Source organism: Falco cherrug, chromosome W (assembly GCF_023634085.1).
Source record: "Falco cherrug isolate bFalChe1 chromosome W, bFalChe1.pri, whole genome shotgun sequence".
Classification (NCBI taxonomy): domain Eukaryota; kingdom Metazoa; phylum Chordata; class Aves; order Falconiformes; family Falconidae; genus Falco; species Falco cherrug.
In genome coordinates, this window is record NC_073719.1 from 4,834,980 (window position 1) to 4,978,106 (window position 143,127).

General features: G+C 43.3%; 2 protein-coding genes across 9 annotated transcripts; both read left to right on the forward strand.

The window, feature by feature from the left end:
- The first annotated feature begins 28,910 nt into the window (after window positions 1–28,910).
- LOC129734525 (Golgi phosphoprotein 3) lies at window positions 28,911–79,639 on the forward strand. 8 transcript variants are annotated; one of them, XM_055698125.1, is made up of 5 exons: window positions 28,911–28,996; window positions 29,240–29,429; window positions 52,485–52,616; window positions 59,668–59,782; window positions 77,935–79,639. In XM_055698125.1, the coding sequence occupies exons 2-5, from the start codon at window positions 29,391–29,393 to the stop codon at window positions 78,357–78,359; spliced, it is 711 nt and encodes a 236-aa protein (XP_055554100.1). In that variant the 5' UTR covers window positions 28,911–28,996; window positions 29,240–29,390; the 3' UTR covers window positions 78,360–79,639. The 8 variants fall into 8 exon arrangements, with proteins under 8 accessions (XP_055554100.1, XP_055554099.1, XP_055554093.1 ...); XM_055698124.1 differs by having other exon boundaries at window positions 28,927–28,996; window positions 29,235–29,429; XM_055698118.1 differs by having other exon boundaries at window positions 28,933–29,096.
- Window positions 79,640–110,947: 31,308 nt separating this feature from the next.
- Window positions 110,948–111,455, forward strand: LOC129734619 (phorbol-12-myristate-13-acetate-induced protein 1-like). Its single transcript, XM_055698254.1, is given in 3 exon segments — window positions 110,948–110,999; window positions 111,308–111,363; window positions 111,366–111,455. Coding segments are annotated over 3 exon segments (198 nt in total).
- The last annotated feature ends 31,672 nt before the right edge of the window (window positions 111,456–143,127 follow it).

Below are 143,127 nucleotides of genomic sequence, written 5' to 3' on the forward strand. Positions count from 1 at the left end.
TCTCTGCATATCTGTAAATCAGCGGTACGAGCCACACCAGGTATCTTGCACATGTCTACTTTGTGTGATCTTGTTGCACGCACAGAGTAACTGCTCTCCCAAACATGCAAAGACAGAAAAAAAAGGCAGCCACAGCACAAGTACCAGAAAACCTGCTCCCCACATGCTCTTCCTACTGGGCAATGGCTTTTCACAGAAGAATATGGGCAATCCCATCTTATCTGGGATGTCTATCAAGCCTGTTCTATTTTTCAAAGTGTAGTTTAAATATTTAATATTTAACTGCTTCTCAATAATTCTGTGCTATGCAGTGAGTGAAGACAATCTGAACTGAGCAATGACAGAACGGACAATTTAAGTATCTGCCCGTAAGGTATTCCTCCTGCCCTCATACAGACCTGCACTTTACAGAAGGGGAGAGAGATTTTTCCAAACTGAAAAAATTAAAGAAGGGGAGTATAGAGGACAGAGACAGCGGGTTTGACATTGATAATGTGCAGCTGTGACCTTGCCTTGATGACGTGCAGCTGTGATGCTGCAGCAAAGAAGTAAATAACTTTGAGGGAGTATGAGAAGAAACCCAGATGAAACAGAGACAAAAGAGGAATGTGATCTCACCTCTAGAAGATAAGGAAACAATGTGAACAGCAGAGAGTAACCTATAGTGAACAGCAGCTGGGTGCATGGACAGTAGAGTTTGATCAATAATAAAGCTTTTAGCAGCGCGTGTACAGAGTATAAACTTATAAAAGCTGTAACTAGCTAACAATAAAGGTCTTTGCTTCACCATCCTTGCAAAGTTCACGCCTCAATCACCACAAATGGTGACCCTGACATGATGGTCAATAAGCTGCAGACGATAGAGCAGTCAGTGGCAATGCTCAGCTGAACTCAAGAAAGCAGCAGTACAGAGAGCTGTTCGGTCCAGACCTAATCACCTCTACAGGTGAGCAGCTGGGGACAATATGGGTTCACATATGTCAAGTGAAGAAAAATCAATATGCAGCATAATGATAAAAATACTGGAAAGGAGAAGGGTGAAGTATGACAAAGCATCTGTGAAACTTTTGCTTGCCTGGCTGTGCAAGCAGGGACACGCTGCAGATGCCACAACAGCATTTTGCACTCATCTTTGGGAAGAAGCAGGAAAGATGCTATTTGATGCAGCAAAGGAAGTTTCTACAACAACCCCTTCTTTGACAATGTGGGACTTAAGTAGGAGGCTCACAGAGCCCCAAACCAGTGGCACAGCCCGACTGAACCAGGATCCACAGAAACTTTGTGCGCCCATCACCTACAAAAAAGGTGAGCAGTTAGGAATGATGGGAGGGAAGCTATCCAGAGATCAACAGCACAGCCTGGATGCATTGTGACAGCTGCTTGCAACTCAGCAACCAGCTGTGATGGGTCCACAGCTAGTGACTCTGTTAGAATGGATCCATGACAAAGTGCCAGACTTTCCACCTGATGGCACTTTGCAAATTCCTACCTGGCAAGCAGTCAGCAGATGATTGTATGATGCTGCCACAGAGGGGGAACTCTATGGTGGGAGCACATTTAGCACCTTGGTGGCAAATTCTGGCTACTCTTCACCAAGTGTTGACTAATAATATCAGTGCTAAACCAGGAGAGGCTGTAAATTCCAGTGACGGCACAGCTCAACACTGTCACAGCACTAACAAAACTAGCCAGCTACATCAAGGCTTTTACCACCCCATACCAGGTTAACTTCAATAAGTAGTTGCCGTGCCTTGCCCTGGCACAACCACCAATCCCCCACAAACTTTCAAAAGGTCATCTACTACCCATACTGTTCCTCCAGAGGTCAAACACCACCACTCCTCCTCTGTTCAACCCCTTAGAGCTATTTAACTACTTAGCAGGAACCAGCCACAGCTGCACATTATCCACATCAGCCAACCCACCACCCCTGAAGCCAGCCCACAGTTGTATATTATCAATGTTAATTAACCCAGCTTCAGTCCTCTATAATTCCTCTACAAACACACCATCAACGGTGGCAACTCTGTCTGTGCTTCTTCTATCCCCAAAGCTCCTGTTGCTGGTTGCAATGACCTTCACAGCACAGGACCAAGCGCAGGAACAGGACAACTCGGATAGTGCTTCCATTGACACTGATTAATCTGTTGATCCAGGTCCTATAGATCCAGAAAAGGAACCAGATATTTTTTTTTCCTCCCCCCCATGATGCATTGACTGTGTTATTGGGGAGGTTGAAAGGGGGTACAGGGGATTAGTGGCAGGAATGCAAGCGGGAAGCACTTAAGCGAGGGGATTTGGGAGTCGCTATGGCATGTCCGGTATTGTATCGGCCGAATCAGCCTCCAGAGTGGCAGCCTGTGCAATATGAGGCCATTAAAGAGTTAAGAAAAGCAGTGCAGGAAGGGGGGATTCATAGTACATTTGCTGTGTCCCTTCTTGAAGTGATGGCAGAGCCTTATGCACTCACACTGCACGATTGGAAGTCATTGCTTTGTATGGTACTAACTGATACAGTATATGATGTGGTTATCTGATTTTTGTGAGCTATGTGTAGTGGCCTTGATTGAAAACCTTAATCGAGGAATTGCTGTTAACTATGAGCAGTTGGCTGGAGCAATTAACTGTGCCGATTCTGTGACTCAGGCAAGGTATCCCAGGGATGACCATTTGCAAATGAAGGACATGGCTAGGAGTCTGGGCGAGCTTCTAGTGACTTGTTCGCCACAGTCTTGCAGGGTCCTAGAGAGTCATATACTACCTTTATTGATCAGCTTCAGAATATTTTGCAACAACAAGTCGAGCATGAGGAAGCTCAAAGGTTGCTTTTAAAACAACTAACTATGCTAATGCCAATGAAGATTGCAAGCAGGTATTGCAGCCCTTTCACAATCGCAACCCCACCATGTGTCAAATGTTTGTAATGCAGACCTCACAACAGACTAACTCTCAGGTTGAGTTCTGAAATGCAGCGCAACACATTTTTGCTTCTCTAATCTATTCAGTAAGAATAATACACGCTCTTAACTTGCTTTGTAAATGAGGCTGCTAACTTGCTAAAGAAAGTAATACTACAAATACTGCTTTTTCTGGCTTATTAACAGATGTCAATTCTGTCCGTCATGCGTTGCTACAGAACTGAGCTGCTACTGATTTTTATTGTTAGCACAGGGACATGGGTTTGAAGACTTTGATGGGATGTGTTGCGTGAATCTGAGTGACCACTCTGAATCAATTCACAAAAGCATACAAAACTTAAAAGCCTTAAACAAAGATCTGCAGCAGAGCCAGGGGTGGGATGCCTTTGGTCTCTTCTCATCTCTGGGAAACTTTGGGCCGTGGATCAAAAGTATTGCAGGTTTTATTATAATTGCTTTAACTGCCTTATTGATGTTTGCCTTATGTCTCCCATGCCTTTTTTCCTGTATTCAGCATTTAGTTGACCATAACATAAGTCAGGCCATAGTCACCCAGCTACACACCACAACCTTTGCCTTGTCACAATTAACAAACAAAGAAGGACAGAGAATGTCTGAATAGAAATGTGTGAGAGGAGTACGGAGAATGTCTGACTATTACTGATGGGAAATAAGAGAGAGGAGGATAGAGAAGGTCTAAAGAGAGATATATGAGAGGAGGATGGAGAATGTCTGACCTGGCAGGAGATGAGAGAACAACTAGGTATTGTGAAGGAGAGTAAGAAAGATATGTAACTGCATGAATGGTTTCTGCCCTGAGCCTGGTGGTACATACAGCTGAAATTTGTATCCAGTATCAGAGATATAAATATGAGCTCCTCCGTACAATAAAATGTCTCTGGCTGCATATAAAAAAAAAAAAAAAGTGACTTTATAAGACTTAGAAAAACAATTGTGAACATAAGAATTTTTTTTTTCTTAATTACTCTTCTGTTTCTAGAAATGCGCGTTTTCATCATGTGTGTTTTTCAGTTAAGGGGTAAAATGTGGAAACTAGTTGTTAGGATGACAACTGCAACCTAATCTAATTCCAAGCAATTTGATATAAAATGAACCTCTGAATTTTGTTCATAAATTATAATGGAGTGCTACATATATATAAATGCTAGATCATAACCCTATTTCAGTGTGACCAGAATTTAGCATACAACTGCATCAGCATATTGACAGAATACCTTTTGAATTCTTTCTTTTTTTTTTTAACCTCTAAATTGGGAACAGCTCAAGGTGAAAAGACTGTTCAAATCCTCAGCTGTTGCTTCAGAAGGAATAAGTGTTCTTTGTGTACAGGTGAATTTCACACAGCTGAAAATTTGTTTTGGGTTATAAGTCAAATATCTGTCACACTTTTGTCACCACCACCACAACCTTTAAGGTCAGTGGGAAAAGTATTCTGTACTCCGTTGCAGCGGTGAAACTTCAGCTGAGCTGCATTAGTTTGTGTACTTAACTGCAAATCCTTTGATGAAAAAGAAGTTGTCATAGATGTTAGATTTTAACCCGAGTAACATACCATTTGACACTTTGTACGTGAGAAAGATTGTGTCCCGACAGCATGCCGTTTCCCACACTTGTGCCTAGAGTTATACTTGAAATCAGCTTGCGTGTTAAGTTTAAATGTAATCACACAGATATCTCAAAGGCCACAAAGATATGTTACTGCTTAGGGTATTCTTGCAGTATAGCAGGTGCAAAACCAGTTCTAAAGTAATGAACTAAAGAAGTGTTTTCTTTCAGGAACACCATTTTTTCATTTCTAATAGATCATACACAATGCAACATAATATCTCTCCATAAAGTGTCTTGTGGATAGAATGCATTCTGCAACTTTGTATTAGAAATAAATGTTTGTATTTTCACCTGATGAAGTTGCCTAAGCCAAAGGATCGTGACCTAGGCATTGTTACAAAGCTCAAAGATAGTGACAACAGTGATGGAGAAGAGTAATTTAACATATAGTTTATTTATGGTTCGTACAAGACTATATTACACTGCAAAAAAAGGTATTCATTCAGAGTTGTGGATGTACTGCATGGTCATGTAACAGTTTATCTGCAATTTTAAAAAAAGGTGACATTTAAGCTGTAAATACTGTATACTATTGTCTTTCCTTTTTTTAAGCAACTTTTTAATTTCCTTGTTTGTGTATAGTTCTCTATGTATATAACAACAACAACAACAACAACAAAATCCCACAAAGCAACCAGAACATTTTGAGAAACTTTTGTAGTTAACTTCTTCATTTAATTCCAGTAATGATCTAAATGTGTCCGTTCAGCTGTTTGTTTAGTTCTAAGTTTTCATTGTATGCTTTCAGGTTCTTTGAAAAGCAGCAATAAGTTGAACAATTATTTCAAGTAAAACTTTGTTCTGCACAATTTCCACTTCCATGCTTCAGAATGGAGGCACAGTGGAACACTTGTCAAATTCTAAGATATCAAGAGCTTTTAAGTAGGTTTTATCTTTCCAAAGGTACTGAGGGAGCTGGCGGAAGTTCTCACTGATTCGTTTTCAATCAACAAGTTCAATACAACTTCCTCAAGGGTGGCAGTGGAAGGGGAAGTGTTGATCTCTTCTCTCTGGTGACCAGCGATAGGACACGAGGAAATGGAATGAAGCTGCGTCAGGGGAAGTTCAGTTTGGACATTAGGAAAAGGTTCTTCGCTGAGAGGGTGGTCAGTCACTGGAACAGGCTCCCCAGGGAAGTGGTCAAGGCACCAAGCCTGACAGAGTTCAAGGAGAGTCTGGACAATGCTCTTAGTCATATGGTTTAGTGTTAGGTAGCCCTGCGAGGAGCAGGGAGTTGGACTGGCTCCTCCACCAGTGCCTGATCCCACCTGCACCACCCACAGCACCCCAGCACTTGCAAGAGCTCTTCCAGCTCACTTGCCTCCCCAAGGAAATTGCCATCTCTTGCTTCCAATGTTTTACAAATCATGTTTCTGAATTTCAGAGCAGAACCTGGCAGGAACTGCATGAAAAAAAGATGCAAGTACTGACAGAGAGAGGGAAACTAAAAATTCCCATTACAAATCATCACATCTACTCCATTATTAGCTTATAACATGTCATATAACTAATTTCCTTCCCCACCCCTTCCTAAACTGTCACTGAATATATTGATTGGACTTGTAAGTACATTCTCACATAAGACTGATTTCAGTTAAACAAAACACAACCAACAAGATAGCAGGAATTGGATATCTGCTTAAAAATGACAAGTAGCAACACGTACAGGCAGTCAGTGTAACCCCAAATGAGGATGCTTCATAATGTATTTTGTGACTGTTATCTGCACAGAAAAACCAGAAGCAGATTTTAACCATCAACTGTCTGCCAGCAGCAGGACAACAGCAGAGCATGACAACTACTGACTTATTTCACACACTGGATCAGAGTTTAATCTGAGCAGCAGCCACATAAATCCAGAGGGGCTCTATTAAAAAACAGTGCAGTGACTCGTCCCATGTAGAGAAGCCTAAATTCAGTCTGGGCATCTATATATTCCTTAAGAAAGCCTTTTGTTTAGTGACAAGAATTTCTTTGTTGGACAAGCTGAAGGGCTGTATTACATCCCTGTGGCAGGACATTTCTGCTCCTCTAACAATGCAGAAAGGTGTTAGACATCTCACATGCAATGCCAGAGAATTAGCTGTAAATGTGTGTGCCAAGCAACTCTGCCATAGGCACTTTAATGTAGAGCTATTGTCAATCTTCCTAAAACAGCCATTACGATCTACCATACCCTACAGCAGCCTTAAGACTGTTCTAATCCACACAGATCCAAAAATTCCAGCAGCAAAATCTTGAGACACACACATACCCACCCCCCCAAAAAAAAAAAAAGATTAAAAAAACCCAACAGGCACTTTGCCACACACCCCACAGGACCAGGATTTCCTTTCCAGAATGCAGTGATGGCTCAGAGCCATCACTGCTCCTTCACAGCCCTTCAGGAAGCTTTGCCAAGAACAACACAGAGACTTTTTTCATACATGCACTGCTATTCATCAGGAGGCAACAAGACTGTCCTCACCACCAGCCAGGACAGGTGTTCTCAACCCAGACACCCAGCACAGCAACAACTGTTCCAGGAACTTTCAGTTTCCACTTACTTCTCCCCTCCTCACCAGCTAAATACCAACTTTACCAACCTTCTGCAGCAGAGGCCTTCCCCTCCTCCAAATTAAAGCAATTCATCACAATAGCAACTTTTTTGAAGACAGAAATATCCTCCCCGTGCCCCAAACCCTGCCTAGAGGCCCTTGTGCTCAATTATAGAGCTAATTGTGGATCCTATTTGCTGGCATTTACTCAGGTGAGAAACATCAAAAAACATAGTCTCTATTTGCCATGCTTATGGAAGTCACGCAGCAGATAATCTGAACAAATTGCCACCAAGCACAATCATAGAATCATAGAATGGTTTGGGTTGGAAGGGACCTTAAAGATCATCTAGTTCCAACCCCCCTGTCATCGACAGGGGCACCTTCCACTAGACCAGGTTGCTCAAAGCCCCATCCCACCTGGCCTTGAACACTTCCAGGGATGGGGCATCCACAACTTCTCTGGGCAACCTGTTCCAGTGCCTCACCACTCTCATAGTGAAGAATTTCTTCCTTATATCTAATCTAAATCTACCCTCTTTAAGTTTAAAACCATTCCCCCTTGTCCTACCACTACATGCCCTTGTAAAAAGTCCCTCTCCAGCCTTCTTGTAGGCCCCCTTTAGGTACTGAAAGGATGCTATAAGGTATCCCCAGAGCCTTCTCTTCTCCAGGCTGAACAACCCCAACTCTCTCAGCCTGTCCTCATAGGAGAAGTGCTCCAGCCCTCTGATCATCTTTGTGGCCCTCCTCTGGACTCGCTCCAACAGGTCCATGTCCTTATGTTGGGGGCTCCAGAGCTGAACACAGTAGTCCAGATGGGGTCTCACGAGACCAGAGTAGAGGGGGAGAATCATCTCCCTCGGCCTGCTGGCCATGCTTCTTTTGATGCAGCCAGGATACAGTTGGCTTTCTGGGCTGCAAATGCACATTGCTGGTTCATGTTGGGCTTCTCGTAAGCCAACCCATCTAAGTCGTTCTCCTCAGGGCTGCTCTCAATCCATTCCCCACTCAGTCTGTATTTATACTCACTAATATCTACCATATTTTAAAGTCTTTTTAGCCTCAGCAATATACATATATTAATCCTAATGTATTGAATCCAGACCAGAAACTAAAAGCTAGGACATGAGGCTTGAAATAGCAGTCTATGTACAAGTCCAAAATTGGCAATTTAAGCTCATATATAATCATCATTACTCAAACTTAATGAAGGGAGGGAAGACCCTAAATCCCTATTAGATTTACTGATTTAACAATTTACTCAGTTTACTATTTTCTTTAGTATATTTACTGACCGAGTCACAAAGGATTCAAAAAGGAAGTCCTAAACCTATGGAAATGATGACTATAGTTGAATGCTTGCTCTATATCATCGATGACATCTCCACAAGGAGTCAACCACCTCTGCAGACTTGTGTGCCAGACCCTAAATTTCATTCCCAAATGAGCTGTGAAGCCTGCAATGGAAACTCAGTGGAAGTTAGGAGCTGGCAAGGGTCTCTGCTCATCCCATCATACCCTGTTACACACTACTCAATATCTGCTAATGCATCCTTGCCACCCACATCACAGAGGTTTCTTACTGCTGGTCAAAAATATGCATGACAGAGAGCACTTAATGAGTTCAAAGTGAGGATTCCCACATCTACCAAAGCATTTTTTCAGCACAAATATCAATAACTTCAGATGAGGTCTCTAGATGCTCCAGGAATTACATAAATGCAAGAGGTTACACCTAACAATCCAATGCAAGACAAAGAAACACCACTGCTCAAAAAATGTGCTCTTCTGACAGTGCTGTCTCTTTCATACACACATGGAAAAATCCTACCAACATTGTTTATTCATGACCTTGGTTTGACCTGAACAAAGAGCTTGAGTAAGAACTAAGGAATCTGAGCCTTATTTTCAAGCATTAGAAAGCAATCCAAGTATTGCATGGGGGTTTTAGCACATCTCAAACTATTTGGTCTCTTGTGTATAGCTTTGCCCTCCTCACACAGCAAATTCAGCTGAAAATGAAACTAGTAAAGAACTATTTGAATCTAGTTCCAAAAGCAACTTCCATAAGGAGATGCTACAGGTATGATGAAGGAAACAGTTCAGAAGTCCTCGCTCTTTCCCATTTCTGTATCAGAGTTCAAGGCAAACATTCAAATGGGAAGAGACATCTGTAATTTCTTTATCCCTGAAGTGAAGGATTATTTGTAGCACCTTCAAATTTTGTTTGGTGTATCAAATTCATTAAGTAACCCTGTAGAATGCCCCACAGAGGTGCAAATTCTTCAGCTGAGCTCCTTGTCACATCATCCACTACACCTACACTCAGCAACTGCAAAACATCCTTCAGATAAGATGCAATGGCTGATTTAAAAGCTTCCATCATCAAACAAAGGACATGCAATGAATACAGAAGCAAGGAAATTATTTGTATTGCTGAAGAGGTGTTGCCATTTCATTCCTGAAAGCTCCAGCTTTTTATTTGATTGTCAAATTGGGTCTAGGCAGCTTCAGTCAAAACATGCTTTGTGCTTGTACTCTAAATATCAAGTACGTGTAACTAAATCTAACACTTAATAAACCCCACCCTATACTTTGAGCTAAAAGTATAATCACAATGCATCTGGCATTTAAATAAAATAACCATTAGCACAGGAAACACCCAGCATAAAAGCACCAGGTCAAGAAAAGACAGATGAATACAGAGAAGCAGCATGGGACTGGATTTAATGCCATGTTTACTAGGGATCCACTATGTTGAGAAATGCAGAGAACTTCCTGTGGCAGGCCAAGCTCAGTCACAGGATTAAAAATGGAGGATATGACTAAAAAGGGAGATTTAATTATTTTTCTTAATTGGACAAGGAAGAAAACTAGCTCCAGTATAAACTGTGTGCTTCAAGAAGACAGCAGACTAGCAACAACTAGGACACCTGCAGAGCTGTTAAGTGTTGAAGGGTATTTTCATTTAAATGCACAGGTATCTATTTGTTAAATAGATCAATGGAAATGGGCACTAGCATTTAAAAGGAGAAACACATTACTTGAGATTAATTGTATCAAACAATACCAAGTCTACAGATTAGCATGAATTAGCCTCTACTGCCAGCAAATCCTGGCAACACTCTGACCCACAATCAGTGAACAACTCTGACATGGTTTAACCCTGTCCAGCAACCAAGCACCACGCAGCCCCTTGCTCACTCCCCCTCACCCAGAGGGATGGGGAGGAGAATTGGAAAGGAATGTAAAACTCAAGGGTTGAGATAAGAACAATTTAATAGGTAAAGCTGATATGGAGAAATAGTGTGAAATGGGGACAATGGACACAGACTGTGATTGTATACTTCTGCTCGGGAATGTGGGTATGGTGACTGGTCATGGGTGCGGTGTCTGGTCACATAGGCACACAGCTTTGAGGAGACAACTACAGTTTTGAGGAGACGCCTGCCCCTCTTCCTCTAACAAAGGGGCTATTTAAAAAAGAATGAGAAAAGGATGAGAGACATTCAAATGCTATCTAGAGGAAGGGAGTGCTAAGTCTCCTTGCTGGAGAAGATCGGATGGTCACAAGGACATGGACATGAATCACCGCTCCTCGCTGGAGACGATCGGATGGTCACAAGAACATGAATCACCTACAAACCTGCAAGACCACCACATTCCAGGCAAAGGACTGATAAGCTAATTAACATACGAAGCGGGGTTTAGGTAACGAATATGTATAGGCGTTAATTGAATATTCATTTGTTTTATTGTATAAATGTGAGATGGTTCGTCACTCTGGGCATGCACGCTTGTGGAGGAGCGATCCCCCGTGCATCTGCGCGCAATAAACATACCTACTTTATAACTTTCGAGTTATAGAGTCTAACTCCGCACGTCAGTTTGGCGAGCCAGGCAGGAGGATTTCTGCTCGGCCGAGGGACCAGCTGCGGAGCGGACGCTCCTAGGCGCGCCCCGGGAGATTTCCTCGGAGGAGCCTCCTCTTCTCAGCTGTTCACCCGGGAGCAGAAGAGAAACCCCTGGATCCACGGATAAAACGGTATGTTTAGTAACGGGGCGGCTGGTGAGACGCACGGAGACGTCCGGCGCGCAGCATAGTCCCCAGGAGGAAAGGTACCTTGGGAGGGGGTTTGCTGACCAAGGGGTGGCCGCTAGCGATCTTGAGGGCAGATCGAGCAAACCCGAGGTTACTGCCATTCCTAAAAGCCTGGAGGCCTCGTGACGGAAAGCGGGGGGCGGGACAGAATAAGGCGGAATCTCACAGGAACAAGAGGGACCTCATAGCAAAAGTAAAAGGGAAACTTTTGCGTAGGAAAAAGAGGAAGCTAAAAACTTCCTTTAGGTTGTCTTAAGAATTGGGGAATTCCTAGAATGTAACAACTGAAATAGCGCTCTGTGTCTTGTTTGTTCTATGTGTTGTCTTGTTACATGTTCAAAACTCGGAGTTATGAAATGTATGTTGAAAAATAATAATATTCTGGTAATTCGTGGCAAATAGCGGAAAACTTAACACTCTGCTTAAGACCAGGAAAAATTGGGGTTTTGTTTGTTGTTTGTTTTTTGGCAATTGTTCATTGAAATGCATACTTTGTGAACTGTCAGTGTTCCTAAAAGTTGTACATAAGTGCACGGTACCGTATAACATACTGCTTGTGTGACTGAGGGCTGCCCGGAGAGTGTGAATGGTGTGATTGAGATGCGCATTTTGATTTTCCGTGTATAGCTTAATTATTTTGACTGAGTGTGAGTGCAAGAGTGCTTGAGACGCGCGTTTGAGTGCAAAGCGAGTAAGGAGCTCTATCCGCGTTTCGACCTTGGGTGGCTAAGGCGGCCGGAGAAAAACAAAGTAATTAAAATTGCAAAATGGAAAATGGAAGAAGTAAGCCCTGTGAAAAATCGCCCTTGGGTTGTATATTAAAACATTGGAGGGATATCGTAGGACAGGGTGGTACCGAAAATAGAAGGAAATGGATTAAATATTGTAATCAGTGGTGGCCTTTGTATAAATTGGAGAGTGATGCAAAATGGCCTCAGGAGGGAGGAATGTTTGATTATAACACTCCTGCAATTAATGTTTCTGAGAAGAGAAGGAAAATGGGACGAAGTATCATATGCAGACATGTTCTTCGTCCTCCAGGACAAACCCGAGTGGCAAAAGGACTGTGGATTAGTACCCCCTCGGGATCCTATGGTACTAGCACTAGAAAGAGTGTGGGATTAACATCACCTGATCTTTGATTATGGCTCTAGAAAAGGATAGGAAAAAAAAACCTAAGACCTAAACTAGAAAGATGTTCTTGTTGAAATTTTTGTGTTTAAAAGCTCGGGTTGCGGTTCCTTCTGTGGAGCAACCAGAATGAAACACGTTGTAAGATAAAAACTTGTACTGATGTATGTAAAACCTGAGACGGGGGTGGGTGGAGAATCAAAGACCTTGTGAAAGTGTTGAAGTATTGGGGTGAGTTTGTACAAACCCCCGTACCCCCTCCAAGGTGCGACTGAATCATGCTGGGATGCATGGCAGGATGTTTTCTGTTTGCCTGCAAAGGCATGGTATGTAATAACACAGACTTAAAGCAACAAGTAGCAGATTTGCATTCAGGGTAAGAAAGAGTTAAAACAGAAGTGCTGTTGCAGAGGCAGGCTTGTGTAACCTGCAGAGCAGGAAGAGCATCTCCTGCCCCGAACCCTTCTGCTGGTAAGGAGGAGGGGATTGCTATTGCTGACAATTGAGCAGAAGGACCTGACAATGTCACCTCAATTGCTGCAGCATTTGCAGTACAACAGGACCGGTAACGGCCCCTTTTAGGGCAGGGAATGGGTATGAGGTGGAATTTTAGTGAATACAAAACCAACTTATTTGTTAAACTTCAGTAAAAAAAAATAATAAAAAAAAATTTGTTACAGTTGTGGGAGCTGCTGGCCACCAGGAAAACATCCTGAAACCTTTAAAGTAGAAACTAAAAAAACAAATAAGAATGCCAAATTCACCAAAATCTTTGTTGGGATGAGATTTATTAGAACATCTAGAAGTTTAAAAAAGGGGAAATGAAATTAAAAGTTAAATATGATCAAGTAATTGAAATATTGAGCTTATCTTTAATTCAACAGAAAAGAGGAAAAGAGGACCTCCCCGAAGTAAAAGAAATTTTTAACCAGGTGTATCTGAAAATAACTTCCAGGAAAGGTGAAAAATGCTTTACCTGTTACAGTAAAAATGATAAGGGGGAGGCTTGCCCAGTTCAGATAAAAACAATATCCCTTGGTCAGCAAGGCTGTGGGGATATTGGCAGAAAAACGGAAATAAAATACACTCTGTAGTAGATCTACTAATGTAAATCTGTCTTTTGCCATGACAGTGACTTGTTATGGGATGTGCAGATGAAACTGCATTGACAACGAAGTACAAGGAATAAGGTTGGTCAGGTGCCTCCTACCATAGTCAAGGGCAAGACTGGGTTGGCCTCTGTGTTTGCCACCAAGAAGAATCTTGAGCTCCGCTGTTGGCTGCAACCCAGTAGGCGTTGAGCGGTGGGAACATATGCCATGCCAGACCTTGATGTGAGGCATGGCCCACTCTGAGGCACTGATTTGGAAATTGGAAACTGCCTGGCCGACCATGAGGCCAGACGAGTAACAGAGGAGGTAGGAAAGGAGGAATTATCCTTAATACCAGACGATAAAATCCAAACTGTAAGTACAGATCAAGAGCCAAACTATTCTAAAGAAAACTTAAAGGTAATTCAGGACATGAATGATAAAATAAAATTAAGTAAGTGGACTTATTTAAGGGATGTGATATGGAGAAATAATGTGAAATGGGGATAATGGACATGAATTGTGATTGTATGTGTCTGCTTAAGGAATGTGGGTATGGTGACTAGTCATGGGTGCGGTGACAACTACAGTTTTGAGGAGACACCTGCCCCTCTTCCTCTAACAAAGGGGAGACGCCTGCCCTTCTTCCTCTAACAAAGGGGCTATTTAAAAGAGAATAAGAAAAGATGAGAGACATTCAAATGCTATCTAGAGGGAGGGAGTGCTAAGTCTCCTTGCTGGAAAGATTGGGTGGTCACAATCACCTGAAGAAGATCGGATGGTCACAAGAACATGAATCACCTACAAACCTGCAAGACCACCACATTCCAGGAAACGGACTGATAAGCTAATTAACATACGAAGCGGGGTTTAGGTAACGAATATGTATAGGCGTTAATTGAATATTCATTTGTTCATTGTATAAATGTGAGATGGTTCGTCACTTCGGGTATGCACGCTTGTGGAGGAGCGATCCCCCGTGCATCTGCGCGCAATAAACATACCTACTTTATAACTTTTGAGTTATAGAGTCTAATTCCGCACGTCAGATGGTCGTATAGTGGTACCATCCAATTTAATATGGACCACAGCCCTATTATTAATAAGACACATTGGGGAGCTGATGCTTTATATAAAAGTCTAAATCAGAAATTGATAGGGCGAAACTTGTATGCTGTAATAAAACAGGTGACTCAGCAATGTGAAATGTGTTTACGCAATAATCCCAATACAGCAAATAAAATAAAACTAGGGAACATTAGTAGAGGGAATGTTCCAGGGCAACATTGGCAGATTGATTTCTCGGAACTTCCTAGAAAAGGGGGGTATCGATATTTATTGGTGTGGTTAACTGGCTAGCTGAAAAGGGTCACATAGACATAGTCCAGCTGGCTGGACAAAAATGCACATCGCTCTCAGCTTATCTGAAGTAAAGCAAAAATACACTGTCTTTGGCTGTTCTTGTTACACAATAACAGGAAGATTTCGGTGGGAAAAGAATGTTGCAGGTGGGAACAGAAAACTACAGAAGAGAAACTAGGGGCAGGCTTGATATTTAGGCAACTAACCAATAATGAGCTTAACTTTTGTAATATGTATGAGCTAATTATAACAAGGTATAAAAGATGACTGTAAGGCACAATAAACGAAGTCTGCTGATCACTCATATTGAGTGACTGTGTCTTCCCTCCGTCGCGACATATTGGTACTAACAGATACCTTTTCAGGTTGGCCAGAAGCCTTCCCGTGCAGAACTGCTAAAGCCCGGGAAGTGACCAAAATACTACTCCAAGAGATAATACCTAGGTTTGGAGTCCCAGCGGTAATGTCCTCGGATAGAGGACCACATTTTGTGTCCAGAATAGTGCAACAGATCAGCCACCATCTAGGAATAGATTGGCAATTACATACCCCATACAGACCACAATCGAGTGGCCAGGTGGAAAAGATGAATCATCTAATCAAACAACAGATTGTCAAGTTAGGTCAAGAAACAAATCTAACTTGGCCCCAGTCTTTGCCATTAGCTCTTACACGAATTTGAACTAGACCAAGAGCAAAAGAGGGGCTTAGCCCATTTGAAATTTTATATGGACGACCCTATGGGGTACAAAAGGGGACGTCTTCACAGATTGGTGAAGAAACAATGACTTCCTATATGGTGGCACTAAACAAACAATTAATAAGAGTTGAAAAGCATGTGATGGGAACACGCAGTAGGGGTCTGGATGGACCTGTTCACGATATACAACCAGGAGACTATGTATACGTTAAGTGTTTTACAGATAAAACCCTGGAACCACAGTGGACCGGACCTTTTCAAGTCCTACTCACCACCTACACTGCAATCAAGGTTGAGGGACAGAATTCTTGGATTCACCATACCCGGATTAAGAAAGCCCCTGCAACTTCTTGGAAAGTAACCCCAGATAAAAAAGAACTGAAACTCAAATTTACTCGGACAAATGGGAACAATGTGGGTGGCAAGTAAGTGAACCTAAGCGGTTGTGGATCCACCATATGGGAAGGGCACCACAACAAACAATATAGGACAAAAGAGTCTGGGACTGAGCCAGTGGCCAGTCTTGCCCAACTTGTTATCAGTAAGCCCCAACTCAAACAAAGATATTTTGATCAAAACAGATTTTATATGTATATATGAGAAACGTTTAAATTGTTAAAATGATCAATAGTGGGTTTAAACCATTTGTGTTTTTTGTACCCTCTCTCTTGCCTACAACCAAGAGCCTGATAACTGGCCTTGGAATCATGCCCAGAAAAAACACACTGGGATAATGGGAAAGGTGGACTCAAAGACAAAACTAGCTATGGTGTTTTTTTCTGAAAATGAGGTGTACCAAAGGAATCAATGGGACGGGGAGGATGTACACAAAGTCGACCGATTATGGGGAAAATTAGGAGATAGGATAAAAGTAGGGTGTCAAACATATAATGAAAAGGATAACACCAAGATTTCGGGAGACACCCTGATTAATGTCAGAAAGGTAGATAAGGAATTTACCCTTCTAAATACAACCATGTGCTTTAATTCACGGGAATGTTGGCACAATTTTACCTTAACCGAGCCCATCTTTATAATATGCCTAGGAAAGGAATCCCCAAGAACAGCTCTGACTTATAAGATTAAAGTAACAATCATGCTAACCACTGTTCCTACCACCACCACAGTTACAACAACCCCATTAACGCTTGATCTTAAATTAACTAAACCAAATCCAAAAATTTATACAATTGGACCATATGTAATCAGAAATACAGGTCAGCAACAAATGTTTAACCCAGAATGGTCTCTTAAAAGAATAGAGTTACAAATACAAGTCAATGTTTCTGATGTTAAGCCATCCTGTTCCCCCTTCTTACGGACCTCTTATGAGGGATGGACAACTTGGTTAAGAAAAAGGGGAAATATTTATCGAAACAGAATAGTGAGAGATGTAACTGGAATGTTGGGAACAGGACTCGGAGTATTAAATTCCATAGATTCAGAGGTGATAATGAATAAACTAGCCGTCACCACGGCCGATCTATCAAAACTACAACAACCACTAAAATCTTCATTATTAGCATTAGGGGCACACCAATGGTTGATATCGAAGGTACTCCCCAGGTGGGAACAAATAAACATGGAAGATCATCAACTCATCACTAAGGCGTTAGGTGGTTTACAGGATGACATCGCCCTGGCTCTAAGTTGTATCCAAGCCCAAATGTGGATGCAATCAATAGCTGCATCCATAATAAGAGAAGGAGAGGAAGGCATATTTCCTACGGAAATTCGAAAGATGGTTTGGGACAATGCTACGGAGGTAGAAAGAAAACTCCAGTCATGGTGGAGTATGGTGAACTTTACCTACGACCCCAACACACACACCATCACAGCTTTTGTATTAACCATACATAATGCAGTAATAATTACCATACACCCCATTGTAGCCCTTGGAATTAACCATAATGGGGTGCTCCTATATCCTTTTGAACATAGAACATGGGCCAGAAAGATAGGTGACAAGTGGCAAACAGTAGATTTAGAATCTTGTATTATACGAGAACAGTAGGGCTTCCTCTGTGAAAGCAATACTATAATGGCTCAGGATACTTGTTTAGATACAGATCAGAAAATATGTCATTTCGAGGCCCGACCAAATGCAAACTTGAAAACAGTAATTATATATGCAGGGAAGGGATGTGCGTGTTTGAGAACTAAGTGTAACACAATAACCATAGATGGGGAGGTAAAGGAGACTGCACAGTATTCAAATTATTGTATTTGTAATTTTACTACTATCACAGGATGCGATTTTAGTTACTCAGCCCCAGTAGTGTCTCATCAATTCTTAAAATCCAACTTTACCCTATCACAGATGATAATTCCTACCCCCATAGGACTAAATATAAGCAGTATAAAAGAACTATTAAAACATGCAGATTTACAACGTATACTGGAAGAAACCAAAGAAAAGGGACACAAAACTCTTCTTATGATCCATCATGATGTAGAGGGGATCAAGAAAGTTTTAAAAACGGTAGAACAGGATGGAAACCATAATTGGTGGGATACTCTCTTTGGCTGGTCACCTTCTGCAACAGGAATTCTTAACACTATGGTACACCCCATTGTGATCTTATTGATCAGTTGAGGAATTTCCTTAATACTAACCATTATGTTATATTTGTGGGTTTGGAGAATGTTTAAAAGGGTAACACTTATGTATGATGCTTTATATCATTCGGGAAGACTGCTTAAGTAAAAGAATTTACTTAGTTTGATAGAAAAGGGGAAATATGGAGAAATAGTGTGAAATGGGGACAATGGACACAGACTGTGATTGTATACGTCTGCTCGGGAATGTGGGTATGGTGACTGGTCATGGGTGCGGTGTCTGCCCTTCCTCCTCTAACAAAGGGGCTATTTAAAAAAGAATGAGAAAAGGATGAGAGATATTCCAATGCTATCTAGAGGGAGGGAGTGCTAAGTCTCCTTGCTGGAGAAGACCGCTCCTTGCTGGAGACGCAAGGAGACGATCAGGATCGGATGGTCACAAGGACATGAATCACCTACAAACTTGCAAGACCACCACATTCCAGGCAAAGGACTGATAAGCTAATTAACATACGAAGCGGGTTTAGGTAACAAATATGTATAGGCGTTAATTGAATATTCATTTGTTTTATTGTATAAATGTGAGATGGTTCGTCACTTCGGGCATGCACGCTTGTGGGAAGCGATCCCCCGTGCATCTGCGCACAATAAACATACCTACTTTATAACTTTCGAGTTATAGAGTCTAATTCCGCACGTCACCATGGTGCTGTGCCTATGTGCTTTTGTACTCCTATCCACGTGCCAGGACCAGAGCGCGCACAGCCGCTCCATCAGCGAACCAGGGAAGTAATGCAATTAAAAATTACATCCTCCCCAGGGACGTGGTAGAGTCCCCATTGCTGGAAATTTTCAAGATGTGATTAGACAGGGTGCTAAATAATCTCATCTAGGCTCCCTTTCCCACAAAAGGTTGAACCAGATGATCTTTCAAGGTCCCTTCCAACCTGGGCTATTCTATGAAAAACCAACCTGGGAGTGCAGTGAGGAGGATTTGTTTTTGATGGCATTGCACCCTTGACCTGTTTGACTATGTGACCACACAGACACTGGTGGCAGCAGAAGGGTAGGGTGAGAAAGCATGGACACAACCAAAGAAAAGGGAGGAGAAACACGACATTCCTGTTTCCCGCTGAAAGGGTTCTCAAAAGGCTTTAGGAGAAACACCATGTGCTAACTCATTCCTGAGTTTCTACAGGAAAATAATAAATGTGCAATCAGGCCTAAATACTGCTTTCACCAAACAAGTTCTCCCACTTGTACTTGCAAAGATGAATCCCTGCCTCCTGCAAACTGTAATTTACTGGGAGGACATCAACCAGCTCTTTGTGATAGGCAGGTGAAATCAATGCCTCACCACTTAATTTCCTGCTTTCCTTCAAACTTAAACCTGGTTGACTAATAGGTTCTCACATGGATTACCAAACCCAAAAGACACATGTTCCCTAGCTAAGACATCACCCAGTGAAAAACAAGACACTTTTGGAGGAGTTCCTTAAATTCAAAAGCTTTCATTTGCTTGCTTTTCTAACTGAGCTGAATGACCTGATTCTCAAGAAATAAGATCTTGTCTTTGCCAAGAAAACCTTTATTGCCAAAGGTCTCAATGTGGGCTGAGGAGGTAAGAGTCAGATTAGATGCAGCAAAGGAACATTAACAGCTAATTAATAGGATGCATCTAGTTTTCCTCTTGCAAAAAAGCAAAATCTACGCAGCACAACAGAAAACTCAGTTGCCAAGGCGAGCAGCTCCAGTGCTGGCAGGATCTGCAGCAGAGTGCTTTAGAGTGGTGCACAGGGGGGTTTCCTAAACCGGGGGGGAGCCAAGGGAACTGCCAGCAGCCTGCAGCTCACAGGACAGCAGCTGACAAGACCTGAGCAGGGCCAGGAGCAATGGTGGCCAAGCTGCCCCCCGCCCCCCAACAAAAGAAGCCCCTAGAGAGTGCAAGCAATCAGTGGGCAAACAAGGCACGGCACAGCAGCTCACAGGGAAGGGCATGCAGGAAGGGCACTGAAGCTCTGCCAGCTTGACCAGGGAGCAATGGTATTCACCTGGCAGAAAGCCATGGCCTCTCTAAGCTCTGCACCTGACACAACTGATGCAGCTTCCCAGACAGAGCTCTGGTGGGAACATGTTACCACCCAAGTGCCAGGCTGCAGGGTGTGCACTACTCTTATGCCAGTACTGGACAGCAGTAGTGAGCACACCTGTGGGAGATGTGCCCAGAAAGAGGAACTCCTCAGCTTAGTGGCAGAGCTCTGGGAGGAGGTGAGTAGGTTGAGGATTATCAGGGAGTCTGAGAGAGAGAATACTGGAACTGCACTCTACCTTCCCTGAGACAAGGCCCAACAGGCAGACAGGATGCATGATATGGAGGACTTCCTATCCTCTCTCCACCTGGATAAACACAGTGACTTAAGGGATAGGGGGCAATGGCGACAAGTTCCTGCCCGGTGCAGCAGGCACATCTCCTCTGTGACTACCTTACCTTCCCAGGTGCCCTTGCATAATAGGTACGAGGCTCTGCAAATGGAACCAAACAACGATGAGGACGATGGTTTATCTAGGTTGGAGGTGTCACCAAGGTTAAGTCAGCCCACGCTCTGCATCAAAACTGCTTCCATAAAGCAAAAAGATGGGTCATTATCATAGGAGACTCTCTTTTGTGGGTAACAAGACCCAATATGCAGACCAGACCCACTTCTTAGGGAAGTCTGCTGCCTCCTTGGGGCCCAGGTTCAAGACATGACAAGAAAACTTCCTACCTTGGTACGGCCCTCAGATTATTATCAAATATTGATTTTTCAGGTAGGCAGAGATAAAGTTGCAACAGGAAGTCTGAGGGCTATCAAGAGAGAATTCAGGGCCTCGGGACAACTGGTTAAGGGTTCAGGAGCAAAAGTAGTGTTCTCCTCTATCCTTCCAGTTGCAGGGAATGATGAGGGAAGAAACAGGAAGAACCAGCAAATCAATACCTGGCTCCAAGCCTGGTGTCACTGGCAGAATTTTGGGTTTTTTGATCATGGGTTAGTTTACACGGCACCAGGCCTGCTGGCAAAAGATGGGGTACGCCTGTCTCAAAGGGGGAAAAGGATCTTTGCATGGCAGTTAGCAGGGCTCATTGAAAGAGCTTTAAACTAGATTTGAAGGGGGAAAGGGATAAAATCAGGCTCACTAGAGATAAGCTTGGGGTCACACCAGTGTTTGAGGGATGGTGTGCTAGCAAGGTCCTTCGGTCTGCCATCGCAGTGAAGGTAGGGGATGGAGATCCATTCAACAGCAAAGATGCAAGGGTTATTGATGTGTTAGAAACCATGGAAGCGCCTGAGAATGGTCACGTAGGAATTAGGGCTTCTCCTCCCAAAAAGGTGGCAGGAACAATAGCCCAGCTAAAATGCATCTACACCAATGCACACAGCATGGGCAACAAACAGGAGGAGCTGGAAGCCATTATGTAGCAGGAAAACTATGACATAGTTGTGATAGACATGGTGGGATGACTTGCACAACTGGAGTGCTGCAATGGATGGCTATAAACTCTTCAGAAGGGATAGGCAAGGAAGGAGAGGTGATGGGGTAGCCCTGTATGTTAGGGAGTGTTTCAACTGTCTAGAGCTTGATGATGGTGATGATAGGGTTGAGTGTTTATGGGTAAGAATCAAGGGGAAGGCCAACAAGGCAGATATCCTGGTGGGAGTCTGTTATAGACCACCCAACCAGGATGAAGAGGCAGATGAAATATTCTATAAGCAGCTGGGAGAAGTCTCACAACAGCTAGCCCTTGTTCTCATGGGGGACTTCATCTTACCAGATGTCTGCTAGAAATACAGTACAGTAGAGACACAGTCCAGGAGGTTCCTGGTGTGGAAGATATTAAAGGAGAAAAATCACACAGATGTGGGTACCACTAGGCTTGCTTTAATCACAACTCAGAGTTGGGCCACCACCACAGTGAGTGACAGAGAACAAAGAAATGAAGCACAGCTTACATACACTAATCAGATTATTAGTCAATATTCAAAGTTTTCAGAAGGTTTTTTTGGTCTTGTCAGTTCTGCAAATCCATCATCTGATCCTATCCCAGTTGATTCATCTATTCTGGTTACAGTCTCTGCCTCAGTTCCAAAGTCCTCCTCAGACCATGATCTTCTTTCTGCCTGTTTTAACTCACACAGTTCTTCAAGTGTAGAAGAATGAAGCTAGGTTAATTAGCATTGATAATATACAACTGTGGGTTGGCTTCAGGGACAGCGGGTTGGCTGATGTAGATAAGGTGCAGGTGTGACTTGTTAAGTTAAGGGGTTGAGAGCCAATGAAGAGAGAGCAGATGAGGAAGAGAAGGTGAGAGAGAAAGAAGCAGAGGAAAGAGAAAGAACATGCACCCTGGATGAGGTAAGAGGAGGAGGTGGCAGCAGCGGCGGCAGCAGCAGCAGCGGGACTAGCACAAAGTGTATGCTGGCGTGAGATGGTAAAAGATCTTGTTGTAGCTTGATAGTTTAGAGAGTGCTGTGATACTTGGTGCCCTGCGTGAGGCCCTTCAGATTATGAGACTGAGTGTAACAAGCAGGTATCAGTGGTGATGGCTGTGCCAGGGCATGTTTGAAACAGTAATGGCAGTGACCCAACGTAGCAAAGACAGGTGGGAATAGCCTGTGATCCAGATCACGTTGAGATAGGTGGGAAGAGCCTGGGGATCTGGATCAGATACTGGTGAAGGTGAGCCATTGGGATCAAAGAGAAGGAAGCCTGACTGCTATGGAATTAAGAGACTGAGGGTAATGGGCAATAGCGGTGAAGTACACAACCAGATGTGGCAGCAGTCTGCAGTGGTGGTGGGTTCAGAGCGGGTCCAGCTAGACAGTGGTGACAGCTGTGCCAGGGGAAGGTGTGGGAGCAGTGTGGCGCTGTGAGCGGCTCCTGCTGTTGCTGCTGCTGCTCGGCCTGGTGGTATTGTTGCTAGCATTTATGTGCTCGTTGAAGGTCTTCCCAGTTGAAGAAGAAATGGGCCACCACGAGGATGTTAAGAAGATTTTTCAGGACACAGAATGATGTGTTAGTGCTGTATTCTAGATTTGTTGCTGCTGAAAAATCACTCAGGTTACCGTCCAGTATGATCCAAGAGGCAAAAGGACAAGGCACTATAAGTTCTTCAGAGCCGCCCTCTGAAGAAATCAAAATCCCAGATGCTAAGAAAGCAGATAAGAAGAAAGATGATCAATCTGCAGAAGATGAAAAACCCAAGATGAAAGTGAAGACGGAATATGAGTATGAGTTCAGGGACAAGTTGTCCAAACTGTATGAAAAGTTTATTTGTAAAAAGGTTGTGATGGTTGGTAAAAACATGAGGTATGAAATGTTAAAAAGGAAAAAAAGGGGATTTGTAGAGGAGTTAGAGGACTGTATGAAAAATGTATTTGTAAAAAGGTTCTAATGATTGTTAAAAACATAAGGTATGAATTTTTTTTTAAAAAAAGGGGGGAAGTGTAGTGGAATGAAGCTGGGTTAATTAGCATTGATAATATACAACTGTGGGTTGGCTGATGTAGATAAGGTGCAGGTGTGACTCGTTAAGTGGTTGAGAGCCAGTGAAGAGAGAGCAGCTGAGGAAGAGAAGGTGAGAGAGGAAGAAGCAGAGAGAAGAGAAAGAACACGCACCCTGGATGAGGCAAGACAAGGAGAAGGCAGCAGAGGGACTGGCATGAAGAGTATGCTGGTATGAGATGGTAAAAAACCTTGCAGCTTGATAGTTTGGAGAGTGCTGTGACATTCAAGCATACTTAGTTTTGAACAAGCAATTCCTATTCATCTATATTACTTTTTCTAAAAAAAATACCTGCATTTCTGAGAGCACCTGTGTATACAAATTGATCATCTATTGTTTCTCTATTGTTCTACTGATTAGCTTGACTGGGTTTAAAACCAATTTTGGATTAGGGCTACACAAGGGCCAAGGTCTGGTTCTGCCATCTAGCAGCTTCAGCACTTCAAATTTCTTAATTCAAAATACATTTTCTTTAACAGAAGTTAACTCCCTGACACAACTGGTGAGTGAGCCAACTAGGGAAGGCACCCTGCTAGACCTGTTGTTTGCAAACAGAGAATGAACTGTGTTTGATGTGGTGGTTAGAGGCCATCTTGGGCATAGCAATCATGACATTATAGAGTTTTTGATTATTGGAGGAGGATGGAGGGGGGTCAGCAGAACTGGTATCTTGCAATTCTGGAGGGCAGACTTTGGCCTTTTTAGGGGCTTGGTCAACAAAGTCCCTTGGGTTGTAGTCCTGAAGGGCTAAGGAGGCTAGAAAGGCCTGACATTATTCAAGAAGGAGATCTTAAAGGCACAGGAGAAGGCTGTCCATATGTGCCAAAAGACAAGCCAGCAGGGAAGATGACCAGCCTGGCTGAACAGAGAGCTTTGGCTGGAACTCAGGGGAGGGAGGGGGGGAGAGAGTTTATGACCTTTGGAAGAAGGGGCAGGCAACTCAGGAGGACTACAAGGATGTTGTGAGGCTATGCAGGGAGAAAATTAGAAAGGCCAAAGCCCAACCAGAACTAAATCTGGCTACTGCCATAAAAGACAATAAAAAAATGTTTCTATAGCTACATTAGCCGCAAAAGGAGGACTAAGGAGAATCTCCAGCCCTTATTAGATGTGTTGGGGAAACACAGTGACAAAGGATGAGGAAAAGGCTGAGGTGCTTAATGCCGCCTTTGCCTCTGTCTTTAATAGCAAGTCTAGTTGTTCTCAGGGTACCCAGCCCCCTGAGCTGGAAGACAGGGATGGGGAGCAGAATGAAGCCCCCATAATCCAAGGGGAAATGGTTAGTGACCTGCTTCACCACTTAGACACACCCAAGGCTATGGGGCTGGATGGGACCCACTTAAAGGTACTGAGAGAGCTGGTGGAATTCTTCACTGAGTCACTTTCAATCATTTATCAACAGTCCTGGCTAACTGGGGAGGTCCCAGTTAACTGGAGGTTAGCAAATGTGATGCCCATCTACAAGAAGGCCAGGAAGGAGGATTCGGGGAGCTACAGGCCTGTCAGCCTGACCTCGGTGCTGAGGAAGGTTATGGAGCAAATCTTTTTGAGTAGCATCACTTGGCATGTACAGGACAACCAGGGGATCAGGCCTAGGCAGCTTAAGTTTATGAAAGGCAGGTCCAGCTTGATGAACCTGACCTACTTCTATGACAAGATGACCTGCTGAGTGGACAAGAGAAAGGCTGTGGATGTTGTCTACCTGGACCTTAGTAAAGCCTTTTTACACAGTTTCCTACAACATTCTCCTGGAGGAACTGGCTGCTCATGGCTTGGACAGGCATACTCTTCTGAGTTTAAAAAAACAACACCCCCCCCCCCAAAAAAAAAAAAAAAAAAAAAACAAAACCCACCAAAAAACAACCAAACCTGTCTGGATAGCTGGGCCTAAAGAGTGGTGGTGAATGGAGTTACATCCAGCTGGTGGCCGGTCACACGTGATGTTCCCAGGGCTCAGTATTGGGACCAGTTCTGTTTAATGTTTTTATCAATAATCTGGATGAAGGGATCATGTGCACCCTCAGGAAGTTTGCAGATGATACCAAGGGGGGGGTGTGAAGTGTTGATCTTCTTGAGGGCAGGAAGGTTCTGAAGAGGACAGACTGGATTGATGGGTCAAGGCCAATTGTCTGAGGATCAACAAGAAGTGCCAGGTCCTGCATGTGGGTCACAACCCCACACAATGCTACAGGCTTGGGGAAGAGTGGCTGGAAAGCTGCTTGGCAGAAAAGGACCTGGGGGTGCTGGTTGACAGCTGTGGTGACACAGGTTGAGGTGGACTGAAAAAACACTGTCTGCATGGCTGGATTTGGACAAAATGGCCTTTATTGCTTACACAAAATATTTTTATATCTTAGACAGTACAGGTGTCAGACCCTGATAGGTTTTTGTGTTCTTCTTCTTGCTTGCTATTTGCTGTTGCTGTAGGTGCCCGTATGCTGCGGTTCTAAGTTCCGATTCTTCACACCCTGTTTACATACCTGACAATTTGTGGCTGTCTTAAAGGTACACGGCTAAGTCTTTGAAGTCAACTAACTTGTCTGCAGACCCCAACAGACAGCCAGCTGAGCATGAGCCAGCAGTGTGCCCAGGTGGCCAAGAAGGCCAACAGCATCCTAGCTTGAATCAGAAATAGTGTGGCCAGCAGGGCTAGGGAAGCAATCATCCCCCTGTACTCAGCACTGGCGAGGCTGCACCTTGAATCCTGTGTTCAGTTTTGGGCCTCTCACTACAACAAAGACATTTAGATGCTGGAATGTGTCCAGAGAAGGGCAGTGAAGCTGGTGAAGGGTCTGGAGCACAAGTCTTATGAGGAGCACCTGAGGGAACTGGGGTTGTTTAGTCTGGAGAAGAGGAGGCTCATGGGAGACCTTATTGCTCTCTACAGCTACCTGAAAGGAGGTTTTAATGAGGTGGGTGTCGGTCTTGGTTTTAGTTATTGCTGGCCAGTGTTTACACAGGGTCAAGGCCTTTTCTGCTTCTCACCCCACCCCACCAGCAAGTAGGCTGGGGGTGCACCAGAAGTTGGGAAGGGACACAGCTGGGACAGCTGACCCCAACTGACCAAAGGGATATTCCCTACCATGTGGCATCATGCTCAGCATATAAAGCTAGGGGAAGAAGAAGGAAGAGGGGGAATGTTTGGAGTGATGGTGTTTGTCTTCCTAAGTACTTGTTATGTGTGATGGAGCCCTGCTTTCCTGGAAATAGTACTGAACACCTGTCTGCTGATGGGAAGTAGTGAATTAATTCCTTGTTTTGCTTTGCTTGCTTTTGCTTTACCTATTAAACTGTTTGTATCTTAACCCATGAGTTTTCTCGCTTTTACTCTTCCAATTCTCTTCCCCATCCCACTGTGAGGGGAGTGAACAAGAAGCTGTGTGGTGCTTAGTTGCTGGCTGGGATTAAACCATGACATGAGGTTAACTACATGCCTGTTATCTTGATCATAATACTCGGCAAAATATCTGAGTGGCTTATATAGGTCTAAATGAATAAAGACTTGAGTATAATTATTACTCAGAAAAGACGTTTCCAGAAAACAGATATTGTAATGATATTGTGGTATCTCTTCTTTGAGCGAGTGCTTATTTGATAAAAGTAACTGTGATGTTATATTCTTAAGCTTTGTTTGGCATTTGACCTGGTACAGTAAAAACTTTTAATTAAAAAAGCTAGAAAGATAAAATCAGAATGTCACACAGTAAGTGGACTGAATAATTGGCAGGCCTCAAAACACAGAAGAGGAACAATCAGCAAACACTGGTGTGAGTGATACAAAGATTGGCAGCATCCAAACTCCCTTGCTTTCAAACTGCACTGAAGTGGGAGGCTAGGTGTGGCTGGGTAAGGAGTCTGATATAATTATAACTCAATAACAGCAGACTGCAATAAAGAATACCTTGTTTAATAACGGTGCTGGAGTAGCACTGGGGATAGCTCCACCATAAGTGCTCCGCCAATTTGGCAAACTTTTAGAGTATCATGAAGTTATACATATTCATAAGATTTATGAGAACTCATTTACATATACATGAGATTTCCTGGAACTCATTAACATATGCAAATATATCATCCATATGTGCAGTCATCTTCCCCTGTGGTCTTAGGGTGGTCGTTGGGGTCTTCAGATGAAGGCTTGTAGTAGTCTTCACTGTACCCACTGATTGACCTTTACTGCTGCCCAAACTCAGTCCTGGGATCAGTAGACCATATCCTTCAAGGCCACTCTCTCGTAACTTTCTTATCTCTGTGGTCCTGTGTATCTGATCCCAAGACTGAGCTGTCTACCATGAGATTATCCAGGTGTCCCCTTATTTTACTCCCACTCCTTATCCCACAACTATCCAGAGCCTCTTTTGTCCAACTAAGTATCTAAGGTACTCACAACATCTTCCTTGTTTTCAGGGCCTTAACCCTTTCACGAGTGATTCAGATCCTCTGGGGATCAGTTTTGTCTGCTATTCTTTTTTTTAACAATGATCTTGAAGAAGCTATACTGAATGATCACCAAGTCAAATTACCAATTTATGCAAGAATTGGGGGTGTAGGAAATAATGGAGTGACTTGGAGCTGTTGGTAAACAGAGTGCACCTACTGACATATATATATTTAGATAAATATTTTATTTATAGCTTAGATATATAGATTTTTTAAATATATATGTATATCTCAATATAGCCAAATGCACTATCCTAATAGTGGACTAAAAAGTGTAGACTATCATTGCATCTTAAGCACCTTTATTCTTCAATAAAATATGCTACCTGGAAACATATATGGGATTTAGCCTTGATGAGTAGTTTTGAGGTTTTTGGGATGCCACGCTCAAAAGGGCTAAAGGTTTGAAAAGATGCCTCATTGACAGCAGAGCTGAGGGACTCCATTTACTGGGTTTAAAGTTGAGCTTTATGTGCTCACCTGAGCTTAGTCAACGTGCATGTGTGTATATATATGAAGGTATATTCCTAGGGGGCTGCACTAACAATCCGACATGGTCTTGTAGCTAAAAATGAAATCAAGCAGACTTAAGGCTGTAAATAAGGCACTTCTTAAGGGAAAAATAAATATTTATTTAAGAGAGCATACTACCCAGTCCCCGGGTTATGCCACAGCAGGCACCCCTTCCCCCCCCCCCCCCGGAGTGTTGGATTAACCGTCCTTCACAGCCACAGGTAACGGTTAATAATAATCAATAACAACCAGTACCGCCCGCACTCACTGAGGAGATTGTGAACCCAGGGCTCCCTATCCCTACTTTCTGTTCTACGGAAGGCTCCTCCCGCCTGCGGCCCTTTCCGGTCGTGTGTCCTCACCCCCCCACACACCCCCCTTCCGCCCGGTGCTGCCACATCCTCTGCTGACGTCAGCCCGCGCCGCCATATTGGAAGAGAAGCTGCCTCCGCTAGTTCGTCCGCCGCAGGTGGGGGAAGTTAGTCTCTACTTCCCTGCTTCTGTCTCCTCTGCCGCGGCCGAGCCCCGTTCCCCATGACTCTCCCCGGCCAGCCGTTGCCCTGGTGCGGGTAGGGTGGAGGCAGAAGCGGCTCTCGTCCCTTCTTCCCCCCCCCCCCCCCCCCCCCCCTTAGCTGTCGCTGAGTCCTTCTCTCTGTGGCGGGCCTTTACCCTCCCCGCCACCTCCAGCCATGACTTCCCTGACCCAGCGCAGCTCTGGCCTGGTGCAGCGCCGGACCGAGGCCTCCCGCAGCGCTGCCGTCGACAAGGAGCGGGGAGCGGGGAGCGGCCCAGAGGATGAAGGCCGCTGGGACGAGCCCGGCGACGACGAGAAGGGCGACTCCAAGGAAACGCGGCTTACCCTCATGGAGGAGGTGCTGCTTCTGGGCCTCAAGGACCGTGAGGTGCGGCCGGGGCCGTGGCGGCGGGGCTGGGGTGGGCCGAGGTGAGGGGCGCTTGGCAGGGGCTGGCTGAGGAGTCCCAGTGGTGCTAGGGGACCCTGGGGAAGGGGTGCCTGAGGGCACGCTGGTTATTCGGGGGCTTATGGAGGTCGTTGATGGGGAAGGGGAGCCTAAGTGGCGCTAGGGTGTGGGTGGGATGGGAACAAGGACGAAACTGGGTGAGTTGCTGTGGGTTTGGGGCAGAGGCATTGCTGGGGATGGGGACTGCGATGTTGGTAGGGGTAGGGGCATGTGCTGGAACAGGCTCGAGATTTTGGAGGAGGTGGGGAAAGAGCTTGGATATTGGGTGAAAGGGAACCTGGCAGAGATTTTGGATCTCCCTTTGGATGCAGGGTCTATATAGAGGGGCTCTAATATTTGTAGCATCTCAAGGAAAGCAGCATAGAGCTTGGGGGAAGAAGGAAACCTCGAGCTTCTGACAGCATTGGTGGTTGACTTGGAGGCCCTGGTTAACCTGTGATATTTATGTTCCTATACTAGCTCTAATGTGGGAGACTTGTCTACTCCTATATGTTTTGTCAGACACAATTATATTGTATTTATGGGGTTCTCAGGTGCTTTAGGATGCTTAGCAGCCCTTTTTAATAAGACTTTCCAGACTAATGCATGTTAAAAATGTCTTAAACTTCAGGGAGATACGTTTGACAAAAATGGGCCTTGAATAATAAGTGTGTCAAAATGAGGAAATGACATTATGTAATTCTGTGCTTTTGCTGAATTTGTAGCTTAATTGGGTGTCATGATGCTGTGAATGACAGTCATTGAGGAAGGTATACATCTACCAGTGTGCTGGATTTTTTGTTTAATTTGAAAGAGATAATCAACATAAAAAGCATGCACACTGCAGAAAGTCAGTCCCGTCAGTTTAGTTTGATGTGTATGGTGAAGCATGATATGAGTTTATTTTAGATGTATTATATTATAAATTATGTAATCTGTTTTTTTTTTTTTTGTGTTAACTAAATTAATGAAGCCAGTTTATTGGTTTGGGTGGAAGTATCTTAAAACTGTGCATGTTCATGAGTGCAGAATAATGGGGGTGGGGAAGCTGCCAAGTTATATGTTCTTTGACTGTACATTGCATCTAAAATAAATTTGCTGGTTGATAAGGAATAGGTTAAAGAGTAGTTTTCCTAGTTAACATTTGCTTTTTAATGTGTGTGGGTATACCTGTATATATACCTCTGCCACAATAACATTTTATTTCTCTCTCATTGTGTATTTTGGTCCATATCCTTGTAATTCCATTTTTTTTCAGATGGAATTTGCCATGGCATCCTAATAAAGTCAGTAGATTTGTGTTCCTCCACCTGTTGAATCTGAAGACTTGTGCGTATGCGTGTTTCTCTTTCTGCATACCTGAATAGTTTCAGGAAAGTAAGTTAGGCATGACAAGATAGGCAGGATTGCCTAGGAGGTCTTGCCTTGAGGAAAGTGGGATAGACTAGGTGATCTTTCAGGCCCCCCCCCGATTGTGTGCTAAATCCTCCGAATTTGTGGGCATTAGGCTGTAGAGATTTCAAGGCAGGGAATGTTCTGTCTGTCTAGAAAGAATATATGGTGCAAGTATTCCTAGTATATTGAAAGTTAAAGAAATTAACATTGGGCTTAAAACTCCAGCTTTGTACTGGTGTGCATCAAAATTGTAAATCATCTGTTTTTGCTAAGTGCAGCAGTAGCAAATGCTGCAGATGATCTAATGTTTCTTTGTATGGAAAAAGGAGCTAAGTGATTACAGTGGCACAGATATTCATGAATCCCTTGAGATTTTGCAGCTGACACCTCAAACAAAAAGAATGATGATGTCATATCTAGGGTAGGGTGCTTATGTACACAAACTGCAGCATACACAGTTTCTGACCTTTGTAAAGACATGAACCTCCAGAGTTTGTATTTTGGTCTTGTGTCTGCTTGTACCCTTCTCTCTTACACTATGTAAACTGCTTTGTCTCCATGGTTTTTCTCCTTTTAAAACTGAAAATAAAATATAGATTCATTTTCAAAGATGATTTTTTTGTTCTCTATTGTTCTAATGATAAGTAAGCAAAACTTAGGTACTTTATGTGTCTGAGAATGCTTTTTATAAAGTTTTTACTTCCGATAGAATTGATTTCATGTAACATTTGTGTGAGATTTTGTCATGACAGCAAGCAGAGAAAAGCAGTGTAGGGTCTGTAATAATTGTGAAACTACATGAAGTGTAAGGAAAAGGCAAAGGCAGGTATGTGAGCTATAAGCTCAGTTGAAAGCCAGTAAACTTAAAGCTGATAATGTCCTTTCTTTTTATTGCAACAGGATAATATAATTTAGTGTTGAGTTTTAAATAAATAGTCTGAATTTGCCTAAGAACATGTTTCTCTAAAAATAGCTTCTTTCTCAGAAAAGTCACTGATAACTGCATTGATAACTTAGTTTGGGGGGTGTTGGGTAATTTTATTCCTAATATTAAACACTGGTGAATATGGCTTAATACTACGTAACTTGTATAAACAAAAAAAACCCCTCCAATGTGAGCTACCATTTATAATTTTTCAGTGAAGTTACCTTTTCTCATAGGAGAGAGTTTCAGGAAGATTCAGGCAGTGATGGATTGATGAGTTTAGTGTTTCTAGGAGATTGTTAGATATTTATATGAATCCTGCTTTCAGGATAGTGCAATTATTGTAATAACCACAGCCCAAATTTTTGAGTTGTTGCCTGGTTGTTGCTGCAGTATGGGTTCAGTGATGGGAATGTCCATCTGCCCTAAAACAAACACAGCACACCACAATCCCATTCTTAATTCTTGAACACAATTAACTGCATTTGCACGTGCTGGGCATGGTCTTCCCCCCCCCCCTTTGCCTAAGTTTGCCTAATTAAAATGTAGTTTATGTATGTGGGCTGGTTGCTCTTTTTTTCCACCAATGGTTCCTCTTCTGTTTGTATCTTCTGTGTATGTATGACTATTTCTGTTTTCCAAGGTCAAGATAGGTTTTAAGGGCTATGTGCTAAAATATGTGCTTGCTTGCATAACATGACAGATGTGGTGTCCTTGGAGGAGCAGGTAATATACTGGAACAAAAGGGGCATCGCAAGAACACCTGCAACTTATTTGAAAACCTTTCAGAAACATGACTGAGAAAGGGAATCATGTTAATCCATTTAGAGTAGAGCAATAGCCTGTTGCTATAAGAATAAAAAAATACTTACTGAAATAAAATACTTTGTTGTATTAGGTTAAAAATAGTATTGCAGTAGGATAGGTCAAAGCCACAGCAAAAGGGAGGTTATTCTGTAGAACTACTGAAGCATCTGAGGTCATCACTCCCAAAAGGAGTGATAAATATTAGGTTAGCTTATTTAAAAATGATAGCTAAGAGATGAGTATGGGCCAGTTTGTTCATTACAGCTCTTCCAGATATCTTGTAACTCAGTCCCATAGAAAACTGAGAGGGCACTAGGTGGCTGTGCTCTATAACTCACTCTATTTAAGCTTTTTGTACATGTAGGGGTTTTTATGGTTGGTTGGTTTGTTTGGTTTTTTAATACAGCAATGCACACAGCTGCTCCTGTCCTCTATACAATGTGCCACAACTAAACAAATTAAAGCAATTATCAAGGCACAGCACCTACTTCTGTAGTTCAGATAATTGTTTAATAAGATAAAATACTTATTTGATCTGTAACTAACTCCTTATTTACTGAAAGAAAACTCACATAAAGTATGCTGAAATAATAGTCATGTACTGCAGTCTGCTGCAATAGTAAATATTTCTGGTTTTATTTATGCTTTCATTGGTGAAGACTGAAATGTCATTTGTGAGAGTGAAGGAATGTTAAATCACTTCATTAGGTACAGAAATTCTCTTGGATCTTTGCTACTCATGTTTGGCTTTCAGAAACTTCATTCATTGCTGAAGATTTAGTGTTACAGCATAGCTTTTTGTCCAAATAGTTCATGTGAAGGTCTCCAGTTTATGATACTTTCCATTGTATTGCAATAAGTTATTAGGGAGCTAGTTTGTCTGCTTCAGATGTGCTCTTTTGTGTTGATCAAATTAGTGCTAAAATATAGTTTCCTTATTCTTACAAATCTGAGTAGCTAGATTTGTTACTGCATTTTATATTTCAATCCTAAAGATATTTTTCTGAAAGGTGAAATAAGAATTTTGAAAACATTAAAAATATGGGTGGCATTTTCCCTGATCTTAAGATTTGGCTTTGTGAAATTCATATTATGATGCAGAATCTGGGAATTTTTTGCCTGTGTAACAAATGATTGAGTTTTCAAAAGCCATCTTTGTATCTTCCCCCCGCCCCCCCCCCCCAACATTAACTCAAAAGCTCCCAAGTTTTGCTGGAAAATTTCTGGAGACAAATGAATGAAACATGAAGAGGCCTAACTGCCAAGTCTATCACTAAACTATGTCCCTAAGTGCCACATCTATGTGTCTTAAATACTTCCAGGGATGGTGACTCAACCACTTTCCTGGGCAAAATGTTCAGGGCCTAATAACAACAAAGTATGTAATGTCTGTGATGAAAAATTCTTTTTCATAGTTGCCTACCTTTTTTGGTCCTTTTTTTTTTTTATTTCATGTCCATGTATAAATTACAGGCTAGCAGAAGATAGGAGGGATGGGAGGAGTACTCAAATTCCATGTGCTATAGAGATGCAGTAAAGTGTCTCTTTACTTACTGTGCTGCTGAGTAAATCCTGCTTTTGGGCTCTTTGGAGGATGACATGCTGATTTGGAAGCAGCACTTTGGATACAAGTTGACTTTGTGTTGAAATGGTGTTTATATTTCATGGTTCTACATGCAGCTAGTGTGGTTATCCCTGCTCTTGCAGCATGGCTAATCTGTAATCTATATTATTTATTCATGGATAACTTCAAGTGTAGTGTAGTCCCTTCTTTCACGTCAAGCTGTCTAGTGTAGGACAAAGGCAAATATATAGTTAAAGCCTTTCTAGTGATACTTCTCAGTTTTTCTAAGCGCTCTTAAACAAAGCTGCAACTCTTTTCCTTCTGTTCTTATTAAAAGTTTTGCATGAAGTATATTTGAGAAAGTATTGCTGATATTTGCCAAAAGGGAAGTAATCATGGAACTGAAAACTAATGTTTTACATTAAAGAAAAAGTGGTGGTATTTCATGTGTTCTTTGATACTCAAGTAGTTCAAGTACTGCAGCATTTATCTCAGTTATCTACATGTAACGGGTCTTCTTTGCAATGCTAAATTGGCCCAGGCCAAGTGTTACAGACAGTATATTCAAGAATTACTTTCCTACTCAAAGAGCAAATAATTACTATGGCACATAATCACTTCTGTGTTGCGTTACTGAGGGAATCATAGAATGGTTTCAGTTAGAAGGGTCCTCCAAAAGTCACCTAGTCCAACCCCCCTGCAATAAGCAGGGACATCTTCCACTAGATCAGGTTGCTCAGAGCCCCGTCCAACCTGATCTTGAATGTTTCCAGGGATGGGGCATCTACCACCTCTCTGGGCAACCTGTTCCAGTGTCTCACCACTCTCATTGTAAAACATTTCTTCCTAATATCTAATCTGAATCTACCCTCTTTCAGTTTAAAAACATTGCCCTATGTCCTATTGCTACAGACCCTGCTAAAAAGTCTGTCCCTATCTTTCTTATAAGTCCCCTTTAAGTACTGAAAGGTCACAATCGGGTCTACTGGGAGCCTATTCTTCTCCAAGCTGAACAACCCTAACTCTCTCAGCCTTTCTTCAGGCCTCTACTCCTAGAGGTGTTCCAGCCCTCTGATCATTTTTGTGGCCCTACTCTAACAGGTCCATGTCTTGTGCTGAGGACTCCAGAGCTGAGCACAGTACTCCAGGTGGGGTCTCACCAGAGCAGAGTAGAGAGGTAGAATTGCCTCCCTTGACCTGCTGGCCACACTTCTTTTGATGCAGCTCAGGATGAGATTGGCTTTCTGGGCTGTGAGTGCACATTGCTGGCTCATGTCCAGTTTTTCATCCACTGGAAAGATGGGAAGGGGAGGCTAGTCTGGAGTAAATGTGTGGCTCGGTTTCCCCTGAATAGACAAATTTCTCATAACTTTTAGTAAAGAAAGAAAATAATAATAGTTGATTTATTGAGTTTTTCCCAGCTTGCAAATAGCTCTTAGATCAATTTCAATAATTTATTTTCTTTCCTTTCAGAAATATTCATAAAATGCTATTTTATTCATAAAATATCACATGCATGATTCAGACCTAAAAATTATGAGGTTACACATAAAATAGTGTACAATTGTTCCCTTCCTTCAAGTGCATTGTATGTAAGCCTGGATGAGTAGGAGCAAATAGGTGTGTATTAATATGACTAAGCTGTTGGTCTGAGTGCAGACTTATTACAGGTCAGGTGTTCCCCACCTCCCCCAGTATATCTTATACTAAAAAAAATACCGCATTTCAACCCTTCCAATGCTGCTTCCCCACCACCACCATCACTTCTGATGGAGCATTAAGATAATAAGATAGTATTCCTTTTAAGTTAGACCTTTGTAATTGGAGAGCTGTTAAACACTCATAGGTCTTTTACTGTTTGTGGATGTGTCCTGGTTTAATGCCAGCTGGTAAGGAGGAGAATTGGGAATGAATGTAAAACTCAAGGGTTGAGATAAGAACAATTTAATAATTGATATAAAATAGAACCAGTAATAATTCTAATGAAAAGGAGGGAGAAGGGGAGAGGAACAAAATCCAAAGGGAAGGGAGAAAAGGAAACAAGTGATGTACAATACAGTTGCTCACCACCCGCCTACCAATGCCCAGCCAGTCCCCAAGCAGCATTCGGCAGGCCCCAGCCAACTCCCTCCAGTTTATATACTGAGCATGGCATTCTATGGTATGGAATATCCCTTTGGCTATTTTGGGTCAGCTGTCCTGGCTGCATCCCCTCCCAATTTCTTCCTGGTAAGGCCTGAGAAAATGAAAAGTCCTTAATTTAGTATAAACACTACCTAGGCAACAACTAAAAAGATCAGTGTGTTAACAACATTGTTCTCACACCAAAGCCAAAACACAGCACTGGACCAGCTACTAAGAAGAAAATTAACTCCATCACAGCTGAAACCAGGACAGAATTCACCCCTTATTCCATACCATTTATAACATGCCACGCTTTCCAATACATTATCACCTTTCCTGTCTTTTAATATAAAGACACAGAAATCATTCCCTTAGTCTATGGACCATCCCTCTAAAGTCCATTGAGTTCATTTAGTCCATGATGTCGGGCTCCAAAGACGGTATGAGGTGCTGGTTTGTTGCTTCTTAAAGTCAGTTCTCATTCTATCACGACTGTGCTGATCTGGTTTCACCAAAGTCATTCTTCACTGGTGTGGCAATTGGAAGGGAGTCAGGTTCGGATCTCCAAATCAAGAAGGCAGGAATGAGTGCTGCAAGGTACCCAGTGCAATAATGGGCATATAGAAGTGACAATATACAAAATTATGTAACAACATCACCTAATTCATTGGCTATTTTCACCCAAAATCAAATCCCCTTGAGGCACACATTAAACTTCCTCATCCTCCCACATTACCCATCAAGTGCATCCAGGTCTTTGAGCAAAACCAATTCCATGAATGCTTTTACCTTCGCCCGAGGCAGGAATGACCCAGACTGTTTTCCCAAGCATAATTTCAAGGTGTAGTACAGGAACTTGATCCCCTTCTACAGTATGTAAAAGCTTTGATTGGGCAGGGCCAGCTTGGTTGGCAGATCCTTTAGTATTGACTAGCCAGGTGGCCTTTGCTAAATGTGTATCCCAATGTTTGAAGGTCCCACCACCCATTTCTCTCAGTGTAGTCTTTAACAGTCCTTTACATTGTACAATTTTCCCAGAGGCTGGTGCATGATAGGGGATACCCACTCAATGCCATGCTCTTTGGCCCAGGTGTCTGAAGTTGTTTCAGAAATTAGTTCTGTTGTCTGATTAAATTCTTTCTAGGGTACCATGTCACCATAAGACCTGCCTTTCGAGGCCCAGGGCAGTGGCATGGGACACAGGATATGTTTCCAGCCATCCAGTGGTTGTTTCCACCATTGTTAGCATATGGCGCTTGCCATGGTGGGTCTGTTTGAGTGTGATATAGTCAATTTGCCAAGCCTCCCCATATTTATGTTCTAGCCATTGTTCTCCATACTAGAGAGGCTTTAACTGCTTGGCTTGCATAATTGCAGCACGTTTCACACTCATGGATTACCTGTGCAATAGTGTCCATGGTCAAGTCCACCCCTCGATAATGAGCTCATCTATATGTTACATCTCTTCCTTGATGGCCTAAGGTGTCATGGACCCAGTGGGCTATGAATAATTCGAACATGTGTTGCCAATCCAGATTCACCTGAGCCACTTCAATCTTGGCTGCCTGATCTACCTGCTGGTTCTTTTAATTTGCTGCCATCCATGAATCAGTATAGAGGTAAAGTATTGGCCATTTCTCTTATTCAGTAATGTCTAAAGCCAGCTGGATAGCTTTCACTTCTGCAAACTGACTTGATTCACCTTCTCCTTCAGCAGTTTCTGTGACTTGTAGGGGACTTCATACAGCCACCTTCCACCTCCAATGCTTTCCTACAATATGGCAGGACTCCTCAGTAAACAAGGCATATTGCTTCTCATGTTCCGGCAATTTATTATACAATGGGGATTCTTCAGCACGTGTCACCTCTTCCTCTGGTGACATTCCAAAATCTTTGCCTTCTGGCAAGTCTGTGATCACTTCTAAGACTCCTGGATGACTGAGATTTCCTATTCAAGTTCATTGTGTGATCAGTGTGACTCACATATTCCATGGTGTGATGTGTAGAGCAGACCCTCCCTTTAAACATCCAGCCCAGCATTGGCAACCAGGGTGCCAGGAGCTGTGCTTCAATACCAATCACTTATGAAGGGGTTTGAGCTGTTTCAGAAGCTGCCAATATATCTTACTCATTTGGGGTATAGTGGGCCTCTGATTCTCTATATCCCCAACTCCAAAAGCCCAAGGGTCAACATGAAGTCTCCCCTGGTACTTTCTGCCAGAGGCTCCAGGTAGGACAATGTCCCTGGCTGTGGTATAAGGCACATTTTTTACATCTTGCCCTATCAGGACTAGCTCAAAGGCTACAACTATCTCCTGTTTAATTTGTTCATAGGCTTGTCATGTCTCAGGGCCCCATTTGAAATCATTCTTCTTCCAGGTCACATGATGGAGAGGTCTTACAGTCCTACTGTAATTTGGAACATGCATTCTCCAAAAACCCACAGTGCCTAAGAAAGCCTGTGTTTCTTTCTAGTTGGTGGAGACAGCTGTTATTTTGTTGATCACATCCATTGGGATTTCACAATGTCCATGTTGCCATTTTATTCCCCAAAACCTGGATCTCCTGTGCAGGTCACTTGACCTTACTCTGTGTTATGGCAAAACCAGCTTTCAGAAGGATTTGGACTATCTTCTCCCCTTTCTCAAAATCTTCTTCTGCTGTATCGCCCCATATGATGATGTCATCAATATACTGCAGATGTTCCAGAGCTTCACCCTGTTCCAGGGCAGCCTGGATCAGTCCATGGCAGATGGTAGGGCTGTGTTTCCACCCTCGGGGGAGTCCATTCGAGGTGCATTGGACACCCCTCCAAGTGAAGGCAAACTATGGCCTGAACTCCGCAGCCAAAGGGATAGAGTAAAACGCATTTGCAATATCAGTAGTGGCATACCACTTGGCTGCCTTTCATTCCAGTTCATATTGAAGTTCTAGCATGTCTGCTACGGCAGCACTCAATGGCAGCGTGACTTCATTCAGGCCACAATAGTCCACTGTTAGTCTCCATTCTCCATTAGAATTTTGCACTGGCCATATGGGGCTATTAAAGGGTGAGCAGATCTGCTGATCACTCCTTGGCTTTCTAGTCAACGAATCAGCTTATGGATAGGAATCAGGGAGTCTCGGTTGGTGTGGTATTGCCGCCAGTGCACCGCTGTGGTAGTGATCGGCACCTGTTGTTCTTCAACCTTCAGTAACCCCTCAACAGAAGGGTCTTCTGAAAGGCCAGGCAAAGTAGAAAGCTGCTTAATTTCCTCCATCTCCGAGGCAGCTATACCAGAAGCCCACCTTTTGGATCCTTGAGATACCCTCCCCTGAGATAGTCTATGCCAAGGATGCAGAGCCTCTGGGCCAGTCACAATGGGATGAGTTTTTGCTCCTCATTCCCAATGTGGCTTTTTTCAGCCTCCAATACAGTTAGCTGTTGGGATTTCCCTGTCACTCCAGAAATACTAATTGGTTCTGCCCCTTCATAGCTTGATGGTGTTACAGTACACTGTGCACTGGTGTCTATTAGAGCTTTATATTCCTGTGGGTCTGATGTGCCAGGCCATCGAATCCACACAGTCCACTAAACCTGGTTATGCCTTTCTTCCACCTGGCTGGAGGCAGGGCCTCTCTAGTCCTGGTCGTAGGATTCTCCACCTAGGTGGGAAGTGGTGCAGGGTGGATGTAGTGTTTAGTAGTCCTGCCCACTTATGTCTTGTAAAAATGTATTAGAACTCTTTTTCACACGATTGAGAGTAAAATCAGCCCTTTCAATCTCTCTGGGAATCTGCCTTCTGGAGACTTTAGCAGCAACCTTCATGGAAGACTCCCTGTTCGTGATTGTTTTTCCTTGCAATTCACATACCCGTGCCTCCAGGGTTGAGGTAGGTTTTCCATCTCACCTCCTCATGTCCTCTCCGTGGTCCTGCAAGTAAAACCACAGGGTGCCATATGGTGTGTATTTCTTATATTCTCTCTCTTGAGCAGAAGTGTGCTTGCTTTTATATCTGAGATGTGGGTCCGTACTGGTGGGGAGTAGGATCTGTCCTCGTCGAGTCACTGCATCAGTCTCTCCACAGCTGAGATGATGGGAGTAGAGATGCTATCTTCATAGTTCCGGGGTGGTGAATCACTTCATCCGCTGTTGGTGGCACGTCATCTCTGCAGCTCGTTATTGCCAATGAGTTGGCATATGATGATGGTGCGCTCTGTAAAAATTTTCCACCACGTGGGTCATGTGCATAGGATTTCATCGGGATCTGTGGGTAACTGCATTTTTCTGGTCATAATAAATCATCTGTTTCACCGCTAATTCCCTCAGGTACTGGATACGTTTCTCTATTGCAGTCCACTTTCCTGGGCAACATGTAATATCCTCCTTGAAGGGATACCTTTCCTTAATGCATCACAGGAGTCACCTCCAGAGGCTGAGGACTTGTGTCCCTTTTCCAATTGCCTTGTCAGTGCCCCCTTCCCTAGAAAGTGATCCCAGCTGCTTGGCTTCCCTACCCTCTAATTCCAATCTATTAGCCCCATTATCGCAGCACTGAAGGAGTCAGGTGACAATGTGTTCACCTGGATGATGGGCATAATCTTTCTGCATATCCCGCAGCTTATTCAGGGATAGGGATCGAGTGGTTATCTCTTGTTCTGCTCCTTCCTCCTCTTCCTGTGGTGGCCCTGCTTCATCTTTCTTTGCTGTACGAGCTGTTTTCTGTGTCCGTTTCTTCTTGTGTATAGAGGCAACTGATACTGACATGGGTTGGTCTTCTGCATCAGTTGTTGCAGGGGCTGGAGTAGCCTCTGTGCCCACCATGGAGGCTAGAGGAGTTACAGTTAGTTGCTTAATTCTCAATCAGGTCCAGGAGGTCAAAACCACATTCAGCATTACTAGCAATAAGATCAGGGCCAGTGCTATGCTGGTTCCAACAGCCCAAAGATAATAAGAATTTCCAAAAGTCTTAAATGCTCCAGTAATTAGCCCTGTGGAGAAGGGGAAGGCGTAGCCTCTGAAACAGAAAAGCCAAACGTGCAGTTGTTAGTATTCCCCGCCAGGGGCCACCCGAAGAACAGGGTCGACAAACAATATTGAATACGCAGATTGGATTAGTTTAATGACCAGCGAGTATATCGTATGAGAAGCCAGCACTATATAGTACAACACAATGATAACTGTAGCCCAGGCCCCAAGGACAAAAATTGGCACAACAGGGAACACATAATGCAAGTCAAGTAAATAATGCAAGCCTGAGCATCTTTAAGAGCAAAGAAATCAGCATCATGGCCAGTGATTATTAATCCAAGACAATAAATAGAACAATGTCATTCTAATACACTCTAGTCAGATCTGTTGCTATCTCAACCCTTTGTGCCCCACATTGGGTGCCCCAAAGGACTGTCATGGTTTAACCCCAGCTGGTAACTAAGTACCATGCAGCAGCTCGCTCACTCCCCCCACCCCTGGAGGGATGGGGAGGAGAATCGGGAAGGAATACAAAACTCAAGGGTTGAGATAAGAACAATTTAATAATTGATATAAAATAGAAACAGTAATAATAATAACAACAATTATAATGAGAAGAGGGAGAAGGGGAGAAGAACAAAATCCAAAGGGAAGGGAGAAAAGGAAACAAGTGATGTACAATACAATTGCTCACCACCTGCTGACCAGTGCCCAGCCAGTCCCTTGTCAGCAGGCAGGCCCCAGCCAGCTCCCCTCACTTTAAGTACTGAACATGACATTCTATGGTATGGAATATCCCTTTGGCTGTTTTGGGTCAGCTGTCCTGGCTGTGCCCCCTCCCAATTTCTTGTGCCACTCCAGCCTTCTGGCTGGCAAAGCCAGAGAAACTGAAAAGTCCTTGACTTAGTATAAACATTACCTAGCAGCAACTAAAAACATCAGTGTGTTATAAATATTATTCTCACACCAAATCAAAAACACAGCACTGCACCAGCTACTAGAGTAGTAAATTAACTCTATCCCAGCTGAAACCAGGACAGGATGGTACAGGATTTATTTATTAGGCTATTTGGCTTATTGCATATCTTTCTGTTGCTGATATTCCTTTAAGCACTTGTATGCTACTTATTGCTATACGCTTTCTAGTCATCTGTCTTTATGGTCTTACTAGATAGCATCGTGATTGTATTAGTTAGAGTCCTTAACTGCCAGGCTTGGTGTCTTTTTTATACAGGCTGTACCATGAGGTTTGTATTTAGCAAACTTTTGCCCAGCACATTGCACATCCCTTTTTTACATTAGTAGACACTTTTTTTTACTCTGGCACTTCCATATTTGACGGTCTATGCCACAAGAGAAACATTCCATACATATTATGTTGCCTTTTCAGTATGTATTCTGTATTGCACAGTGGAGAAGGCAGGTATAACATTTATTGTCTAGGTTGAGGTAAATGCCAGATGGATGTTTGTTCTATAATAAACACTTAGGAAGCGCTAATTACAGCTGCTTTGCGTATGCTGGATGTTTAAATGGGACTTCTGCTTTAGCAGCATCTGCAGTCTGTGTATGAGACTTTCAATTTACAGTTAGTACATGTTAAGTACTAAATGGAAGAACTTGTTCCTTTTAATGTGAGAGCAGTGAAATGAGTGGAATTTTTTTTTTTATAGTGAAAATCTTGACATGTCATTATTATGAGATAGTCTGTTTCTTGAAAAATTTTTGCACCTGGATAAGTGAAACCATTGAGAGACCTGTTCAAAAAACAGAAATGAAACTAGGGGAAGTTTAGACAAAGAGAGGAATTCCTATCCATTACGCTTTTTTTTTTTTTTTTTTTTAACACCCAAAACATTATTCTGGAAATCCATCCACATCATTAGTGTGATGCAAATCACCTCAAAATGAAACATTGTACAGCTCCCCAGTTTTAAATTTTAAATTGTAACAACTGTAGAAGAAAAGGTAGAAGAGGGATAGTTGTTGTATTTGGGGGCAGATAAAGTATATTTATAACCCCAGAGGAGGGAATTGTAGTTTTAATGTGGTCTAGTTAAAGTCAGTGAAACTTCCACCTATTCTTTAGTCAGCCAATATTAGACCTCCATTGTCTACATTAGACGGACATACCAGATTTGGGTTTTCTTAACATTTTTAAGAGGAGTGTACTGGGTCTGGCTGGGGAGAGTTAATTTTCTTCATAGCAGCCAGTATGGTGCTAGGTTTTTGATTATTTTTTTTTTTTTTAAGCAAAACAATGTTGATAACACAAAACAGTGTTGATAACACACTCATGTTTTAACTGTTGCTGAACAGTGGTTGCACAGTGTCAAGGGTGCCTCTGTTTCTTACCCTGCACACCCCCAGTGAGTAGGCTCAAGGTACACAAGAAGCTGGGAGGAGGGCCAGCCAGCACGGCTTACCCCAACTGACCAAAGGGATATATGCTGTATAGTGTCATGGTCAGCAATAAAATAGGAGGGGGGGTGTTGGTAGGTTGGTCATTGCTTGGGAACTGGCTGGACATCGGTCTGCATGTGGGAGTGTTTTGTCAATTGACAGGGTCAATACATAGCACACAGACACCAATAAAGAGAATAACCTTAATTTATTGTTTGTTCCAAATTAATACAGAAAATAAGGCAATATACATATACAAAAGGATTAGCTTACAATAGTTCAAGCAACTAAATAGATAAGCAAGGTAATGCACCTAATCTTTATTACTTAAGGTTAGCTATAGTGATTAAGAAAGATACATCACCAATTGCCCTAATACGTTACCATCATCCAGATCCGCAGTCTCTGGGGAGCCCCTGTTGCAGCAAGGATTTAGAGAATCTGTCATGGCAATTGGGAAGTCCTACACAGGGCATCCCCTCATAGGTGAGGTCTCCAAAGTCGCTGCAAGAGGGTCTAGCTTTTATACAGTTGAACAAGCACCTTTCATAATTTCAAAGGCAGGAACATCTGGAGTAACTCCCCCCCGTTGGATTCTGTCCCAAGCCCGGCCAGGGCTCAGGGAGGAGCCCAGAAGAGATATTTTTAACTATTAAAAATTTAACAAAATATCTGGTCAAACCATCTGGGGCGTGTCACAAGACAGGATAATTTCAAGTATGGAAATATCTGGAGGGTCTGGCAACATGCTCCCAGACAAGGATAGACTGTTTCTGCTTAGACTACTTCCTTTATTTGATTATTGTTATTTCAAAATGACAATCATAAGTTTAATATACCAAAATAGCAAAGCTGACACCATATATGCTTAGGCAGGTGGTTAGGTTGTTGAATTAATCTAAAAGCTAACTTTATTCAGGGTCTGTCATGAGGTTCCCAGTACTTCAGGGAGGTGGTGAGTGAATGTCTGCATCACATGGTTTTAGGGTTTTGTTTTGTTTTGGTTGGTTGGGTTTTGTTCGGGGTTTTTTTCCACTTTTCTTCTTCCTATTCACTCCCCCCATCTTGCTGGGAGGGACTGGAGGATCAGTTGTGTGGGACTTAGCTTCCAGCCAGGGTCAACCCATGTTTTGCCAATAGACAGGGTCAGCACAAAGGACACAGACACCTAGTTAAAGAAGTGAGTTTATCTTTACTTACATTTAAAGCAATAGAATAGTAAGTGAAATAAATAGTAAGTGGAATAATACAGCAAGAATAAACCAAGACAAGGTAATGCACCTAATCACTACCACATATGACTGACTATAGTGGTTAAGAAAGATACATCACCGGTTGCCCTAATACTTTACCATCATCCAGATCTGCGGTTGCTGGGGTGCCCTGGTTACAGAGAGGAGTTGGAGAACCTTTCCCAGCAATTGGAGGTCCTACACAGTACATCCACTCATAGGTGAGGTCTCCAAAATTGCTGTAAGAGGGTCCAGCTTTTATACTGTTGAATAAACAAGTTCACCTAATTTCAAATGTGGAAACATCTGGTTTCACTGTCCTCTTAGATCCCACCAAAGCCTGCCCAGGGCTCAGGGAGGAACCAAGGGATTTTCCCTTATCTACTTGATTTTAACCACTGGTTTGCAAACAAGGCTATATATCTGGTTTCATGGCTTTGACCACCTGCCTCTAAGCAAGGAAGGATGCACTATATCTTTGCTAATGATTATATTTTATCCAAGCTACATCTTTCACTAATGATCATGCATATTTCACTAATGATTGGATACTAAAAATATATATATATATATAAAAAACGTTCAGTTGGCGGGTTCATCTAGAGGTCAGCTTTGGCTCAGGGCCTGTTGCTCAGGCCTCAGTACTTCAGAGGGTCACAGAAATTTAGATCTTTATAAACCTGGAAGTGAAAAGGTAATGTATTACATGTCACAGTAAAATGAGATGGGGAAGGGGGCTGCAGTAGGAGAGAGAGTATCACAGTTTGGTGGTGGGGAAGTGCAGCTGAAGAGGCAAGGTAAAAGCAGGGAGTAGAAGATAAGGTAGGTTGGGTAACACTGAGACACAGTGCCATTGTTGGGAGATGGACGGTATTTAACATGTGAGAGTTTCAAGTGATTAATGGATAACTGAACAGGAAGACGTGTGAGCTTGGAAGTTGGGTAAGGGGCATGGGAAGAGGAGAAAGTGAAGAAATGCTACAAGAGGTGGTGGAAGAGAAATAGTCTAATGAACATGGATTTTTGGATAACTTATTCTTTAAAGAGGATCTTAGTCTTAGCTCTGTGCTTTGCCATACCTGGGTGGAAAGTCTGAGCTTTGAAAGTTAATATGGTAACAAGTTTCTGTTATAAACCTTATTTTCATTTCCCTTTATGCTTTTATAGCAGAACTAGTTTTTACTTGAAAATTTCTAGGTCAGCTCTGACAAAAAAATGCTTTTGTGCTATCTTTGCATAAATAAGCATGATAGTTGTAAACTTTTTGATCTTTGAAACAATCAATGTAGATTTAAAATTTTGTTTGGTGAGCTATTAATAGCTTAAAGTGCTATTCTAGTGTGATTGCTGTCAGATAGAAATAATTCCCTGCTTAGCAACTTTAATGAAATAAGTATTTAATTGAGTTAGGATGTCTATTAAATTTTAAGACTTGTAATAAGACAGATGTCATGTAAAAGGGGGGGGGGGGGAGATTCCCTCAGCCCCGGGTGTTTGATCTGTCTATCAGCGCCCCAGGAAAGCTGAGACCCTTGTGCCTGACCAGTCTGTCAGCATCCCGTTACAGGGATCCTTCATTGAACAGTCCCACTGGATCAGAGGGTGACTCAACTGACTTGTTCAGGGAAACACAGCAACAGCATCAGGGGGACCCCTCAGTGGGTCTTCCCACTTTATTTGAATGTGTTACCTGCTGCCGATGACTGCTAGTGCCCACAAAGGGTTAACACTAACAGTTTATGGAATAACACTCTTTATTAATATAAAATTGTGACAAATAAAGATTAATGATTGCCAGTGATAGAAACTGTCTACAAAAGCAAGCTTGAAATGATATACAACCAAACTACATATAACTAAACTATAATCACTAATAACAGCTAGCGTGAGTTAGTTATTAAGCATGCATAAGACAAAGTTCTTACCCAGTAGGTGTCCCTATGGGGGAGAAGACAGGTTCAGCCCGTTGACTGATCCCAGAAGTTATGATGGAGTCTTCTCTAACTTTTCCCCTCCTCTGTCCACTTTTTCTACTTTATAGTACATTGCATATTCAGTCATCGTACACAGGATAGGTTACAAGTTTCTTGCTTCTAATGCAAATTAGTATACATCCTCAGATAGCACTACTGAAGTTCTCTACTAACTATGCATGCTCTCCAAGTGGGGTTTTGCCCTCTTTGGGGGGGGCTATTTGAGTTGGAGATCGTGATGTCCCACTACCACTATTTTCTTTGTCCTATTTTCAACTAATTTTCTGTTGCTGTCAATGGATTGCAACACCTTATCATCCTGTTTCCTCTCATAATCAGAACTTTCCTCATTTGAAGGCTTCTTTCTGCATAATTTAGATAACGGTGTTCTTTTCACTGTCTGTTCTTTGTTTCTCATCCTTCCCAAGGCTGACTCCCTTGATTAGAAGTCCTTTCATTCATAACAACTTTAGAGAGTGGGTCATCTTGACCTAGCTTTGTGAACACTGAATCAGTGTGGTAATTCAAAAGCTTAGACAACAGTCCCATCCCCCGTCCCCCCCTTTATTTTGGATTTATTTCAGTCCAAGACCCGTCCATTTTCTTTACATTTAGGTGGAGCTTGAGTGACTCTAGTCATACATATTGTTGTTACTGACTGGTATCATGTGCCCAGTGAGGTGTAGTGGTACCTTGGAGACAGGTAACTTTGAGATGGAGGTGTGCGTTAGTATTACAATGAGATTATTTCATCTGAGGAAAGTCATTTCACCACAGTGGTTGGCTCAGCCACGGACACCTCATGGATTCTTCATGTGACAACTGGTATGCAGCTTATCAGCTGTGTGGTGCCATCAAGTTCCCATTCCTGCAGGGAGCATGACAGAGCATGGCCACGGGGTCTCCACTCTGCTCCATCCTCCATCACTCCTATCAGCATGTGCTGAGCTGGCAGGATGTGTTGCTTAGGGAACTGTGGTGATGTAGATTCCGTGCATGCCAACCATCCTGAAGGTGATACCTGTATTTTACCCTAAAAAGCTTTCTGTAATACTATGTTTCTTTTAGGACCCAATTTTTGTCTAATTCCACCTGCCCCCCAAAGTGATTTTCCCACAACAGATAAAGCAAAAATATTTGGTGGTGTTTTTGTGAGAATACTAGTGCTATTTAAGAGCATTTAATAGTGGAATAACTTGCATCTATAAATAGTGATAGTTGATCTTCAATCTAAGTGTTTTGAGACTGTTAGGTATTTGGAATATAATATGAGAACAGTGTTAGAAGTTCAAACCAAATCCTTGTTCCGTAATCTGTAACCGGCAATGGTCAGGCCATGTTCAGGGAATATGGAATGACTATTACTCCAGTGTACGCTGACTTCAACTGGGTGGGGGCTTCCCAGGCTTCCATTGCTGTCTGTCAAACTTCATTATCAATCTTCTATGAATTTAACTCATTTTTTTAAAGGTGTGGGGTTTTTTAAACTTTTGCCTTCCTATGAAAACGTTTTAATAGAAACATAGAAAAGCAGTTGGCCTTTGACTTTTCCAATTCGTGAGCTAGCTTCATTTACCACCTTCTAGTTCTTATCTGTGGAAAAAGAAAAAAATAATTTTCCTGTGCAAATAGTACATTATTATTCTATATATCTATTCTCCCTCTATGTACATTATTATTCTCTCTACCCTTTTTCTTCACTGTCCATCTATAGCCTCTTTGATAGGCAGTAGTTCTATAATGCTGAGCATTGTTTCTCTTTTGTGCACTTTTTTCTAGTTATGCTGTATGCCATTTAAAGTAGGTGTCAAGGAACTGTTTGCAATGTTGAAGATAAATGACTGCTTCTACTCTGTTTCAGGTACACCAGGAAGTTTGAATTAATTTAAAGGATAATTTAGTTAGACTGTTGTGTGCTAAACTGGCCTTCTATGAAGGTTTCTTCAGTTGTCTGAGGTCTTTGCAGTAAGTGCCAAAAACGATCAGTCTATTTGCCTGAACTATCTGGAAAGAGCAGTTTAATGGATTGAAAACATGTTCAGTATGACACTGACTGTTATAAAATATCTTTTTCCTCACTGTTTAATAGCAGTATAAGCTCTGTATATTTGAAATATGATGTTTCTTCTCTTGTGGATCACCTGCAAACTCAGCCTGGGAAAAAAAAAAGAAAACACCACAAAATAACCAAAACAGAAGGTGAGGCAGAATATGTTCTATGACTTTAATGTCATCTAGCCCACTAGAGCAATCAGTTCCATTTATGAAGTCCATAAACTTTTTGAGCTGACTTTCAAGATCACTTGTTTAAAAGCTGTTAGATGGTTGTGCAATCTCTGTCCTTGGAGGTTTTCAGGACTTGCCTGGATAGAACCCTGAGCAACTTGATTTGACTTCATAGCTGAACCTGCTTTCAGCAGGAAGTTGAACTAGATCTCCTGTGGTTCCTTCCAACCTGAATTATCCTATGATCCTGTATTTCTCTGCAACCCACAGCTTTAGGCCATATATGTTGAATAACTGCTGGAGCAGGGGAGTTTACATGTGGTAATAGTTGCCAGGAGTGGTGTAGTAAATGTCACTTCATTGAAAAATACTCACTTTAAAAATAAATTAAATTTTCATTACTAAACAAGGGAAAAACCTTTCTAGTGCTTGAATTGTTTGTATAATAATATAACACTTTCTGTGAATAGGAAGAAGTGTATATTTATCATGCCACAGCTGTAAGTTTGTCCAATAGATTTTTAGTTTCCATATGTGTTGTCTGATTTCAAAAATAATTTTTATATGAAGAGGCTATTTGATTGAAAATAGTAGAATGTAGGAATCATCTTTGTTTGTTGGGGGGGTGGGGTGGGGTGTTTCATCAGGCAAATACTGCACATTATCTTGCATGGTTTTTGGCAAAGAAATGTCTGGTGCCAACCAAAATCTTAATTTACAGAATGGCTGACATGAGAGTAGCTGATACTCACAAAGTATCAGCTCTGAGTGGAAGGCTGATTAGATAATTTCTCAAATGACTTTCCAATCTTATATTTATGGCCTTTAAAATAAACATCTGTGACATACTTCAGTAATTACTTTCTAGAGATTCAGAGCTTTTGTAGAATGTTCAGAAGTATTGGACATCTATATAATGCAGCTCTTGAAAATAGCTAAGTGCTAAATGGAAACAAATATTATCATGTTCCTAGAAATAATATTTAATGACATGCATTAGTGACTGGTTTGTGTGTTTAGCAGACTTCAGATGTATGCATCTGATAATGCAAATAAAAGCAGCCAATGTACAGAGAATAGAATAAAACTGTATTGGTTTTGATTTAAGCTAGTCTTTGTTATTGGTTAGAATATATTTTATGAAAGGAGTGTTCTCTGTTCTTTTTCTTGTTTCCTATGGTTTTCTCTAAAGAATCCCAAAGTGGATGTTTTTACAGAGATGCATCACTAGATGAGTTTTGAAAGGTCTTTCAAAGATCATACCAAGTGTTTCCACATTCATTTCTCAAAAGACAAATAATTTCTCAGAAATGTTTTGTCTTTGATATTGTTCTTGCTTGTTTTTTAATATTTAACTATTGACTACTCTGTAATTACAATAGAATCCTTTTTATAAGGTGGGGTTTTTTGAGGTCATAATTTTTGAGCAGTGGAGTACCAAAGTCAAGACGTATTTCTAGATATTGAGTAAATTTATTGGGTCAAATATTCCGTTCTGCCATTTAAGCAGACAGCTGTCAATATAGAAATATAGTTGAAAAAGCATGGTAGATGTGGTGTGGTTCATAGATTAAATGTGGCTTGCTGTTTTGCAGCCTGTATAACAACTGTATTGGGTTTGCATGGCAAGATTTTTGTAGTGGGGGGCTACAGGGGTGGCTTCTGTGAGAAGCTGCTAGAAGCTTCCCCTATGTCCAATAGAGTCAATGTCAGCCGGCTCCAAGACAGACCTGCCGCTGGCTAAGGCTGAGCCAATGGGTGATGGTGGTAGTGCCTCTGTGATAACATATTTAAGAAGGGGGGGGGGGAAATCTGCACAACAAATTGCAGCTGAAGAGAGGAATGAGAATATGTGAGAGCAACAACCCTGCAGACACCAAGGTCAGTGAAGGAAGGGGACGAAGTGCTCCAGGTACTAGAGCAGAGATTCCCCTGCAGCCTGTGGTGAAGACCATGGTGAGGCAGGCTGTCCTGCTGCAGCCCATGGAGGTTTAATGGTGGAGCAGATATCTACCTGCAGCCTGTGGAGGACCCCACACCAGAGCAGGTGGATGCATTCGAAGGAGGCTTGTGACCCCGTGGAGAGCCTGTGCTGGAGCAGGCTCATGGCAGGACCTGTGAACCCTTGGAAGGAGAGGAGCCCACGATGGAGCAGTTTTGCTGGCAGGGCTTGTGACCCTGTGGGGGACCCATGCTGGAGCAGTCTGTTCCTGCACCCCATGGAAGGGACCCATGCTGGAGCAGTTCATGAAGAACTGCAGCCTGTGGGAAGGACTCGCGTTGGAGAAGTTTGTGGAGGATTGTCTCCTGTGGGAGGGACCCCGTGCTGGAGCAGGGGAAGAGTGTGAGGAGTCCTCCCCCTGAGGAGGAAGGAGTGGCAGAGATAACGAAGCGATGAACTGACTGCAACCCCTGTTCCCCATCTCATCCTTCTGTGCCACTTGAGGGAAGGAGGCAGAGAATTCAGGAATGAAGTTAAGCCTAGGAAGAAGGGAGGGTGTGAGAGGATGGTGTTTTTAAGATTTAGGTTTTATTTCTCATTATCCTACTCTGCTTTCAATGGTAATAAATTTAACTAATTTGCCCGAGTCGAGTCTGTTTTGCCTGTGGCAATAACTGCTGAGTGATCTCCCTGTCCTTATCTCAACCCATGAGCTTTTCATTATATTTTCTCTCCCCTGTCCAGTTGAGGAGGAGAGTGATAGAGCAGCTTGGTGGGCACCTGGTGTCCAGCCAGGGTCAACCCACCACAACAACATGCATCAAGTTTTAGAAGTATATGTTTTCAAAGGATTTAAATGACAAAATAGTAGCTGTTCCAAATATTTGCTTGAAAACTTTTGTCTTTTGGTTTACTATATTCAAGTTGAAAAATGAGTTCTGTGGTTTGTGATGATTGCCACATTTGTGTTTGGACTTTTAATTTCTAATATACTCCATATTTTATATAATATTTATTTTTCAGTTTATTATGACTTCATTAGTGCCATATTGTTTATGGATGTAAAATCATGTTAATATTTCTCAGGAAACTCGAATAAGCCTGTGTGATGTTGGTAATGCCAAATGCTTGATGTCTTAAGACTGTAATAAGTTTATTTTGACTACATATAAATTATACTTTATATCTTGCAGTTCTTGATATCTTGCTGTTTTGTTTTGTATCACTTTCCCGAAGTTTCCCTGCTCTTCAGTGAGCAGAAACTAAGTGTGAAAACTAATAGGGAATGAGGTTTTTTTTCTCTTTCATGTTTTCAGTACAGGAATGGTAGTTTACTAGTGATGCTACTTCAAAGTGTATGAAAGCTGGAGAATTGCTTAGAGAACCCAGTAAGCCTCTTTTTCTATGTACTTTCAGGTGGAGATGGAAATATCTTACTGTCTGTCATTCTTCACAGGGTTACACATCATTCTGGAATGATTGCATCTCCTCAGGATTGCGTGGCTGTATGTTAATTGAATTGGCATTGCGAGGGCGTCTTCAGTTAGAGGCTTGTGGAATGAGGCGCAAAAGTCTACTAACAAGAAAGGCAAGTGGAGGAAAATGGTCACATTTACTTTTGTGTCATGATCCAGGCAATACAATAGCTATAAATTACAACTGGTTGTAAGAAAAATATTTTTTTTCTTTATATGGGGATAGGGATTCTGAGTAGTGACCTAAGTTAGATAGTTACCTAAAGAGTTAAACCGTGAGCTGAAGTGCCTTGTAAAATCTTCTGTGCTTGTTCACTGCTCCCTTTGTTCTCTTGATGTGTTCCTGCTGCTGTTGGAAGCCTTGCATAAACAGTTGGCAGTGGCTCTGGCCAGGGTGCAGTGGCAGCAGTTGCTGCTGAGAGCCAGTAGCACCAGTTGTAATCTGCTGTAGGAACTGTATTTTGTAATGTTGGCAAGATGTGGGCTGGGGCTGAGAAGGATGGCTAAGTGACAGCCTGCCAGATGTACCCTGCAAGTCACCAGTTTAATTCTGGTTTACACAGTGTTGCAGTTAGTGCTTGCAATGCATGGGAAGGAAACGATCCTTGTACCTTGGGCCCCTGAGAACACAAAACTGTATCTAGTTTAAGCATGTGACCAGTGTGTTAAATTTGTTGTACCCACTGACCTTTAAGATGGGCAAATTTTTAAGGTTCTTTCTTGAATTAGGCTTAAGATTTGAGGCTCCTTAATTTATTACTTTTGCCACTGGATTTTTTTCCTTAGTACAAAATGTGCAAAGTCACACTGAAGAACTTTTACTTCATCAACATTAGAAGATACTTGTAAAATAAGTTTATTGAAAACATGGTAAAATGTCTCCCCATCAAAATAAATTATCTTTTATGAGATGTTTCCATGTCAATATTATCCCTTGCTAGTTTTTTCAAAGGAGAGCTTACAAATTCCCCAACTTTCTCCCAGTTTCCTCCTCTGAATCAAACCTCTGTTTAGACAAACAGCTCCTACTTCTTTTAGCTCCATTTAACCATATCCAGCATTGATTAGTTTGCACAATTATTTTTTTTTCCTCCAAAGCTTTTATGTCTGTATTGGGTTTGCAAGGCAACATTTTGGTAGCAGGGGAGCTACAGGGGTGGCTTCTGTGAGAAGCTGCTAGAAGCTTCCCCTGTGTCCAATAGAGCCAATGTCAGCTGGCTCCAAGATAGACCCACTGCTGGCCGAGGCCGAGCCAATCGGTGATGGTGGTAGTGCCTCTGTGATAACATTTAAGAAGGGGGGGGGGGGGGGGAAATCTGCACAACAAATTGCAGCTGAAGAGAGGAATGAGAATATGTGAGAGCAACAACCCTGCAGACACCAAGGTCAGTGAAGGAAGGGGACGAAGTGCTCCAGGTACTAGAGCAGAGATTCCCCTGCAGCCTGTGGTGAAGACCATGGTGAGGCAGGTTGTCCTGCTGCAGCCCATGGAGGACCCCATGCCAGAGTAGGTGGACGTACAAAGGAGGCTGTGACCCCATGGGAAGCCAGTGCTAGAGCAGGCTCCTGGGAGGACCTCTGGAGAAAGAGGAGCCCATGCTGGAGCAGGTTTGCTGGCAGGACTTGTGACCCTGCAGGGGACCCACACTAGAGCAATCTGTTCCCAAAGGACTGCACCCTGTGGGAGGGACCCATGCTGGAGCAGTTCATGAAGAATCATAGAATCATTTAGGTTGGAAAAGACCTTTAAAATCAAGTCCAACCCTTAACCCAGGACTGCCAAATCCACCACTAAACCCTGTCCCTAAGCACCACATCTACATATTTTTTAAACACTTCTAGGGATAATTATTCCACCACATTCCTGGGCAGCCTGTTCCAATGTTTTAACACCCTTTCAGTGAAGAATTTTTTCCTAATATCTGTAGTAGAATGAAGCTGGGTTAATTAGCATTGATAATATATAACTGTGGGTTGGCTTCAGGGTTGGTGGGTTGGCCAATGTAGGTAAGGTGCAGGTGTGGCTGGTGAAGTTAAGTGGTTGAGAGCCAATGAAGAGAGATCAGATGAGGAAGAAGCAAGAGGAGAGAGAACACATGCCCTAGAGGAGGTGAGATAAGGCAGCAGAGGGACTGTATGAAGAGTATGCTGGTATGAGGTGGTAAAAGACCTCGTTTCAGCTTGGAGAGTGCTGTGACAAATATCCAATCTAAACCTCCCCTGGTGTAATTTGAGGCTGTTTCCTTTTGTCCTGTCCCTTGTTATCTGGCAGAAGAGACCTACCCCCACCTGCCTACAACCTCCTTTCAGGTAGCAATAAGGTCCCCCTTGAGCCTCCTCCTCTCCAGACTAAAAAAAAAAACCAGTTCCCTCAGCCACTCCTTATAAGACTTGTGCTGATTGTTTCCCTAGTCCTGCTGGTCACATTATTTCTGATACAGGTCAGGATGCTATTGGCCTTCTTGGCCACCTGGGTACATTGCTGACTCATGCTCAGCTGTCTGTTGACCACCACCCCTAGGTCCTTTTCTGTCAGGCAGCTTTCCAGCCACTCTTCCCCTAGATTGTAGCATTACAAGGGGTTGTTGTGACCCAAGTGCAGGACCTGGCACTTCTCCTTGTTGAACCTTATACAACTGGCCTCAGCCATTCAGTCCAGCCTGTCCAGATCCCTCTGTAGAGCCTTTGAACCCTCAAGCAGATCAGCATTTCCCACACCAACTTGGTTGTTGTCTGCAAACTTCCTGAGTGTGCACTCAATCCCCTCATCCAGATCACGAATAAAGATATTAAACAAAACTGGTCCCAATACTGAGCCCTGGGGAACACCACTTAGGGCACCAGCTGGATGTAACTCCATTCATTGCTACTCTTTGGACTCAGCAGTCCAGCCAGCTTTTTACTCAGCAAAGAGTACACCCGTCCAAGCCATGAGCAGCCAGTTTCTCCAGGAGAATGCTGTGGGAGCCAGTGTCAAAGACTTTGCTAAAGTCTAGGTAGACATCATCCACAGCCCTTCCCTCATCCACTAGGTGGGTCACCTCATCATAGAAGGAGATCAGGTTCATCAAGCTGGACCTGCCTTTCATAAACCTAAGCTGACTGGGCCTGATCCCCTGGTTGTCCTGCATGTGCCGTGTGATGGCACTCAGGATGATCTGCTCCATAACCTTCCCTAGCACCGAGGTCAGGCTGACAGGCCTGTAGTTCCCTGGATCCTCTTTCTTGCCCTTCTTGTAGATGGGTATCACATTTGCTAACCTCCAGTTAACTGGGACCTCCCTGGTTAGCCAGGACTGTTGATAAATGATTGAAAGTGACTCAGTGAAAATTCCACCAGCTCTCTCAGTACCTTTGGGTGGATCCCATCCAGCCCCATAGACTTGTGCATGTGTAAGTGGAACAGCAGGTCACTAACAGTTTCCTCCCAAACTGTGGAGACTTCATTCTGCTCCCCATCCCTGTTTTCCAGCTCAGAGGCTGGGTACCCTGAGAACAACTGTTAAAGACTGAGGCAAAGAAGGTATTAAGTACCTCAGCCTTTTTCTCATCCTTTCTCATTTTCCCCAACACATCTAATAAGGGCTGGAGATTCTCCTTAGTCCTCCTTTCATGGATAATGTATTTATAGAAACATTTTTTATTGTCTTTTATGGCAGTAGCCAGATTAAATTCTGGTTGTGCTTTGGCCTTTCTAATTTTCTCCCTGCATAACCTCACGACATCCTTGTAGTCCTCCTGAGTTGCTTGCCCCTTCTTCCAAAGGTCATAAACTCTCTTTTTTTTTTTTCTGAGTTCCAGCCAAAGCTCTCTGTTCAGCCAGGCTGGTCTTCTTCCCTGCTGGCTTGTCTTTCAGCACATGGCGATGGCCTGCTCCCATGCCTTTAATATTTCCTTCTTGAAGAATGTCTGGCCTTTCTAGCCTACTTTGCCCTTCAGGACTGCCTCCCAAGGGACTCTTGTCAACCAGGCCCCTAAACAAGCCAAAGTCTGCCCTCTGGAAGTCCAAGGTAGCAGTTCTGCTAACAGTTCTTGTGCTGTTACAACTCTGGAGAGAGTTAACCAAGACATATTCATTAATTAATCCTCCTTCAAGAAAGAGCAGATCCATGAGCATAGGAGAGAGGTGGCTGGGCTTCCCCTTTTGCCTGTCTGCATGTGCTGGGAGAGGGAGGGGAAGAGAAATACAGTGGAAGTGTGAATCAAACTGCTTTTGTTTGAGGGGAAGGGTAATCAGAAGAATCTGTTCAGTGAATACGCAATATAGCAGAGAAGTAAGAAGAAAGTGCTGTATGCCTGGCTGCAGAGAATGGTAAATTTAGAAGGAAAATTGCTGTGTATTGTGGCTTCCTAAAAGCTTATGGAACCCTGACTGAGTTGAGTGGGAGAGTCTATGCTCCTTACGGCTCTTTCCTCTAAATGCCTGTCATGGTGTATTATGTTCAGACTAGCTTCTTAAACTTCTTTTTAGTGGTAGAAAAAAGTATCTTGCCCCCAAATAAATAAGAAAAACTGTTTTCTAAACTTTTTAAAAAAATTTTTACTTTAAGAAATGCTTTTAATTCTAGGATATATCTCTTCAGTGAGTTGTTTGCTTGCTTGCTTGTTTAATAAAACAGCTCAAAAAGACGACTTCACATCTTGCCTGTTAAAGGGAGATGGTGACTAGTAGGTTACCAACTGCAGCAAGCTTGAGTGATCCAGTGTAACTAAGGTTACTGTGAAACACATCATATGGGACACATCAAAGAAACTAAAATATTGCTGGAACATAGTTTTTAAAAAGAAGTAAAGATAAAACTTATTTACAGTTAGGTGTTTTTAGGCTGATTATTAAAGGAATATCTGAATGGGTGGCTATTAATAGCCAAATCTAGCAGCTTAAAAAAACAATTTGAAGTATGCACCTGTATAATTAGACTTAAAAAATTCAGAGTCTTGATATAAAACTGGAAGATATGTAATATCATTATATGTGGTTAATAAAGGTTTTGAGTGACGCTATGGTGCAAGCTCATAAATCAGAAAGATAAATATGCATTGTTGTGTGTTTAGTTTCAAATAGGGATTGTCTGGATCAAAACGTATTTGTGTTCTTAAAACCAAATATCTGAGATTTATGGTTGGAGTGATCTCCAGCTTCCAAAAGTGAAGATCTGGACAGTATCTCAAGAGACCATTTAACCTTGATGCAGTAACAGAAAATCAGGTTTCTCTGGTCCCTCCCTGGAAGATGTTTAGTCTTAAAATTCTCCACTGAATGCAATTCAACAACCTCCCTGGATGTTTAATTTGCCTGTTGAAGTTTTTGATAATACATCCTGTATCTTCCATATATCCAGAATAAGCTGGTATATTTTATTTTTCCCAAAGAAGACATCCTAAACTACTGTTTGATACCTTCTTTGTAATAATATCTTACATGCTTCTTTTTAGATCTAAACAAATGTCATTCTTTTTAGCCTGGCATTGTGGATGGATTAATTTTTGCTGATTTTAATTAAAATCTTAGTTTCTGTGCTTTAAAGACACCATCTAAATTGGACATAGTATTCCAGATATGACCTGTTAGGTATTCACAGAGATCTCTCCAACAATTTCCTGGTAATACAGCTTAGTATGAAATTCTTACTTTGTCAAAAGACTTGGCTTTTGTTGATTCGTTTGGTTCATAGTCTACTGCTAGAATTACTAGATGGATTTTTTTGCCATTCCTGACTATAGTCATTTATTATATCTTTCATATTTGTCATCTGTTTTCTCATCCTGACTATGCTGCTTTGCATTTCTTTTTAATTTCATCTCATTGACTTCGTACACGTCTTCAGTTTGGGATCATCTTGCCAGTATTGAAGCTGTCTTACTATTGCAACTCATTTCAGTGTCATCTACAGACCCTATGAAAATGTATTGTACTCCTTTATTGTTTGTTGTAAGGATTATTAGAACTACGGAACAAAATTGAACTTGGCATATATTTCAGTAGGATACTTAAAGCTTTTCCAGGACACCTTTCTTACTACTGTGAAGCTTTATTAAAAATAAGATCTTTCACCTGATGCTTCTCTTGTATACATGGAAATGTTTGGATGTATTAGTTTTTCTGTCAATTGCCTGTTATCTTTTTACCTGATGCTTATAAAGTTCTAACTTGTAAAACTAAATGGCCAGATTTAATCATTATTTTGAGAAATAGCTTTGAAAAAGTAGTAATTCCTCTTTTCCTAAAGAAAGATAGAATTTTGTTGTTGTTTTGCTTTTATTCAAACATTGACTTGGGTTAGTTAAATCTGTGGTTTAGTTTGGTGCTCTTGTTTTCCTAACCAGAAAAAAATAGTATTTGTACATGGTTTATATAACTACTTATACTGGTAAACAAGCAATTACTCACATTCTTAAATTTTATTATGTTACTGTGAATGAATTTATTTCCCTCTCCTATGCTCTCTTGGGGGAAGATCTCAAATAATTTTACAAGTTATTAAATAACAAACTTAAGTGATATTGCATTTATTATTGCATATTATGTACATACAATAAACTCCTTATTTTGCCTAATATGTGTATTTTAACTGTTAGTGGATGGAATGTAGTGTTGCTGGTCAACATGTTCTTCAGAGTTGTAATACTTACAGATGTTGTCTTGAACCTATTTTTATCCATCAGTGTATTGAAGAAGAAACCCAATTTTCCTGCTTTTTCACTTTCTAATTGATTTCTCAATTTCATGTGTCCTAATTGTTTAACTGCAGTATTCTGAATAAATTGACTTGCAGCAATAAAATTGACTGTCATCAGAGAGCAATTTAACACTGTAGTATACTTTGTTTTGGGGAGGAAGTGAAGGACCTGGCCAGGTTAGTGGATTATCTTCCTTAAAAAATTAGGTATTAAGCATGTTATTAATACTATAGTTTTAGTCAATTAAGGTTAATTTAGGTTATAGATAATTTAACACTTAATATAGCTTTGTAATTAAAATCCAAAATAGTATTTTTTAAACAACTAGGTATTTTTTAAACTTGCATATTCTTAGAGAATATTCCTCACTCCTTAAAATTTTCCATAGTTCTGATAACAGGTAAATTTTTCCAGGTTTTATTGTTGGATATTTATGGTATATGAATTAAGTCAAATTATTGACTGCTTTTTATTCTATCCTAGGTGATTTGCAAGTCAGATGCTCCTACAGGGGATGTTCTGCTTGATGAAGCTCTGAAACACATAAAAGAGACCCAACCTCCTGAAACAGTACAAAGTTGGATTGAACTGCTTAGTGGTAAGCCTTGAACATAACGTATTTGCTTTTTTCTCCCTCAATAAAGCTAATTATCTGGCATCACTAGAGATTATACTGTAAGATTCTTGGGGAGATAGTATGCAAGAAAAGTTAATTGGTCTGTCCTCTAAAGTAGTCTCTTATTGATTCTAGCATTTAAACCAGGGGTCCTCAAACTACGGCCCATGGGCCGGATACGGCCCCCCAGGGTCCTCAATCCAGCCCCTGGTATTTACAGAACCCCCCCGCCCCCCCTGCCGGGGGTTGGGGGGGGAAACCAAGCAGTCGCAGATGACTGCCTGCCACTTCATCCGCGTGCCGGCCCCCTGGTTAAAAAGTTTGAGGACCCCTGATTTAAACAAATGTAAGTAACTTGCTTTTTACTTAACTTGGTACAGAAAGGATCGAGATGGAAGTGTCAGAGAACATCTCTACTCTGTGGAAGAGGTGTCTTCCACTGACTGAAGTAAATCAGGACTGCATCCTGGAGATAAAACTGCCTTTCTCTGTAATTGGAAATGAGGGTTAATGGAAGTTTAGAGTATAGCTGTATGGATTCAGAATTCATATATTTGATAAAGAAAGGCAATAAGGAGCTCACTGTTCAGATGTAAAAATTGAGGGTGATTTGGCCATTAATCATAAAGAAACAATAAAGAATCAGGACTTCTTTCTATTTGTCCATTAACTGGAAAAATGTAGCAAATATTTTCAAATATTAGATGCTTCTAGTTCTTCAAAACAAAGTCTTCAAGATGTACTTTGCACACAGCTCTTCCTGTAAAGCTAATAAATTGTTGCCAAAAAAAATGAAATGTCAATTAGATTTCATCTTTACAACTGCAGTTAACACTTTTCATGTACCTCACGAATGTTTGTATTCTCAGGCTGCATAAATTAAACTGGAATTAACAATGACCATATTTTAACATGTGGTGCTTTTATTGGGGTGTCATGGTTTAACCCCAGCCAGTAAATAAGTACCATGCAGCTGCTTGCTCATACACCACCACCCCAAGGGATGGGGAGGAGAATTGTGAAGGAATGTAAAATTCAAGGGTTGAAATAATGTCCTGGATTCCACTGGGATGGAGTTAATTATCTTCTTAGGAACTAGTACAGTGCTGTGTTTTGGCTCTGATGTGACAACAATGTTCATAACTGATACCAAAATTTGGAGTTTTCAAGCCCCCTTGCTTTCAAGCACTCCTCGCTGAAGCGGGAGGCTAGGTGCGGCTGGGCCAGAATTCCAAGATAAAACTCAACAACAACAGAGTCGTTGTTAATCAGGTATTCTTTATTTGCAGCACAGGGTGTATAGGGGATTGCTCCTCCTAGTATGCACACCTCAGCTCTGGTTCTCACTATTTTTATGCTACAACCTAATACATATGCATAACATTTCCTGGAAAACTAATACATATTTAAACTATTTCCTGAAACGTTTTACATATTTTTCCACCTCCACACATAGCAGTTCATTTCTGCTGACTTAAAACTTCTTATCTTATTGTTCTGACACACACCATCCTGTTCTTTAGTTAAAGAAAATGTATCTCTTCCTTTGTAGTCCTCGTTTATCATTGTTCAAGGTTATTTATGACATATCCTTATGGTTCTACATCCCCTTATCTAAACTCCCAGACCACAAATAGGTAGCAACTAAGTATCTTCCCTACATCCTATGAAGGTTAGTAAACCCCTACCGACTCACCAAAGTTGACCAATCTCTTGTTCTTTTAACCCTTATATATCATAGCACACTGATGTTTTTAGTTGCTGCTAGGTAATGTTTATGCTAAGTCAAGGACTGTTCAGTTTCTCAGGCCCTGCCAGCGAGAAGACTGGAGGGGCACAAGGAATTGGGAGGGGACACAGTCAGGACAGCTGACCTGAACCAGCCAAAGGGGTATTCCATACCATGGGATGTCGTGCTTGGTATATAAACCCAGGGGGTTGGCTGAGGCAGGGCAGATCGTTCCTTGGGGGACTGGCTGGGCATTGGTCAGCAGGTGGTGAGCAGTTGCATTGTGTATCACTTGTTTCTTTCTTCCTTTCCCTCTGGATGTTATTCTTTCCCTCCCCCTTTTCATTATAACTGTTACTGTCATCATTGTTATTATTGTTCTTTCATATTTATTCTATTTCAACTATTAAATTGTTCTTATCTCAACCCTTGAGTTTTACGCTCCTTTCCGATTCTCCTCCCCATCCCTCTGGGTGAGGGGGGAGCAAGCAAGCGGCTGCGTGGTACTTAATCACCAGCCAGGGTTAAACCATAATCGTCCTTTTTGGCACCCAACGTGGAGCATGAAGGGTTGAGATAGCAACAGGTCTAATCAGACTGCATTAGAATAAAAATTGTTGTCAGTGTTCATTGTATTGGATTAATAATCATTGGCTACAATGCTGGTTTCTCTGCTTTTGAAGTTGCTGCTCATGGTCCCAGGGTTGTGTTAGTTTACTTACAGTATATGTTCCCTGTTGCATTGTTTGTTTCCTCTGGGACCTGGGCTAAAGTTATTATAGTGTTGTACTATATAGTACTGGTTTATGATATGATGGACATGCTGGTTATGAAACTAATCTGGTCTGTGTACTCGGTGTTGTCCCCTCTGTGTATCTGGCGACCCCTGGAGGGGAATGCCAACAATTGTACCTTTGGCTTTGTTTTCCCAGAGTCAGCTTATGGGTGGGGTCCACACCTCCCCCTTTCCCTTAGGGCTAATTAGTGAAACATTTAGGATTTAGGATATCCTGAGTATCTTTGGTCAGCTGGAATCACCAGAGTGCAGGTCCTGACCTTAGTGATATGAATACTGAATGTGCTTTTCATCTCCTGGGCTTGCTGGAATTTTAAGTGACTAATTACTACTCTAGCCTACATGGCGGAAATAACAGCTGCTCTAGTCCCTGCGGCAGGTGCTGCAACTGCTCCTTTCCTCGCTCCAGTCCCCACTCCAGCTCCTGCAGGTGCTGTAGCTGCTCCAGCCTCTGCGGCCACTCCAGCCCCCGTGGCAGGCATTGCAGCTACCTCAGTCCCCAAAATGAGTGATGCAGAAGACCAACCTGGTCAGTGTCAGTGGCTCATGTAGATAAGAAGAAATGGAAACAGAAAGCAGCTCATTTGGTAAAGGAGAATGAAGGAGCAGACCCATCACAGGAACAAGATGAAGAAGGTGAACAAGAGGTAACCTCCCAATCCCTCTCTCTGAGTGAACTGCGGGATATGTGGAAAGATTATGCCTGTCAAACAGGTGAACACATTGTCACATGGTTGCTTCGATGCTGGGATAATGGGGCTCATAGTATAGACTTGGAGGGTAGGGAAGCCAAGCAGCTGGGATCACTTTCTAAAGAAGGGGGCATTGATAGGGCAATTGGAAAAGGAGCGCAAGTCCTCAGCCTCTGGAAGTGACTTCTGTCAAGTGTTTAGGAAAGGTATTCCTTCAAGGAGGATATTACATGTTGCCCAAGCAAGTGGATTCCAATATAGAAGGGTATCCAGTACCTGAGGGAATTAGCTGTGAAAGAGATGATCTGTTATAGCCTGGACGACCCACAGGCACCCATAGATCCTGATCAAGTCCAATGCACGCGACCCATGTGGCGGAAATTGATACAGAGCGCACCATCAGTATATATACTCATTGGCAGTAATGGGTTGGTCAGACACTGTACCACCAGTGGTGGATGAAGCGCTTCGTCATCTCTGACACTATGAAGAATGCGTCTCTATGTCATGGTTTAAGCCTTTCTGGTAATTAAGTACCACGCAGCTGCTCACTCACTCCCCCCTCACCCAGAGGGATGGGGAGGAGAATTGGAAAGGAATGTAAAACTTGAGAGTTGAGATACGAATAATTTAATAATTGAAATAGAATAAAAACAAAAGAACAATAATAACAATAATGACAATAACAGTTATAATGAAAGGGTGGGGGGAAAGAATAAAACCCAAAAGGAAAGGGAGAAAGAAAACAAGTGATACACAATACACCTGCTCAGCACCTGCTGACTGATGCCCAGCCAGTCCCCAAGAAATGGTCTGCCCTGCCCCAGCCAACCTCCTGCATTTATATACCAAGCATGACATCCCATGGTATGGAATATCCCTTTGGCTAGTTCGGGTCAGCTGTCCTGGCTGTGTCCCCTCCCAATTCCTTGTGCCCCTCCAGCCTTCTCGCTGGCAAGGCCTGAGAAACTGAACAGTCCTTGACTTAGTATAAACATTACCTAGCAGCAACTAAAAACATCAGTGTGTTATCAACATTGTTCTCACATCAGAGCCAAAACACAGCACTGTACTAGCTCCTAAAAAGAAAATTAACTCCATCCCAGCTGAAATCAGGATACTCTACCTCCATCATCTCATCTGTAGAGAGACTGGACCAGCGGCTTGAGGAGAATATCTCCTTCTCTCCACCACTACAAGCCCGCATCTCAGGTATCAACTGTAGATGACCTTCTCTTTTGAAGTGAGAATATAGGAGATAGACACCACAGGGTATGCTCTAGTTCTATCTGCAAGACCATGGACGGGACATGAGGAGGAGGGATGGAAAACCTACCTCAGTCCTGAAGGCACAAGTGCGTGAACTACAATGAAAAAAACAATCACAAACAAGGAGTCTTCCAGGAAGGCTGCTGCTCCAGTCTCCAGACAGTTTTCCAGATGGAGTGATAGGGCTGACATTACTCTTGGCCCTGTGAAAAGGAATTCTAATCCATTTTTATAAGACATAAGTGAGCAGAACTACTCCATGCTATGTCCACGTGTTGTGGTTTAATCCTGGCTGGCAACCAAACACCACGCAGCCACTTGTTCACTCCCCACAACCCGGAAAGATGGGGAGGAGAATCAGAAAGGAATGTAAAACTCGAGGGCTGAGATAAGAACAATTTAATAATTTAAGCAGAATAAAAAGATAAGAACAACAGTAATAACAATAACAATTAGGAAGGAAAGGTGGGGAAAAAGGGTAAAATCCAAAGGAAGGGAAAAGGAAAACAAACCAAGTGATGCAAATTACAGCTGCTTACCACCCACTGACCGATGCCCAGCCAGTCCCCCAGCAATGATCCCCAGGCCCCAGCTAACACTCCAAGTTTATATACCAAGCATGATGTCCCATGGTATGGAATACCTCTTTGGCTGGTTCAGGTCAGCTGTCCTGGCTGTGTCCCCTCCCACTTCTTTGTGCCACTCCAGTCTTCTCGCTGGCAAGGCCCAAGAAACCAAAAAGTCCTTGACTTACTATAAACATTACATAGCAACAACTAAAAACATCAGTGTGGTTATCAACATTGTTCTCACATCATAGCCAAAACCCAGCACTGTACTAGCTACTAGGAAGAAAATTAACTCCATCCCAGCTGAAACCAGTACACCACCTCATACCACTTCCTGTCCTAGTGGGGAGCCCTATGACCAAGATTAGAGGGACCCTGCCTCCAGCCAGCTGGAGGACGGGGATAACTGGGTTTAGTGGACTGTGTGGATCCAATGGCCTGGCACATCAGACCCACAGGAATATAAAGCTCTAGTAGACACCAGTGCACAGTGTACTGTAACACCATCAAGCTATGAAGGGGCAGAACCAATTAGTATTTCTGGAGTGATAGGAGGATCTCAACAGCTAACTGTACTGGATGCTGAAATGAGCCTGATTGGGAGTGAGTGGCAAAATCATCCCATTGTGACTGGCCCAGAGGCTCTGCATCCTTGGCATAGACTATCTCAGGGGAGGGTATCTCAAGGATCCAAAAGGTGGGCTTCTGGTATAGCTGCCTCGGAGATGGAGGAAATTAAGCAGCTTTCTACTTTGCCTGGCCTTTCAGAAGACCCTTCTGTTGAGGGGTTACTGAAGGTTGAAGAACAACAGGTGCCGATCACTACCACAGCGGTGCACTGGCGGCAATACCACACCAACCGAGACTCCCTGATTCCTATCCATAAGCTGATTCGTTGACTAGAAAGCCAAGGAGTGATCAGCAGATCTGCTCACCCTTTAATAGCCCCATATGGCCAGTGCAAAATTCTAATGGAGAATGGAGACTAACAGTGGACTATTGTGGCCTGAATGAAGTCACGCTGCCATTGAGTGCTGCCGTAGCAGACATGCTAGAACTTCAATATGAACTGGAATGAAAGGCAGCCAAGTGATTAATAAATCCTGTACCATCCTGTCCTGGTTTCAGCTGGGATAGAGTTAATTTACTACTCTAGTAGCTGGTGCAGTGCTGTGTTTTTGATTTGGTGTGAGAATAATATTTATAACACACTGATGTTTTTAGTTGCTGCTAGGTAATGTTTATACTAAGTCAAGGACTTTTCAGTTTCTCTGGCTTTGCCAGCCAGAAGGCTGGAGTGGCACAAGAAATTGTGAGGGGGCACAGCCAGGACAGCTGACCCAAAACAGCCAAAGGGATATTCCATACCATAGAATGTCATGTTCAGTACTTAAAGTGAGGGGAGCTGGCTGGGGCCTGCCTGCTGACAAGGGACTGGCTGGGCACTGGTCAGCAGGTGGTGAGCAATTGTATTGTACATCACTTGTTTCCTTTTCTCCCTTCCCTTTGGATTTTGTTCTTCTCCCCTTCTCCCTCTTCTCATTATAATTGTTGTTATTATTATTACTGTTTCTATTTTATATCAATTATTAAATTGTTCTTATCTCAACCCTTGAGTTTTGTATTCCTTCCCGATTCTCCTCCCCATCCCTCCAGGGGTGGGGGGAGTGAGCGAGCTGCTGCATGGTACTTAGTTACCAGCTGGGGTTAAACCATGACAGTCCTTTGGGGCACCCAATGTGGGGCACAAAGGGTTGAGATAGCAACAGATCTGACTAGAGTGTATTAGAATGACATTGTTCTATTTATTGTCTTGGATTAATAATCACTGGCCATGATGCTGATTTCTTTGCTCTTAAAGATGCTCAGGCTTGCATTATTTACTTGACTTGCATTATGTGTTCCCTGTTGTGCCAATTTTTGTCCTTGGGGCCTGGGCTACAGTTATCATTGTGTTGTACTATATAGTGCTGGCTTCTCATACGATATACTCGCTGGTCATTAAACTAATCCAATCTGCGTATTCAATATTGTTTGTCGACCCTGTTCTTCGGGTGGCCCCTGGCGGGGAATACTAACAACTGCACGTTTGGCTTTTCTGTTTCAGAGGCTACGCCTTCCCCTTCTCCACAGGGCTAATTACTGGAGCATTTAAGACTTTTGGAAATTCTTATTATCTTTGGGCTGTTGGAACCAGCATAGCACTGGCCCTGATCTTATTGCTAGTAATGCTGAATGTGGTTTTGACCTCCTGGACCTGATTGAGAATTAAGCAACTAACTGTAACTCCTCTAGCCTCCATGGTGGGCACAGAGGCTACTCCAGCCCCTGCAACAACTGATGCAGAAGACCAACCCATGTCAGTATCAGTTGCCTCTATACACAAGAAGAAACGGACACAGAAAACAGCTCGTACAGCAAAGAAAGATGAAGCAGGGCCACCACAGGAAGAGGAGGAAGGAGCAGAACAAGAGATAACCACTCGATCCCTATCCCTGAATAAGCTGCGGGATATGCAGAAAGATTATGCCCATCATCCAGGTGAACACATTGTCACCTGACTCCTTCAGTGCTGCGATAATGGGGCTAATAGATTGGAATTAGAGGGTAGGGAAGCCAAGCAGCTGGGATCACTTTCTAGGGAAGGGGGCACTGACAAGGCAATTGGAAAAGGGACACAAGTCCTCAGCCTCTGGAGGTGACTCCTGTGATGCATTAAGGAAAGGTATCCCTTCAAGGAGGATATTACATGTTGCCCAGGAAAGTGGACTGCAATAGAGAAACGTATCCAGTACCTGAGGGAATTAGCTGTGAAACAGATGATTTATTATGACCAGAAAAATGCAGTTACCCACAGATCCCGATGAAATCCTATGCACATGACCCACGTGGTGGAAAATTTTTACAGAGCGCACCATCATCATATGCCAACTCATTGGCAATAACGAGCTGCAGAGATGACGTGCCACCAACAGCGGATGAAGTGATTCACCACCCCGGAACTATGAAGATAGCATCTCTACTCCCATCATCTCAGCTGTGGAGAGACTGATGCAGTGACTCGACGAGGACAGATCCTACTCCCCACCAGTACGGACCCACATCTCAGATATAAAAGCAAGCACACTTCTGCTCAAGAGAGAGAATATAAGAAATACACACCATATGGCACCCTGTGGTTTTACTTGCAGGACCACGGAGAGGACATGAGGAGGTGAGATGGAAAACCTACCTCAACCCTGGAGGCACGGGTATGTGAATTGCAAGGAAAAACAATCACGAACAGGGAGTCTTCCATGAAGGTTGCTGCTAAAGTCTCCAGAAGGCAGATTCCCAGAGAGATTGAAAGGGCTGATTTTACTCTCAATCGTGTGAAAAAGAGTTCTAATACATTTTTACAAGACATAAGTGGGCAGGACTACTAAACACTACATCCACCCTGCACCACTTCCCACCTAGGTGGAGAATCCTACGACCAGGACTAGAGAGGCCCTGCCTCCAGCCAGGTGGAAGAAAGGCATAACCAGGTTTAGTGGACTGTGTGGATTCGATGGCCTGGCACATCAGACCCACAGGAATATAAAGCTCTAATAGACACCAGTGCACAGTGTACTGTAACACCATCAAGCTATGAAGGGGCAGAACCAATTAGTATTTCTGGAGTGACAGGGAAATCCCAACAGCTAACTGTATTGGAGGCTGAAAAAAGCCACATTGGGAATGAGGAGCAAAAACTCATCCCATTGTGACTGGCCCAGAGGCTCTGCATCCTTGGCATAGACTATCTCAGGGGAGGGTATCTCAAGGATCCAAAAGGTGGGCTTCTGGTATAGCTGCCTCGGAGATGGAGGAAATTAAGCAGCTTTCTACTTTGCCTGGCCTTTCAGAAGACCCTTCTGTTGAGGGGTTACTGAAGGTTGAAGAACAACAGGTGCCGATCACTACCACAGCGGTGCACTGGCGGCAATACCACACCAACCGAGACTCCCTGATTCCTATCCATAAGCTGATTCGTTGACTAGAAAGCCAAGGAGTGATCAGCAGATCTGCTCACCCTTTAATAGCCCCATATGGCCAGTGCAAAATTCTAATGGAGAATGGAGACTAACAGTGGACTATTGTGGCCTGAATGAAGTCACGCTGCCATTGAGTGCTGCCGTAGCAGACATGCTAGAACTTCAATATGAACTGGAATGAAAGGCAGCCAAGTGGTATGCCACTACTGATATTGCAAATGCGTTTTACTCTATCCCTTTGGCTGCGGAGTTCAGGCCATAGTTTGCCTTCACTTGGAGGGGTGTCCAATGCACCTCGAATGGACTCCCCCGAGGGTGGAAACACAGCCCTACCATCTGCCATGGACTGATCCAGGCTGCCCTGGAACAGGGTGAAGCTCTGGAACATCTGCAGTATATTGATGACATCATCATATGGGGCGATACAGCAGAAGAAGATTTTGAGAAAGGGGAGAAGATAGTCCAAATCCTTCTGAAAGCTGGTTTTGCCATAACACAGAGTAAGGTCAAGTGACCTGCACAGGAGATCCAGGTTTTGGGGAATAAAATGGCAACATGGACATTGTGAAATCCCAATGGATGTGATCAACAAAATAACAGCTGTCTCCACCAACTAGAAAGAAACACAGGCTTTCTTAGGCACTGTGGGTTTTTGGAGAATGCACATTCCAAACTGCAGTCTGATTGTAAACCCTCTCTATCAAGTTATCTGAGAAAAGAATGATTTCAAATGGGTCCGTGAGTAACAACAAGCCTTTGAATGTTGGCTGAGGCCTGTCAATCGCTGCTTGAGGACTGGCTGGACACTGGTAAGCGGATATTGGGCAATTATATTGTGCATCACTTGTTTCCTTTTCTCCCTTCCCTTTGGTTTTTATTCCTCTCCCCTTCTCCCTCCTTTTGATTATAATTTTTATTGGTTTTATTTTATTTTATTTCAACTATTTGTTTTCTTATCTGTCATGATTTAACCCTATCTGGTAATTAAGTACCAGGAAGCCACTCACTCACTCCCCCCTCACCCAGAGGGATGGGGAGGAGAATCGGAAAGGAATGTAACAATCAGGGATTGAGATAAGAACAATTTAATAATTGAAACAGAACAAAAATGAAAGAACAATAATATCAGTAACAGTTATAACAAGGGGAGGGAGTGGGGAGAATAAAATCCAGGGGGAAAGGAAGAAAGAAAACAAGTGATGCACAATGCAACTGCTCATCACCCGCTGCCCAGCCAGTCCCCGAGAAACAATCTGCCCACTCCAGCCACCCCCCAGGTATATATGCCAAGCATGATGCCCTATGATATGGAATACCTCTTTGGCTAGTTTGGTTCAGCTGACCTAGCTGTGTCCCCCTCCCAATTCCTTGTGCCCCTCCAACCTTCTTGCTGGCAAGGCCTGAGGAACTGAAAAGTCTCACATCAAAGCCAAAACATAGAACCATACTGGCTCCTGAGAAGGTAATTAACTCCATCCCAGCTTAAACCAGGACAGTATCCACCCCTTATTCCATACCATTTACATCATGGTACATTTTCCAATACATCATCACCTCTCCTGTCCTTTAATATAAATACACAGATATCATCCCCTTAGTCTATGCACCATCTCTCTAAAGTCCATTGAGTTCATTTAGTCCATGACATCGGGCTCCATCTGTCATAAGAGTCTTTTGGGCAGGGAAGATGGTATGAAGTGTTGGTTTGTTGCATGTTGAAGCCAGTCCTGATTCTGTTACAATTGCACTGATCTGGTTTCACCAAAGTCATTCTTCGTTGGTGTGGCAGTTAAGGAGGAGTCAGATACAAGTCTTCAAATATAAATGAGTAGAGATAGGTGCCACAAGGTATCCAGTACTAATAGGTATCCAGTCTCTCCGGGGGCATGGGTTCAAATCCTACTGCCACTGCCATTGACAATATATAACATTATGTAACAATTAACATCACTCAGTTTATTGGTTTTCACCCAAAATCAAATCTCCTTGAGGCACACATTGAATTTAACCATCCTCCCGCATTACCCACCAAATGCTCCCAGGCCCTTGACCAAAAGCAGTCCCACGAATGGGTTTGCTTTTGCCTGAAGCAGGAACGACCCAGACTGTTTTCCCAAGCATATTTTTAAGGTGCACTACAGGAACTTTATGCAACTCTACAGTACGCAAAAGCTTTGATTGGGCAGGACCAGCTCAGGTAGCAGAGCCTCTGGTATTAACCAACCAGGTGGCCTTTGCTAAATGTTTATCCCAATGTTTGAAAGTTCCACCACCCATTGCTTTCAGTGTAGTCTTTAACAGTCCGTTACATCCAGCTCAGAACAAATAACCAGGGCACCAGGAGGAGCTGTGCTTCAGTACCAATCACTTCAAAGCAGCTCAAACCCCTTCATAAGCTGCTAATATATCTTACTCATTTGGAGTATAGCAGGCCTCAAATCCTATATATCCCTGACTCTAAAAGCCCAATGGTTGACCTCGAGTCTCCCCTGGTGCTTTCTGCAGGAGGGTCCAGGTAGGGCCATTCTACCTGGCTGTGGTGCAAAGTCCATTTTTTATATCTTGCCCAGTCCAAACTGGCCCAAGGACTACTGCTTGAACTTTCTTCTGTTTAATTTGTTCAAAAGCTTATCATTGTTCAGGACCCCATTTAAAACTGGTCTTCTTTTGGGTCACACGATAGAGAGGGTTTACAATCAGACTGCAGTTTGGAATGTGCATTCTCCAAAAACCCACAGTGCCTAAGAAAGCCTGTGTTTCTTTCTAGTTGGTGGAGACAGCTGTTATTTTGTTGATCACATCCATTGGGATTTCACGACGTCCATGTTGCCATTTTATTCCCCAAAACCTGGATCTCCTGTGCAGGTCCCTTGACCTTACTCTGTGTTATGGCAAAACCAGCTTTCAGAAGGATTTGGACTATCTTCTCCCCTTTCTCAAAATCTTCTTCTGCTGTATCGCCCCATATGATGATGTCATCAATATACTGCAGATGTTCCGGAGCTTCACCCTGTTCCAGGGCAGCCTGGATCAGTCCATGGCAGATGGTAGGGCTGTGTTTCCACCCCCGGGGGAGTCCATTCGAGGTGCATTGGACACCCCTCCAAGTGAAGGCAAACTATGGCCTGAACTCCGCAGCCAAAGGGATAGAGTAAAACGCATTTGCAATATCAGTAGTGGCATACCACTTGGCTGCCTTTCATTCCAGTTCATATTGAAGTTCTAGCATGTCTGCTACGGCAGCACTCAATGGCAGCGTGACTTCATTCAGGCCACAATAGTCCACTGTTAGTCTCCATTCTCCATTAGAATTTTGCACTGGCCATATGGGGCTATTAAAGGGTGAGCAGATCTGCTGATCACTCCTTGGCTTTCTAGTCAACGAATCAACTTATGGATAGGAATCAGGGAGTCTCGGTTGGTGTGGTATTGCCGCCAGTGCACCGCTGTGGTAGTGATCGGCACCTGTTGTTCTTCAACCTTCAGTAACCCCTCAACAGAAGGGTCTTCTGAAAGGCCAGGCAAAGTAGAAAGCTGCTTAATTTCCTCCGTCTCCGAGGCAGCTATACCAGAAGCCCACCTTTTGGATCCTTGAAATACCCTCCCCTGAGATAGTCTATGCCAAGGATGCAGAGCCTCTGGGCCAGTCACAATGGGATGAGTTTTTGCCCCTCATTCCCAATGTGGCTTTTTTCAGCCTCCAATACAGTTAGCTGTTGGGATTTCCCTGTCACTCCAGAAATACTAATTGGTTCTGCCCCTTCATAGCTTGATGGTGTTACAGTACACTGCGCACTGGTGTCTATTAGAGCTTTATATTCCTGTGGGTCTGATGTGCCAGGCCATCAGATCCACACAGTCCACTAAACCCAATTATCCCTGGCCTCCACCTGGCTGGAGGCAGGGTCCCCCTAATCCTGTTCATAGGATTCTCTACCATGGCAGCAAGCAGTGCAAAGCAGCTGTACTGTGGAGCAATTGCGATCTTGCCTATTTATGTCTTGTAAAAACTGATTAGAATTCCTTTTCACAGGATCAAGAGTAAAATCAGCCTTTCCACTCTGGGAAACTGCCCACTAGATATTGGAGCAGCAACCTTCCTAAAAGAACCCCTATTCACAATTGTGTTTCATAGAATGATTTAGGTTGGAAAAGACCTTTTCCTTGTGATTCACATACCCGTGCTTCTAGGACTGAGGTAGGTTTTCCATCCAACCTCCTCATATCATGTCTGTGGTCCCACAGGTAAAACCACAGGGTACCCTGTGGTGTCTATCTCCTATATTCTCCCTCTCAAGCAGAAGGGTTCTTGCTGTTAATAGCTGATATGTGGGTCCATAAAGTTGGAGAGTAGGATCTATCTTCTTTGATATGATGAACTACTACCCCCACAGCTGAGATGAGGGAGGTAGAGATGCTATCTTTGTAGCCCTGGAGATGGCGAATCACTTCACTGTTGGTTGTGCATCAGATTTCCAGCTAATTATTGGCAATGAGTTTGCATATGACACTGGTGCACTCTGTACAAATTTCCAGCACATGGGTTGTGTGCATAGGACTTCATCAGGATCTCTTGGTAACTGTGCATTGTTCAGGTCATAATAAATCATATCTAGCATGGCTAAATTCCTCAGGTACTGGTTACATTTCTCCATTGTAGTCCGCTTGCCTGGGTGACATGTAATATCCTTCTTGAAAGGATACCTTTCCTTCATGCTTGACAAGAGTTGTCTCCAGAGTCTGAGGACTTGTGTCCCTTTTCCAATTGCCTTGTCAGTGCCCCCTTCCCTAGAAAGTGACCCCAGCTGCTTGGCTTCCCTACCCTCTAATTCCAATCTATTAGCCCCATTATTCCAGCACTGAAGGAACCAGGTGACAGTGTGTTCACCTGGTTGATGGCTAAAATATTTTTGCATATCCTGCAGCTCGTTCAGGGATAGGATTAAGTGGTTTCCTCTTGTTCTGCCTCTTCCTTCTCTTCCTGTGGTGGCCCTGCTTTATCTTCCTTTACTAAATGAGCTGTTTTGTGTGTCCATCTCTTCTTGTGTATAGGAGTGCCTGATACCAGCACGAGTTGGTCCTCTTCATCTCTCGTCGTGGGGTCTGGAGTAGTTGTAGTGCCACTTGCTGGGTTTTGATTAGCCAAGATGCTTATAGCCAAGTTTAAGTAGCTGCAATGCTTGTTGCAGCGGTTGCAGTAGACACAGTACCTATTGCTGGGGTTTGAATGGCTTCAGTGCTTGTTGCAGGGGTTGGAATTGTCACAGCTAGTTGCTTAATTCTCAACAAGGTTTGAACCACATTCAGCATTCCCAGCAATAGAATCAGGGCCACCAATATTCTGGTCTCAACATCCCAAGTATATTCAAAATTTTCAAAAGCCTTAAACACTTCTGTAATTGGCCTAGAGAAGGGGAAAATGTAGAATGATAGATTGCATAATTGACTCTCCAAAAAGGAAAAGCTAAGGGTGCACTTATCAATAATCCCCACCAGAGGGCGCCCGAATAGGGGCGACGGCAATACTGACTGAGTACACGAGATTAGTTTCATGGCCAGCGAGTCTATCATATCAGAAGCCAGTACTATAAAGTATAACACAATGATAACTTTAGCCCAGGCCCCATGGATCATAAACAGCATCACAGGGAACACATACAGCAAGTAAAGTACATAATGCGACCCTGAGATCATGAGCAGCAACTCTGAGAACAAAGAAAAAAACACTGTGGCCAGTGACTATTAAACCACTACAAAGAATATTTATAACAATTTTGTTTTAACACACCCTAGTCAGACGTGTCATTATCTCAACCCCTTGTTCCCCATGTTGGGTGCCCCAAAGGACTGTCGTGATTTAACCCCAGCCAATAACTAATTACCACGCACGCACGCACGTGTGCGCACGCGCACACACACACACACACACAGAGGAGAATCGGGAAGGAATGTAAAACTCAAGGGTTGAGATAAGAGCAATTTAATAATTAAAATAAAATAAGGGGGGAAACCAAACTATAATAGTAGTAATAACAATAATAATAATGAGTTGTAATGAATAGGAGGGAGAAGGGGAGAAGAATAAAATACTAAGGGAAGGGAGAAAAGGAAACAAGTGATGCACAATACAATTGCTCACCACCCGCCCTACCAATGCCCAGCTAGTCCCTTGTCAGCGATCGACAGGCCCCGGCCAACCCCTCCCCCACCCAGTTTATATACTGAGCATGGCATTCTATGGTATGGAATATCCCTTTGGCTATTTTGGGTCAGCTGTCTGGCTGTATTCCCTCCCAATTTCTTGTGCCACTCCAGCCTTCTCCCTGGCAGGGCCTGAGAAACTGAAAAGTCCTTGACTTAGTATAAACATTACCCAGCAACAACCAAAAACATCTGTGTCTTATCAACATCATTCTCACACCAAAGCCAAAACACAGCACTGCACCAGCTACTAAGAAGAAAATTAACTCTGTCCCAGCTGAAACCAGGACATGGGTTGTTTTTTCATTTGGGGTTCTTTTTTTAGTTTTTTTCTGTAGACAGAATTCATCACTGAGGTTTGTCTGTTTTTACAAAAAACACAAAATGCATTTTCCCTGGAGTAGGTCAGAGCTGTACTTAGGTGTGCAAACAGTACAGGAAAAAAACCCCACTGTTTTGTCAACAATATGACTTTTGGAGGTAAGAGGTATCGAGACTTGAATTTGTCTATCTAAATATATTTGTTACTTGTAATAAGAGTATAAAAATGAGCAAAATCCCTCCAGCTTCCTCTGCCTTCATTTTCGTTATGTTCTTCCCATTTGTCCTGTACCACCAGAAGCAGACGTCCTTGCATATTCACATACAGTTCATGCTTGGTGCCCTTGCCATCCCTCCCCTCTTGCTCCTTGATGGTCAGACAGAGGGGGGAGAGAGGAGAATAAAGCAAGGGGCACCTTGCAGTCAGTAAGGGGCATGGCTGCTGTGTAGCCTTGCAGTTTATTTCTTGCTCAGCTCTCTTCCACTTTTACAGACTGCAAAAACAATTTTTCTTGTCCAAATTACATAATTTGTGCTGACATTTCACAGTGCAGAGCAAATCAAGTTAGTACTGATTCAAAAAAGGTCAGCTAATGAATGAACAATGTTGTAAGTTTTCCTTGAGCTAAGTTAAGGTTTTCCTGACCCTGCTAAGTATTTGGCTCTGGGAAGAGTTATTGTCAGTGCTGTGGCTGAGACTTAGATCAATCATTTTTATTTACACATGGGTATTTAATTACTAATTCTTAGATGGCATTAGGGTTGTTTGCATTTCCTATAGTTTAGAGAACTTCCCTTTGAAAAAAAATATTTTGGTGGTTTATTTTGGGTTTTGATAAACTCTTAGAATTTTGCTTTAGGTCCTGATCCTGGAAAATAGTGACTCTATCCATAATTATCAGTGATGCAAAGAATGCTGATTGAAGTTAGTATTCAAAGACATCATGGAAATATTTATATGGACATTTAAGGTGATGTTTGCCAGGCTGATCTTGTTTATAAGATAGCCTCTAAGGGAAGCAAGTACAGAGAAAACAGATGTTTGGATAAAAATGTCAGGTCTTCCTGTAGATGTAACAAACATCTGTCTGAACAACGTGACTGTGTAATTGAGGAGATTGGTCACAAGATGTCACCACAGTACTGATTTTTATTATTGTATAGCCACATCTACCTAACAAATTTGGAAACATCTAGGAAATTACTTTTGCCCTGTGAAACAGTGTAGGGAGATTACTATTATTTTTGTGTGTGTGTGTGTCTGTGATAGCTTCATTGATGGTCAAGCAGGGGGAATCATATTCAATGAGAATGTGATTCTTACAGGGACTTATGGAGTTCAGGCCTGGGTGGGTTCTCTACCTTTCACTATGCAGTTGGTGTCACCTCATTTGTTTACTTGTCTGTTACTTGGATACAGTGTCACCTTCCATCACAATGGGAAAAACCTTAAAGTAATCTGTGTATTATTATTATTTGTTAACCAATGATTTTTTTTAAAAAAACTTTCTGATATAGAAATTCTCACATCATTTATGGGGAAACCCCCCATCTATGTAAGAAATACTTTATGCTGTTTCTTCCCTTGCCTCTTAAGTGCATAGGCTTTCTATATGAGGAGGGGATTTGAATACTTACAATAAATACTTAGGTAAGCTGGACCTAAAATTGTAGCTTGTTAAGTAAACTCTTGGGCAAAGATGGATTTCTCAGTGCTTAGCAACTTTAGCTTTCTCAGTAGCTGTTGATGCTGATTTTGTGTTTTTAAAATTCCCTCCTCTAAGCGCACGTGCATGCATGTGCGCACACACACACACTGAAGTGCCTAGTTCTCCTGCCTTAACAAAAAAACATTAGAAATAATTTTTATAGAAACATCAAAGCCCCTGCCCAACATGTGCCAATGTGTAATGCACACACCCACACTCACACAGTGCATGTCACTGTTTCACCTGGTGGGGGCAGGAAGGGAGAGAAGAATGTAAACCTGAAGAAATAGAGAAATAAGGAGGACATATAGGGTAGGTGTGCATTAGTTTATCTCTGTGGCAGAAAGAATGGCAATGACGCTTCTTCCAGCTTCTGAATTGATAAAATGCTGGAAGTAGACAAATGGACAAGATTGGAGGAGATGCTTATTTTCATTTTTATTAACTCTTTCTTCATGTCTGTGTTTGGTGTTTTGTTTGGGGGGGTTTTTGGGGTGTGTGGGGGGGTTGTTTTCTTTTTTTTTTTTTCTTCTTTTCCTTCAGTAAAAGAGTGCTTATTTGTCATATCCCTAATCAAGATATGGCTTAGCTAGCATTTCACCAAACTTTAAATTTACACTGAAACTCCTCAAAGAGGCTCTCATGGTCTCTGTCTCTATGCATATATCTGGGTAGGTCAGAGATCAGATAAATGCTGACATGAGCACAATATCTTAGTGTAATAGTCAGCTATATGAATTTGACAGCTCATTCTGCAGCGGCGGGGAGAATCACTGTAATAGTACAGCTTAAACTTTGTCTGACTCTTGACTTTTTGGCTTGTTTTTTTTAGGTGAAACATGGAACCCATTGAAGTTGCACTACCAATTGCGAAATGTCCGTGAACGGTTAGCTAAAAATCTAGTCGAAAAAGGTATACTGACAACAGAGAAACAGAACTTCCTTCTTTTTGACATGACTACGCATCCCCTCACCAACAACAATATCAAACAGCGCCTCATCAAGAAGGTTCAAGAAGCAGTTCTTGACAAATGGGTGAATGACCCTCACCGCATGGACAAGCGCTTGCTGGCACTTGTTTATTTATCCCATGCTTCAGATGTTCTGGAGAATGCTTTTGCCCCCCTTTTGGATGAGCAGTATGATTTAGCCACAAAGAGGGTGAGGCAGCTTCTGGATTTAGACCCTGAGGCTGAATGTATGAAAGCCAACACAAATGAGGTTCTGTGGGCTGTTGTAGCAGCTTTCACAAAATAATTGCATTCAGACTGAAGTGTTCTCTTTTCTTTCATGTAAACTAGTTGTTTCTCTTTTATTGACTATTCATGTTTTCTGTAATTTGTAACTTCTCACATGATGAATCAGCTCTGGTTTAATGGCAATTATAAGTGGTGTATTCCCTCCTCCTCTGTGTATCTGCATACAGGAGTCTGCTGGTACAGGAAGCCTTCCTGTTTAAAAACAACAGAAAAATGTTTTACTGCCATATTGGCATTCTATTTCCTATTCAGTTTGAGTTATCTGAAATACTTTGTTTAATCTATTTTTCATCTTACTGTTATTGAAGTTATTTAACATGAAAAGTACCTCAAGAAGGAAATGTGCATGCTGTTGGATCACTAGTCTCAGCTGACACAGATGTGTGCATGCATCAGTACTTCTGCAGTACAACTCATAATAGATCAAAAAAGGCCTTTTAAAATCACCAAAGCTCCATGTTGAAGTGTCTGTCAGGACATTTTATACACAGATGTTTCAATTATATCTAATAAAATTACTTTAAAAGCAGAAATGCCATTAAGCAGCTTTGTCAATAGTTCCTGTAAAATGCACCATAAATTTTACTTTTCACACAAGTCTCTTGTGTACTTATGTTTTCATTAGAATGATAGCTGAGTCATAAGGCTACTTGTAGAAAGGTCCATTTGTTTCATAAACCATTTTTGGAATGGGATGCATTCCATTATATTGTATATATAGTTCAAATTATATATTAACAACTGCCCCATCTTAGTATTTTGCAAGATCTACTTAGTTGTACACCTGGTATCCCTTATTTGCTATCAGCCATTGCCATTTGATGGAAAGAAAGGCCTCCTATAAAGAGCATGTATGTGAAAGCTGTTTGTTTCCAGTGTCTGCAGTGCCATCCAGGTATTCTCAGTCTATGCATTGCCTTTGATAATTAGTGTATAGAGACCGCTTTCTATCATTTTTTGTACTTTTTTTTTTTTTCTCCTCCTGTATGGAAGAGGCTTGTGACCAGTATAATTCTTGAGTGCAGTTTTTAATTTTGTTTGTACACAAATTAATGTTTGCTCTTAAACCTCATAATCTATTTTACACTTTAAATCAAAAAGTCAAGTCAGTCCTAGCAGGTGTTGCATGTAAATGGTTACCGAGTAATGACTGCAGTTCAGATGATTTAAATTTCTGTAATGAGATGCTTTGCTATATTTTAATTTTTTATATACAATTATGCTGATTAGCACACTACTGTAAAAAAAATAAATAAAACTTTGGATTTTTAAAACTTATTGCCTCTTTGACACTGCTTGTTATCTCCCATTGGTTTTACAGTGTAAATAATATGCATTGAACAAATTAAGCATTGATTTATATCTTTTTTTTCCTCATAACAATGAGGATTTATAGTGGGGCTTACAGCTGTTTAGAAACTTTTTTTTTGGTGAACATTCAGAGAAAGAATACTAGATGGTATATAACTGTAGAGTTGAAATTTAAGGGATCCCTTAATCTGTATATTAGCTTTTTACCTACAGTAAATAAACTATGATCTTAAAAGTGCCTGAAACAGAGCAAGCATGTAATTTTTATTTTTTTGTTGCTAATTAGAAAGGTTTTATTGCTTAACTGAAAGCTTTAGTTAATATCCTTATTAGAAAGGGAGCGTTTATATTAAGTAGATCAAACTGACCTAATCAGCGGTGTCGCTCAGATCTGCAGGATTCATGGCTGAGACAGACTGAGTTAGCTTATGAGTGTGCAGCTGTGCCTGCCATGGGTAGACCTCTTCTATCTTGAGCACAACTCTACAGCCTCATCTGTGACTGGACTTCCAGTTTTGCACTTAATTTTAAATCATTTAGATACTTAAGTAGTTGACCTTAAAATACAACTTAAATTCATCATACCTATATAACCTTTTTTTAATAAAGATTTTTAAAATACGGTCCTTAACATTTAGTGGCACACTATTGTTTCAGTTTTTAAATGATGTTTCTTTAGAAAAATTAAATTAAAAGTATATTGTAAGGTATTTCAAACTTTGGTTTACAAATAAAAAGATAAATGGTGTTCTCCCACTTGTAAGATGCTGTGTTTAAAACTTTGAGGAGATGGGGCATGAATTTTGGCCATTTTCTTTTAAACATTTTCAAAACGCAGTTGCTTTAAGTGGAGGAAAAATGAAAGTTGCTGTGTTGCTTTTATATTTGACAGCTTACAGAATACTTTCTTTACTTGATAGTATATGCTAACTCACTGCTTTCATTGTCTCTCCTGTGATCTGTTTTCTCATTTTCTGTTGCTCTTTGAGAGGAGAGGAAATTAATTAGGTGGAAAAGTCAGAAAAAATAGCGGAGTATTCGGGAGCAAGTTGAGTGCACAAAATTCTTAAAACAGCTTTGAAAATCTAAGCTACTTGAAACATACTTCAGACTGAAAGTATCTTTCATAGTCCCTTTTCTGTCCTCTCATCTTCATTCTGTCAGTATTTTTCATGTTCCTGCTGTTTTCATGTTACATTGTGGAGGATATTGGGTTTTTGTCACCCTTACAGCCAACATGGTTTAAAAAAAAGTCACCGTTCTTTAATTCCTTCCAGAGAGGGTTTGTTGTTTTGGTTTTTGGTTATTTTTTGTTTGTCTGTTTGTTTTTTCACATAGAAGATAACTGCCTACAGTATTTATCGGCTTTATTTTGCTTAAAGATAGAACCTCTGTCTGTGATGGGGAGAGTTTGTATTGGGTGTATCAAAGAACTTTGATGTAAGCAACAAAGGGTTTGTGAAGAATGACAGTATCTTTTGCTAGACCACCTGGCATAAGCCTCAGTGTGTGGGGAAAATAGATGAGCTTTTGGAGTCTTGAGTCCTATGTTGTGCTTTAAAAAATCCAAAGCCTCATAAATGCTACCAGACCTTATATCTAACAATGAAGGTAAGTTTAGTAGGTTAACAGGGACTGATTTGGCAAACATCCTTGCCTTCATTGCTATTTCAGGTTCTAATAAAATGATTAAACATGGGAAACTGCTTTATTCTGCTGAGATTCAGGTACCATTCTTCCTATTAGCTGCTACTGCAGCTCACATAGACCTGGAGACCTGGTTTTAAGACAATTTTGGCTGCTCTGGGTCCTCAGATCTTAATGGCTACTTAAAGTGAAGATTGCTATCATAACCTGAACTTGAACCTGTGCCTCAAGGAAGAACATACATTATTCAGGGACTCATTCTTTTAAAACAAACTTTCAAGTTAATGTCAAAAATGATTCTGAAAGATAAATCCACAAGCAGTATATATCATTTTACAGTCCTTGAAATTTACATCCTCCTCTCCTGTGTTTCTAGAGATGATGTTACAGTGCTCCTATATAGTGAAACCTGTGTGTCATACATGATGCTTTAGAGGCAAAAGTTGCATAAATTGGTCATAAAAGGCTGGTGACTGAGTGCTCATGTCTCCTACAAAGTGAATATATGTTAACTAATGTGTTCTCTGTGAACTGGACTGAATCTGTACCAAAACAAAATAAAGCACCCTTTCAAGCTATGATCTGCAAATGGTTACTGTGTATCATAGGCATGCAATACTTAAAGGAAGTTTTTTTCATTTTCTAAGTAATTTCCAATTTTTCCTAAGGCTCTGGTCTTTACCAGTTTGGGAAACAGAACTTTAAGATCAAGCCTCAGTTCTGCCTAAACTGGGCTTCAGGCACTTTGGGTAGTCAAAGCCTGTTATATCCTAGTTTCCTCTGTTGTGTCCATCTATTTTTCTATACGGAAGGGTGTTTCCAGATTCAGAGAAGTACAAATTTATTGAAAAAATAACTCATTTATTCTGTGGTAATGTTTAATGTACACAACAGTTTAATTAATTAGCATCTCATTTCCTGTCAAGTGCTTTGTAAGTGTCAAATATAAAATGTGATTTCGGGTGTGTGTAAGAGGTGGCCTTCTTGGGCAGGAGTGGAGGATCTTTGGATGAGGAAGAAGCATGGTCAGAGCTACTGCCTGTGTTAATCTCTGAATAAGATCTGGAGTCTCCTCCCATTGAGTCTTGTTTTCTCTTGCCTGCACAAAGCCTGTGAAAAGCTGATGGTAAGAAATGACTTCTGACTTGGGAGGAGAAAGAACTTCTGTAGAAAGTGAGAAGAAAAGCTGGTTCCTAAGACAGCAGAAAAGAATAGGGAAAGAAATGCTGATGAGGGTTTTTTTTGGCTTTTTTTCCCCCTTTACCTTTCTGTACTTCAAAAAATTTTACTGTTTTGGCTTTTTTCTCTCTCTTGACTTTGGCCCCTGGTCTTCTCTGTTTCTTCTTATTTCCCTGTTGCTTGGTGAATTCCTTTTTTGTGATCATGAACAATCTGTACTAATTTCCAACCTTAGATGTTTCCACTCTTGCTTTTTTTATTACTAATCTTTTATTGCTTTTAGTTTTACAGTCAACTCAAGCTCAACTCTCCTTTACCCTAGCCTTGAAGTTGCTTTCCCCTCTGTTCTGATTCCCTGCTGATGTCTTGTCAATACTAGCTGCCCAAGTGGCTGAACTGAGGCAGCTGACTCCCTGCTACAGCTTATAACAAACACATGGTTTGTTAAGGTGAACAAAACCTGATGTTAATATACCTCGAAACTTCTCTTTGCTTACTTCAAAAGCAAGCAGTTGTCCATGCAGCAGGGAGGATTTACAGCTGAGGATCATGATTTTGCCAGTTCTCTAATCTAAGTAGATCTTGTTCCCAAGTCAGTGCTCTAACAACTTGCTATCTCTTACTCAAGCTTTTCCTACAGTGAGAGCATATATACAAAAGTAATTTTCCCTTTGGGGCTCTCTGCTTGTTAAAAAAACACCTGAGTTTGTGTTGCAGCTCTAAAAAGCATCTTCTCTATTCAGCCATTTATTTTGATGGAAGTTGTAAGCACTTAAATTGTTTGGAAAGTTTCTTCACTTCTATTTCATTTGATTAAGAGAGTCAAATAGGAGAAGAAAGAGGCACATATACTTACAGTGTGATCACATAAGTCCTGTTTTCCTGGCAAAGTAGATTAAAATATTTTACTTTTCCATTTTTGCTTTCTTCACTCCCAGTACATCACTCGGTTCTTTCCCATCTGGTGCATTTGATGTCTACTCAGGAAGGATTTGCCATTATATAATGTACTAGTCTTTCAGCATCTATCATGTGTTGCCCCTTCCTTTTGTACATTTCTTCAAATCTTGGGGTGTGTTTTTTTTCCTTTTTCCCTGGGATTGATCTTGAGTAGGTGTTGGGAGAAGACTTTGGTGGTTTGTTGTAAGAAGACTTTGGTGGTTTGTTGTAAAGTGAAATGACAAGCAGTTCATAAGCTTTCTTTGCCACTGCCAGAGTATCTTTTTAGGTCCTTCTTTGTTTCCTGTCTGTTCAAATAAAACCAAATCATGTTTCAACCAGCTTTTAAAATCCTGCTCTGACTCCTTAAGCTGCTGAGGACCTCAGTCACTTCTGAAAATAAGATTTAGCTAAGTCATGTATAAGTTTTGCAATGTTAAATAGAACAATGCTTACACACCATTAAAAATCTCAGGCCCTGTATTCAGAGGACTTGCAGAAGAAATTTAGCAAAACCAGGTCATTTCTCCAAGCAGCAATCTTGCAGTAACCCACTTCAACTGTGACAATAAGCAAAACCCTTGATGGGAAAGTTATGCTGATGCCTGAACAAAAAACAGTCCAAGGGAGCTTCCTCTCCTGGAAAGGTCTGAGATTCCTGTGTCAGTTAATCTCTTGCAGTGTTCTTAATGACATTTCAAAAAGATCTTGTACTGATACTTGTTTCATTACTGTTTTTTCCCCCCCAGTGAAAGTGGAGATGGCTGTGGGTCAGAGGCTAGGAAGACTTGCTGCCTCTCAGGTGATGTGGGTGCTACTCTCCATCTGTGTTGCAAGTAAAAAGCAGGTGCAGATCCCTCAGGGACAAGGCACACAACACTCAGCAAGTGAAAGCTTTGGCTTTATTGAAAGCATAGCATTACCATGGTGGGAGCCCCAGGACACCAATGCTAATCAAAATAGGGATTTGACACAGCGGAGCCCTACTCAGGGGTGAAGCTCAAGGGAAAGCAACTGCAGGAGTGGATAATAAAACTTGCTCTGATTAACATATCATACATATGCAATGTCCTGTTTTGTTCATTAGTGAACTTGCTGATGTAATACAGGTCCTGTTGTCCAAATTCTGAGATCTGCAGCTGGCTGTCATGTAGGTGCCTGTGCAAAAGTAGGTACAGATGGGGAAGGAAGTGAACTATACTGTTACCATGACAATGAGATAAAACATGCTTGGGACTCTACATACTCGGATGGGAAGAAGCGAACTATCCCAGGTGTAGTGGGTTTGCATGGCAAGGTTTTGGTAGCAGGGGGTCTACAGAGGTGGCTTCTGTGAGAAGATGCCAGAAGTTTCCCCCATGTCCGATGGAGCCATGCCAGCTGGCTCCAGGACAGACCTGCCGCTGGCCAAGGCCAAGCTAATCAGCGATGGTGGTAGCACCTCTGTGATAGCATATTAAGAAGGGAAAAAAATTAAAAAATCTGCACCAGTGAGAGGAGTGAGAATATGAGAGCCACAACTCTGCAGACACCAAGGTCAGTGAAGGAGGAGGAGGAGGTGCTCCAGGTACCAGAGCAGAGATTCCCTTGCAGCCCATGGAGGACCCCACACCAAAGCAGGTGGATACCCGAAGGAGGCTGTGACCTGAGGGAAGCCTGTGCTGAAGCAGGTTTGCTGGCAGGACTTGTGGACCCACAGGGGACCCACACTAGAGCAGTCTGTTCCCGAAGGACTGCACCCTGTGGGAGGGACCCATGCTGGAGCAGTGTGTGAAGAACTGAAGCCTGTGGGAAGGATTCACGTTGGAATAGTTCTTGAAGAACTGTCTCCTGTGGAAGGGACCCCATGCTATAGAGTGGGAAGAGTATGAGGAGGAAGGAGTGGCAGAAACAATGTGTGATGAACTGACCATAACCCCATTCCCCGTTCCCCTGTGCTGCTTGGGGGGGGGGGGGGGGGGGGGGCGGGGGGCGCGACATAGAGAAATCAGGAATTAAGTTAAGCCTGGGAGAAGGGAGAGGTGGGGGGAAGGTATTTTTCTGATTTGAATGGTAATAAATTAAACTAATTTTCCCCAAGTCTGTTTTGCCCGTGACAGTAATTGCTGAGTGATCACCCTGTCCTTATCTCGACCAATGAGCCTTTTATATTTTCTCTCCCCTGTCTGGTTGAGGAGGGTAGTAATAGAGCGGTTTTGGAGGGTACCTGGCATTCAGCCAGGGTCAAACCACTACACCAGGTTCCCATAACAAAGTCTTCTCGCACCCTACACTACGTCATGTGGGTGAATGGTTGTACTTGAAACAAGGGAGTGCGTATGACCTCCATAAACTGGAATATGTACAAATAAAACAGGCCTGAAATAAAATGCAATTATAAATGCATTTGGAATAACAACTGAGGTCTGTTTGTTGGATATGCTGTAAACAGGAAATGGAGCTAAATTCACTGCATTAATAAATGGCTTACTGCAAATATGTTGCCTGATGTTAGGCACTAGCTATTGAGAGCTTCCTTCTTAGATACAGCTGAAGATTTACACGCATTTTAATATACCTAAATCTGAGATGCTGTGGTGAAAATTTATTAAATTGATTACTGCTTATGAAAAAGCCTTTGTCTTTAATTAGGAATTGTTTAACTTGAACAGTGAGCTCAGGAAGCTCAAGGACAACTTTAATGAGCAGGTGGTGTTTGTCTTGAGCTTCCCAAACAAGCAAGATATGAGCAGGACCATCCAGACAATAAATATTGTGTGCAGCTGTGACATGACAGTAACCCCACCACGCTCAAGTGTCTGGCCAACGTCCCTGGTGTGTGTGAACCTTACAAATCATGAGACAGCGCATGCCTGACTTAGCCTAAACTTAAAAGTTTGCATACACTAGGTATGTAAACTGTTTTTGTTTTTCACTGAGTATAAAAGTGGGCAAACCCTGGGACTGGGCCAGAAGCCTCACCTACGGGTGGACACATTGCATAGGGATTTCCCAGTTGCTGAGAGACTCCTGGCACCAGCCACAACAGGGCTTCCCAGCCAAAGTGTGGGCCTGGATGATGTTAAGGTGGTAATTGGTGATGTATCCTTTTCTTAGTCTCTGTAATGCTTTGCAGTAATGATTTGATGCTTCACTCCTATTGCTCTTCTATCATATTGTGCATAATAACTAGTACTGCTTCCTTTTATCATATTGCATGCTATTTTTCCTTTATTATAGTGTAATATAATAAACTGCATTTATTCTTTTTTTTTTTTTTAATTCATTTTTGCTTGGTATCCAGTCAATCAGCAAAACAGACACTCAGCCTGTCATACAGAATCCCTTCTGTATGAGCAGCACTGACATGCAGGGGAATTTGTACACAGCATTTATAGACATTTAAGCTAACTACTTACTTTTTTCTTTAAGAGGTAGCAAAGCCATATTTTGATCATACTAACATAGGGGTTTTTTTCATTTTTTCTTCTGTAGAGAATGGACAGGACCTGCTGCCAAGATCACATGGCTGACAGTCAGCACAAGGTTTAAGGGTTTGTGAGACATGAACAGTAGAAATGTCTTTATTTCAGTGAAGCTTTCAACACCATCCCTACAGCACTCTTGGAAGGAAGCTGTGAAAGTACAGGCTGGAAGACTGGACTGTTAGGTGAGGTGAAAACTGACCGGACCACTGGGATCCAGTAGTAGACTGGGGCTAATATTGTTCAGTAGCATCATCAGCTACCTACATGAGAAGACAAGATGCATCCTCATTGTGGATGATAATAAGTTAGGGGAGAGTGGTTGACATGCCAAAAGAAAGAGCTTCAATTCAGAGGGACACAGAGAAACTTGAAACTGGGACAACAGACATCTGAGGAAGTTCAGCAAGGAGAAGTGCAGAGTCCTGTGCCCAGGGTGGGAAAAAATCAATGTACTAGTGCAGGCTGGGAGCCAAGTGGGAGCAGTGCTGCTGGAAAGGACATGGACCATGTTGAATATGAGCCACCAGGACACTCTCATCACAATATGAAGAAGGTGGGCAGCAGTTTGAGCAAAGTTGTTAGCCTCCTCTTCCCTGCACTATAGATCACATCCACATCAGGAATACCATGCTTTGGGTCCCCTGGTTCAAAAAGGATGTTGAGAAAATAGGGTCCAGCAAAGAGCTATCAGGATGACCACGGGCCTGGGGGACATGGTCTACAAAAAGAGGTAGAGGGAGCTGGGATTGTTTAATCTGAGGAAGAGGAGGCCTAGGGCTCCACAACTACTTGGAGGGAGTTACAAAAATAACAGGGACCAACTGATCTCAGTAGTAGCAGATAGTATACCAGTGGGTGATAGCATCAAACTGTACCTTTGGAGTTTTAGACTGGAAAATTTCTTCAGGGTGGTGCAGCCCTGGAACAGACTAACTAGAGGCATTGTGGTGTCTCCATTCTTGGAGGTCTTACACACTTGTCTAGACAAAGCCACAGCTGACTGGATCCAGTGTTGGCAAAAACCCTGCTCCAAGTGGTAGGTTGAGCTGGATGGCCTCCAAAGATCCTTCTCAGCTAACATTTCTGTAATCCTGTGATCAGCTTTGCTGCTTTGACTGTGACTGCTAAAGTTGGATACTCCAACAGGCTTCCCATTCAACAGGCTGATCACATAGCAGAGGGAGTGATTGAGGAATAGAGCACTATGGTAGTCTGCTTTTGTTTCATTTGAGCAGAAAAAAAGCAGTACTCACAATATTATTCAGCTTTGTCCTGAATGCCCTAGAATTTTACATATGCTAGAAACATTATTGAGTTCTTTCATGGAACTGGATTTAGATGCATATTTTTATTGTCTAATTTTACTGATTGATTGGAGATATTGCCAGCCAAACTGCCAGCATCAAGATTTCTTTTGCAAGATTATGTTGATATCAGGCAGATAATGCACAAAGGTGGTCTCATCCAAGCAGAAAACCCCAAGCAAGGCACCAGACCTGCCTGTAGCACAGCATGGGGAGGGGGGAGAGGCTCTGCACCTCTGGCCGTTGCTGTCAGAATAGCTTGGGCTAAGAGGGTTTTTTGAGCTTCTGCAAAGTCCTGCAAGTCCACAGGTGTTATTTATAAAGTTGTTTCACTACTTCAAACATTTGTTTCCCACATTAAAAAGATCCTTATTGTGAATACTTCAATTAAACAAAAGGAAGTGAGAAACTATTTTGCAAAAACATTAATTTCTGGGATATTTTCAGCAAATACATACACGTTTCACTTTCTTCAAAGACAGGATTGCATATCTGCACTGGTGAAATACTTGCCTTTCCTGATTAATATCCATCCATATTTGTGAATGAATCTCAAGGAACTTAGTGGTGCAGCATGAACTTGTTTTCCCTGTGGGTGTCTCTCCTACTGTACCAGTATGTATAGTAAGAGACCCGCTCATTTACACCATGGTTTTCAGCATAGGTTCTTGGCATCTCATTTTTCAATTCAACCTCATTTAAGGCCAATAAACAAATTGCCACCTCCATCCAACCTCCCTCAGGAAGAGAAAAAGGCTAATGTCACTCCAGAAATGAACAACAGCCTGAGCACCTACCAAATAGCTGCCTTTCGTTATTCCACTGTAAGGAGAAACATCAGCCAGGATCGTTTGCAGACAATCAACAAAAAAAGGAGTCAAAAATCAAACTCAGCTGCAATTCCAGTTTGCTAAAGAGTTGATTCATATCATAAATTGTGGTAATTCTTTTTTTAAAAATTTAATTAAGTGCACACATAGCTATGTAATTAAAAACACATAGGCATTCTAGAATTCTTTAGGAACTACCCAGCACTTTTGGTCTTCCTCTCTGTCTGTTTTGGTTACAGGGGATGTGAACAACCTTTCTGAAGAGTATTAAAATATTTGGGGGGGAAGTTTTAAAGCAGGTGTCCCATGTTAACGTAATGAATGATTTAGACCTGCTACTAGAAACTGGAAGAGCTCTCCCTGCCCTCCCCCTGGGGAGGGGAAGGGACACGGGCACGGGCACTGGCACCTCAGCACCCAGGGAAATCAATGGCTCTGCAAGTGCTTGTTGCCTTTGAAAGTCAGTTTGTTCTTTTACTGACTTTTTTTATGTGGATGTGTGGTCTCTTATAACTGATTAGCTTTTATCATAGGTGTCCTGGTTTCAGCTGGGATACAGTTAATTTTCTTAGTAGCTGGTGCAGTGCTGCGTTTTGGCTTTGGTATAAGAACAATGTTGATAACAAACTGATGTTTTTGGCTATTGCTAGGTAATGTTTATACTGAGTCAAGGACTTTTTAGTTTTTCAGGTGTCATGGTTTAACCCTGGCCAGCAACCAAGCACTACGCAGCCACTTGCCCACTCCCCCCTCACCCAGAGGGATGGGGAGGAGAATCAGAAAGGAATTTAAAACTCAAGGGTTGAGAGAAAAACAATTTCATAGGTAAAGCAAAAGCCGCACATGCAAGCAAAGCAAAACAAGGAATTCATTCACTACTTCCCATGGGTAGGCAGGTGTTCAGCCATCCCCAGGAAAGCAGGGCTCCATCATGTGTAACAGTTACTCAGGAAGACAAACACCATAATGCCGGATGTCCCCCACTTCCTTCTTCTTCCCCCAGTTTATATACTCAGCATGACATCATATGGTGTGGAATACTGAAAGGGTTAAGGCCCCAAAACCAAGGAAGATGTTGTGAGTACCTTAGATACTTAGTTGAACAATAGAGGCTCCCGATGGTTGTAAGATAAGGGATGGGTATAAAATAAGGGGGCACCCTGATAATCTCATGGTAGACAACTCAGTCTTGAGCAACAGATACACAGGACAAAAGAATGGCAACAATAGCCTCAAAAGATATGGTCTACTGATCCCAGAACTGAGTTTGGGCAGAAGTAAAGGTCAATCAGTGGGCGCAGTGAAGAAGACTACAAGCCTTCATCTGAAGACCCCGACGACCACCCAAAGACCACCAGGGAAGATGACTACGCATGTGGACCAGGCATTTGCATATGTTAATGAGTTCCAGGAAATATCATGTATATGTAAATGAGTTCTCCAAATTCTTGTGAATATGTATAACTTTATGGTATATAGTCTCTAAAAGTTTGCCATACTGTTGAAGCACTAATGGTGGAGTTATCTCCAGTGCTGCCCCAGAAGTGCAGTAAAGGATGCCTGTGGCAATGTATTTGGAAGAAAAGGGACATGTGGCCTATAAAAACGCACTCTCACTTTAGCAGCTTGACATGATTAAAGGCTTTGCCTGCTCAGCAAGGCCACAAGGTTGTGAGAAAGACACTGAGAACAAAGAAAACAGGATCTTTGGCAGTCAAGCAGGCAGAAAAACAGGAGCTGAGTTGGGAACTGATAACCGCAGGAATGTCAACAATTCTAAAAATGGGACTGATCGTTTGTATGCTTTTAACCAATTAGTATCTGTATAGCAGCATGTGAACAGCATATGTAACCAATAGAATTAAGGTGTGACACGTGTACGGATATGAAATCATGACACCCAGTGACTGTACTTCGCTAGCCAGATTGCTTCTTACACCAGCACAGTTCCCCGCGCCCCGCCAGCGTGCCGTGCTGTGCCCCACGGCTCCCCCCGCTCGCCCGCCCACCCACTGCCACGGATCCCCCCCAGCTGCTGGCAAAAAGGGGAGTCCAGAGTTCGGTGTAGAGCTGCAGATTGCACCCCCGACGGTGGTAAGACCGCGTAGAGTAAATCGCAGCAGGACTCTACGCTAAATTCCTCTCTGTGAGGGGGGGGGGGCACTACGGAAGGCCGCAACGATTAAATCGCAGCAGGGCTTCTCCGTGCTGATATCCTTTCTGTGAAAGGGGAGAGCTCTGAGAAGACCGTGATGGAATTAGACGCGGCAATTAAACTGTTAACTGGCATCCTCCTTAAGAGAGGGGAGGGCATTAAAGAGACAGAAGTGGAGACCTTAGTTCGCCGGGCACGAAAAAAGGATAAGATCCCGGAGCCTGTGTTATTGTTTAGTATTGCGGAATGGAGAGAAGTGGGAAATTGCCTCTGGGGTGGCGGTCGATAGCTAACACTCTGGAAATTATGAAAGCAAAAAAAAAAAAAAAAAAAAGTAGCAGCAGCAGCCATAGAAGCTTGGGGAGAGATGTGTAGAAAAGCCGGTGGAGCAGAAGGGTGATTCACCTAAGCCTTCTCTCTTGGCTACGCTTTTCGGAGTTGGGCATACGCGTCCTATGAAGGGTATGTCCGCCCCTGAGTGTTCGACAGTGCCGGAGCTTTTAGATAAGACAGCGGACAAACCAAAAGTTCCTCCTCGTCCTGAAACATCATCGGACGGGTTTGAGGAAGAAGGCGGGGAGAAACCTTGTGATAACAATACAGAGTAATCCATACAGGAAGTAATAGATAAATTAAGAAACCTGGTAAAGCGAGTTGAAATGAACCTGCCTACTACTTCAATACCTGTAATTCCTCCAGTTAGCCCAACTACCCCACCGATGCTGAACTCGAGAAAAGATCCAATTCTATAGCATTGGTCTGGTGTTATTCGTGATACTATTTTGGAGGGAGAATGGCAGGTGATCAGCTCGTTAGCTTGTCCAGTACTGATCTTGATGCACATAATTGGGACATGATTTATGGAAGGTTAATGATCAGATTTTAGTGATGGGAGTGTTGCAACCTGCTCTTCCACCTTTTATGATGATCCCTCAGATTTGGCAAATTGTTGTGATAGACTTGAAAGACTGTTCTGTCTTTTTTACGATTCCCTTACACCCTGATGACACACAAAGAGACTCACTAATGATGATTTGCAACCGTTCCGATCCTGGTTGCATGGCACCGAAGCCAACAGTCCTCAAACTTGTTCACCAGAACAGCGGGCTGCCCTGGAAGTTATGTCCCGCAAGATTCAGACTGGCTGGTGTGGCCACCGAATGGAGAATCTTCCGTTATCTTTTTTGGTTTGTAATGTTGCCACTTCACCTTTTGCCCTTATTTTGCAATGGCAAAAGAAAAAGGGGGAAAATACGGCGATCATTTTAGAGTGGTTGTTTTTGCCATTGCAACCCAGACATCGTATTTTAAGTCGCCCTGAAGCAGTAGCGGCCTTGGTGAGAAAAGGAAGAGACAGGATTGTTGAAACTGATGGGACTGAACCAGCAGATATTAGTATTCCAGTCCGTGGTGATGATTATGAATGGCTTCTGAGACATTCAACAGCCATACAGGAAGCCTTGATGGGCTATACAGGTGTTGTACACAACCGGCCAAAAGGACCTCTCTGGAAGATGTTAGAACATTATCAGTGGATTGCGAGACCGTTACGCTCAAAAAGACCAGTTAAAGGGCCAACGGTGTTTACAGATGCAGGACAAAAGATGAAGAAGGCTGCGTGTGTTTGGCAATCCGATAATCAGTGGCAGAAACACGTGATCACCGGTGAGCCACGGGACAACCTTCAAGCCTTAGAACTGAAAGCAGTTGTTGAAAGGGCAAACTGTACCCTGAAGGATTATCTTCAGAGACAGAAATTATCGCAGGACAGACGTAACTAAAGGGTTGACTAAGGTGTTCTTTACCTTAAACTCTCTCTCCTTTACGGAGGATAGAGAGGGACCACCTGTTGTTATACATCACCAAACAGCACAAGGGAACCAAACAATTACAGTTCCTGGTTTGAATGTTCTGTATAAAAATATGGCTTCAGGTGTATGGGAAGGACCTAATCCAGTGTTATTTATCGGTAGAGGTTATTTTTGTATCTCCACAGATAAAGGACCTATATGGGTCCCTAGCAAGTTTGTGCGACCTGTATGTCAAAATCAGAAGACAGAAGAGAAGACTCAGAGCGAGCAGACAGAATAAACTGTCTGTGTTGTAAGGGATGTAACCCGTGGGTATTGTGCCAATGTATGCTACATGGGGTAAAACGGTTCTGTAAGCCAAAGCTTAAATGCAAATGGTGTAAAGAGTGTATGTGTTTGATTGGTAACCGGGCATGAAGCAAGAGAAAGCATACGACTAGTGTAATACCATGCTGATTGGAGACAGTATACATCATCAGAATCTGTGAGCACAGATTTGTGGGGTGGAATGAAAAAAAAAAAAAAAGGTGGAAATTGTAGGACTAAACATGTTTAAGTGGTGGACTTGGTTTATGGTCTTGATATATTTTTTACCCATTGGCCAAAGTATTTTTTGACATCTTGCCTAGAACAAACATATGGGTGACATGGGCAAATATCACAGGGGTAACAGACTTTTGTTTAAGTTTGCAGCAAGCAGACAACCCCTTTAGAACTTGTTTAATTGGTATTCCCCTGCAAGAGAATGAAACAAATGTTGATGGTTTTTGAAATGTTAAAACAGTGGATCTGACTTCCAATCAGAATGGTACATGTATGAGTCCAAATGGGCAATTTGTTTGGCCTTCTATGCATAATGCAGCATGGCAGAAAACAGTTATTGAGAATTTGAATCGACCATATCATTTGCCATTGCAGGAGTTAGACCTATTAGGTAGCATTACACCCGTTAAGTACGTTAACGTGACTGCAACGGGAATGCCAGAATGCGAGGACACGGTACCACCACTTCAGCCTGTAAATGGCACTGGAGTAATTTGGTTTGGTGAACCATGGCGATTGTGGCTAGCACAACAAGGTGAATGGGAGTTTGATACAAAGTTTCAAAATTTAACCGGTTCACCTAATTGGGGTAACTGAAAGCTGGAGGTTTACATGTAAATGTATCAGGAGGCTATCAGTTGCCACCGGGAGTCTTGGAGATTAGTGTTTGAGACATTGAAAGAGATGTGTGCAGAAAAACAGCTTGCAGGTATTGCTAAGGAGGCTTGGTCAGAGACTGAGGAAGGGCAGGAAGCCAGTGTAACAACAAAACAAGATGTTGCTCAGCAGATGGAGCCGAGTGAGAGCGAGGCTGAAACTGAGCATGTTTCTGATGAACTAGAAGGAACAGAGTTGGAGGATTTGGATGAGGATGGACAAGGTGAAAATATGTTAAATTTAAGACTGGAGGATTTGCTGTTAAAAAAGGAACAGTCAAAAGTAAGGAAGAAGCGAGTGGTGTGGGCGAGTGCTAATAAGGAAAGCAGTAGCGATGATGAAAATGATATCAGGAGACGGATTAAAGAAGAGTGGAGGAGAGTGCACTTGGAAATTATGAAAGAGTGAGCGCACACGTTTCCCGTGATATTACAAGATAGACACCCAGGTCAATATCAGTCATTTCACTGGGAAATGATTAAGGAACTACGGAAAACTGTAATGCCAAATGGACTATATGCTCCTTTATCACAAACTTTATTAGAGAATGTGATGATGGGTCCGCAGCTAGTGACTCTGTTAGAATGGATCTGTGACAAAGTGCTGGACTTTCCACCTGATGGCACTTTGCAAATTCCTGCCTGGCAAGAGATCAGCAGACAATTGTATGATGCTGCTGCGCAGGGGGACTCTGTGGTGGGAATGAATTTAGCACCTTGGTGGCAAATTCTGACTACTCTTTGCCAAGCGTGGACTAATTCTACTGACAGTGCTAAACCAGGGGAAGCTGTCAATTCCACCGACGGCGCAACTCTTCTCAACACACCGTCAATGATGGCAATTCCATCCACATCTCCTCTGCCCCCAAAGCTCCTGTCACTGATTGCAGTGACGCTCACAACACAGGACCAAAATGGGAACAGGACAACTCGGACAATGATTCCATTGACACTGATAAACCTTTTGATCCAGGTCCTACAGATCCAGAAAAGGAACGAGTCTTTTTTCCTCCCCCCCCCTCTTCCTCCCCTGATGCATTGACTGTATTTTCGGGGAGGGTGAAAGGGGGTCCAGGGGATCTGTGGCAGGAATGCAAGTGAGAAGTGGTTAAGTGAGGGGTTTTGGGAGTCGCTATGGCATGTTCAGTATTTTGTCAAACAAATCAACTTTGAGAGTGGCAGCCTGTGCAATATGAGGCTGTTAAAGAGTTAAGCAAAGCAGTGTGGGAAGGGAGGATTCATAGTACATTTGCTATGTCCCTTCTTGAAATGATGGCAGAGCCTTATACACTTACACTACATTATTGGAAGTCATTGCTTTGTATGGTACTAACTCTGATGCAGTATATGATGTGGTTATCTGATTTTTGTGAGCTATGTGTAGTGGCCTTGATTGAAAACCTTAATCGGGGAATTGCTGTTAACTAGGAGCAGTTGGCTGGAGAAAATAATTGTGCCGATTCTGTGACTCAGGCAAGGTATCCCAGGGACAACTATTTGCAAATGAAGGAGATGGCTATTAAGGCAGTCAGGATACCAAGTCTGGCCGAGCCTCTAGTGAATCGTTTGCCACAGTCTTGCAGGGTCCTAAAGAGTCATATACTAACTTTATTGATTGGCTTCAGAATATTTTGCAACAACAGGTCGAGCATGAGGATGCTCGAGGGTTGCTTTTAAAACAACTAGCTATGATAATGCCAATGAAGATTGCAAACGGGCATTGCAGCTCTTTCGCAATTGCAACCCCAACGTGTCAAATGATTATAACGCAGAACTCACAGCAGACTATAACTCTCAAGTTGAGTTCTGGATGCAGCATAACACATTTTTGCTTCTCTAATCTATTCCGTAAGAATAGTACACGTTCTTAACTTGCTTAGTAAATTAGGCTGCTAGCTTACTAAAGAAAGTAATACTACAAATACTTTTCCTTTTTTTTTTTTTTTGCTTATTAACATATGTAAATTCTGTCAGTCATATGTTGCTACAAAACCGAGTTGCTACTGATTTTTATTGTTAGCACAGGGACATGGGTGTGAAGACTTCGATAGGATGTGTTGCGTGAATCTGAGTGACTACTCTGAATCAATTCACAAAAGCATACAAAACTTAAAAGCCTTAAACAAAGATCTGCAGCAAAGCCAAGGGCGGGATGCCTTTGGTCTCTTCTCACGGCTGGGAAACTTTGGGCCGTGGCTCAAAAGTATTGCAGGATTTATTATAATTGCCTTAAACACCTTATTGATGTTTGCCTTATGTCCCCCTTCCTTTTTTCCTGTATTCAGCGTTTAGTTGATCATAACATAAATCAGGTCATGGTCACCCAGCTACACATAACCTTTGCCTTGTCGCAATTAACAAGCAAAAAAGAGGAGGATAGAGTGTTGGGGCTCTTGCTGTATTGAATGATTATACTGAACTCTGAAGCAAGTGGAAAAATACTGAAGAGATAAGACGAGGTTACGGCCAGAACAGTGGGATGAAGAAAAAGGAGCAAATTGCAGATGTTGGCATAAAACCAAGGCCAACGGGACGTGATAAGAGGAGCTGGGAAACCGCAGAAAGGAGCCTACATGCCAGAACAAGCAGAAACAGAAATCTTCCCAGTAAACAATTGTTAACCAATCATATTATTATACGCTTGTAAAATAGCCAATCACATTATTGCACGCTTATAGAATGCCTTATAAAAGTCTACCTGGTTTGTACAATAAACGGATCAGATCTTGAACTCTGTGAGTATTTGAATCTGACTCCCGCTCGCCCGAAATGCCCGCAGCATCTGGTGACCCCGACGTGATCCGATGAGGGTCGACAGGATCGGTTAAAAGGTCAGGAGGATTCATTAAGGATCGTGTTACGAGCTGCGGAGCCGGCGAGGATCCTGCTGCCAGCGGAGAGAGAGCTGGGCGCCCGAAGAAAGGCGGAACGTGCACGGCTGACCGGTGAGTCAGGAAATTCAAGCAGGATGGGAATCACTGCATCAGTGGTGGAAAAAGCAACCGTAGACAGTTTGATGAAACTGGCAGAAAAAACTGAAACGCCAGTCTCACGGCAGGCAGTAGTTGATCTGCTATGTTGGAGTCGCCGCCGTGGTTACCTTGCTTCTACGCAAGATGTATATAATAATGAAACATGGAAGAAAGTAGGAGAGGACTTATGGGAATCTGTGCAAGTTGGGACTAAGGGGGTAAAGACTTTGGCTCGCACGTATCGAGCTGTACGGGGTATGGTCGCGCAATTACCACCCTGGTGTCCTGAAAAGGAACAAGCGGCGAGCGGCGGCGTGCGGCCCGGCAGGCCCCGTCCCGGCCGCGGTTTCTCTCCAAGGCGGCACCCCCCCTCCACCCCTCCACCCCCCCCCCCTCCGATCGGCGCCATGGCGATGCAAGCGGCCAAGCGAGCTAACATCTGGCTGCCCCCAGAGGTCAATCGGATCCTTTATATTCGGAACCTGCCGTATAAAATCACAGCGGAGGAAACGTATGATATTTTTGGGAAATACGGACCTATTCGACAAATCAGAGTTGGAAACTCTCCTGAAACAAGAGGAACAGCTTAAGCTTCTCAAGGAAAAATACGGACTTGATTACAACCCCCCCCCCAAAAAAAAAAAAAAAAAAAAAAAAAAAGAAAAAAGAAAAAAGAAAAAAAAAAAAGAAAGAAAAAAAAAAAAGGAAAAAAAAAAAAGAAAAAAGAAAAAAAAAAGAAAAAAAAAGAAAAAAAAAAAAAGTGCTTCAGATGTCACCTACAAGAAATGCGTTTCTGCTTTGAACTAGCTTTTGAGCCTTTGGGAGTAAACTATACGGCTATAAATCAATCATATTGGGGTTGGTTAGATAAGAAGTATAATGACACGAATTTTGGCTTTAGTGATAACTGTACCTGGTGGAATACTACACTTGTTAAAAATATGTATTTTTTGCAACAGTTGATTTACCGTTTAAATGTATCAATTTATTTACCTCAACAAGAATTGAGGGTGGTTGAGGGATTTATTGAAACAAGGTCTGTCTATATTGTTGTTTGTTATTCTTTTGTTACTTTTAGTGCCTTGCCTTTTACAAAGTTTTCAGAGCTGTGTGGAACGCAGTATTAATGCTGTATTTAAAAAGAAAGGGGGAGATGTTGGGGCTCTTGCTGTATTGAATGATTATACTGAACTCTGAAACAAGTGGAAAAATACTGAAGAGATAAGACGAGGTTACGGCCAGAACAGTGGGATGAAGAAAAAGGAGCAAATTGCAGATGTTTGCTCAAAACCAAGGCCAACGGGACGTGATAAGAGGAGCTGGGAAACCGCAGAAAGGAGCCTACGTGCCAGAACAAGCAGAAACAGAAATCTTCCCAGTAAACAATTGTTAACCAATCATATTATTATACGCTTGTAAAATAGCCAACCACATTATTGCACGCTTATAGAATGCCTTATAAAAGTCTACCTGGTTTGTACAATAAACGGATCAGATCTTGAACTCTGTGAGTATTTGAATCTGACTCCCGCTCGCCCGAAATGCCCGCAGCAATAGAGAATGTCTGAAGAGAGATATAGGAGAGGAAGATGGAGAATGTCTGACCTGACAAGAGATGGGAGAACAGCTAGGTATTGTGAAGGAGAGTAGGAAAGATGAACATGGTTATCTAGTGATAAATAGGTGTCTGCATGCTTGTAGTGATATATAGCTATGTAACTGCATGAATGATTTCTGCCCTGAGCCTGGTGGTGCATGCAGCTGTGGTTTGTGTCTGGACTCAGAGATGTAAATATGGGCTTCTCTGTTATGGTAAAGTGTCTCTGGTTACATTTTAAAAAAAAAAAAGAAAAAAAAAGGTGACTTTAATAAGACTTAGAAAAACAATTGTGAACATAAATTTTTTTTCCAATTACTCTTCTGTTTCTTCAAATATGCTGTTTCATAATGTGTGTTTTTCAGTTAAGGGGTAAAATGTGGAAACTAGTTGTTAGGATGACAACTGCAACCTAATCTAATTCCAAGCAATTTGAGATAAAATGAACTTCTGAATTTTGTTCACAAGTTATAATGGAGTGCTACATATATATAAATGCTAGAACATAACCCTATTTCAGTGAGACCAGAATTTAGCATACAACTGCATCAGCATATTGACAGAATACCTTTTGAATTATTTCTTTTATTTTTAACTTCTAAATTGGGAACAACTCAAGGTGAAAAAACTGTTCAAATCCTCAGCTGTTGCTTCAGAAGGAATAAGTGTTCTTTGTGTACAGGTGAATTTAACACAGCTGAAAATTTGTTTTGGGTCAAATATCTGTCACACTTTTGTCACCACCACCACAACCTTTAAGGTCAGTGGGAAAAGTATTCTGTACTCCGTTGCAGCGGTGAAACTTCAGCTGAGCTGCATTAGTTTGTGTACTAACTGCAAACCCCTTGGTTAAAATGAAGTTGTCATAGAAGTTAGACATTAACCTGAGTAACATACCATTTGATACTTTGTACGTGAGAAAGATTGTGTCCCGACAGCATGCCATTTCCCACACTTGTGCCTAGAGTTATACTTGAAATCAGCTTGCGTGTTAAGTTTAAATGTAATCACACAGATATCTCAAAGGCCACAAAGATATGTTACTGCTTAGGGTATTCTTGCAGTATAGCAGGTGCAAAACCAGTTCTAAAATAATGATCTAAAGAAGTGTTTTCTTTCAGGGACACCATTTTTTCATTTCTAATAGATCATACACAATGCAACATAATATCTCTCCATAAAGTGTCTTGTGGATAGAATGCATTCTGCAAATTTGTATTAGAAATAAATGTTTGTATTTTCACCTGATGAAGTTGCCTAAGCTAAAGGATCGTGACCTAGGCATTGTTACAAAGCTCAAAGATAGTGACAACAGTGATGGAGAAGAGTAATTTAACATGTAGTTGATTTGTGGTTCATACAGGACGGTATTCTTTTCACCATCTGTTCTTTGTCACTCATCCTTCCCAAGACTGACTCCCTTGATTAGAAGTCCCTTCATTCATAGAGAGTGGGTCAGCTTGACCTAACTTTGTGCACAGATGTGTTTAACACTAAATCGGAGTGTGGTAATTCGAGAATTTAGACAGCAATCCCCTCCCCTTTTGGACTTATTTCAGTCCAGGACTGTGGAGTGGCTGGAAGAAAACGGGCATATTATGAGCAATCCAGACCGAATAACTTGGTTGTAATAACAGGCCGCAGCTCTAACAAGCTGCAGGTGTTATGAAGGACATATGCAAGGCCAAGGGAGACAAAGAAACTGTGTATTCACAGAGAGATAAGAGAGTTGGACAGAAAGATGAGAAAAAACAGGATGCCCGCACAAGGGGGGAGCAGCGTGTGGGCACCACACCGGGACCAATCATAGGGGAAGTGGAAGCATGTGAACGAGTAGTTTTAACCTATCACCTTTTACATAACAAAGCATGCGTAGTGTGTGTATTTTTAGCTGTAGAGTATAAATTGGTGTGAGTCTATTAATAAAGTGGCACTAACTTGATCACATTGGTCGTATAAGTTGTGTCCAAGCCTTCTGCGTCAACAAGTGGCACCCGAACAGGGACCCTCTTGTCCATGCTTCCAAGAGCGAAGAGGCGGGTCAGAGGGGGTGGAAGAAGCCGGCCGTAGCAGGCACTGCCCCAGTGCTTGGGAAGACGCGCGCGCGCAACCGTTGGAATCGCCCTGATCAGGTGAGCGGTTGGGGAGGAGATGGGGTCCACGCTGAGCAAAGAGGAAGCAGCAGTGGTGAAGCTCCTCCAACATATCCTCTCTAAGAGAGGGTTATCTTATGATGAGGGAAGCCTGAAGCGGTTGCTGTCATGGGCTCGGCAGAGTGGATTAATCCCCTCAGTGAGTGCAGCCTTTGAACTAGACACTTGGGAAAAGATTGGCGCGGCACTGTGGGAGGACATTAGTTCAGACTCTAAAGACAGTGGGAAGCTCTCCACAGTGTGGAGAATGATCCTAGAGACTCTGAAAGAGATGAAAGCAGAACGACAAACTACCACATCTGCTTTCGCTGCCCTGTCGGCAGAAGTTGAAGGTGCTAGAGCAAAAGACTCTGCTACTGCTATGACATTCTCGGGATCCTTGTTCCCAAAAGCCAAAAGAAGGGACAGGGATACGTTGCGTGTAGCAGTAGTGTGGCTAAAGGGCCGAGAGCCAAAGGAAACGAATCCGCCACCGCTTGAATCTCCCGATCCAAGTTCGATAGAGCAATCCCCAGAACGCACACGTAGCATCTCGACAGAGGACAGCTTCTATCCACCTCTGCCTCTGTCCACGCCTCCGTCACCCTGATCGGCATCTGCAGAACGTTGCTGTGGTTTGGAGAATGTGCAGCTGCAAGATCTCATGAAAAAATTGGAGCAACTTGAGACGTGGGTGCAAGTTTTGGCGCAGCCAGCTCCTACAGCACCGCCACTATCTCCCTTCTCTACTAATCCTTTTTTACAGGGTGGAGGGGGGGAGGACGTCTCTGGGGAGACATTAGCGGCGGGACCGTTACCACCGCCAGTTCCAATGGGAGGCGTGGGGGGTAATTGTAATCCATCACGTCGATAGCTGGGAGTCATTCGGGATGCAATTATAGAGGGGCAATTCGGGCAATTTGGGCCAATGGCATTTCCTGTGATAGTAACACCACAGGGTAACGAGTGGGAACCCTTAGATTGGAAGGTAATTAAAGAAGCGAAATTAGCAGTAACACAATATGGGTTAAAAACTCCATATACTAACTCAATAATTCAGCATATTTTCACGGCAGATTTATTAACTCCGTATGATGTGAGTATGGTTGTACAAGCTTTGTTAACAGCTTCTCAGCAGATACAGTTTTTTCAACGATGGCAAGCAGCCTGTGATGCTACCGCGGCCACGCCTCGTCAGCAGGGGGATCCGCTGTTTGGAGTGAATGCCCAAATGCCAACAGGCGCCGGCCCCTTTGCTAACCCTGAGTGGCAAGTGGGATTCCGACCCGAGGTGTTACAATTAACGCGGGAACTAGCTCTGAAAACGATTTTTGCCCTCCATGATGACAAATTAGCGCCAGCATTTACAGGGATAAAACAGGGACCTACAGAATCTTATCCAAAATTTATAGACAGACTGCATGCCGCTCTCATGAGTAATCCTGATCTGAATGAGGATATGAAAGCAAAGCTTCTTGATATGCTTGCTTATGATAATGCTAATGAGAAAACTAAGAAAACTTTAAGCCTCCTGCCGCGTGGGTCATCAGCTGCCCAGCTGTTGGAGGCGGCAGAAAGAATGATTGATCAGGAAAAAGCTGCCTTTATGGCTGCCGCGGTAGGAGCTGCAGTGAAGCCGCTTGTGCAAGGAAAAAATAATAACGGGAGTCAAGATAGGAGATGTTTTAATTGTGGCAGGATGGGACATATTAAATCACAATGTCATGTTCCAGGCTTACAGCAAAAGAAATGGTGTGTGCAGTGTCGGAAAGATAATCATAACACCAGTGATTGTCGGAAAAAGGGAAACGAGATGCGGAGCACGTCTCGCCCTTGAGCTACGACACAAGTCCAGGGTCCTTGGACCGCTGCTCTGCCACCACCTCCAGAAGCGCCGGAGTGGACCTGGCAACAGCAGTAGCTATTACTCTTACCGACACCACAGTTCAATTGGTTGATTCAAATCTTGTGGGACCTTTGGGACATGGTTTAAGTGCCTTATTAATCTTCAGTATCTAGGAAAGGCATTTTTGTAGTCCCAGGACTTATTGATGCTGATTTTGAGGGACGGATTAAAATAATGGTTTACACACTAACTCCCCCTATAACTGTTAAGGAGGGATCAAAAATTGCTCAATTAATTCCTTTTGAAGCAAAAGTGCCTAACGCAGAACAAAAAAAAAAAAGGGGTGTAGAAGGTTTTGGATCCACCGGTCAGCCCGATGTTTTGCTAGCCATGGACATCAGTCAGGGAAAACCGGAGGAACAAATGGAACTGAGACACCCTAGTGGACAAGTGTGCAAATTGCAGATGATTATAGATACTGGAGCTGATGTAACGATCGTACCTTTTTTTAAGTGACCTAGGCAGTGGCCTCTAATGCCAGCGGGTACTGGCATTGTAAGGGTTGGTGGGACTCAAGCTACCTTTATCAGTAGAGATGTAATTGCATTTATGTTCTCTGATGGTAGGGTAGTAACTACACGTCCCTATGTAATGCACCTGCCTGTGGCACTAATTGGAAGAGATCTGCACAGTCAGGTGGGAGCCTGGCTCGTTACTTTGCCTTTTTAGGAGCGGCCACTGTTGAGCGGCCGATTCTAAAAATCAGCTGGAAAATTGATGATCCAATTTGGATTGATCAGTGGCCGCTAAAGTAAGATCGGCTGCAGATTGTTAATAATTTGGTGCAGGAACAATTAGATGCTGGACACATCGTGCCTTCAACTAGTCCATGGAACACCCCAGTTTTTACAATCCCAAAGAAGTCTGGGAAATGGCATCTGTTACATGACTTACGAGCAATCAATGCTGTTATGTGTGATATGGGCGCCTTACAACCCGTGCTACCCTCTCCGGTTATGTTATCAGAGGATTGGGATTTGGTGATTATCGATTTGAAAGACTATTTCTTTACAATTCCTTTACATCCACAGGACGCTGAAAGGTTTGCTTTTACAGTGCCATCGATAAATAAAGCAGAGCCAGCAAAAAGATATCACCGGGTGGTGTTGCCGCAGGGAATGAAAAACTCACCTACGATGTGTCAATTGTTTGTTGCCTGGGCTTTAGAACCAATTCGTAAGCAGTGTCCTCATTTACTTATCTATCATTACATGGATGATATTTTGGTTGCAGGAAAACAGCTGGATTCTGAGACGATTTTATGTCAGCTCACACATAGTCTTGGAAAAAGGGAGTTGAAGATAGCCCCAGAGAAAATTCAAAAGAAAGGGCTGTGGTTGTACCTGGGTTGGATCCTTACAAATGGAATGATTCGACCTCAGAAAGTGAAAATTAACACAGCAATAGAAACATTGTCTGATGTGCAAAAATTAATGGGAGATATCCAGTGGGTTCGTAATAACTGCGGAATTACGAACGATGATCTGAAACCATTGATGCCACTCCTGGGAGCATCTACGCAGGCTCAGGAGCGCCGTCGATTGAATGAGGATCAGCAACAGGCGTTGCAGGTGATCACTAATAAGATAGTGACAACTTATGCTCACAGACGACTAGACGACCAAGCTCTTTCTTTTATGATAATTAACTCAGGAGGTGAGCGAGAACACCCATTAGGGATTATTATCCAGCTGGGAGAAGGGAGACCGCATTTACGAATTTTGGAATGGGTTTTTCTCCCTTTCCAGCCCAGAAAGACAGTGGTTACACGTCCTGAATTGTTTTCACAGCTTATTATCAAAGGCAGGCAGTGAATTGTAGATATCTCAGGCCTCGAACTGACAGTTATATATGTACTTGTGTCTCAACTGTATTTGGACTGGCTGTTGTCTGCTTCAACAGAATTTCAAATAGCAGCTGCTGATTTTTTGGGAACTCTCACTAACAGTTACCCTTCGGACAAACTTTTGCCATTGTTATCTCATCAGCGCATTGAACATTTGCCTTTGTGATCAGAGGTTCCTGTAAAAGGGATAACTGTTTTTACTGATGCTGGGTTGAAAATCTCGGACAGCTTCAGTCACCTGGAAAGCAGGAGAAACTTGGGAACATAAACTACTCCCTGGGGTGACTGGAGACTCTTTACAGACTTTAGAACTCCAAGCTGTTATTTGGGCATTTCAGCACTGTTTTCAAGAACCTGTTAATGTAGTATCAGGCTCATTATATGCTGTGGGTACGGTACAGCGTTTGGAACATAGTATGGTGAAACCTGTGCGAAATCCTGTATTGTATACTCTGTTGTTACAATTGTTAACACTTTTGAACCAGCGTTGGGACGAATATTTCATTGTGCATATTCGCAGTCATCAGAAATGTGGAGGTCTCACATTAGGTAATGCTCGGGCTGATCAGCTTGTCGCTCCAGCCTAGACAGGTCCTGTTGTTAAAACCTTTGAACAAGCTAGGTTATCACATGAGTTTTTTCACCAGTCAGCAAAAGTGTTGGCCAGGCAATTTCACATTCCTGTGGCTGATGCTAGAGAAATTGTACAGTCCTGCCCTGATTGTCAGAAGGCAGGAGTTGGCCTTGGTTTGGGGGTGAACCCTCGGGGACTTCGACCCCTACAACTTTGGCAGATGGATGTAACTCATATCCCAGAATTTGGCAGGCTTAAATATGTGCATGTTTCAATTGATACTTTTTCCCTAGCACTCTGGGCAACGGCACAAGCTGGTGAAACAGCACGGCATGCAATTAAACATATGCATGATGCCATTATGGCACTTGGAGTGCCTGCACAAATCAAAACTGATAATGGCCCGGCCTACGCTTCTTGGAACTTTACTCATTTTTGTCAACTTTGGGGTATACGTCATATCACAGGCATACCACACTCTCCCACGGGACAGGCCACTGTGGAACGAGCGCATCAAACACTGAAAGCGCTTTTGCAAAAACAAAAAGGGGGAGAGGTATTGGGTCCAGCAGAGTGTCTTGCAAAAGCGATATATGTATTGAACTATTTACAGTTTACAGGTGATAAAAATGAACCGCCAGTAATAATACATAGTTTGGGTTTGAGATCTGGGGTAAACCAGTGTGGAAATAGTGGTTTTGTTCGATACAGAGATGTCTCTACAGGAGAATGGAAGGGACCTGTGGAACTAAAAATGATGTGGCGAGGATATGCTTGTGTTGTTACAGATACCGGTGTTAGATGGATTCCAAGTCACTGGGTGCGGCCCTGGAAAGGAGATCTTAAGAGTAATGAAGTAGAGGATCAGGTTTAATTTCTTATGTTTTACAGGACATGGGTCAATATCGACGGTAGTCTTACATCCTGAGGCACTTCAACGACACCAACATCAACTGAACTTGGTCTTGACCCCATGTGAACACAGACGCTCAGCTCAGAACAGATCAAGAAAAATGACACAGCTTGTAGAGAATGTGGTCTGAACTGTCGACCTTGGGTTTTAATACATTGCACATAGTGTGACAAGAAGACTTGGAGAGTCGCACGTGCATGTGATTGGGATAGTGTGTTTAAATGTCACTCACGTAATGATCGGGTTGTGTTTTGTTCCGAAGCGAGCGGGTTGTCTGACTTTGTAGGTGTGTTAGCATATTGGTAATCTGCTGTTAATATGGAAAGACAAGTGCGAATACTTAGAGAATAACAGTAGTTTTCTTGAGGTTTTAAGCTTAATTAAGGACCTTGGGTGAAGGATTTTTAGTAGAAATTAGTTTCAGGCTTTTAAGACGCTTAGCTTTGCAGTGTATTAATCAGAATAATAAGATAGTTGACAGGATTTGTAGAATTAGAATAAACATTCCTTGAAGCTTGCAGGTGCATTGGAGCAATTGGAAAAGGGAGGTAAAATGATGGCGACACCTCAAACGTGGAGCATAGTTATGTTGATTTGTTTTCTACCAGGTAGTGAGGGGATTTTTGACATTTTACCCAGAACGAATATTTGGGTAACATGGGCTGAGGTAACAGATTTTTGTCTGAGCTTGCAACAAGCAGATAACCCTTTTTGAACCTGTTTGATTGGTATTCCTTTGCAGGAGAATGAAACCGACTTTGATGGGTATTGGAATCCACGGAGCGTAAACCTGGCTAACAGAGAAAGCGGTTCTTGTTTAAGCCCGAACAGCAGATATGTTTGGCCCTCTATGCATGGCGCAGCTTGGCAGAAAACGGTCATTGAAAATTTAAATCAATTACATCAGTTACCTTTACAGGAGTTAGACTTATTGGCTAGCATTGTGCCTGTCGAATATGTTAATGTTACTGCAACCTCAATGCCAGGTTGTAAAAGCATGTCATCACAGCTCCGACCAGTAGATGGTACAGGGGTGATCTGGTTTGATAAACCGTGGCATAGTTGGTTTACAAGGCAAGGGGAACAGGGCCAGTATGTAGGTTATCTAAATGTCACAGGGCATTCTCTTTGGAGTAACTTGAGAACAGGAGGGTTACATGTAAGCACCACAGGGGGTTTTAAACTTCCGCCAGGAGTGTTTCTGGTTTGTGGAAATAGAGCATGGCCCAGTATTCCCATGCAACCTGTTGGTGGGCCTTGTTACCTTGGACGGCTAACATTGTTTGCTCCTCACATGAAAGATTTATTAAATGTCAGTAGGGATCATGGGAGATTGTGCAGATCCATTCGAACTTTTGATGATACATGTAATGACAACGTACAGCTGCCATCGGTAGCCGCTGCTATAGCCACATCTATTTTTCTTCCAGGAGGAATGGCAGCCATGAATGCAAAAAATATATGTAGATTAGCATGTTGGGGTCAGAAACAATTTAATTTGACTACACAAATGATAAGTGAGCTACTTACTGATGTAGAGGGTGTTAGACATGCTACTTTGCAGAATCGAGCTGCCATTGGTTTTTTATTGTTAGCACATGGACATGGTTGTGAAGATTTTGAAGGGATGTGTTGTTTCAATTTGTCTGATCACTCAAAAAGCATAGCTCAGCAATTAGCAACACTGCGCGAGAATATGAAGCATGTTACTGAAGGACATGATACTTTTTCTGACTGGCTCAATAGCCTCGGGCTAAGGGGATGGTTGCAGATTGTAGTTAAAGGAGCATTGGTAGTGTTAATAGTGTTCTTGATTTTGATATTGTTACTTCCTTGTTTGTTTCAATGTTTGCAACGCATAATTAATGGGTTAATTAAACGGATGTCTGAGAATGGGGTCTGGATTGCTCAAAAACAAAAAGGGGGATTTGTGGAGTGGCTGGAAGAAAACGGGCATATTATGAGCAATCCAGACCGAATAACTTGGTTGTAATAACAGGCCGCAGCTCTAATAAACTGCAGGTGTTATGTAGGACATATGCAAGGCCAAGGGAGACAAAGAAACTGTGTATTCAGAGAGATAAGAGAGTTGGACAGAAAGATGAGAAAAACCAGGATGCCCGCACAAGGGGGGAGCAGCGTGTGGGCACCACACTGGGACCAATCATAGGGGAGGTGGAAGCGTGTGAACGAGTAGTTTTAACCTATCACCTTTTACATAACAAAGCGTGCATAGTGTGTGTATTTTTAGCTGTAGAGTATAAATTGGTGTGAGTCTATTAATAAAGTGGCACTAACTTGATCACATTGGTTGTGTCTGAGCCTTCTGCCTCAGAACAGGACCCGTCCATTTTCTTTACATTTAGGTGGAGCTTGGGTGACTCTAGTCATACATATTGTTGTTACTGACTGGCATCACATGCCCAGTGATCTGTAGTAGTACCTTGGAGGCAGGTAACTTTGGGATGGAGGTGTGCACTAGTATTACAATGAAATTATTTTATCTGAGGAAAGTCATTTCACCACAGTGGTTGGCTCAGCAGTGGACATCTCATATATTCTTCATGTGACAACTTCTATGCAGCTTATCAGCTGTGTGGTGCCATCAAGTTCCCCTTCCTGCAGGGAGCACAACAGAGCCTGGCCGCAGTGTCTCCACTACGCTCCACCCTCCGTTACTCCTATCAGCATGTGTTGAGATGGAAGGGTGTGTTGCTTAGGGAGCCATGGTAGATTCTGTGCATGCCAACCATCCTGAAGATGATAGCTGTATTTTACCCTAAAAAGCTTTCTATAATACTATACTTCTGTTAGGTCCTAGTTTTCTATAATTCCCCCCCTCCAAAGTAATTTTCCCACAGCCAGCCCCACTGAACCACTGTGCCCGCTGCCTTCTGCCAGGGGCTGAGGTTTCCTACGCAGGGAGAGAAATCCCAGCCCTGTTTCAGGTGTGCCATTGCTTCCAGCACATATGCAGGAGAAAAGGTTTCTGAGCTGAACTGGTAAAAGTTTCCTCTTCTAATATACTTCAAAATCATCATTGTTTCTAGACACTTGACTTCAGAGGCTCCGATCCCACAGAAAGGAGCTTCTGGACAGCCCCTTGTGGGTCTGTATTATAATGCAGTGTCTTTTCCTGCTTGAAGCTGTGTTTTGGTGGGATAGGTGGGCATGTACTGGCTTTCAGCCACAAATCACTTTTGTTATGTCTGGCCTATCTGTGCTCTCTTTATGTTAAACTGTTTTCATTTTCCCTTGTCCTGGTTTCAGCTGGGATAAAGTTAATTTTCATTTCAGTAGGAGGTACAATGCTGTTTTTTGGATTTAGTATGAGAATAATGTTGATAACACACTGATGATTTTGGTTGTTGCTGGGTGATGTTTATACTAAGTCAAGGACTTTTTAGTTTCTTAGGCCCTGCCAGCAAGAGGGCTGGAGGGGCACAGGAACTTGGGAGGGGATACAGCCAGGACAGCTGACACAAACTAGCCAAAGGGATATTCCATACCATGGGATGTCATGCTGAGTATATAAACTGGAGGGAGTTGGCTAGGGCCTGCCGATTGCTGCTCAGAGACTGGTTGGGCATTGGCCAGCAATTGTATTGTGCGTCACTTGGGTGCTTTTTTTTCTTTTAGATTTTATTCCTCTCTCCCTCTCTTCATTACATTTGTTGCTATTATTTTTTTTAATTTTATTTCACTTATTAAATTGCTCTTCTCTCAACCCTTGAGTTTTACCTTTTTCCAAATTCTCCTCCCAGTCCTGCTGGGTGCGGGCATGAGTGAGAAGCTGTGTGGTACTGTTGCCAGCTGGGGTTAAACCATGACACCCCCTAAAAACAAAAGTCCATCCAGTGTGCCATCACACCAAATACCATCTTTCCGAGACAGGAAGTGGATGAGTGACTGGCAGCTCTCCCAGCACTGTGCAACAATCACAAAGTCATGAGGGAGACTTTATTATTCCAGTTCTTGTTTCTTGTAAAAAGCATCAGCAAAAATTACAGCAACTGCAGGTAAGCACACCCTTACGTGTGTCAGCCAGCAACATGTCATGTGGGCACTGAGCTGCCACGGGTAGAATCCAGCAGCAGGATTGAGGTCCTAAGTTACAAATAGCATATGATGTGGACCAGATTATTTCTCTATGACTTGTTTGAGGCTAAGGTCACCATCACCTTGAATAATAATACAGTGTTGTGTCAGGGGCATCTCCTGACTAAGAGGAAGCAGACCCACCCAGCCATGTCTTCTTGCCCACCACAAGCACAACCCATCCCTTGCTTCTGCTTGTCCAAGTACACCCCATGTCTCCACCTCTTCCTCAGCACAAGCACAACTCAGTCCATCTCTTCTGAACCACCACCACAAGCACAGCCCACCCTCCCATCTCTCCTTGCCCCTCCGCCTCTTCTTACCCAGAAGATGCAAACCCCATCCCTCCACCTCTCCTGGCCCACCACAAACCCATCCCACATCTTCATCTCCTCTTCCCCAAGCACACCCCATCCCTCCATCTCCTTCTCTTCCAGCACACCCCATCCCGCCATTCCTTTTTGTCCCGCAGCAGAGGTGCTGTCCCCGAGGCCAGGCCTCTGCGCCCGCCCCACCCCCGCACCGACCAGGGCACGCTCCCACATGCTGCCATGTGCCCGCTCAGTGGGAGGGCAGGATTCCCCGCGGTTTACTCACGTCACGGCGCGGGGAAAGCCCTGCTGCGCCGCCATTCTTAGCGCCGCGCTCCACCCCACCCGCTCACACTCTTGTAGCCACTGAAGCCGTGCCGTGCCCCGCCGCCACGATGATGCTCAGCAGAACCCTGCACAAGGCCGCGCCGCCCGCCACTCCCGCAGGTACCGGAGGATGAAAGGAGCTGGATGGTGGTGGGGAGCTTCTCCGCCTGGGCCACTGCCCGCCAGCTCCAGCACCCGGAGCAGGGGCAGTGCTCTTCGCGCCGCAGGTGGCAGGATGCACCTGGGGCCGCCCGTGTGAACGCGGGAAGGGGTGGGTTGAACAACCGCTGCTCGTAGTGTGTGTGTGTTAATACTGAGAAAAAAGCTGCCTTATTTACAATATTGCCAAGATCTCATTAGAATTTAAATCAATTATGGGTGGGCAGATGGCGGTGCGGGTGGCTGACGGCCGTGCGTGTGCAATGCAGAGTGGGCGGCGGTGTCAAAGTGCGCCCTGCAGCTGCGCAAGATAGGCGACAAGACAAGTGGGACCTGCGGCAGAAGATCTTGAACCTCCTGAGAATGCTATTCTGCCCAGAAACAAGCTCCCCTCGGACACGGTGTGCTGAAAAATAGGGAAGACCTTGGTTTTGTTGATTTGGAACAAGAGGCTTCACTGACGCGGGGAGATGAAGAAAGCTCTTTGTGTTGCACCTTCTGAATTTTGGGTCTGTTCAAATTACATTTTTTCCTGCCTTGTCATGAATTCTTGTTTGCATTGATAATGACTTTTTCAGTTAGCTCTTTTGAATCTGCCTTTGCAAAACTGTCGTTACATAGCTCTGGTCACTGTCACAACCAACTGTGTATGGCTGTTACTTGTTGACACTGATTTCACTAAGCAGAAGCTCACTGATTTTGCCTGCTTTCTGCATGGAGGACTTAACCCTGTCCCAGTGGTGTTACTGGGAGCTTTGCCACTGGCTTGAGCCACATGCATGGTTTCCTCCTCCTCTAAGCCAGCTAATACATTTTCAACGAGAACATGTTTCAAGAATAGTTGTTATTCATCTTAGTACTGCAAAATAACATGTTTTGCTGACATGTACACAGGTCAGTTTTTCAGGTATTAAAAAACAGATGCAAAGAGTTTCTGTTAGGCTAAACACCAGCTCCCAGGCTAGCACTGCATGCAACTTGGCAAAGCTGTTCATCAAAGGCAGCCCCGACTTCAACAGAAAGGCTCCCACTGTGTGCCCTGGTTTTGGTGGAGTCCTGGAGTCTTCATCAAGGACACTAAACAATGATTGTGCCTGTCCAGACTCTCAGGAAAATACAGCATTAGTATTCACATTAGTAGCTGAAATGTATTTGAATAAAAGGGTTCTGTTCAATGTATGCTGCTTTGAAATTCAATAGGAAATGAGGTGCAGGCTTCATAGAGCCCACCCAATTCTTCAGGACATAACACACATGTTATGAAAAAAAGGTATTCCCATAAATGCATTATCACGGGGATATCCAAGTTAAGTACTAGTGCAGTATTTTTCTGTCTAGATCTGCAAAAAATATTTGCTTTTTGTGAAATTTTGTTGTTTCTCTGAGGATTGTCAAGAGTGCTAGCATTCACAGCGAGCTCAGGAAAAAGACCTAGAACCAAGCAGTCAGTGCCAGTATATGAGCAAGCACCTGCTGATGTCCTCCCTAGGAGTCCTTTTGTTACTTCTCTAAAGGATCTGCTATATGACTGTCAACACGAGTTTGTTTTTCTTAAGGCCAAATCCGGATACAGGCCAGATGTTTTGCTGTATACCACATCTATGTATGTCTTGAATTCTTGCTGAGATAATAAATACAATGTTAGTGAGAAAAATGAATTGCTATAACTTAGGGTTTTTTTGCAGATTCTGAATGCATGATCATATTATACAAATTTCTTCCATGTGTCCAAGTCAGTGGGCATGCACTAAGGCAATAGCAGAGTGCCAGTAGTTATACATTGGGATATTAGGCTTTTACTTCTGCCTTTAAGAGGAACAAGACATAACCATATCTTTGAACTTCAAATGGGAAAGACACACCTATTTAAATATTTTCTAGTAACTACTGCCCGCAGAATAGTTTGGTGGTGTCAGGGGCACCATTACCTCTACCAGAGGTGTTGCAGCTTTGATGGAGAGTCCCTGGTGATAAATGAAGGATAGAAATCCAAGTTAAGATTTTTGTCTCAGATGCAGGCAGAAAAGAATGCAGCATTTTGCCAAGGTCAGATTTTTACTTTCTCCGAAGTTTGAAGCCAGAGTTTTGGAAAAGGGGTAAATGATACTGCCTACCACAAGGGAATAGCAAAGGGATAGTGCAGAGCTTATTCTTTCTCCCTAAAGCTGGGAACTGTTGGGAGAAGGGTTCGCCGGAGTCAAGAAATTACTCAATATGAGTTATGCGTCTTGCTCAACTTTATTAGTTTCTAACACTACTTATATAGAACCAATACACATGCATATTACCAAAGCAAAAATATAATTGGTTAGTAGTCTCTAAACACGCGCAGTTCTCACACCCCTAATTATCATGACTAAAATAAGCATTCTATCCACGTAGCTATTTGCGTTGCTATGTTTCAGCCTTGCGGTTTGCTACTCCCTATATTCCCATACCGCTCCCTATCTCTCTTGGCCTTGCACCTGCCTTCCCAACAGCTGCAGCTTGTTACAGCCACGGCCTGTTAGTACAACAAAGTTACTTGGTCTCAGGATTCAAGAATAGATCAAGGCCACTTTCTTGTTAACTTCAGCACAACAACTTCAGCACAATTCTAATTACAGGCCTATTCTAATACCAGGCCTGGATTGTGCAGATCTTCAGAGATTCTATGGCCACGCTTCTGCAGCCATTCTTCTACAGGGAACCAAAGACGTGTCTGTGGAGAGGAGAGCCCAAGTTCCTCACCTGCTACACTGTGCACATCAGCAGGCTTTCCCCTGACTTGTTATGCTGCTTTTCCCCAGCTTCATGGGCAGGGAGCACCATGCCTGGGGCATGTGTTCCCAGTGTGAGGAGGACTAAGCTTCCTGGCCAAAGGCTCTGGTTACTAGTAAACTAAAACCCAAAAATAAATAAATAAATAAATAAATAAATAAATAAATAAATAAATTTAAAAAAAAACCCAAAGAGAAGCAAATTGCTGTTCTTTCCCAGTTAGCCACCAGTGGAGACTTGGAAGAGCTTTACTTCAGGGAGCATCAGTGAAGCAATCCTGAGAAGGCACATCAGCATGATGCCATGTGCTACTGCAGGCACTGTACAGTGAAGTTTTGCACAGCCCCACCAGGAAACAAATTACACTCATAAGACTCATCAGCCTTGTGAAAACATCCAGACATCCTCAACCACTGCCTGCTAGAGGCAGGCCCCTCTCCAGCCAGGTGACTGACAGAGCGTGATGCTTATGACCTGCCCCTCCCAAAAGGGCAAGGAAAAAAAATCATCTCATCACTGGGGCATGGCATCCCTGTCTGAAGGAGCCTGACTCACCCCCAAGCACCTCATATCAAAAAAACAAAACAAACCTACCTACCAAAGCAACCTGCTGGAGTTGCCACCCTGTAGCGCTCTCCATTAACCACAGCCTGTGGGCACCTGCCAAAGCAACAAGTGCAGCCCCAGGCCACATTTGCACTGTGATCACCCAGGCAAAAAACAGCCTGGTGCCCCCAGACAGCTCATGCTCTCACACCTGAGACTGGATACACAAGCGGTATTTCCTAAACAAATTGCTAGACAGCAGATAACATCTTCCTCCTCCCCTCTCCTCCTGTGGAATGTTTTTTTAAGCCATCTGAAAAAGAATGTCTCATATGCTGCTAATTATTTTTAGCATATGCTGCTGGAAGAGACTAATTTTCTCATTTTTCTCCCATTGACATGAGACAGTCCAAGGGCATGACATGCATTCGTAGAGGTGCAAGTAGGCTGGACAGGAAGGGCTGGGGATATGGTCTTTTGGTCTGGCAGGGTTTACCATGAAGTAGGCGACTGTCTGTCATGGTTTAACCCAGGTCGGCAACCAAGCACCACGCAGCCACTTGCTGACATCCCCCTTACCCAGAGGGATGGGGAGGAGAATCAGAAAGGAATGTAAAACTCAAGGGTTCAGATAAGAACAATTTAACAGCAGAGCAAAAGCAGCGCATGCAAGCAAAGCAAAGCAAGGAATTCATTCACTACTTCCCATGGGCAGGCAGGTGTTGTGTTGGGCCATCCCCAGGAAAGCAGGGCTCCATCACCTGTAACGGTTACTCAGGAAGACAAATGTCATAATGCCAAATGTCCCCACCTTCCTTCTTCTTCCCCCAGTTTATATACTCAGCATGACATCATATGGTATGGAGTATCCCTTCGACTAGTTTGTGTCAACTGTCCTGGCTGTGTCCCCTCCCAGTTTCCCATGTCCCTCCAGCCCTCTTGCTGGCAGGGCCCAAGAAACCGAAAAGTCCTTGACCTAGTATAAACATTACCTAGCAACAACTAAAAACATCAGTGTCCTATCAACATTGTTCTCACATCAGAGCCAAAACACAGCACTGTACTAACTACTAAGAAGAAAACTAACTCTATCCCAGCTGAAACCAGGACACTGTCTGATGGTGGAACTGTCAGTGAACAATAGTCCCAAAAGCTGTTACAGCTGTAAACAAGGGTCTTGACTCAAGTGCATCGCTATATTGTCTGGAGGATGGCATAAGAAACTGGCCACACCAAGGCTGCCATCCCTTCTCATGCATGGTCTCCTTGCTCTTTGCAATGCAAATCTCACCAGTCTGCAAGCCCTCCAAAAGCACAGAGGCAGGCATCACTAACTCCTTTAGTAACAGGAGATATCCCATGAAATGACAGCAACCTCAAATAAAACTGTTTCAGCCATTTCATATTACGGGGGCTTTAGCATCATTCCCTCCTCCGCAGGAAAGGACAGCAGGAGCACCACCTGGCTGGATTCCTCCATGCTTCTGTCACTGCTTGAAGGGCCAAGGCACCTTCCTGAAGGGGACAGGCTAGCTTGAAAACCTCAAAAGAAACCAGTTACCTTCAACAACACTGGGTAAAGGCTGGCAGACATACCTTGGAGCTGCTGTTAGGACATTGGCACCCCTGCATTGCCACCATGACACTGCTGCAGTGCTCGCCCGGGGGGGCCTCAGAGCAGATGATGGCCCTGGGATGGTGCCTGTCACCAGACTTTTGTGCTTTTGGGATTTTGCCTACGTTATCATGCTCTTCCCAGGTCAAGTACCATATTTGCACCTCCTTCCCTCAGCTCTGGGATCTGAGCCAGGATCACAGCCACCTTTGCCACTTGCTGCATGGTAGTGATTAAGGATAGATTTCTGCTTCACACTCCCAAAAGGGATGTGACTGAGATGTGACAAAGGCACAAGGCCACATCCAGGTCCCTCCTATCTGTGATCAAGAATTAGGGAAATAATTTTTCACAACAGCGGCTGCACTTTCCCCAGTGCCACTGTGACATTGTCAGCACATCAAGGAAATGGCTTTGCTAGGTAGGGAAAAATCCAAGCAACTACAGATTCAGGTAACTTGTTTCCTCAGCGCAACAGTATTAGACTGATTCAGCCACACAGCGAGGTGAGGCCAGTGCATACGGGACCATCAATGGAAAGGCAAAAAGATTATGGTTTTAGTATTGGCTAACTTCAGAAAATACCCTGACTTCCAGAAAACATCCTTCTAGTCATAGCTTTACACACTGCAGGATGGAAGGGCAACTCCTTGTTTTGAGAAAGGATATTTATTTGCATCAAATGTTCTTTCTTATGATCATTTAATGAGAGGGATTTTATATTCTTAAAGCAAAAAGCTTTAGAAATTATTGCAATCATCATTAGTTTGTGAAATCTTTTAGCCAAGTGCTTTGAGGAACACAACTACATGGAAAAAGCAAGTCATAACTGGCTTTCCTTGTAAAGGCAAATATCCAAAACAGGCCACAACTCCTTTTGCTAAGGGCTGGTGATGACAATGCGGTTTCAGCTGTACTCCTTGATGAGGAGAAACAACCCAACCTCATTTACCAGAAGTAGTGGGGATCAGCCCTAGATAATGCAGCATCACTTGCTTCCCACGTACCTATTGATACAGGGGTGCTGGGCTCAGGGTGGAGGTGCTGTGAGAGCTCTTATACCACCTAATATTGCATAGGAAGGAAGAAGAAGGAAAGAAAAAAAAGCATTGAACTGCTGGACTAAAACTTTGAATGTCCCAGCCCAGGGCAAGGCAAGGGTGAGGGGCTGTCAGCATGGAGGCAGTGGGGCAGACATACCACCTGCGGCAATGACTGGTTCTGGCGCTGGGCCTGTGTGGCCCTGGGCACCAGAAAGTGCAGCTCAGGGCCATGGCCTGGGAAGGTTTTGCTTCCCCTTGTCATCACAGTCACACACTGCTCCGCAGTGTTGCTTCCCTGCATGTGCAGGCATTGCACCCATCCACTACAAGCCCTACTCCTGCCCAGCCACTGCCTCCGGGGAGGGCCATGGGGAACTTCCCCCCTGGGGGGCTCTCCTTCACGCCACCATGTGTGGGGACACACAGCAACCATTAGCCTTCAGTCAAATGTGAGGATGTAGCAATTTTGACACATTCCCATATAGATGAGCCTTTTAGATCCATAAACAGCCACACCAGAGATATGTGGATCTTATATGGACATAAGTTGGGTTGAGTGATGCTAACAGGGAACAGGAGAATGGCAAAGACATAAAAAATGAGAAATAAATCATAAACTTGATTGTAAATAACCAGGTAGGCATGTCTATCCCATTTAGATTTGAGCTCTGTAGCTCTGAGCTCACAGGAGGTACAAGAGTGGTTTATAGATGACCCACTCCCAAGACTGCTGCTCTTAATGAAAACTACATTTCACCTCTGCCATCCACACTTTTCTTGCAAAGGGGCAGGAAAAAAACTACCACAACTTCCAAGATACAAAAGCAGCTCCTATACAACACCTTCTAACACTTAAAAGCTTTAATCCTGTTCACACTGAATGACAGTTCTTAGAGTGTGGGCGGTATTTTACTTCTAGCTTAGATGCACATATGGACAGTGTTAATGCTTAATCTTTGACTGTGCTCTCCAGGACAACTTTGTCCCTGTGATGCCAGTTCCAACTGTGGACCAGACAGACTTTAGCATAACAGAAATAAATACCTATAGGAGTACTAAGGATACCATTTATTTTCAAAATCACTAAAAAATCCAAACAAAACCGTTTATGGCAATATAGATTTACATAACAGAGACAGCAAATTGAAAAATGTACAATCTGTTTCATGTTATTGCACTCAGTTTTTATAATATACAAGGAATTTTAAACAGTTTTCATTAAAAGAAGTTTTATTTATATAAATAAAAGTGTATATATACAATATCATACAAGAAGCGTATCAGCCTAATACACAAAACCTACCTAGAGTAGGATCCCAATTTCTCACATGATCTAGTCTACTTATCATCAATATTTTCATGTATACATTTATATACCCTAAACATCAAAGCAGGTCAATATTCCCAGATGGGAATGGTTCCTTCAGTTTTTGACAAGAACCACTGCAGAACATTAACTAGGGTTAATTTTAAGTGAGGGTCATTAGAAAATATGAATCTCTCAACAGTTTCTTAACACTTATATGCCCTCATTTATTATTTTTTTTTTTTAGCAAGAAAATTACCTGATATTGATTGCTCTCTCCCTAATTTAGGCCTAATCTCAGAGTTTTAATACAGATGCAGTCCCCACAGAAGCTGGAAAGAACTTCCAGGTACAAAAGGCTGCAGAATATGCAATGACAGTATCACATCCTGAGTTGCCCGGGGCCTGGAAGCAGCAAAGCCCTCCACCAGACCTTCTCCATCTAGGAGCAAATTCATCTTACCTGGTATGCCTTCAGGTCCCTGGTGAAGAGTTGTGGATCAAATGCATGATTTTACCCTAATTTTTGGTCTTCCAAGATGCAGCTGTGAGTCTCTGGAGAGTCACCACTCTCCTAGAGCTTGACCAACCCCTCTGGCATGGCAAAGAACCACTATGGGGACTGATATGCAAACAGCAAGGCCAAAAATGATTGTGAACCTACTGAATACTGATGAACTAATGCAACTCCCTCTGTCATTTTGGTGCAACCAGACTCTCAGAAAATGAACATTTACTTTGCCAGGTGTGTAACCAAAGGTTTACTACATCTGTTTAGTCTATCCATCTGGTTTGTAACAAAGCAGATCCATATTCCATAAATCCTAGGGCTTTTACGGGGAATGTTACCCCAATAGAGACGTCAGGAAATGCTAGTGTAATCATATCAACACTGGTAGCATCAATAAAGATGTTTATTGATCCTTCACAAAAAAAAAAAAAAAAAAAAAAAAAAAAGAAAAAGTATTTTCAGGAACAGAAGCAATCGGGGTGAAATACTTTTTTTTTTTGCTGTAAAGTTAGTAGAGAAGCGTATCATTCTACCCATAGTAACTATCAGACTTAAAACAATAAATCTATCTTTTAAATTGTAGCCACTTGTCCTGGTTTCAGCTGGGATAGAGTTAATTATCTTACTAGGAGCTAGTACAGCGTTGTGTTTTGGCTATGATGTGAGAACAATGTTGATAATGCACTGATGTTTTTAGTTGTTGCTGGGTAATGTTTATAATGTCATGGACTTTTCAGTTTCTCAGGCCTTGCCAGCTAGAAGGCTGGAGGGGCACAAGGAATTGGGAGGGGACACTGCCAGGTCAGCTGACCCGAACTAGCCAAAGAGGTATTCCATACCATGGGGCATCATGCTTGGTATATAAACCTGGGGGGTTGTCCGGGGTGGGCAGATCATTGCTCGGGGACTGGCTGGGCATCAGTCAGCGGGTGGTGAGCAGTTGCATTGTGCACCACATGTTTCTTTCTTCCTTTTCCTCTGGATGTTATTCTTTTTCCTCCCCCTTTTCATTATAACTGTTATTGTCATCATTGTTATTATTGTTCTTTCATTTTCATTCTATTTCAATTATTAAATTGTTCTTATCTCAACCCTCGAGTTTTACATTCCTTTCCAACTCTCCTCCCAATCCCTCTGGGTGGGTGGGGGGAGTGAGCTAGCGGCTGCATGGTACTTAATTACCAGCTGGGGTTAAGCCACAATACCACTACTGAATCACACACAAATATCCCCACCTCTCTTTGATGTTACTCAGCCAACACATACCTACATGCATGTAAAAAAAGATACCCAACAGTATTCAATTACTGAAAAATGAAAGGCTTCTAAATTACTCACAATGAACAATACCTGCAAATAAGTGTCTTAAAATATTCACCCTGCATCATTTTAAGACACCTCTGAGTTTAATTTACAAAATTAAGACTTTACCTTTGAGTTCACACTGCTTTAGGAGTGAGCGAGCCATATGCCTCCCTGTGCTGGAACCTCCAAAATTTTAAACTGTGGACTGAAAAAAAGTGCCATTTCCTAAAACACAATTGTGATTTACCACATTAAAGTAGCAAAAAGTCGGTACTGCACTTGTATGTATTATACATATACAGGTATGCATTCACTACAGAATCACAGAATGGTCAGGGTTGGAAGGGACCTCTGGAGATCTTGCTAAAGCAGAGTTCCCTAGAACACATTGCACAGGATCATGTCCAGGCACGTGTTGAATATCTCCAGAGAAAGAGACTCCACAACTTCTCTGAGCAGCCTGTTCCAGCGCTCTGTCACCATCAAAGTAAAGAAGTTTTTCCTCATATTCAGATGGAACTTCCTGCGTTGCAGTTTGTGCCCGTTGCCCCTTGTCCTGTCACTGGGCACTGCTGAAAGGAGCCTGGTACCATCTTCTTGACACTTCCCCTTAAGGTATTTGTAGACATTGATAAGATCCCCTCTCAGTCTTCTCTTCCCCAGGCTAAACAGGCCCAGCTCTCTCAGCCTTTCCTCATAAGGGAGGTGCTCCAGTCCCCTAATCATCTTCGTAGCCCTTCGCTGGACCCTTTCCAGTAGTTCCCTGTCTCTCTTGACCTGGGGAGCCCAGAACTGGACACAATATTCCAGATGTGGCCTCACCAGAGCAGAGTAGAGGGGGAAGATAACCTTCCTCGACCTGCTGGCCACACTCTTCCTAATGCACCCCAGGATCCCATTGGCCTTCTTGGCCACAAGGGCACACTGCTGGCTCATGATTAATTTGTGATTATGCTACATAATTTTCACATTAAGATACCTTTTATGTATCTATTATACATGCTATTACAATCAGATTTTGGTCATTCCTGAACAAGCCCTCACCATTTAATTGGCATTGCCAAATGTCTTCTCCCTGGTTTTCAGCAAACATGCAGGGGTAACCTATTTTATCCCAGCACAGGCCTGCAACCTCACTGTGGTCCTCCAATCCAAAGTACTGCATCCTCCTGAAGACTCTCCCACCTCTGAGGTGACTGAAGGCAAAGACCGGTCCTGACAGAGCAGCTGAGTTTCAGGGTCACAAATGACTCAACGCCCCAGTCATTTCACAGCACTGATCCTGAATTAAACAGAAATCCTGCAGGCAAAGCAGCTTTAGGGCTACATACATCAATTAATGCAGCCCTTAAAATGGCATAAACTGTTGCTTTTCCTTTCCCCGCTCACAGTTTTCATTCCTTTGCCAAAAGAGTGATCCTATCTGCCACTGCCTGTGAGTCATACCAATTGTTTTGGGCCCAAGCCATGCCAGGAGGAGAGGGTTGGGCTCTGTAGCCCTTCAGTTTTTCAAGGAGGGGATTATCCTCCATTGTCAGATCCACAAATCGATCCCAACAACAACTGTCACACAATTCAAAAGCAGTACTCCAAAGTATTTGGCCTACTGTGGGTTTATGTACTCAGTGTGGTTTTTTACAAAAAGATCCTCTGCCCCCTCTCCTGTCAGTCACTTCCTATGGAAGGGTCCACACTAAGGGCCCTGATACCTTCTGGTTGGTTCAGTATTGCAAGGGAATCCTGTCTGTGACACCTATTTTTAATGTCACAACCCAAAAGGAGACGTTTAGGACAACCTCCATCCCCTTGGGACCAACAACCAAGTTCATGATGCCCATGGGCTGAATTAAGGTGAAACGACACCAACCAACCAGTTTTATGATTTATTAATACAAAATACAAGGCATGTGCTTAAATACGATAGCTCAATTGCAATTACTTTACTGGATAAGCAAGTCCCATGCCACACATTTTTACTTAGTGTCCTGGTTTTGACTGGGATAGAATTAATTTTCTTGGTGTCTAGTGCAGTGCTGTGTTTTGGATTTGGTGTGGGAACAATGTGGTCAGGGACTTTTTGGTTTCTCAGGCCTTGTCAGGAGAGGGCTGGAGGGGCACCAGAAATTGGGAGGGGACACACCCAGGTCAGCTGACCTGTACTAACCAAAGAGGTATTCCATACCATGGAATGTCATGCTCAGTATATAAACTGGGGGGTTTGGCTGGGGCCTGCGGTTGCTGGGTGGCTGACTGGACGTGAGTCAGCAGGTGGTGAGCAGTTGTATTGTGCATCACTTGTTTTCTTTTCTCCCTTCCCTTTAGATTTTCTCTTTCACACACACACACACCAGACCCTAAGTGCTCTGAAGTCATATTACAGTTAAGTGATATAGTACAGTCTAAATACCCATACTTGTCAACAGGATGGCGTCCAACAATTTATACTTCTAACAGGCTCTATCAGGGGTCTATCAGCAGCCTGATGATATCTGCTAATATCAGCAGCCCTAACAGACAGATAGTCAAGGGCTAATTTGAACAATGCATTCACCTAACAGTGCTGGTCAAGGTCCAACTCAAGCCAAGTTTGAAGGAAATTGACTTCTGTAGTCAGTATGCAAATATGACTATAAAAGTCAATTATCTTACTCTATAAATAGTGGACAGCAGCCCAGAGCCGGTTTTGCTCTCCTGCATGGCAGTAGGCTGAACGACAGGATCTCCCCTTGAGTAGGGATGCCTCTCAAGGTTACTCCTTGAGGCTGAGAGATTCCTTGCTGCAACAGATTCTCGGTAAGTGATTTAATAGCATGCCATATTTTGAAATCTTAGCTAAGTAGTATGAAGGATTGATTGCGCACATATAAGCCTTTAGATATAAACCACTGACCAAGTCTGAGACTGTCTGGATCTAGCTGCACCTAAACTCCCCTTTCAGAAGGAGTTCAGAATCCAAGGGGGTCCTTTCTGAACCTCATGACTCAACGGGAGGTTGTCCCTGACAGTTTTGTCTGACCCTTTGTACATATCTTCTAACCATTACATTGAATTTCTCATTACTGAAATTCCTTCTTACCAACACTTACAACTGAAACTACATACCTAAACCATCTTTATACCCAATGTACAGATTTATACATTCTCATTAACTACTGTCCTTTGTCCTTCAACAGATAAATATTACTTTTCCATTCCATGAGCTTCCTCTACTCCTTCAGATGTTCACATGAGGCTATGACTTGGGTCCCATCTGTCAAGATGGATACTCAGGACAGGAGAAGCAGTATGTTTGATTGTTGGGCAGCAGCACCGGCTTGGTTTGGGTCATTGTTGTACTCGCCTGGTTCCTTGTGTATCTCGTTCTTTGTCGGTTCAGGTCACTCCCGCTGCATTACTTCCTACAACATACAACTCACGTCACAGATTATTTTCCCCCAAGGTTAAATCTCCTTGAGGCACACACCGGGTCTCCCCATCCTTCTGCATTACCCAACAAGTACACCCAGGTCCTTGAGTGAAGACAATCCCATGAATGGGTTTCCCTTTTCCTGCAGGAGGAGCAATCCACACCACCTTCCCCAGCCATTTCCCGATGTGCACTACAGGGACCTTATTTCCTCCCACAGTATGCAGAGGTTTTGTTTGGGCTGGACCAGGATGGTTAGCAGATCCTCTGGTGTTAACCAGCCAAGTGGCTTCTGCTAAATTTGCATCCCAGTGCTTCCATGCCCCATTGCTCAACACTCTCAACATAGTCTATAACGGTCCATTATATCTCTTAATCTTTCCAGAGGCTTGTGGGTGATAGGGGATGTGATACACCCATTCAGTGTCATATTTCTTAGCCCAGGAGTTTATGAGGTTATTTTGGAAATGAGTCCCATTGTCTGATTCAATTCTTTCTGGGGTACCATGTTGCCACAAAATTTGCCTTTCAAGGCCTATGATGGTGTTTTGGTCAATGGCATGGTTTACTGGGTATATTTCTAGCCACCCAGTAGTTGCTTCCACCATGGTGAGTATATAGTGCTTGCCTTGGCATGTTTGTGGCAATGGTCCAATATAGTCAATTTGCCAGGCCTTACCGTATTGAAAACCCAGCCACCACCCTCTATTCCAGGGACACTTCATTCATGTGGCTTGCTTGATTGCGGCACGTTTCACATTCATGAGTGACTTGTGTGACGGCATCCACGATCAGGTCCACCCCTTGATCATGAGCCCATCTGTATGTTGCATCTCTCCCTAGATGTCCCGATGTTTTGTGGGCCCATCGAGCTACAAATAGCTCACCCTTACGCTCCCAGTCCAGGTCCACCTGAGCTACTTCAATTTTGGCAGCCTTGTCTACCTGTTCATTCTGTCAATATTCTTCAGTGGCACGGCCCTTGGGCATACAAGCATCTGCATGATGTACCTTTAGAGCCATGTTTTTTACCTAGGCAGCGAAGTCCTGCCACAATGCGGCAGCCCAGATGGGTTTACCCCTGCACTGTAGATTGGTCTTCTTCCACTGTTGTAGCCACCCCCATAGGACATTAGCCACCATCCAGGAGTCAGTATAGAGATAGAGTGCTGGCTGCTTTTCTCATTCAGCAATCTCTAGGGCTACTTGGATGGCTTTCACTTCTGCAAACTGACTTGACTCCCCTTCTCCTTCAGTGGCCTCAATGATTTGTCATGTGGGACTCCACACAGCAGCCTTCCACTTCCGACGGCTTCCTACCACACAACAGGATCTATCAGTAAACAAAGCATAATGACTTTCATCTTCAGATAACTCATGGTAGTGCCTCTTGGGCACGAGCCACCTCCTCAGGCAATGCTCCAAAATCTCTGCCTTCTGGACAGTCCATGATCTCTTCCAAAATTCCTGGGAGGTTGAGTTTCCCCAGTCAAGCTCATTGCATAATCAACGCTACCCACTTCCTCCATGTAGTGCTGGTTGCATGATGTGTGAGGGGATGTTTCCTTTTAATATCCGGTGTAGCACAGGCAATCGCGGTGCCAAAAGGAATTGTGCTTCTGTACCAACAACTTCTGAAGTGGCTCGAACCCCCTCATATGCTGCTAGTATCTCTTTTTCAGTTGGGGTGTAGTGGGCTTCTGATCCTCGATACCCCCAGCTCCAAAACCCTAATGGTCGACCTCGAGATTCTCCTGATGCTTTCTGCCAGAGGCTCCAGGTGAGACCATGCTCCCCAGCTGCAGCAGTATATTTTGCACAGCTGGTCCTGTCTGGACAGGCCCAAGGGCTACCGCATGAGCTATTTCCTGTTTGATGTGCTCAAAGGCTCGTTGTTGCTCAGGGCCCCACTCAAAATAGTTCTTCTTCCAGGTTACTCGATAGAGAGGGCTCACAAGCTGACTATAATCCAGAATATGCATTCTCCAGAACCTCACAAGGCCTAGGAAAGCTTGTGTTTCCTTCTTGTTAGCTGCTGGAGACATAGTTGCTATCTTGTCGACCACATCCATAGGCACATGACGGCATCCATCCTGCCATTTTATTCCCAAGATCTGACTCTCCTGTGCAGGTCCCTTGACCTTGCTTCTCTTTATGGTGAAACCAGCTTTCTGAAGAATCTGAATTACTCTTTTTCCTTTCTCAAATACTTCTGCCTTGTTGCCCCACATGATGATATCATCAACGTATTGTAGATGTTCAGGGGCATCACCCTTTTCCAGTGCAGTTTGGATTAGTCCATGACAAATGGTAGGGCTGTGCTTCCACCCCTGGGACAGTCAATTCCAGGTGTATTGGACATCCCTACACATGAAATTAAACTGTGGCCTGCACTCTGCTGCCAAAGACATTGAGAAAAATGTGTTGGCAATGTCAGTTGTAGCATACCACTTGGCTGCCTTCGACTCCAGTTCATATTGGAGCTCTAACGTGTCTGGTACAGCAGCACTCAATGCTGGCGTCACTTCATTCAGGCCACGATAGTTTACTGTTAACCTCCACCCTCTGTCAGACTTTTGCGCTGGCCATATGGGACTATTAAAGGGTGAGTGAGTCTTGCTGATCACTCCTTGGCTCCGCGGTTGATGAATCAGCTCACGGTTGGGAGCCAGGGAGTTTCGGTTGGTGTGATATTGCTGCCGGTGCACCGTCCTGGTAGCAATTGGCCCCTGCTGTTCTTCAACTTGCAGTAGCCCCACAATGGAGGGATCTTCTGAGAGGCCAGGCAGGATATATAGCTGCTTGATCTTCTCTGTATTCACAGTGGCTATACCAAAAGCCCATCGGTACCCCTTTGGGTCTTTGAAATACCCTCTCCTGAGGTAGTCTATGCCAAGGACACAAGGGGCCTCTGGGCCGGTCACAATGGAGTGCTTTTCCCACTTGTCCCCTGTTAAGCTCACCTCAGACTCCAATACAGACAATTCTTGACATCCCCTGGTCACTCCAGAGATCCACATTGGTTCTGTGCCCTTATGCCCTGATGGCACCAGCGTACACTGTGCACCAGTGTCTACCAAAGCCTTATGCTTCTGTGGGTCTGATGTGCCAGGCTATCGAATCCACACAGTCCAGTATACTGGGTCATCCCTTTCCTCCTCCTGGCCAAAGGCAGGGAGCCTCTATTCCTGTTCCTGGTCAGAGTATTCACTGTCTGACCCTTGCAGTGCCAGACCAGAAGTCCCCTCACCAGGATCAAGGGAGGAGATTTCAGTTCTTCTGTGTCTGGGAGAGCATTGATTGCCTTCTTGTGTCTCTACAGCCACTACGCTGACAGCCTTCTTGGGTGACCCCTTCTTAACAGCTGGCTTCCCTCTCAGTTCACGTACATGGGCTTCCTGCTTAAGGGTGGGTTCACCATCCCACTCCCTCATGTCCTCCCCCTGGTCATGCAGGCAGAACCACAGTGCACCACGTGGCATGCACCTGGGGCTCCCTTTCCCTCTGACTGGAGCAGAAGAGGACTGATTTCTTGGGACGCCCTTGACAGCCAAGGTGCTGGCCCATAGGAATAAGGGAGTACAGAGGTTTTCTTCAAAGTTTTGGAGCCAAGAAGATACTTTCTCCATAGTTGGTGTATCCATATCCAGGAAATACATCGCTGCCAGGCTGATAGAATATGATGCTGGGGTGCTTTGAATCACCTTCCTCCACATGGCCCATGTGCACAGAACATCCTCTGGACCTTTGGAGACCTCACCATTGTCTAGATCATTGCAGATGACTTCCAGTACCACTCAGGTACTGGATGCCTTCATCTGCAGTAGTCCACTTTCCTGGGGAGTTCACAAGATCTTCCTTGAATGGATATCTTGCCCTCACACTTGAGAGGAGCCACCTCCAGAGACTGCAGATTGCTGCCTCTTTTCCAATTCCTCTCTCAATTCCCCAGTTGCTAGCAAGGGATCCCAGCTATTGGGCTTCCTTGCCTTCCAGTTGCTGACTGTCAGCCCTGTTATCCCAGCATCAGAGCAGCCAGGCAGCAATCTGCTCACCTGGCTGGCGGCTGTAATCTTTCTGCATATCTCGAAGTTCTGATGAGGTCAAGGACCGGGTAGTTTCTGGCTCATGTCTAAATTGTCTCACTTCTTCCCCCAATTTCTTTGTCGAAGGACCAGCCTCTTGATCCAAACTTTAGTCTTCTTCCTCCTCCCTTACTAATTGATGATATGGCCCCATTGTTCTTCTTGTCCACCCTTTCTTTTTCACTACTGGGGCAATCACTCTAGTTGTTGGTGTCTGTGTCCCTGTCTCAACCATAGCGTCCTCAGATGCCGTTTGTGTCCTTGCCTCAACCACAGTCCTCTGAGAGTGCTGAACTGTGGCTCAATAGGCACAGGCCAGGCCCCAGTACAATGCTAGAAGCTGTTGGTTTTCATTGGGGTAGGCTATGGGAGGTGATAACCATCATAGAAATCTGCCCAAATTCTTCCACACACACAGCCACCCCGGGACTGGTCACCTCAGGGCACATTTCTGTATTGCCTCACCCAAAAGTTGTTTTCTCTTATACCAGGACAAAACCAAATTCCACAAAACCTGTAATATGCCAATAGTATTAATTAGTAGTATTAAACAGCTTACATAAGACCTCAGGAGCCTGCATAGCAAAACCATGCACATCAATCCTGGGCAGGGAGAGGGAGTTGTATTCCCTCATCTTCTCCACACGATAGCTCCCCCAGCACAGCAAAGCCATCAATGCCAGGGCAAAGCACATAGTCATAGTTTGTAGTAGCATGTTCCAAGGTTCCTTCATCCTCCCCACAAAATAGCTTCCCCAGAGCAGTAAGGCCATCAATGCCAGGACAAAACACATAGCCATTATTTCTATTAAAATGTTCCCAAGTTCAGCAAAATAGAGATAAGCAGTTCAGCCAAGAAACTCCGTGACCTGCACAGGAGCTTGCCACTTAATAACTGCTATAGCTATAGCACACAATATACAGATGGCCCTACATTGGGCACCAAAAAGGACTGTGGTGGGTATCAGTCCCTCCTATGCAGAAGAAGAAATGGACACAGAAAACAGCTCATTTAGTAAAGGAAGACAAAGCAGGGCAATCACAGGAACAGGAAGAAGAGATAGAGCAAGAGGTAACCACTCGATCCCTATCCCTTTATGAGCTTCGGGATATGCGAAAAGGTTTTGCCCGTCATTGCAGTGAGCAGATTATCACCTGGTTCCTTCAATGCTGGGATAATGGGGCTAATAGATTGGAATTAGAGGGTAGGGAAGACAAGCAGCTGGGATCACTTTCTAGGGAAGCGGGCACTGACAAGGCAATTAGAAAAGGGACACAAGTCCTCAGCCTCTGGAGGCAACTCCTGTGAAGCAAGAAAGAAAGGTATCCCTTCAAGGAAGATGTTATATGTCGCCCAGGCAAGTGGACTGCAATAGCGAGAGGTATGCAGGACCTGAGGGGATTAGCCATGAAAGAGATGATTTATTATGATCTGAACGACACACAGTTACCCACAGATCCTGATGAAGTCCTATGCACCTGACCCATGTGGTGGAAATCTGTACAGAGTGCACCATTGTCATATGCCAACTCATTGGCAATAATGAGCTGGAAAGATGACGCACCACCAACAGTGGATGAAGTGATTTGCCATCTCCAGGACTATGAAGATAACATGTCTTCCTCCATCTCAGCTGTGCAAAAACTGGTTCAATGACACGATGAGGATATATCCCATTCCCCACTTGTACAGACCCACATCTCAGCTATTAATAGTAAGCATCCTCCTGCTCAAGAGAGAGAATATAGAAGGTACACATCATGGAGTACCCTGTGGTTTTACCTGCAGAACCATGAAGAGGACATGAGGATGTGGGATGGAAAACCTACCTCAGCCCTGGAGGCATGGGTATGTGAATTGCAAGGAAAAACAGTTACAAATGGGGATTCTTTTAGGAAGGCTGCTGCTCTGATTTCTAGGGGGCAGTTTCCCAGACAGAGTGTCTGATTTTACTCTTGATCCTGTGAAAAGGAATTCTAATCCATTTTTAAGTGGGCAAGACTGTCACTGCTCCACACGACAGTCACTTTGCACCGCTTGCTGCCGTGGTAGAGAATCCTATGACCAGGACTAAAGGGGCCCTGCCTCCAGCCAGGTGGAGGAGATGGACAACTGGGTTTACTGGACTGTGTGAACCCAATGGCCTGGCATGTCAGACCCACAGAAATATAAAGCTCTAGAAGACACTGGTTGTCATGTGTGGTGACGCAAGTTGAGGCGGACTGAAAAGAAACACTATGTCTGCATGGCTGGGTTCGGACAAAATGGCCCCTTTATTGTTTTTACAAAATATTTATATATCTTAGACAGTACAGGTGTTAGACCCTGATAGGTTTTTGTGTTCTTGCTTGCTATTTGCTGTTGCTGTAGGTGCCCGTATGCTGCGGTTCTAAGTTACGATTCTTCACATCCTGTTTACATACCTGACAATTTGTGGCTGTCTTAAAGGTACACGGCTAAGTCTTTGAAGTCAACTAACTTGTCTGCAGACCCGCTGCAGACCCCAACAGTCATGGTTTAACCTCAGCTGGTAACTAAGTACCACATAGCTGCTCGCTCACACACACACCCCCCGCACCCCCAGAGGAATGGGGAGGAGAATTGGGAAGGAGAATTGGGAAGGAATGTAAAACTCAAGGGTTGAGATAAGAACAATTTAATAATTAAAAGAAAATAAAATGTAAAAATCCAATAATAATAACAACAACAATTCTAACGAAAAGGAGGGATAAGGGGAGAGAAATAAAATCCAAAGGGAAGGGAGAAAAGGAAAAAAGTGATGCACAATACAGTTGCTCATCACCCACTGACCGATGCCCAGCCAGTCCCCCAGCAGCAATTGGCAAGCCCTGGCCAGTCTCCCCCCAGTTTATATACTCAGCATGACTTTCTATGGTATGGAATATCCCTTTGGCTAGTTTGGGTCAGCTGTAATGGCTGTATCCCCTCCCAATTTCTTGCGCCCCTCCAGCCTTCTCGCTGTATAAACTGTATAAATATTACCTAGCAACAACTAAAATCATCTGTTATCCACACTATTCTCGCACCAAATCCAAAACACAGCACTGCACCAGCTACTAAGAAGAAAATTAACTCTATCCCAGCTGAAACCAGGACAGTATCCACCCCTTATTCCTTACCATTTCTGTCATGCTACATTTTCCAATACATCATCACCTTTCCTGTCTTTTAATATAAACACACAGATATCATTCTCTTAGTCTAGGGACCATCCTTCTAAATCTCTGTTGAGTTCATTTAGTCCATGATGTTGGGCTCCATCTGTCATAACAGTCTTTCACGGCAGGAAAGATGGTATGAGGTGCTGGACTGTTGCATCTTGAAGCCAGTTCTGATTCTATCACAGCTGCACTGGTCTGGTTTCAACAAAGTCATTTTTTGTTGGTGTGGCAATTGGAAGGGAGTCAAGGTCAGAGCTTGTGGTGGGTTGACCTTGGCTGGATGCCAGGTGCCCACCAAGCTGCTCTATCACTCCCCTTCTCAGCAGAACGACGGTGGAGAAAATAAGATTTAAAAAACCCTGTGGGTCAAGATAAAGGCAGTTTAATGAAGCAGTAGCAAAAGTTGTGTGCGCGGAAGCAAAGAAAAACAAAAGATGCTATTCTCTACTCCCCGTCAGCAGGTAATGTTTGGCCACTTCCCAGGAAGCAGGGCTTTAGAATGCATAGTATTTGCTCTGGAAGACAAACGTCGTAAATAACAAATACCCCCCCCCCCCCTTCCTCATCCTTTCTCTTGTCTTTTATATCTGAGCAGACATCATATGGTATGGAATATTTCTTTGGTCAAGTTGGGTCAGCTGTCCTGGCTATGTCCCCTCCCAAGATCTTGCCCACCCCCAGCCTAGTGATGAAGGGGGGAAGGTTGGAGAGACAACCTTGATGCTGTGGGAGCACTGTTCAGCAGTAGTCAAAACACTGGCTTGTTATCACCACCTTTCTAGCTACCAATAGAAAGCACAGCACTATGAGGGCTGCTATGGGGCTCAGCCAGACCCAATACAGATCTGCAAATCCAAAGTGGTAGAGATGGGCGCCGCAAGGCACCCAGTGTATTAATGGGCATATAGAAGTGACAATATAAAAAGTTATATAGCAATTAACATCACACAAATCAATACATTGCCTATTTTCACCCAAAATCAAATCCCCTTGAGGCATACATCGAACTTCCCCATCCTTCCACATTACCCACCAAGTGCACCCAGGTCCTTGAGCAAAAGCAATCCCACAAATGGGTTTACCTTTGCCTGAGGCAGAAATGATCCACTACTTTCCCCAGCATATATTTAAGGTGCCGTACAGGAACTTTATCCCCTTCTACAGTATGTAAAAGCTTTGATTGGGCGGGGTCAGCTCAGCTGGCAGATCCTTTAGTGTTGACTAACCAGGTGGCTTTTGCTAGATGCGTATCCCAATGTTTGAAAGTCCCACCACCCATTGTTTTCAGTGTCGTCTTTAACAGTCAATTATATAATTCCGTTTTCTCAGATGCTGGTACATGTTAAGGGATGTGATATACCTACTCAATTCCATGCTCTTTGGCTCAAGTGTCTGTGAGGTTCTTTTGGAAATAAGTTCCTTTGTCTTATTCAGTTCTTTCTGGGGTGCCATGTCACCATAAGACTTGCTTTTCAAGGCCCAGGAGAGTGTTCCGGGCAGTGGCATGGGGCACAGGATATGTTTCCAGCCATCCGGTGGTTGCTTCCACCATTGTAAGCACATGGCACTTGCCTTGGCAGGTCTGTGGGAGTGTGATATAGTCAATCTGCCAGGCCTCCCCATATTTATATTTTAGCCATCATCCTCCATACCATACCCTTGAAATTCTCATTCCTTCCCAATCCTTCTCCCCATCACTCGGGGGGGGGGTGTGGTGTGTGGTGTGGTGTGGTGTGGTATGTGTGTGAGTGGCTGCATGGTACTTAGTTACTGGCTGGGGTTAAACCTGACCCTGGGGGTGTGGGCCCTACTGACACCTGCCCCATTGACCTACAAAGGGATGCACCCCACCAACACCCTGGGGATGGAGCCCCCCGGATTATTGAGTACGCATCCCAATGAACCCCTGCAGGGGGGATGCACCCCTCTGCCCCTCATGGTGGAGGCCACCCACTGACACCCGGGGGGGGTGGGGGTGTTGCACCCCACCAACCTCCGGGGGGAAGATGAAGTGCCCCAGTACCAGGCTGGAGGAATGCACCCTGCCAACTCCAGGAGGTAGAGTCTCCAATGTAATGGGGGAGGGCTGCCACCGATCCCCAGGAGATGGAGCCTCGCTGGTACCGGGGTGGGGGCTGCACTTCGCGGACCACAGAGGGATGAAGCCCCTCCGTGCCGGGGGCGGCCGGGGGGGGATGACTCTCACCGACCGCTGGGGGTTGGAGGCCCCCCGGCCCGCTGCGTGCTTGTCCCGCTCCCACAGCGACTCTCGACAGCGAGAGGAGGGCCGCAAAGCCCAGCCCCACCGCCCCCGGACGGCAGCGGCAAGCCCCGTCCCTGCGGGAGGGATGCCGCCAGTGGGGCAGGCACCGGATGCCCGCAGCTCTCCTGGCCCGCAGCCCCGCGCCGCGTGGTGCTCCCCGCTCACCTCGGCGGTGACGGGAAACCCGGCGCCCAGACACCTGCTCGGCGGCCCCGGGACCGGGCTGCCCCCGGTCCAACGCCGCTCCCACGCCACCTGCCGCACCGCCGCGCTGCCCCCAGGCCCGACCCAACGAGGAGGGCGGCGCGGGAATCCCGCGAGGGGCGGCCAGACGGGGCGGGCGGCGCGGAAGCCCTGTGAGGGGCCGTGCCGCGAAACCCGCCCAGCCGGGGTTGTCCTACCTCCCCGGGATCCGGAGGGACCGACCGGGCAGTACCAACATCACCCGATCGCACCTCGTGCTGCCGGTGAGCCGAGGGAGTCCTGGGGAAGTAAGCGTGCGGCGGAGGTCGCCAGGTGCTCGAAGAGTTGCTTAAAATCTGCAGCCCTCGAGGAGCAGGCGTTCTTTGCAGGTTTTTAATATTTTCGGACACGTTACCCATTTTTTTAAAAAAAGAGCTAAAAGAATCCTTTTTTTAAAATTTAAAAAAGTTCTCCTTTTTACTATAAACTTAAGGTTATTAAAATGAAAGTACATTTTAAAATGTTTGGTTGCTTTTTCAGGTTCACTTTTCCTAGGCACTGCAAAAGGAAATGGTCAGCAGCTCTGTTTTCTTTCAAGCCAAAGTCTTTTTCTGACTCATGCTCCTGTACAAGGCTCAGGGAGTGCATTTCCAGTACTGCTGTTCTAAAAATAAAATAAATTTTAAAAAAAGTATTCAAATCAGCCAAAGTGTCTCTAAAGTATTGTCTTTATTAAAGACTGTCAGGTAATCACTTTACAATTTGGTCCAGATGCTCTGCCTGTCAGTCCTTTGAAGATGGTTGCTCATGACTGCAGTGTCTGTGCAAGTGGAGTGTTGTCTAGAGGCACTTGTTGCAGTGACAGGCTTGGCATGACGTACCAGGCAGTGCCTTAGTACTCTTCAACACTCAAAAGATGCTGTTACTTGAGCTGAATTGTTCCATGGATGCAGAATACTTCCATGCAAACAAAACAGTATCACAGAATGCACTCTCAACCACCCTCCATGAGCACAGAGCTCTTTTCTAGCTTTTCAGTGGTGCCAGACAGGCCCTGTATCACATGATGAAAAAAAACCACAAACCACCAACCCTTTTCCATGCTGCTGAACTCTGGGATGAGGCAGAAAAACATAGTTGTGTGATTCCTGCCAGTGACCTTGTTTCAGTGAGGAAATCCCAGGCACACAGAGCAAGTAATAACTGCTGGGACTGCTGGGGCTGGCAGGAAAGTAGCTCCCAGCAAGCAGCACACCTAGTTTTCCACCAGTGCTGATGACAAATGCTGACACCATGCCACGTTGCAGTTAACCAAGCAGCGCTCAGGAGGACCATGTCCCACTGTGCTTTTCCCCCTGTGTCTTCGTGCTAAAGTACGATCCTGTTAGGTGGTCCCTGCAGGGATTGGGTTAATCCAGCACACAATTCAATGAAATGTCAATGAAACCAGATTTGAGGGTGTATGAAGTTCTGCCACCAGTCAAGATCCCAGGTGACTAATGCTGATCTGTGCTTCTGCCAGTGCCAGGTCACAGGGGATCAAGGCCCCTCCAAAAGCAGTGCAGTATCAGACTGATTCAGTCTCTGTTTGTGATATTTCCACCCTGATTCTAGGGGCCTGTCTTTGAACAATGCTCTGTTCATTGTTTATCTGCTGTGCTTGCAAATGGTTCTTCTATGCTACCAGCTAGCTCTCTGAAAACAGTGCTGGCTCACAACAGCAAGATGGATGATGGAGTGAAGCAAAAGAAACTCTGAGAATTGTTCCCTTTGACCCCTGAGTTAAAAAATGTGATTATCTCCCAGTAGGACATGAAAAAACCCCAGAGGTTCCACAGCAGAAACAAGTGATGCACCTCAGATAGCAGACTAGAGTGCTGAGCCCTTATTTCAGAGCATGGCTGTCCCCTGTGATCAATTCTGGCAGGAAATAATAGCTGATAGCTATGTAAATGTGATGATTAACTTCAGCAGCAGCAGCATATGGGTCAGAATCACAAAAAATCCCCTAACTTCCTATTATCCTTTATCTTCATTTTTGAAGGTCCACAAGTCCAGCCTATTTGTGCAGCTTGTCGCTAGGACAAGGGAGCAGATTATGCCTGAATCCCTTCTCATTCAAATCAGAGCAATTCATTTCAGGGTTGCACCAATGTAGAAATAGCATGATAAGGGACTTTGCTTTATCTTTCTTATGCCCCCACATAACAACAACATTTAAATCTCTCTAAAATCAGTCATATGAGTTTCCCCCATTTTCTACACCAGTTGTAAGATAACCTTATAAAGCATTGAAGGTTTGGTGCTCCTGCTGCAGAGCATTTGGCTTCTGGCAGGGTTATACTATGGAAAACTCGTAAACAATGTCTTTTGCTAAGTACTTTCATAGGCAGCTGTTGACATTCAATTTTGTAATGTAAAACAATCGTTGCTTATATCTTCTGATATCAGGCCAAAAGGTGGAAAAGGTACTGTGATATATGTGTTGGGTTAATTCTGCAGATCTCTATGGAAAGGTCAACTTTATCTACAACTGGAATCAGTAATTTTGGAGGCTGCCAGCAATATTTTACATTCTCCTCTTACACATCTGAGAAATATTATTTTTCTACTGCTCTTTCTGAAAGTTATGCAAGTCTTCTGCAATGTGAACATCAAAATCCTAATTAAACATGGTTTCATGAGTATGGATCTTTCAACACTGATATATAGGATTTACAATACTTGTATTTTGCAACCTGGCCAGATGTTGGTAGGATTAGTAGCATTCTGTGTTTTTCTCGGACACCAGCTGGGTAGAGATTAAGTATATCACTTAGTGTTTTCCACACTTCACCTCCCAGAGAATGCCCAAAATCTCATTTTATTTTGTTTTAGATAAGGGAAGAATGCTGAAAGTAAAACAGCTATCTGGACCCCATAGGAACCTGGAAGAGGAGCTGGAGCCCAAGAAAAAGGGGAGAAACCAAAAAGCAGGGAGAAAGATCAGGTTAAGGCGATGGAGTAAGATTCAGCTTTTGGGATTCAAACACTGCTTAGATCATATAACCTCATGTGGCTGTATCAGCAGGATCAAATTTCAGTATTGTATTTTCAAAAACCTGGAGTACTTTCAGAGTTGCTACACAGCAGATTTTAGTCATCCTAACAACATTTTATCTCAATGCCAGCTTCAGCAATCTGTAATTTTGTGACATTTTCCGAGTGCAAGCAGGATTCTCTGCCCTGACCTGTGCCACTAACAGTGTCCATCTGCTGCTGCACTCTGGGGAGATGACTGGTCAACATCCAGCGATCCAGACAGATCTGCTGAGCTATCACCTGCCCTTGACTCTCTCTGAAATCCCCAGATGTGGGGGTTCACAGTATTCTGAAATTTTTCTGTAGATGATTTGATGCCGCTCGGGTAGAGCTTAGTGGCTTGGTGACAGACTGTCTGGCAGTAGGTAGAGCAAATGAAAAAGCACATCATCTTCATATCCAGGTGGGATGTACGTAATGCTTCCACTACGAACAGTAAAAAGTGGGGCAATATTTGTGAAGCATTTGGGGTTGATTAACCTAAATTGTGAATTCCCCCCAGCAGCTTCCAAAATTCAGTCTGTGATTTAAAAACTGCAGCATGACTCCAGACACATTGTGAGCTCCACTAGCAAGACTTGTGTTTTCCTGTGTTTATGGAACAAAACTAGGACCCTTCATCTTTAATACTGCTTTTACAGTATTTTACAGTCTGCCCTTTACACAGACACACATTCTCCCATGTATATAGCTGGTATAAAATAGATCAAGGCCAAGCCACCACTGGCTGTGCTATTATAATTTCCATTCTCAAGGAGACTAAAATGAATCGTCCTGTTAATTTCCTTGTCTGTGTGGAAAATTTAACCAGCATGATTGCAGTAATAACCTAGAGTTATCTTGGTCCTCAGGTGGACACTGATCCAATTTTATTTGGAAATAATTACTTCAAAAGCAGAGTAATTTTTCCAGGATGGTATCTTACTCTGAAAGAGCATATCCATACAGCTTCCACTGCAGCAGTAGTGACAGTGATTTACTTTGCATAAGCAAAGCCCAAGAGAAAGAACACATTACATATGTATCCTCCATAACATGTTGCAGTAAATATAAGACTAAAAGGGCTGAATAAAAAAAAATCTTGGAAGTTGGATGGAGACGCACACAGACAGTGAACAGTCACGCCAGGTTGAGTCACAGCCACAATTTGGCTCTACACAGCCTTATATCATCTGTAATAATGACACTCCATTTTGTCCCAGCCTTAATTTTGATCACCCACTACAAATGGGAACCACAACAACAAAATAATTATTCTGAACCAATACTTTTTTACTGCCTTTTGAAATCCTACTACATCTTTACAGCAAGGGAAAAAATAAGCTAATGGCTGTGAATTCATCAGCAGGGATTTCTCTCCATTTATGTCTTTCCCCCTATATTTTCATAGACTAACTGCAAGCCTTACTATGACATAAAGTTCATAGAATTATAGACTCATAGAAACATATAATCATTTAGGTTGGAAAAGACCCTTAAGATCATCAAGTCCATCCGTTAATCTAACACTGCCAAGTCCACCACTAAACGCCACCATCTACAGGTCTTCTAAATATCCCCAGGGATGGTGACTCAACCACTTCCCTGGGCAGCCTGTTCCAATGCTTGACAACCCTTTCAGCGAAGAAATTTTTCCTAATATCCAATCTAAATCTCCCCTGGTGCAACTTAAGGTTGTTTCCTCTCATCAGTTTTGAGGCACAATAAACAGACCTGTTTTAAGTGGAGAAGTATGTCTCTATTTCAGTCATTTTTACAGCTGAGAAACTCCTGGGTTTACCAATAATTACACATCAGAACTTAACTTTCCACCAACCATCTGGGTCAGATCCACTTTCTCCACCATGCAGGGGAAGCTCTGCTCCTCTCTGTGCCTGGAAGCACCTGCCTTTTGCTAGAAGCTGAGATCATGGAAACTGAATTTATCTTGTTTAATGCTGAACTGGTGGCTTGCAATTCCAGAAAGTAGCTGATGGAAGGTGTATTGGATTTGCATGGCAAGATTTTTTGGGGGGGAGCTACAGGGGTGGCTTCTGTGAGAAGCTGCTAGAAGCTTCCTCTGTGTTCAATGGAAGCTGGCTCCAAGATGGACCTGCCACTGGCCAAGGCTGAGCCAATCATCTATGGTGGTAAAGACTCTGTGATAACATATATCAGAAGGGGGGAAAAAATCTGCACAACAAATTGTAGCAGGAGAGAGGAGTGTGAATATGTGAAACAACTCTGCAGACACCAAGGTCAGCGAAGAAAGAGGGGGAGGAGGTGCTCCAAGTGTCAGAGCAGAGATTCCCCTGCAGCCCATGGTGAAGACCATGGTGAGGCAGGCTGTCCTGCTGCAGCCCATGGAGATCCACAGTGGAGCAGATATCCACTTGCAGCCTGTGAAGGACCCCACGCCAGAGCAGGTGGATGCCCAAAGGAGGCTGTGACCCCATGGGAAGCTGTGCTGGAGCAGGCTCCTGGCAGGACCTATGGAACTGTGGAGGGAGAGGAGCCCACACTGGAGCAGATATGCTGGCAGAACTTGTGACCCTGTGGGGGATCCACGCTGGAGCAGTCTGTTCCTGAAGGACTGCACCCCATGGGAGGGACCCATGCTGGCGCAGTTCATGAAGTTCTCCTGTGGGAAGGACTCGTGTTGGAGAAGTTCATGGAGGACTGTCTCCTGTGGGAGACCTCATGCTGGAGCAGGGGAAGAGAGTGGGGAGGAAGGAGCAGCAGAGAGAACGTGTGATGAACTGACCACAACCCTTATTCCCCATCCCCTTGTGCTGCTCAGGAGGAGGAGGTAGAAAATTCAGGAGTGAAGTTGAGCCCAGGAAGAAGGGAGCGGTAGGGGGAAGGTGGTTTTAGATTTGTTCTTATTTCTCATTATCCTACTCTGATTTGAATGCTAATAAATTAAACCGATTTCCCCAAGATGAGTCTGTTTTGTCTGTGATGGTAATTGTTGAGTGATCTCCCTGTCCTTATCTAAACCCATGAGCTTTCTGTTATATTTTCTTTCCCCTGTCCAGTTGAAGAAGGGACTGATAGAGCAGCTTTGGTGGGCATCTGGTGTTCAGCCAACGTCAAACCACCACAGAGGGTTTGTAAGACTCCTGTGCCCTTTTTGTTTTCTTCTGTGGAAACTGGTTATTGCATTAAGATAACCTGCTTAATTATTTAGGTGTTTAAAGAAGGCCACCAAAATGAAATGATTGCCCGAACATTGCTTCCCTGTTTGCAGTGTTTGTGGTTTAGGGATATGTCCCTCCATACCCTTTTTAAATTTGAACAGAATTTGATAAAATAATGCCATCACTGGAGAGGAAACTAACATCTGGTCCACAAAACTGCTGGCTGAGCCGCATTTAGATCATTTCTGAGTCTTATTCACAAAGGTTGCTATTTCAAATGTAGAACAGGCTGGGGGGAACAGGACCTCCCCAAAATACCCAGTTTTACCTCCTTCCAGGGACAGCATAGCTAAAGCTTGTAAGTCCCAGGAGCTTCACGAGCCAAGAGGGTTTGGTAGATTTTCTGAAAAAATTAGTATTGGATTGTACTTTTGGCCAAAAGTAATTACGTGTTCTTTAAAGTATTTTGCGTGAGGTCTTGGAGAGATTGCTTATGTCACTTTTCAAAGTCTGAGAACCCAAATATTTATAAATAAGTCAATGCTTTCTGGAATGCATTCCTTGTCTGCATAGTCTCTTATCCATATTTAAGCCCAGTATGGCATGTAGGCTGGAAATTTTTATGCTAGTCAAATGCTGAATTTAAATGTACAATAGGACAGTTCTTCATAGTTATGCAATTGCTGAAAAATGAGATGGACTGCCTGATTCAGACTGAGAGCTTCCCTGGAAAGAATTTGTCATCATCTTTTGCTCTGAACAGTGCTGAAATTACTGCTAGCATTCAATAAGTGTTACTAATATAAAAAATAAATATACAGGCATTTTACTGTTTAAATGTCTATGACCAATGATCTTCAGCTAACAGGCTGAAGAGAGGCTGAAGATTTGAACTCTTTCATATTGTGTTTCTCATTTCTTCTAGGCGAGTTCCTTAGAAATTTTGAGAGAATAACTTGCCTATGCACTGCAAGGACTTAATTTGTGTTAACCTGCCTCAAAAACATGATATGCAGTTATTGTAGTGATGTTTCTCAAAGCCCAGCAGGTAGTTGTCGTCACTGGAGGCCTTGTGCATCCACTGTGTGGCCAAGTAAAGCAATAAGCATCCATAGCCAGGTGTCTGTGCTCCATAGTACATGTGCTAGCTGAGGACAGCATTGAGAGCTGGGAAGGGAGGAAATGCACAACCTCAGCAATGGGAAGCCAGAGTTCAGACTGTGTTGTTGACTGGCTCAGGACACGTGGTCCTCGCACAACCCTCTAACATCTGAGCCTCTGATTTTTTATTATTTTTTTCTTCCCCGTTGTAAGAAAATTATTTTGTGGTAGCAAGGGTTAGAAAGAATCTGACCTCTTAAACAAAAAGGCTTGCTTTAGTACCCAACAGTCAAAGATACAAGTATGTTTCTGTTACCCTTGCTGCACTTTGAAGGGGGCTAGCCTAGATATTTAACTGACTTTATTATTTCTAGCTTAACATAAAGCTATTCTCACAAGAACAGGTGAGAAGGGTCTTGGCAGCTACAAAAGACTGTGACCCAAAATGTTCAGCCCTGACTGCTCTTCTCTCCTTGAGCACTGATAGATCAGTGATGTGGAGCAGGGTGGCATCAGTTTCTGACATTGGCTCTGTGTTTTTCAGGAATGCCTTGAATGCAAAAAATCTTCCAGGGCCACTATTTGACAAAAACATACACAGAGAGGCCAAGAATTTGACTGTTGTTTTACCAAACAGCGATAATAGTCTGTGGTTCCCTGTGCCTTATGAAACTAAATTAAAAGGCAAATGCTGATTTAAAATGTTGAGTTTAGTTAACTAAATACGTTATTTAATGCTAAATAGATTAAGAGGTTGGTTTCTAATGATGCACCATTAATTTTAGCATTGGCATTTTCTGGAAATCACTGATATTGGATGGGATCCTGGGAAAAAGCTGAGACACCTGCTTACTACTCCTCACTTCTGATGCTCTGCCCCACAGATGGTTTCTATCCCCTTGCTCTACCGAATGCTTGCTTATAGTCCCCCTTACACTGCAAAATGCAGTTTCTGTAACTGTGTCTGGTTTGTCCTAATAACTATTCAGAAAACAGCACCAAGCTTTCTGGACAGGACTACTCTCTCATGACAAATTCTGTATTTTGGCAGCAGCCCATCACTTCAAAGAAATCAGCTTTACACCTTCATTCTGGTCTGGAGCCAAGTTCAGCCCTGGTGCAGATCTGTGCCAGTCCCTTTTCTGTGCTGGATGCTCCTATTTCCACAACAGCACAGCTTAGTCCCGTTTGGATTACTAACAGGCTCATTACTTTCATCTCCCAAGTGAAACAGTTTTTCCTGCTGTCCTGTCTAACCTTCCTAAGCTTCAATTTGTAGTCACTGCCCCTTGCAAGACTGTCCAGCACTACTGAAAAGAGGTTAATATAACTGCCCTCCATTACATCTTTGTAACTGCCTTTCAAGAGGAAGGAGAAATGGGATAAAAAAAGTGTTAGCAGTTCCCTGGAAAGTACAGTGCTTGGTCCAGAAAGGTGTATGGGAACTAGTCAGTTTTGACTGCAAAATGTCCAGCAACACAAAGTTGATTACAGCCTGTGAAAATTAGGCTGCCCAAGGTTTAATACGCTTCCACTAGCCTAATTTTGACTTTGCTTTCTAGCCTTGGACTGACTGAAGATATTTCTGTTATCGCCTGAGTTCTAAATGGCTGCTACTCATCTGTAGCATGAACAGAAATGTCTTTTACATCTCAGTTTTAATTCCTTGAGTTGCTTTTTTTTCACCTGCCATAATCTGAGGGCACTGGGAATTTGTAATTTTTGTGGGAACTTAGTCTTGATCTTTGGTTTTGGTTTCGGTTTCCTCCTCCTTCCACCCCCATTTTTCTGCTAGACCAAAGAAGATGCATACTTTGTAGTCTTGTGCAAAGGAGGAGAAGCTGGCCTGGGATTTAGTGTTGCTGGAGGAATGCTCACTTTAAAGCAGGCTGGTGATTAGATCAAGTGCTCATTTATCAAGACTCACTGCAAATCATTCACAGTCATAAAAGTGTCTCTCAGAGGCAACTGCATACCATCTGCTACTGAAATCAAAGGGTGCCTGGGAAGTGTAATTTTTATTATTGGAGATGGATGCCAATTATATTTTCAGTCTTTAAAAGTCTGTTACTGGATGGGATAGGCTAGATCTAAATTCTATGCATGTAAATAAAATTATGCATGCAGTTGCAGTGCATGCAGCCTTTAGGGGAAGTTTTAATTTGCAGCCTTTGAAAATGAACTCTGTGCAGCGGTTTTAAATTATTTTTTTTGCAAATCCTGAGAATTACCGTTTCAGACCTCAGCAAACATTCTGGATTTCACTTCACAAATTTGTTTTGGTGTTAAGACCTGTTGGTTATCAGTATAAGAGGGTTGATTTTTTTATTTTAAAAAAGAAAAGCCTTATACAGCATTCTGAACCAAAGATGTTGTGTTCCATTAAGTGATGCTGGTGTGTAAAAAGTGATACCAAGCAACTGAAATACTGTTCAAAAACAGATCAGCGAGAAATATCCAAGACAACCGGTGTCCTGTATGACAATCCCTTTACACAAGACATGCATTTAAATTCTGCTCTGAAACAGAGATCCATTAAGTGCTGAGATTAGAAGAAATATATTTCCTCAATCTTTGGGGCC

Excerpts from the sequence above, each read along its gene's own strand:
- LOC129734525 (XM_055698118.1), top strand. The coding sequence starts at position 29,062 with ATGACTCTCCCCGGCCAGCCGTTGCCCTGGTGCGG. Across the intron at positions 29,097-29,239 it reads CAGCCGTTGCCCTGGTGCGG|CTCTGGCCTGGTGCAGCGCC; the intron begins GTAGGGTGGAGG and ends GACCCAGCGCAG. Across the intron at positions 52,617-59,667 it reads AAAGTCTACTAACAAGAAAG|GTGATTTGCAAGTCAGATGC; the intron begins GCAAGTGGAGGA and ends ATTCTATCCTAG.